This window comes from Malania oleifera, chromosome 6 (assembly GCF_029873635.1).
Source record: "Malania oleifera isolate guangnan ecotype guangnan chromosome 6, ASM2987363v1, whole genome shotgun sequence".
Classification (NCBI taxonomy): domain Eukaryota; kingdom Viridiplantae; phylum Streptophyta; class Magnoliopsida; order Santalales; family Ximeniaceae; genus Malania; species Malania oleifera.
The window spans coordinates 111,500,369-111,628,024 of NC_080422.1; the positions used below are offsets into that span (position 1 = coordinate 111,500,369).

The window sequence follows — 127,656 nt, forward strand, 5'->3', positions numbered from 1 at the left end:
CTGAAAATACATCATTTATCATATAATCGTTAAAACCATCACAACATAATTCATCTTTTCATAATACCTGAAAACATGTTTCGTTCGTAAAATTTTTCAAATCATAATACATTCCACGAAAAACAATATTCATGCCACACGTGTGCTGTAAAAAAAAATCATACTTCATATTCTAAAATCGTGAATTCTTTACATCTCATACATACATATACATTTTAATCATCATAGCAGTATTTTTCCCAATCGTACATTTCATTCGTAATACACAATATAACATATGTTTTTCTGAAAATAAATTTACTCATAATCAATAATAATTTGTATGAAAAATTACTGCTTTAGTTTATTCCCTTACCTGACTATTGAGAAATTCATTAGGACCCAAAATTTCACGCCCTTAATGCTCGAAATTTAACTCCTGCAATTTACATTTTCCTCAGATTAATTAATCTATTTCTCCAAAATAATACTCATCTAGCCTTCCCTAGACTCCATATACCTCAAATTAATATTTAAACTATTATTTAACATCCCCACTTAATTTTCCAAATTTTGCCCGTGGGTCCCAAAATTACACCCGCGGCGCTCACCCGGACCCTAAATTTCAGAAATCTTACTTCATTCCTAAATGCATAATATTTTAACATTTCTAAATTAATGCTAATTAATTAAAGATAAGTCCCTTAATAATCGCCGCACCCTAAATTTGGGGTTTTGGCCCGACACCCCCACGAGAATTCCGTCCCACTAGACTTATAGAGAATCATCCATAGATTGTCGTGGTGGTATCCGTTCATCAATTGGGCTTATATTTTATAAGAAATTAAAGAAAAAGGAAAAAATAGCTTATCCCAGGGAATATGCCTACCCCGCTCCTACCACCGATCCGCTTCGGTAAAAATAACGGCAGCAGCGAATGGAGTCCAATGGTATCTTCAAATTTTCGATTTGGCGAAAATCCGTCACGAAATCGAGGAGAGAGGGAGAGGAAACGTGAGGAGAGAGAGAGAGAGAGAGAGAGTTCAGAGAGTTGTAGAGAAAAGAAAAGAAAAGAAGAAGAATAATAATAATAATAATAATAATAATAATAATAATAATAATAAATATAGTTTGAATCTCCTGAAACTTGTTGAAGCTTCAGGAGGATAATAATAATAATAATAATAATTTTTTATAAACAAAATTAATTTTTTTTAATTTTAAGTTTAATTTTAATTTATTTTTATTTTTGGAATCATTCTATTAATCTTTTATATCTCTTTTTGGGATTTTTACACAACTGGTTGGATCATTTGTAGCCAAGTGTGAATAAGCAACACCCAATTCCATTGGTAATAAGACCACAATTTAAAGAATGTCGACATCATCTAAAAAATGAAATTATGTCACTAATCCTACATGGATCACTTGGAATGTTCATGGTAGCAATACATGTGAAGGATCAATGATGAGAGAGGAGGTAAAGCCGAAGGCAATAGATCTAATAAGCATCATCAATGGTATCTTTGAAGACCCTAGCTACTATATATGATGCCTTTTCGAAAGCCTTAGCTTGATAGTTGCAAGTTAAGCAACAAACTAAGAAGGCAATAAGAAGTGATGGAATTCTGGTCTCCACCTCCACCTTAGTAACCTCCTTTTAAAATGTAGATTGATAAAGATCCAATTGCTCTACAACAATGTTATGGTAGTCATGTTGGTGATTACAACTGCAAAACACAGAAGGTCATTGTGAGCAATGCTAGTTTTATGGATATCCTATACAAGGACACATTCAAGCATGTGAAGATCAATTTGAAACTTCTTAAGTTAGTTTGAAGTTCCTTACTAAGAACTATTAAGGAGATGTTGTAATGGAAAAATATAATCATATTGTGACTATTGTCTATCACAATTAGAGCTATAACTTGGTATAGACTTCGTTGTGGTAAGGGCTCCTCTACCTAAGAGTCTTAAGAGAAAACAAATATGCAAAAAATAAATGAAAAGGAAATACGTTCATGTAAAAGGTTAAAGGATGAGAAGAAGGGTCCTTCACGCCCTAAAGAATATTTAAGAATTATCCCCCCTGATCATGGCCTATCGCCAAATATTGATGTAGATTTAAGATGATCCTAGACTTAACTGATTTCATCCTATGTACCAAGTATGAACAAATGGCACTTGAGCAATACTACTAGTCCCACTAAAACTAAATCTATGATACGGATAAGAACTAACATCTAAACAAGCAATTAAGATGGTATCTTGGGTCACTTGGAAGATTCATGTTAATATATATAAAGGAGTAATGAGCAAAGTACGTGAGGACAAAGCATAAGACACCAAAATATAATAAGCATCTTCAATGTCTCTCTAGAGAGCTTACTAGAGATGGCACATTTTCAATTTGGAAAGCATAAACTCAGTAGCCACAAGTTAGTACACAAAATAAGGAAGTTAGAAGTGATGGTCAGGTCTTAGCTTATTATGTATCCACAATTTTCATTTTTTTACCCGTAAGTGTTTCTATATTCTAAGTTGCTAATATAATCCTAATCTTCAGAACTAACTTCTTTACCCGCCCACATCATATCCGAGCACCAACATGACGCATCACTTCGAGCAACAACCTAGCCTACTGCAACAATCTTGGGTCAAACTAGGTAAGATATTGTCTACTTTGACCCATTGATCTCACAGGTTTGTCCTATAAGGCATCTCACACAGTTGGAGCTCAAACCCTCCTTATAAGCCCAAGATTTCTCTAGTACACAACCGATGCGACATTGTGACAAGCTCTCACATCCAATTTCCAACGTCCTCATCGGAGTTATCTCCCTAATACACATCCGATGTGAGACTGTGATAGGAAAAGGGCTTAACACTTTTGTGTAGGATCCACTCACATGATAATACCCTTAAGGTGAATTTGATATCAAATGTAATAATCATAAGCCTAACTTCAGTGAGGTATTGTTCGCTTTGACCCACTGGCCTATAGATTTGTCATATAAAAGGCATCTCACATAATTGGAACCCACCCTCCTTATAAGTCCAAGATTTTTTCAATACACATAAACCGTAAAACTCATCCTCAACACTCAAGTAGAATGTGCAATAAATAGCTCGTGAAGGATGCTCTAATGAATATTCAATATAAATTAATATCATTATGATCTGACAAGTTACTGTATGAAAAGATTAAGTCATTAACATAAATTTCATGAGTTTTATAATTTGCACCTATGGTTGAATGAGGGAATCCCAATCTTCCGCCTCTACGTGATTTGAGATAGATTCATCCATCAGCCCTTATTTAAATTTGGAATGAAATGAGTTGAAAGAGATATAAAATTAAATATTATAGAATGGAGGTATAAAATAATTTAAAAAATTAATAATATTCCCTTGACCAAAAAAGAAAATTAATAAAGATATTGAGTCAAAGTTTGCCTACGTCATTATGGAAGTTTGGGTCTTAATGGAAAGAGAAATGCCCCACCCACCTCTTAGCTGTAGATGTTGGGGATGCCCTGTTTAATCAAAGGGGCCTATTAGCTGTAGATGTTGGGCATGCCCTGTTTAATCAAAAGGGGTAGCCCCTGTCCGTCCCAAGGGAACATGTATAATCTTCCATTGTAACCCAAATTGAAAGCACAACTGACCACCCAATGCCCACTTTTAAGTTCCAACTCCATTCCACATTTACAGGCAGTACAAGCCGATCAATAAATAATTAATATTAATATTAGTCCATCTTTCATTCCACATGGAAATCTGAACATGAGAATGAACGCTGTGCTCATGCTACCGGGTGGGCGTCAATGGCAAAGAAAATTTTCTAAACTAACCATTCTTTCCACTGTACAAAAGAAATTGTACACTGATTTTGAAAGCTCATCAACAACATGATCACCCAATTCGACCAACTCGCTTTCAGTAATCTAGGTACAATCAAGGAATCTATGGCTCAGACTGCATGTAAAATTTTAAGATATTTCATAAACACAACTACCTCCACAGAAATAAAAAGGCTCAAAGCCCAATTGTAGAAGGACGCAGCTGCGAATTAACATGGTAAAAACTGATGATTGAACCTCAAAGCTGAAGCTCCGTGCCCTCCATCCATGCATGGCCGCCCGTCAAGACATTTGGTTGCTTCATTCTGAGCAGAAGCTCAATTCATCAATGGCACTTGATAAATCTGATTCCACCACATCGCAATCGGGTTTCTTCTTATCTTCTGCCTTGTTCTTGATACCATCATCTTCCTTCCCTTCAGTAGCAGCAGCAGCAGCAGCAGCTACAGCTATACACTCCTGGAATCTGAAGCAACTGATGAGGTGATCATTTGCTATTCCAGCAACCTGCATGAAGGAGTAGACAACAGTGGGCCCCACACTTCGAAATCCCCTTCTTACGAGGTCTTTGCTCATTGCATCTGCTTTTGGGGTTTTCACTGGCACCTGCCGAGGATATCGAAATTTGCCAATTATAGGGTTCTGGTTCACAAAGCTCCAGATATACTTATCGAATGATCCAAACTCATCTATTACCTGGCAATCAGCAAAACCTGCAAAAAATTAGCTGCAATGATAAACACAGCAACAACCATGGCAATGTGGAATTATAGCACTAGCACTTTCATTTCAGCAGCCAAGGTTGGTGATTTCTTTTCAGTAGTTGAAATATTGTTATCACAGCCTGGTAAATAACAGCATATCCACTTAGCAAGCTGGCATTGTTCATGAAGAAGAATAATTAGGCCGCACAAATGACTCTTTAAAATAAGAGGGATAGGACATTATTACATGATGAACCCATGCTTTGTCTTTTAAATAGGAGGTCATGCCACTAGTTGCTGAGAGTTCAAGAGAATCATTATTTAATCACTTTCCACCCAGCCTACAGATCAGATCATCACCAACAATTGGTAACTTTTCATTTAACTTCCTCCACAAAATTAAAAAATTTGATGGTAGTTCCCAACATGATGTCTTGAGCAAACCTAGGTCCCACTGGACAGTCATTGCAAACATAAGGCATCCTACTTGTAAAATGGGCTTGATATAGACAGAGGCATCTCTCTTGTAAAATAGGCTTCTTGCAGACTCAGAAAACAGTCATGTATCTAGTATTTCATTTGGACTTTCATTTAGGGTTCAACTTTGGCAACTTCAGATAAGCAGAATATATGTATGTACATGTGTGTGTGTGTGTGTACATGTGTGTGTCTAAAAACTCGTTCAAATTCAAATTCATGCTGAATTAAAAGAAGGGTCCGTCTATTGGCGCCACAATGTTGCTTTAACCAACTACTATCAGATTGAGATATTGAACCAGGATAAATGGTCAGGTCTTAGCTTGCTGGACCACATAAAATTTGTAGCTCCATTTTGTTCTATTTTGGCTCTCTTTCACATTGGAGGTTCCAAAGTGTTGTTAGATCTTGCTTTTCTCATTCTCCGAAATAAAATTTCAACCCCAGAAAAAAATGTATTAGATCTGACCACAACATCCACTTCATATTGATTAACAAGCCAATAATACTGTTGTGACTGTAAAAATGCTCATATTAAAGTCATTAGAACTTGGGCAAAAGATACTAACCTCCCTTGAGGTTTGACAAAAAGACAATGACCTTTCCTGAGGTTTCAAAAATTCCAAGGACCTCCCCCGAGGTTTCAAAAATCCTAGAAACCTCCCCTGAAATTTGTCTAAAAGACACAAACCTCCCCTTACATTTTGCAGAAAGACAAGTTTTTTGAGGGGAGGTCTGTGACATTTTTGAAACCTCAAAAAAGGTTTGTGTCATTTTTGACAAACCTCACGGGCGGTCCCTGGGATTTTTGAAACCTCAGGAAAGGTTCTTTTTTGCCAAAGGAGGTGAGTGTCTTTTGCTCTTAGAATTTTACAAGTCATTTTACGGTACCAACCCAAAAATATATTGGAAGAGCTACCTTATATGATTTATTGAGATAGCATAGAACACTGATTTCTCATAATTCCCCCCCCCCCCCCAACCAAAAAACACACACACACACACACACAGAGGAGCGGCTCAACAACAAAATATTTTATTAAATATGTAGTGCACTGACTGTGGTTGCTACAATAATATTTTCACTGGAAGGAGCTCGATTAGAGGGTTCTGTAACTTTACCAGAATTCCGAAAGGAGCTGTAGTTTTGGTATATATAGTAAGTTCATCAGTAATGCAATACTTGAGAGGGTATTATCTCTATTGACTTGGTGCTATTCAATTGTAAAAGAGGAGGACGGAGTGCCAAAAGCTAATATTGGAATGCCAAAGGGGCTGCTCTCAAGAGAATGAAGTCCAACAAACATTCAAGTCAGAGAGATAGTGGTAATCTCTACCCTGGCTCTTGCAAGTTAGAAATTTAGAATCTACCTTGGATATTTGACGTGCATTTTCAATGACAGCACGCAGCTTAGGCTCTGATAGTAGGGAGCTTGCAGCACTTCCAGGTGCTGTTAGCTTCTTCTCGTTCAACTTTGAGACAGACACAGGATCAAAATCTGAAAAAATTTCCCTGCATAACAAAAATTGTCAGAAGGAAAAAATATAGAGTAGAGAAGCAAAAAGAAGATCACATAAAAAATACAAAAGATTGCACATAATTAGAGAAGTAGGCCATTTATTAGATGGAAGCAAGACCAGACTTTTCACACAGATGGTACCTAAATATGTGCCTTTTGCTGAGAATAGCAGGCCATGTAAGTTCAGATAAAGCACCCGAAAGCACAAGAAGCTCAAACAATCTCCTGCATGTTGTAAACAATATTGAGCAAACTAAGATAGTTGATAACTGGAATCTCATCACGAGGATAGCCCTTTTAAATTAACTGGGCAATGCTGTCAACACATACTTGTCATCATGTACAGGCACTCCCCATTCTTGATCGTGGAAAGCAGCATACAATGGGTCTGACATAAACACATGAACAAGTGAGCAGATAATTCTTGGTAGCAATTTAGTCAAGGTAACTAAGCAACTTCTCATTATCCGAAGGGGAAGGGAAAGTTCCAGGAAAACAAAAATATACAAAATATTCCCCAGCCTCTAAAGTTGACAGAATCTGCAGATAATTCATACAAGTGAACAAACACAAAGTAAATAGAATTAATAAAAATGTTAAAAGAGTTCCACTGCATATCAATTCTTGCAACCAATTGAAGGAATGAAATGCTACATCATCAACTTAAAAGGCAAGGCAAATAACACAGTACGCCTTTGTTAGCAAAGTGTTAAGAAAACACCTCAAAGGAATGGGTTTTTGTTCCCACTCATCTATGACTGTATAGTTTAACATGAAAATGAAGAAAGTGATCAGAGAAAATTGGCGTTTGATATTTGGGACAAAAAACTAGTAGGCTGAATCTAGGGAACTTTGTGGCGAAAAGGTTGGATTGACTAAAGAAATATTAATTATGTCTGCCAAATACAAACACATGCAGACCTACGTGCGCTTTAACTGTCATAAGATGTTCCAACAAGAAAATAAAGGTAATTGGGGCATCTCCCTGACTCTCCCACCAGACTAAATGGGAACTTTATTATCCTGCAATATATATACAACATGTGTTGGGCTAATCAAAGATACACCACTGGCATCCCATCAAACAGCCAAGTTCAATTCCCAACAAATAAGCTCTTGCTTGGATGTTTTAAGCTCAGCGGTTGAGGAAACTGTCTGGTGTTGAATTTCTATAAAACAAAATCCTGTCATAATTGGGAACAAAACTTTCTTTTATAAGCAACCAGAATTAAGATTTGGCGTTCACAGACACAAAATTTCCCATTTCAAAATTCAAATCAATGAAATAGGTTTAATGCATTATTATCAGTCCTGTCAAACTTCAGCAACCAGATTCTCTTGATGACAGAAATTTCTGCACGTCATGAGACAGTGAGACCAGATTTTGGCAACTTGTATGGGTGGGTTACAAAAGTCATATGAGCACTGTTAGTTGGCACCAAGTTTGACGCCTCAAATCTTGTTTGAAACGACAAATACGCTTTATTTTAGTTGCATAGTATTTCAAACGCCTAGACCAATAAGCCAAAAAAAAAACACGCGCCCCACACACCAGCTTTTGGTTCTAGGCAGATGAGCAAATACAGCAATACAAGAAGTCAATCATTCGGTCACAATTACATAGCTGAGCGCACCCAGAGGACATACACATCCTGCGAAGAGCATCCAATAAGGAGAACTCGTATCCAACAGCCAGTAATTATATTCATGCACCAGTAAGTATGATGAGTAAATTGATTCAATGACAAAAAGGACGCACCAGTATTGGGTGTCACCCAAGCACACCTTTTCTTGGGCTGCGAACCGTCAGGCGGAGATTCTGAAAACCCATCAGCAGGAACAACAATTCTCGGCCTTGAGGCGGATTGCTTTCTCCTAGTGGGGAGAGTGTTTGACCGAGTAATCCTTCCAGTAGAGGCTCGACTATGAACAGAATCAGTAGAAGCATCAGACGAACACGACGCATTAAGTGACAAATTAGAACGCAACAAGAGCTCTTGGCGGCGAAGCCCTGAAGGTGAGTTAGCAAAATGTGAACGAGGTGAAGAGGCGGCAGCGGAAAGAGCTTTTTTGTCATCTTCTGTGACTTCTTCAAATGATTTTTCCACCTTTCGAAGCGGCTTCAAAACGGGTTTTCGTGCAGTGAAAGACCTCGCCTTGTTTCCAGCAGGCCCAAGGACGGGCCTCGCATCGGATTCCGCCACATTCATCGACCTCACTCTCGGAGCTCCGGACATTGAAACAACTCCTTCTCTTCTGCTCTCCACAGATCTCAGCTTCTAGCCCACAAAATCCCACCAAAATTTGCTCTTTTCGCTCTTTTGACCAAAAGGGCAGTTCATTCAAATGCTCTAAATCACCCGGACCCCAAATCCATCCAGGTAACTCCTTCCCCAAATATCCCTCTTCTGTTCATAGATTCACTGTTGTCCCTCTCCTTCACCACTCTCTCTCTCTCTCTCTCTCTCTCTCTCTCTCTCTCTCTCTCTCTCTCTCCTAGAGCTCAAATCAGTACAAGAGCCTGGAAATCACACACGACACATTACAGAAATCGCCAAAATGGCTGCACCTTTTGACCAAAGCTAGGGCTTAAAATTTAAGGAGAGCCCAAGGATGCGTCGTTGGGCGCCCTAGAACCACGAACAATGACACGCCCCCCCATTAAAGAACCTCGAAGCGCAGAGATTCCGCTCCGCATTGCGGACTCCGAAGCCTTCTGGGTCTGTACCTCTGTACCTCCGAAAATGGATCCGCTCAAACCCTCTGCCATTTCAGACACCCCCACATGGAGAAAAAGGCCACATTTTTCCTCGCAATTCTCTCATGCCATTCGGAGAAAGTGGATGAGAAAATCGCCGAGAAAATGCAGGAAAGTTCGTCGATCTGAGCACCGTACCTGCTTGCAATGATCGGTGGCTTAAGTGCTCGATCTGATGCTAAAATTTTCTTTTTCTCCACAGAGAGAGAGCAACCAGAGCTGGAAAAGCGAAAGCTGAAAATGAGGATTGGGGAGGGGGGGGGGGGGGGGCGGGGTGAGACGTATTTGGGGCTGACCGGTTCTACCGGTTCGGAGGGTGGTTGACCGGCCATTTCCGGTTGAGCTCATGAACAAAATAGAAAGTTAAATTATTACGATTATTGATTGTACAAATTGTTCGTTAATCCTAATTTGTAATTATCCTTTTGGTTTATGATCTAATGTGGCACGTGTTTGATGTTGTCAAGGTCCTATTTGACATTTCACAACTTAGTAATTTCTTCAAGAAATTCTCCATCTCAATTTTATAGTGATAATTAAGAGGTAAATTTATTATTTAATACATAAAAAAATAAACGTACGACAGTAATAATATTTTTTTCGAGTGTTAATAGTATCTCTCTCTATGTATAAAATAACATGATAAAACAAACAAATGAAATAGATGAGAACCCTTCGAATCTTCAATCTTAACTTTCGGAATTTTGAATTTCTTTTACCTTACACTTGGGAGCTTAGATTTCAAAACCTAAATTTAAATTTGAGTTCTTTGAACAAACGTGACATAAAATTGTATTGTATTTTATTCAAACAAACGCAATATGAAATTAATATTTATAAATATTAATTGAAATTTTTTAGCTAAATTCTTCAATTTTTATATCCTTTAATTCATTTGTTACGTATTTTTTAAACGTGTTGGTAATAAAAAGTAAACAAATTGACAATAAGCATGATCTATCGGCACACCATATTTCATAGCACTTGAATTATTAATTTAACAGCACCCAAATCTTGCAAAATTATTTTTTGTATTATAGTTTAAACTAATTCTTATTAAATTTATTTTACTCTGAATACTTTTATTCTATAATTAATTTTTTCTCTCTTATGCGATTAGTCAGTTACTAATAGATACTTGTTTGATGCACGAGATCTTTGACTATTAATTTATCAAGCACTAAACAATATATGCTTACATATATATAACTTTTTTTACTATTTCTTATTTAATTTGCTGATTCAATTTGCTTAATCAATATATAAATATATAAATAAAATACTTACTTTCTTCAAACTTTACAAACATTATATCATGAAACCAAAAGAGCACCAGTCGAATTTAGAATGCATCAATGAGCTATTATCATGTGATCAACTAATAATGTGTACCTTAGAATATAAAATTAAATTAATTTATTTATAATATCTTTTAAAAAAAATATGCAATTTTATTTATGCACATGCATACCTAATCATAATTTTTAAAATTTTTTAATCTCTTAAAAAATTAATTAAATTCTTATTAATTGAATATTGCATCCTTCAAACTCATTGGTAGAGGTATTTTAAAATGTGTTGAAAAAATAAATAAAAAAAATAATGCTAGATGATTCATATAACTCTCTCTCTCTCTCTCTCTTTCTCTCTCACACACACACACTAGCATTGGTGATGCAAACCTTTCTCATAATAGTTGACTTATCGACTTAACAACATGCAAAACTTGCAAAATTAATGTATTGTATATAATAGCTCTAATTAATTAAGTAGTCTTTCTTTTGCCCTAATTTAAAAAAGACATTTATTTTCTAGCTAAAATCTCTCTTTATGTTATATTATTAGTTGATAATAAACAGATTACTTATATATACATATACGCGCGCGCGCGCACATATATATATATATATATACCTCAACTCACATAAATGTGTGCATTTATGATATAGTCTCTCTTTCATAACTAGGGTTGAAATTGGTTCACTTTGGTCGGTTATGACAGAAATTGAAAATCGAATCGAAAATTGTGATTTTTATTTGAAGGGAACCGAAATCGAATCGAATCGAACCTGCTTTTCCTTTGGAGAACCGAACGGTAGGCGGTTCAATTTGTAACAACCCAAATAATAATGAAATTTAAATAATAAAGAGGAAGGGAAATGGAGACAGTAACAAAAGGAGGAAGTTGACTTCTTCGACAACATTGCACTTTGAAAGGAATAACAGAGGGAAATCATCAGGGCTTCGTCGACGAAGGTATTAGAGAATTCGTTGACAAGAAAATACCGAGAGGGGTTTGAGCCGACTGAATTTCGTCGACGAATGATGTGGCTCGTCGACGAATCCCCTGCTCTATAAATATCAAAATCCAGATTTTTAACTTTCCAAAGTAACTAACACGACGCTCCTGGGGAAGTTCTCTCCAAACCTGCCGGAGCGGATCGTTGGTGAAAGCAAGTTGAAAATCATCCCTAAGTTGAGGTAAGGTTTTTTAAGTTAAATTTGATCTTGCGATAGTTATAGGAAATGATGTACACATGAAAATACTGAAGTTTAATACTGGAGGTTTTCATTTTCAGGGCATTGGTCAGGAAATCCTACGGGTGTTAGACTAGATTATTTTAGGGGTTTTCTCAGTAGTCAGGTAAAGGGATAAACTAAGCTAGTATTTTATGAAAAATGTATGTATATTATTATAGAATTTGATTTCAGGGAAATGAATATATTCATATATGATTTATATTTGGGAAATACGATTAAAATGATGGTATGTTAAATATGTGGAAAATTTGTTTAGTGTGGCATGAGTATAAAATGTTATAAAATACTATTTTTTGGAATGGGATTATGATACGGATTTTTATATATGTTTGCCGGCATACAGGCCGTGCTATGATGTAATTTTCCTGCAAACGGGTTGTGCTATGATGTGATTTGTCAGCGTATGGGCTGTGCTATGATGTGATTTGCCAGCGTATAGGTTGTGCTATGATGTGATTTGCCAACGTATGGGTTGTGTTATGATATGTTTTCCGGCGTACGGACCGTGCTATGATGTGATTTGCTAGCGTACGGGCTGTGCTATAATTTGCCGGCGTACAGGCCGAGTTATGATAAAATGTGAAATACTGGCGCACGGGCCGATGATTTTCATGATACACGTATATGTATAAAATGATATGATTAACCTGATAATTAATGATATGAGATATTTATGTATCACAATTTCCGTATATGTCATATGATATCAGAACCTGGTTGGTTTGGTTTAAGTTAGCACTTGCACGGTACCGTTGTTATGTGTCTATGGTCCTCGTGATCATGATATTTGTGTTAACGCCATTGAACGGAGTGGTGTGAGATTGGATGGTCAATGTGGTTTTTAAGAAGTGTGTGATCGCCCCTGGTGTACGGACCAGGACAGGCAAACCCATCAGACTTACAGACTGTACTTTTGACTTGGTAGTGGTCGGCCAACCATTGTTAGGTCCCACCTTCGGGCCACACAACCCAATCATGTGGGGGTAATACATGACAATAGTCAGGTAACCTACCAGGAATGTTTTTATGTTATTATTATTATATGAGATGAAATATGCTTATAAAAATGCATTATGTTCTATCATGATTCAATATATATATGTTTTCCCATATTTGACAAAACAATTACTAAATATGTTCTGTATGGTATATATATATAACAAGGATTACTCATGTTGCCGCACACTAGTATTAGTTTATTTCCCTTACTGAGAGGTGTCTCACCCCTAAATTTTATAAACTATTCAGGAGTCCCAGATAAGAGAACGGGAAATGCCCCGCTGAATTAGAGCTGTTGTCTGCCCTTTTGAAGGGTAAGCTTTGGTAGGGACAATTGGATTTTTGGGGGAAATGTCCCTAGATTTTGTTTGAAATGTGTATATACTAAAATACAGTGGTATAGTAACTCTGGTATTTGTAGTAATGCGATGGATGTTTTGTATTTACAATATTGTGATTATATGTTTCCTGCTACTTAGGCTTCCATGTTGTGTTCTGATTTATCTCTGGTACCCACGGGTCTAAGTGTATTATGATCTGTTGAGCTAGGAATTGTGATATTGATTATATTCAACAAGTGAGGAGGCGAAAGCAATGCCTTCGCACTCCGAACGATAGTAGGGAAATATCGTTCAAAAAATAGCTCCTTGAATCGGTCCCACGTTATCGGCACTGGAATCGGCCTTTATATCTCAATCAAACGCGCTGATCTCTACCAGCGCTTCGCCTCTCCTGTCAATTTAAATGCCGCAAATACTACTTTCTATTCATCTGTACAAGGAAGCACAGCCAGCGTCTCTTCAATATCCTGGACCTAATTTTCAGCGACAATCGGGTCATCTCCTCCAACAAAGGATAGGGGTTTCATCGGCGTAAACTGTTCTATTGTGCAGTTACACTCCCCAAAGCTCCTGGCCATCTCAGCCATCACCTGCAAGGTGACACTGTGTAGTACGGCATCAATATCTCCACCTCCTGTGTTGGAAGGTCCTAGCCTGTCCTCCCCAGCATTCGTGTCATTGCTTCCTAGGTCCATCCTGAAAAACAAAGAACACAATTTAAAACCTTATCTCTCCTACAAACCTATTCTATTCCAATTCATAATTAACTGTCTTCCCTGATCTTAATTCAAAATCCAGTTCGGCAACCTAGACACACGACCGATGATAGCTTACTATGACTTTTCTGAAATCGTCACCCTAGGAAAAACACAGAAACCACCACGAAAATCCTGTACCCAGACTACAGAACAAACCTCAAATCCCTTCCTATACTCTGGTATTGCTTTCGTTGCACTTTAAAGTCTACAGAACCTAACAACCTAGGCTCTAATACCAAACTGTAACAACCTACTATATTTTATAAATATTTTATAACTTTCTAATAATAAATACTAAAAAAAAATTTCCATATCTCTAATACCTTCTGATATATATATATACAACTATCAACCTATGCAACATGAAGTTGTATCCATATAACCATAAACACATAAATACACAATACCAGAGTATTAAAATGTTTTCCACAACATGCATATACAATTGTTCCTCAAAAACACCCTCATCTGTACTAGAGCTATACAAAATTTAATCTCCCAAAAATACTCACTCTACTGACAGGGCAGCACTGAAACCCTTCTACCTGCGAGCCTGATCAGCTTGCCTAACTGGATCACCTAAAAAAGTATTGGGATGAGACGATGCTCAATAAGACAAAATATGTTATTGCTAGTATGTGGCAAGTGAGTTACATTTCTATATAAAAACCCGATTCTAAGTATCATGAATAACTGAATCTAAAAATACAGGTACAATTAATATATATACCACTACCCTTGTTTAGGTTGCTTAACATATCTGTCTTTTTAGGTTTTATATTCATAATACTTCTAATATACATATAAACACTTCCTTGTTTCTGTAAAATTGTATATATATATATATATATATATATATATAATAACTAGAAAATTTTCCTGAATGGTTGTATGTCATGATTTAACCCCTCATGATAGGGTTGTGCGGCCTGTGGGCGGGATTTATCACTGGCTGGACTATTAGGATAAATCACTCTTCTACAAAACTACGATCGACCTCCTCAACCCATATCTAATGGGGAGCCTGTCCACTTCGTAGGCACGATCGACAGCTATAATCCACATACTATCTGAGTTATGTGATTGCACTCTGAACTGTAAATAGTTACCATACCGTGCTCTGTAAACTATATTTGTAATGGTCCATCAGGGCCTGATACTATATAATAATTTCTATATACAACTATCTGTTTTACCATGACTCTGTAATAACGATATTAACCATGACGTTGTAATAAACTGTATCTATATTAACTGTATTTCTAAAATAAACTGTAAATCTGTATGTCATGGTACTGTAAAATTGTATAATCATGGTATATTGTAAAGCATATTCCCTGTTTGTATATTCTGTAAAACATGATCCTGAAAATACTGTAAAACATGTTTCTGTATAAATACTATAAAACATGATTCTGTACTGTATCCATATTTTCATGTCACATGGTAATTTAAAACATCTTAAACATAATTGATAAACTATATAAATTCCTGTTCTGAATAATAACCTGGTAAAAACATATAATTTATACTAAAATCATACTAGAATTGCCTAGCATAGCATATTTCCCTTACCTGTTTCCTGCGAAAATCTCCCACTGTGACGGGTCCTACTCTCGAAGGGTTTCCCACTCAACACCCTAAAACCATATATCCCAAAATAAAATATCATTATTTCTACGTCTACTACATTTCCTACAACTGCTGGAAAGTCTAATTTTGAGTAAAAGGTCTTACCCTAAATCTAGAATGAAATTCAACTCAGCCCCACCGACGATCCGCTCCTACAGATTTGGAGAGAACTTTCCCAGGAGCATCGTGGTGGCCTCAGATCATCGATTTAGCGAACAACGAAGCCGAAATCGAAGAGAGAAGAGGGAGGAACCGTAGGAGAGAGAGAGAAAACAAGTTTTCGATAAAATTTCGGTATAAAAATTTAAGTTTAACACTGTTTATACCTAGGGCTTTGTCAATGAGCCACGTCATCTCGTCGACAAGGTAAAGAAGGAGGTTCATCGACAGATGTCATCTCCTTGTCGATGAAATTCTGAACTTGAATAAACAGCCTCTTGGTATCTTCTCATCGACGAGACGTGCCTTCGTCAACGAGATCCTTATGTACTCTCGTCGACAAATCTTCTGTGTTCATCGACGAGGCCTTGATAATCTTTCTTGGGTTATTACATGTGGTGTGTGAAGCAAGGGGTGCTCGGGTCCTCTCCAGCAATAGAGTTGTTGCCCTCCTGCAGCGCTCTTGCCTAGGTGAGAAGAAACCCAGCTAATTTCCCCTAAAACCCTACACCCCAACAACACCTCCTAAAAGCAACCTGCCCCCTTTTACCCTAGCTTTTCATTTTTACATTCATGCCCTCACCTTTTCCAACTTGAAATTCAGTTGCCCAACGCATGCCTTAGTCTCCAACGCATAAAGCCCCTTAGAGACCCAACCTTCTTTGCTTTTGCATGGCCGAGTCACATCAATTTGATGGGCCTATTTTTTTTTTCTTTGTTTTCTTCGCAATGCGCACACAAGATTAGTATATGTACACGGCCCACACTCCAATTCTCATGCCCTTCTCCACGTTCACGTGCAACTTTGACACGTACTCAATTACAAACTAGTGAAATGAAAGAAAACTAACTCAGCCCATATGAACCACTTACTACTACTAGATAGTCTAAACACAATCCCTTAGCCTACTAAGCACGATCCCTGATATCTCCTGAAAAGTTAAATGATCATTGGGGTGAGACACCTCTCAATAAGACAGATTAAGTTATTATCAGTGTATGGGCAACATGAGTTTTAGTAGAAGCAGAAAACATCCATTTTTTTCCTTTAACCCAAAAATAGCATTTGTCCATTACACTCACACCTATACAATTGAAAATACACATTTATTTCCACAGTATAAACTAGTTCAATGAATAGATAACACATTACGTAAATTTACAGATATGCGTAGAAGAAACCCCCTATTGGACAAACGACATGTTTAACCCCCATGACGGGTTGTGCGGCCCGTAGACTGAACTTAACTTAGGTGATCAACCCATACTAAATCAAAATCATTCCTCTGCAAGTACGTCTGCAGGCATCTGCAACTTCGTCCGCAAGTCCGATTACCTTACCACTTCCTAGTTCGGACTCCAGGGAAGGTACAACAACTCTTCACAGGTCAACCGACTAGGTGCCACCTACACTTCCACTACAGTGTGGTTGCACTAGTATAACAACTCACTAGCAACGGTACTGTGCTCTCAATACAACCGGTCCTCAGGGTTCTTAAACCATATTATGCCATTTACGTAATAAAAACTGTAGTATAAATCTTGTTTCCATCATTTAGTACAAAATATGTCATATCACAACCCGACACACAGTCGTCCTATCACAATCCGGCATATAGTCGTCATATCAAATCCCAGCATACATCCGTCACATCACATTTCAAGTATTTTCCATAAACCAGTAAAAATCATATTAACACCGTAAAATATCATAACCCTTGCTCAGGTTCAGTTATGCAATAAAACCATAAAGTCTATTCTCACGCCACAGTATTTGAGTATTATACCATAATCAAATAAACAACGGGGAAAAATACCTCGTAGTATATTAGTTCATATGATGAAAACTAGGGTACGATCACCTCCACGTCCTAGTTATTCAAAACATATATATATACACTTACATATAGATTTACTAGAAAATGAAGGCGATCACCCCACACCTTTAGGCTATTCCCCACAACACGTGTACAACAACCAATCACACTTTCCACCGTTCGAATCATTCAAAAATCACTGTAGGATATTCCCATATTCATAAAGTCCATTTTAGAATGGTTGGATTTCCAAATACTCATTAATACCGTAGAAATACATACATACAAACAGTTTAATCGGTTCAATTTCAATAAAAACCTGACATAACTTAATTCTCTTACTTGTTTTTGAAAAAATAAACTTATTACATTCAGAAAACGTAAAACCATAGCTTTTGAACCCACCGCCGAAAGTGAGTTGGCAAGCTAAGAGAAGAGAGAGAAAGAGACGATCAGGGAGCGAGGACGGATTCTGGGTTAGCTTGGGGGAGAGAGAGCTACATGGGAGATTAATTTAGAGAGAGAGAGAGAGAGAGAGAGAGAGAGAGAATTTTAAGTTATAAAATAAAAGCTAACTTAACCTTTAAGTAAGGCCAGCCCAGAGGAAAATCGTCGACGGTTTTCTTAGGCTCCAGAAAACCGTCGACAGTTTGGTCCTGTCAAACAATCTTTCCTTCTTTTTCTTTTCCTTTCCTTTATTTATCTTTTCTTTTATTTATTTTCTTTTCTTTTCTGAATTTAGGTTGCTTATAGAAGATATGATAAGGGACCATTTAAGATAGCTTTGATCCTCACCTGCAATGTAGGCTAGGTAATGCACTAGTGTGGAGGAGCGACCTAGTTACTATTGATGTAGATAGAAGTAAGAATATATCTAAAATTTACTTGAAATGTGACTGTGTGTTAGGATTTAATATCCCTTGAATTGTTAAAGGAAATTGATTATAATCATGTAAATAAGAGAAAAAATTCATTTAACATGATGGTGGTGGTTGTTTGTTGTATAAAAATCCTAATCAAGCTTTCTTTGGTTTATTCTAATATAAAGACATTTATTCTCAAACTTAAAAATTATTTGATTACTTGACTATGTAAACGTCTTATCATATAAAAATTGAGGAGAAATAAGTTATAATTTTGCGGCTAGTAAGGTGAAGTTTACTATATTTATAAAATCCACATGCAACCTTTATAAAGAATTCATAAGCCAAGAAGAGAATTGAAGAATGAAACATTCAAACAATAACCAAATTAAAAGTTATTGCATAACAAGATTGGTCTTTATGGTTCATTTTGTCTTCTCACGTTGTTTCGTGAATTGAATTATGAAAGAACCAAATTATATTTCCACTTGACATGTCATTGCTGGCAAGCATAACCGAAGTCTTAATTTGTTTAACACTCTCACCAATCTCCTACGCATAAATCTGAAGCAATAATCATGTGCAATTTACTTAAAAAACAATATTTGTGAGAAATAATAGATTAGGGTGTAAATTGTAACAATTGAAGGGGGAGACCAAAACAAAAACATTATTATTATATAGTAATAGTAGATTAGGAAGTTGAGAGTGGCTATTTGGCATCACTGTTGGAAATGCCATTGCTAAAGAAGAGGTCCAATGCTTAACGCACTAGGGGCAGAGGTTGGTGATAGGAATTTCTTATTATTGGGAGGAGGAGGCTCATGTGCCTATCCATCCTACCTTACCCTACTTCTACTGGCCATGCCATTCTAGCATTTTCCTACCTCCCCCTCTAATCTCTATTGGTGTATATTTTAGCCTTCGCTTTTTCAGTAATTACTTTGTGGGGGCATTGCAGATAAAAGGTATATTCTCATAGTTAAATTTTAGAAATTTATGTTGAAAATTTTCATATTTTAATTTTGAGAAGTTCAAAAAGAAATATAGGATGAAAAATTACGTTCACTCAAAATTTAGTGTACTTTTTTTCACAAAAGATTATTAGTTTTCCATTATTAGAGTCTTATATATTACTCATTAACCCTCCTAAGTTTGGGGGCAGAGTTCTCTTATCAGCTTACCCATAAGATCTAGTGAAAAATAGAGATAGAAAAAAGATTGGACAAGAAAAATGATTCCTTCAAACCTTCTTCAAAAACTAGTTTACATCATAACTGATCCGTTGTTTATAGATTCTTTAGTTTTCGGTATAAAGAAATATATGTGAAGATCATGATAATTAAACATCTTATAATTTCAGCAAAATAACAGAATAAATTCTTACATGGGGAAATTAGAGCTTTCGTAACTTAGAAAAGGGTTAAAAAAAATAATTCACATAGTCGCATATTCTTTGTACGGGCTAATATCTATTTTATAGTCAAAAATGATATAATTCAAGTCAAAATTAAAATATCTAAGTTTAGAGCATGCTTGACTATTTGGATAGAATTCCAAGAAATTATTGTGCACTTTATCCAATTGAATTTCAAGATTTAACCTCCAACATGTGAAGAGTCACGAATTCAAACACTGGAAAAAATGAAAAGATAAGTTTGAAATGAGAAATGGGTCGCCCGATCTACCCCTCGGAACACTGATTAATAGTAAATTATTACAGCATATACATTTTTTTTAATTTGACATGTAATGTGAGTCATGGTACGACATTAACCAAATCAAATAATCAATCATTCCATGATTCCATCCATGAATCAAAATAGGTCTTTGATCCATTAGTAGGGGAAATAAATGGAATAGGTACTAGGAAGCTTCACTTGCAGCAGCATTATGACTGGTGTCCCTATACTGCTGCTACCAGAGACGAACAGTCCCTACTAACTGTTGTAGGCATACCAGTTTGCTCCACCCAGGTTCAGCTCTACGATAAATATACTGTTTAAAAATAAACTTAAAAAATTCAAATACTGCATCAGCCTTATTGCCCAGAACACCAAAATATGTGCCACTTCTGCTCATCAGTTTGAATTTATTTAATCCCATCTAACAGAGGAACTTCCTGGCTTCTCCTGAACTAACAAGCCCAAACACCATGATTTTCACCTTGCCCATTTGCAGTAATAATCCTGGTTTAATTTAAAATAAAATTGCTTCAGTTGTAGAAGTCCAAGAGATAAATATTATGGATTCAAGGCAAAATTAAAATCCTAACAGTGTGTTCGGATTTCTCCAGTCGAAACAAATAGTGCTCCCATTCGGTATTCCCACATTTCTTTCTTTCCATGGTAAAAATCCAAGAGACAAGTATTATGAATGCAATTATCTTTCTTTTTTTCCCACTCATAGGTGAAAATGACTGCAAGCATCATTGCAATTGAGTCAAAAATACTGAAATGACTTCACTAAGAAAAACACCCTGGAGTTCAACCTTGTTCAACATGTGGCTACAGCCACATTTTCTTGCCAGATTTCAAATCCCTGGGATGGGAATATTTGGAATGACTTATAAAAAAGTTACACATGCCACTTTTGACAAATGAAGAGCTTTAGTCATCAAACCAATTAAAGGTCTGAAATGTCTGAATAGGGATGGAAGAAGAAGGTGAAAATATAAAAAGTTTCATGATCCAATTGTGTGACATAAGCAACCAACTGCCCTTTTTTGTTGTATGTCACCATATGTTTGATGAAAGAACTTTTCATCTTTCTTCCAAGGAAATACAGCTTAAGGTTTAAACCATAACATTACATACAACCCAACAGATCATCCAAATATTAAGGTGGTTTAGATGGGCATTATCACCTTAGAGCAACAGAAGCTCTCTTCTTTGTGCTCATTTTAGATGTCAACGCACATCATCTGAGCACCATACTGCAGCAGCTGCTTAAGAAAAGGAACCAGAATGCCTCAGCACATCTGCTTCCATAGATTATGAGGCCAATCACAAGATTCGGAAATGGCATCTGCAAATATCCCACGTAATCAAAGATTTATCAGTGTTTTGTTACACCGTTTGAAGAAGAAGAAGAAGAAGAAGAAGAAGCAGCATAGCACATTCAAAGCATGGGTCAGACATAAATGGAAAATTTGAGGAGGACAGCATCTAAATTAGAGTATAAACCAGTTTCAAATACAGATAAAGGTAAACAACCTAAAGGCACAGTCTCTCACTATATCTCTATTTCATTGGGGAAACAAACTAAATTGTGCATGGTTTTTTCCACCTAGAGAGAAAAAAGTAATTAAAAAAAAAGCCAGGTGGGAACAAGATCAAACTTAGCTTCATGGAATGGAAAAGGGTAGAATGAAATATTTGTTGTGCGGGGATGTATTATGTGGGAATGGTTTACAAAATAAAACTGTTACTGCTATAACTATTTGAAAATCAGTGATATCACTATGGCAAAGTTGGTATTCCAATCAACATGGAAAGACATGAATAACTATTCCTAAATTTTACCATAAAACTGTCTATTTCTATCCCCCAAATGTTAGTTGTAAGAAACTATTTTTGCATTGTCATTTGCATTACAAGTGCACCAGTTTTTTTTTCCTGTCAACTATTATATCCTAGGCTATATTTATTCCATACTCACCCTATTCCATTCCATGAAACAAATATAAAGTAAGTCATAATTTCCCAGAGGGAATTGAATGTACAGCTCACCTATTACAAACACCTGCAAATTTTATGCAAGCCCATTAAAAAATAAATAAATCAATAACAGAGTACTCCATTGTTTGTCAATGCCATTAGCTCAAACTAAATCCTCAAAGATACGGGTGAACATCATTAAGAAACTAATGACAGATTTGTGATATTCAATTGCCAAGCCAGCACTAGAAGCAAATAAGATTTTAATATAAAAATTAATAAATAAATAAATAAAAAGCTCCCACAGGAAAAAGTTGCCCGAGACCCAATTCAATCCAATATGAGTACACCAAAATAAATTTGGTGAACTCAACAGTTAATTATGCTCGTTCCATGAACTCTATTGACAACTAGATTAAATAATAGTGCACTGATTGCAATTTTAAGGAAATGAAATCTATACAATAGAATTGTTTCCCCAAGCCTATGAAGTTCATATGCAACTTTTACTGTACGGTTTCCTTTAAAGTCAACATCTAAGAGATTATTTTAAAAGCAAAGAGATGGCTTGAACCCAGAACATATTTTTCCACAAAAAACAAAAAGCAGCATTTATAATAGTCATCTACTATCAGTTACATGTGCCAGCTGTGTAGCTTCGACTAGCTAATGCGAGAAGTAGGTGTTTTTGGAACCAGAATTCAAATACGTGCTTATGATAACCATCATAAAAATTTTCACAGGAAACTGAGATGACTCAAAAATAAAAAATAAAAAATGTAACCCCCAGCTCACAAGGTTTCCACACAACCAGGTGCCTACAGAGGGCATGACTCTCATAAATAAAATTTTTTTAGACATCACTATAGAACTTTTTCAGTGGAAATCCAACCAATCATTATTTAAAAATTAAATTAAATTTAATTAAATTTAAAAAAAAAAAAAACTACAAGCTAAGTAGTACAGATATCTTTAAAGCAGACCAGCAACCATCTGGAAAAACTTATTGGGACCTTTAAGGAAGAGACGTAAAGGTAACTTGGACATTGACATTCCAAATGCTTGTACAAATGAGGAACATTAATGAGTCTAGAACTTTAATTTGACATTGAACGCACAATCATTAGTGGTTGGAAATGAACACTTGGGAAAACAGCTCATCTAAAAATATACATATGCATTATATAATTGTAATAAAATATACAAAATATTTTTTTATTATTATATCACCAAAAAGTTGGTTCCATGCTAAAAAAAAAATAGAAAAGCATGATGCAAGACAGGTTATATCTTTTAGGAGTTGTCAGCAACAACACAACACCCACACTTTTTTCTTTTTTTTTTCTTTTTCCACCTATTGTAAAATTGTGCAATAATTTATTCAGGTGAATAAGAAAATTAGCATATGGTGATTGGTTATTGTAGAGTGGCTAAAAAATAAAAACTAACTCTGAAGTTTATAATTGCTGCAAAGATGCCCAGAGCAATCACTCCAAGAGCTATTAAAAGCCCAAGTTTGTGCCACTACATGCAGACACTTTTAAAAACAGAAAAAAAAAATATCAAAACAAAGCAATGGCAAGAAGGTTTAATGCATAATTTAGATGGATTAAAAAGTACGGAAAAAATATATATATATCAAACATACCCCAGTAGACCCCGTCCTTGCCATGCTCTAGGGGTCACTGTTATGCTGATCATTGCTCCTTGCCTCATGACTGAAATAGGTAGTGCATGGCCCTGATTTGTCTGAGCTTCAGAAGCCAGCCTCATCAGCAAATTGTCACCAGATTCTACATTCCCAAATTTCACAATCTGATCTCCAAGTTGTAAGCCATCCTCAGCAGCTGGAGATGCCTCAGTTATCTCATCAACCATAGCAAAGGGTATGCTAGCAATGATGTCCACATCCATAGAACTTTGTCTATCTCTAGGAACTACACTGGTTGAGGATGTAGAAGCACCAGCATCAACAATAAATGTGCATTGATTATTTGACCCCCCATTGTTGTCTTCCACACAAGACAAGAGAAGCAAGTCAGTTGTGGCATTTAAACACACCACTTCTATTCAAATACAATATCTCCAGCACCACTGCAGTAATCGCACCAATCATTGCAAAATTCATTAAATAATAAATTGAATTCAGAAATTCAAATGAACATTCATTTATTCTTATAAAAGACTATATGCTCAACTATCTGCTAAGTACAGTTATTTGAGATAAATTAAATATTGTAACGTAAAGCCTATTCACAGAACTAAAAATTAGGCTCCACAACCAGAACCCACACACATAAGAAGGAAATTGCACTCTAAAAGCCTACATTGACAGACCCCCAATTGCAGATCACATAAGAAGCATTTGCAGACAGAAAAGTATTTAGCAACAGCAATTCATATACCATATTCGAGAACAATTCAAAATTAAAACTTTAAGAAATCATAGTCTACAATTTTTTAATGTGACAAGCAGCTAGGAAAAATTAGCATCTGCAAATTGCAAGAAACAGATCAATGACAAGTAAGTAATGCCACAAAACTATGTTTCTAGTTATCCAAGCAGCATCAGCTGGACAAACTGCCTGTAAGAAGAACTAATCATTTAAGAGTAAAGACTGATATGTAAAGTGTAAACTGCAAAATTTTTATATCATAAATTATATGTTGGTCTGCATCATTAACATAAACCTGCTTAATAATAATCCGTTAGGCCAACAAAGTTCCAGCAAGAAATAATTTCTTAGAAAACAGACATTTTTTCTCTTTATCAATCCAAAAGAAAATGAAACCTTAACTGCAGACCTGAATCTTTGAATGATGAAGATCTAGAAACAACCCTTGCTGAATGTAAAACTTGCATATTTTCATTTATTTTCTCCGTTATGTCCTTGTAATCGTTCCGAAGCTCTGAGGTAGGAACAAACAAAAAAACAAACAAACAAACCAGAAATACAATCAAAATTATAAATCATCACAAGTGGTAGCAGGCTAGCAGCAGCAGCAGCAGCAGTACTACTGAAGCCAAAGAATTATCAGTTACACCAACTAGCTTGCTGCATAATTTACTCTCTTTTTTCAAACTTCACATGCAGTGGCAGCAATATAACATAGTTGATAGGTCACACTTCCGGAATTTAGATAAGAAGCTGAAAAAATTTTAAAAATTTAAAAAAAAAGCATAATTTGTTCAATCGGTCCAGCTGACACTAAATTGATAATCTACACCATTCTGCAATAGAATAAAATCCAGATATGAGGGACATAAACATTATACCAGCCAGACGGCGCCGATCTGCTCGGACCACAGGAATGTCAATGTCCGACCGAGGAAACCCCTACCAAAAGGGGCAAAGAAGGCGTTACAATAACTCTTATAAGCACGCAGTATGAATAGCTCTGAATCCTAACAATAATCAAAGTTTTGAACTCTTCCACAAAGCCTCAGTTCGTGTGCCAAGAAAATCAGTGAAAAGAAACCCTTCCCGTTTTCCAACCTCAGCATCCAAACAGAGTATGAGTGTTAAACTGAGGGCGCAATTACCTCAGAATCGATTAGACTGCCGGAGATTCCAGGACCGCCGGGTTGGCAGAGCCGCTCGATGATGGCGTTCATCTCGGCCTCAATAACGCTCCTCTTGTCCATCAGAGCCATCGCCTCAGCTTTCAGATTAGTGGCCACCATTTTCGACAGGGATTCTTTGTCGGTGCTTCGTTCTAGGGTTTTTCCAGCTCCAGAAATCGCCGATCACCGATTGCGCGAACCGCGAGGGGGAGACGGCAGCTCTTTCGAGTTGCTGCGTAGCAATTTGGTAAATTAACCACTCGTGCACGTGCAGCGCGAGTGAGAACAAGAGGCGGATATTTTGGAGTTTTTTCCTTTTTTTTGTCCTTTTATATAAAAATATTTAATAAAGGTCGGGAGAACTTTATTTTCCATTTTGATGGTTCATAAAAGTCACTGGATGGCCAAGCGTCTTTTGCGTGAGAGAGCCCGACGCTATTTGACGCATGGTAGCAAAAGACAGCAAAAAATGTTGGACCATCTAGCATCTTTTGCTTTGGTTTTTCAATGTCTTCCTCCTCTATTTTTCTCGCGAATTACAGAGCAGAGTAGACTGAGGGAGAGCAAACGAAAGGACGACTGACCGGTCGGATGATCTAACGCTGCAGCAGGTGACTATTGCTTCCGATTGAAGAGGCGACCGTTGTAAAACAAGGGAGAATCCGAACATTAGGGAAGGTATTATATGAAGGAGAGATGAGATATGTTTTCTTCATTTAAACTTTGATCTTGTATTGTTAAGGTTCATTATTTTGATTCAAAATTTGTGTTCATTTATGGTATAAACTAGTATTTGATACATTTAATTTGGTTGTATTGAACCAAATTTTGTGATGGGAAGCATCATCTGTAAAACCCCAATTTGAGGTTAGGGTTTATTCTTGACTTAATTTGTTCCTATTTAATTTATTTGAATTTGTTCTCGTCTTGAATTTAAATTTCATGTGTAATTTGTTCTTGTTTTCATATGCAATTTGTTCTAGTTTATGTTTTGGTATGAATTAATGTAAACATGGTTTGTTTATAAAATCTGAAAAACCCTTGTCTTATTTCAATCATATTTACTTTTTCATTAGCATGTTGTGGAATGCGTTATTTCCTAAAGTGTAAAATACTATTAAATTTTTTTTAAAAAAAGAACCTTGTAATTTGATATAGGTGAAAATTGATTCAAAATGTTGACACATATACATAATTTAAATATTTAAAATATTTCAAGAAGTTTATGCCAAAGGCTATAATTTTATTAGTCAATATATATAAGAAACTTAAAATTAGTATGTACCTTTTCAAATTACTTTACTCTTATGTTTATAAATACTAATATTTGGAGTTCATAATTTTAATATTTAGATTTTTAAAATAATTAAATTTATTCTACATATTATTTTTTACTTAAATATTTTCGTAAGATCATTCTAGGACCAAGAATAACTTATAAAAAGTTATAATCATTAATATGGATTGCTTTAAATACATTTCTTTTGCTCTATGTGTCGAACTTCATATTTAAAAGTCTAAGATAATTAAAGATCAAGTTAAATGTCATGCCTAAGTGCAAACCATCTATTATTAAATATTTCACTTTCTATCATTCAATTATTAGTTACGATTCTTAAAATTTTGTTTTGGAAGGTCAATCATACCAAATACCAACCTGTGCTTACTCACCTTTAGTTTAAATTAAACATTATATTTTGATTTTTTTTTTTATTGGCAAGCGTAATAAGTAATGAAATTATTTCTAAACGTGTTGGTGAAGGAAATTTTTATGGTAATAAATCAAGGCCACTAAATTTTGGATAACATGTCAATAAAACTAATTTTCTATTTAATTATTTTGTTTTTAGATGCAGTTTTCTATGGCATTTCATAAGCTATAACAAAAAATGCTATGCTGCCACCAATCTTCCTCTTCATTCTTTATTGTTGTTGCTGTCACCCTTCATGCCACCAATTAGTCCCTTAAACTAGATAAACATCAACTTTCTCATTCTCTTCATTGCTATCATCACAACCAAGATGGCAAGATCTAACATCTCTACAACATCCTCTTCAAGCTCAGCTAGGTTCCCTTTTCATCCATAGCCCAATATTTACTTTTCATCCATTAAGGCATACTGACGAGCAAAGGGGTAGGATTTAGGAAAAGGTTATGATATAGAGAAGAAATTAGTTGGTTCGAAGGGGTAGGATTTATTAACATTGAATGTAAGAGGAGCATGACAAAGCGGAAATTCGATCTACTTGCCTTCTGATTAAGGACTCCTCAGTGGGGTGTTAGATGACAACAATCAAATCCACCTATTATCTCAAATACCAAAACCCCAAAGCTATAGAAATCATATTTTATAAAGCACACTTCATCCATTGCGTACTATGGGGACATGTAGTCATATCATATTAACTGTACAAAATAGTTTGTTGCTTTCTTTATAGATTTCAAAGTAATACAAAAAACATAATTTTCCAATTAATCGAAGTCTAAAGTATATGATTTTATGTTTTTTGTAGGTCTTTACTATTTCCTGAGTAGTGGTCTAAATGGCCAGAAACTCAAACAATGTTCCAGTGACTATGTTGTTATACACGAGGGTGGGAATTCTCACATGTGTAGAAGGTGTTAGCTAAGCATGTTCGAGCAATTCAAATAGGCAGTAGAGCAAAATTAAACAAATTATACGTGAAGATATACAAATATTTGCATATTTATCCTAATCAATATGTATTGCGGGTAACTGCAAGATACCTTATGCGAGGGCTAAATGATACAGTACATTATGAGGTTATTCTTGTAACAGATGAATACGATCTACGCATTTTACTGGATGCACACTGCTTCGACCCTATATTTTAACTATGCAGTTATATATGAAGATCATTCCTCAAATTGGTGTCACTGAAGATAGGCAAATGGAAACGCTTACTAAACATGTGACTAAAGTAGAAGAAGACACCCAACCAACACGTCATCATGAAATGACTACTCTTGGTATGGATGAGCTGTACGTGAGTGCAAAGTTTGATGGGAATGATTTCACTTATGTGAATTTGAATGAAGGTCTGGGATCATCACTCGAGCCGCCGACATATGAAATGTCTGTTTATCACACGGATGAATAGTCTGGGCACGCTGAAGTCCCTACTGATTTGTTCGCCATTGCGAACATTGCGTTAGACGAGGGTATGAACATTACGAACGATATTAATTTAAAAGGCGAGAACCTACGAGCAGGAAACTGCTAAAGGGTTAAATGAGTTCATTGATGATGTGAGTCCACCCCCCCGGTGAAATGAATAATGTCATCTACAATGCACAGTTTATGGACAAACCTTCAATGTATGCTCAAATTGATGTAGATGTCACAGATATGTCATGCCAAGAGGAGCTTCCTATACAAGTAACTCGTTGGGATGAGTCGTCCGAACTATATAAGGGGATGCTCTTTGGGTCCAAGGATCAATTGATAGCTGCAGTGTTGATTTATCACGCTCGAACTCACCATAATTTCTACATGGTGTAGTCTAACCCAGACTACTTCAAAAAAAAAAAAAAAAGCAAGTCAATGATGACTCTCCATAGATTCGCCTATATAAATCATAGCTAAAGTTGCGAAAATAAAAGCTTGAATACCGCTTGTAAATAATCAAAGGAACATAACGGGTATAGAATCACTAAAAGTATTAAAGAAACAAGAACAACAAATACTAATTCGTCGGCTAATATATTCCCAAAAAGTTGAAAACTAAGTGATAAAAGTTTTTATTCAAATTTTCTTTTGAATTCATTGAATTCAATGAAATCAATTAAAATGAAAATCCTATAGATCCAAATAATTCTAATAGGAAAAAAAATTATAAGTTTCATGTTGCATGGGCAGTGTAAAAAATGTTGGATGGTCCAGCGTTTTTTAAACAAAAGAAGTTGGATGGTCCAACATTTTTAAGCAAAAGACGCTAAATAGTCCAGCGTCTTTTGCTTAAAAAACGTTGGACCATCCAGCGACTTTTAGGAAGCATCAAAGTGGTAAATAAAGTTTCTCCCATACCTTTATTAAATATTTTTATATAAAAAAAAGCTGAAAAAGGAGGAAAAAAAACTCAAATATTTTGTGCTTGGATACAAAAATTTTATGTTCTAGGTTTGGATTTAGTCATTTAGGTAACCTACGGGAATAATTTTGTAATGTATAATATGGATTTAAATAGAGTTGGGCTATGCAACATGAGTCCATGATGACACAAATCCACATGGCAAGTATTGAGTAGATGTGACAATGTAAGGCAAATGATTTGTATTTGGATGAGAAAATTTTATATTCTAGATTTGGATTTAGTCATTTAGCTAGCTTGTGGGAATACTTTTGTAATATATAATATGAATTTAAATAGAGTGGTGCTTTGCAATACGAGTGAGTGATGATACAGACCCACGTAACAAGTATTGAGCGAATGTAATAGTGTGGGTGGTACATGGACCTGTGTCACCACGGGCTCATGTCATTCAGCATTATCCATTTAAATAAGTCAATTGTTTGAATAAATAGATCATGCAAGTTTAAATTATTTATATACATATGTATGTTATATTTAATTATATATTATTTTATGATCAAATTAAACTTAATTGAGTCAAATTCAAATTTTAAAAATTCACAATTAAGTCAAGTTTCAGTCTATTAATTGTCCGCTTAAGCAAATTTGAGTATAATTTTAAGTTTAAAATATTTTAATCAAGTTGAGTTTAAATACTGATATTGACTAAATTTAAGTACACTCTTTGTTGTATATTGTTAAAGTCGTTAAAATTTCAAATTTCGAAATAACAAACAAGCATTTGTCATTCAAAAAGATTAAATGTTTAGCTTGCAATAAATTTAAACTTTTTAACCAATCTAAATTTATTCATATTGAACCATTATAAATTATTTGGTAATTAATTTATTGAGATGTATGAATACATGAAATTTAATCATTGAAATATTTGAGCTCATATAAATCTTTGATAACCTAAAACATATAAACAAGTAAAAATACAAGGAAATTTCGAAAATTACATTAGAGAGAGAGAGAGAGAGAGAGAGAGAGAATTGATCATGCTCAAACATTACTTGGTAAGCATCACTTTCAAAAATTAGAGAAATAAAAATAAAAACTAAAAATCAAAATCAGTAATTTATTCGGTTAATATTTATAAAATTAAAATAAATTAGAAACTTAATATAAAATTCTCATTTTCGTCTTTAAATCAAATAACATTATAAAATATAATTAAATAATAAAATTACAAAATGATACATGTTAAAAAAAATACTATAATGAAAATAAGAATTATTATAACTACTTAATTGTTACACTTTCAAATTTTACTTCACAATAAAAATTTTATTGGAGCATGATAATTGAAAATTAGTAAAAATATTTTCAATTTATTCTATTATTTTTTTAAAAAAAATTTATGAATATTTTATTTTAATTATATTTAAATTCATATGATCATTTCACTATGATTTTAATTTAAGTGTATAAAATGAACAATTTAATTTAAATTTTTTTTAAAATATTAGATTTTCTTATAATAGGTTGCCAAAACAATTGAAAATTATAAAATTTAATTTTCAACTTTTTTCATAAACAGTATAGAACCGAAAATAGAAATAAAAACACTGCAGCATAAAAAAACACTTCTTATAATCTACTACATCGTACAATAATAAAAACAAAAAACCAAAACATAGCATCAACAATGCTAAACAAGCTCTATATTTAACAGTCTTTAAACCCATTTTATGGAAGGTCAAAAATTGAATCTTACCATATCTTAATCTCATCGAGTTGCTAATATATGCATATTTACATATATAAACATATCTATATGAAATATAGATATATAAATGGTTTCTATTTTGTTTGAGCTGACCCTTAGTGTAGTACTTGTAATTCTAGAATGTTACCTTTGGTTGGTATGCAGATGCATGCACACATCCGCGTAAAAATGTTCTTCATAGTACCCAAAATATGTTATAAACGCTCAGAAGTTGCTCAATCCAAATCAGAAACATCAACCATTTCTAATCAAAATGAGGATCTTCATCTCTTTAATGATCACATGAAAGCATATATAGTGAAAGTTTAGTTCAGAGTTCAAAATTTGGGCTGAAAAGTTTTGCCATGTATATCCGAACCACAAAAAACATTTAAAGGCCAAAGAGGGTTCTTAAATCTCATATTGATCAAAAAATCCGGAACTCAAAAAAATGAGATCAACCTTTCTTCTTAACACAACAAAAATAGCCCAAATGGAGCTCTGGAATTGTTGCCAAGCATAGGTCTTTGACAATCAAATAACTAGAAAATTAATGGAGAACAAACTAATATTAAGACGTCCAGTGATCCATCTAGCATGCATAGATCCATCACAATCTCAACGGTTGGCCTTGGCAACTCGTTCAATCTCGTCCTTCTTCTTGATTGCATAGCTGAAAATGCACAAATATTATCAGGCAAAAATAAAAGCCGATTTCGGAGGGAGGGCAAAATGAGGATTAGAAGAGAACAACAATAGCATGTAGTATTTCACAAAAAGAACCTGTTTGATGATCCCTTGGCAGCATTAATGAGTTCATCAGCCAAACATTCAGCTATGGTTTTTATGTTCCTGAAAGCAGACTCCCGAGCACCAGTAGTCAGTAGATAAATTGCCTGATTAACACGCCGCAGAGGAGAGATATCAACAGCTTGACGCCTAACAACACCCGCAGAGCCAATTCGAGTAGCATCCTCCCTTGGTCCACTGCAATGACAAAAAACAATGATAAAGATGATGATGATAAAACCAAAAAATCTAAACAGAAAAAGGGCAGCTCAGTGTACAAAACTCCTGCATATGCGGGGTCCGGGGAAGGGGCAGACCACAATGGATGTAAACAGAAGATTGAACAAAAATAAAGAGGGAGAAATAAGAAACAAAGGGCAGGGAAATGAGTCAAATGACCCACTCGTGAAGCCCCTCAACAAGAATAGATGAAGGGCAGATGAAAGTCGCCCATGCTTGAAGCGTGCTTTTTTCACAAGTGCATACCTGTTGACCACAGCATCAACAATAGTTTGGATAGGATTCTGTTCAGTCAACAGATGGATAATTTCCATAGCATGTTTAACAATCCGAACAGCCATCAGCTTTTTCCCATTGTTTCGTCCATGCATCATCAGAGAGTTCGTTAGTCTCTCCACTATTGGGCATTGCGCTTTCCTGAACCGCTTTACCGAGTACCTTCCAGCTGTGTGAGGGACATATGTAGCATGTTTGGCTGGAACCACCGCAATGTAGTCAACCAACGAAAGGTCACTGACCTGTATCAAAAAATAATCCAAAACAGAGGTTTACGAAGAACCATAATGATACAATCAGTGAGAAAAGAGGCAGTTCTATTGGAAAATCACATCACGTGATTCCATAAAGAAATAACTACTTATATTCCCAAGTTAGCGAGTGCCTAGTACAAAGTGGCAAAGAGTTGTAAGCAATCACTAGATACATTGACAGCCTCCTAGAACTGTATGGCCACAGTAGCAAGAACATTCCAGGAAATTTAGCAATAATAAGAAGTATAGAATACATGGCACATTATGTGTGACACTTATTTGGAAGTTTTGGTGGTATCTAAGCATAGATAAAGATGGTGCAAAATCAATAAACACATAAAAAATACCCTTAGTTGCATAACAAATTCCACGTTCTAATTTTCTGGGAGATGCAAAATCATAACTAAACAGATAATCAAACAAATCAAAACAAAACACAATTAATGTATAATCAAATTTTCTTTCTCAAATCTACAATTCAAACTTCTATATAGTTCATGACAAAGTTCTTGAAAACCCTCTAGCACTATGCTAATGCAGAAGCAAAACAAGAAGGAAAGAGGAGTCTTCTCTCTCCATCATGAACCAAGCATAAGTTGTGCAAACAGCCATCAAATGAACCCTATCATTTTTTACCACACATCACTTAATTCTACCAAACAAAAAAAAATTGCAAACACTCCAAGAAAACATACACAGAGTGGCAAGAATAAAGCAGAACTTTAGCATTCATGCTCATTAAAAAAAGGCAAAAGTCAAATGCAAGATGGTTTCCAATTGGTGAGGAGATGATCCATCAACTAAAAGGTTTTTATGAGGGATTTAGCGCTCAGTGTAAGAGGAAGTCATTTGTGAGTAAATGGGCACACAGCAAGACCACAAAGGTCCTGTCCACTGCCTCTGATTATTTCAGTCATGGGCTGTCCTCAAAATTAAATGTTTTTGGAATGAGTTTGGTAATATAATTTGTATACCATATTGGTTTTGGGTAGGTTCAGTTTGATCCCTCCGGCACCGAGTAGAACCAACCATATACAACAACAACAACAACAAAATCAAGCCTTAAGTCCCACTAGGTGGGGTCGGCTATATGAACATTTTCTGCCAATTTATGCGATTATGGACCTTTTCTTTTGACAGATTCAGGTATATTAAATTCTTACTCACTATCTCCTTTCAAATTATCTTAAGTCTACCCTTTCTACTGCCCCCCACAATAACTAACTCAATCTTCCTCACTGACGCACTACGTGGCTTACATTGCAAATGTTCATACCATCTTAATCGTCCCTCCCTTATCTTTTATAAGAACTACACCCAACTTACCACGAACATGTTCATTCCTTAATTTATCTTCCAGTGTTATACCACTCATTCATCTAAGCATTCTCATCTCGACAACTTTTACTTATTAGATATTATGTTTCTTTGTCGCCCCACATTTTGATGAATATAGCATAGCTGATCTTATAGCTGTCCTATAAAACTTTCCTTTTAATTTTAAGGGTATTCTACGATCACAAAGCACACTTGAAGCACTTCTCCATTTTACTCAACCTGCTTTAACTCTATGCATTACATCATCTATAATTTCTCCTTCATCTTGCGTAATAGATCTAAGGTATCGAAATCTACAAGTATTATTTATTTCTTCATCATCAAGTTTAACTTTGTCTCCAATATTCCTCCTACCATTGCTGAAATACATTTCCTGTATTCAATCTTATTTCTACTTATCCTGAAGCCTCTAGATTCCAAACCTTCTCTCCATAATTCTAACTCAACCTCTACTTCATCCCTAATTTCATCAATTAATACAATATCATCTGCAAACAACATATACCATGGAACCTCCTTTTGAATACTCTTAGTCAGTTGGTCCATCACTAAAGTAAAAAAATAAGAGCTCAAAGAAGATCCTTGATGTACACCTATGGTAATTGAAAATTCTCTAATTTCTCCATCTACAGTCCTTACACCAGTCATTACTCCATCGTATATATCCTTAATGACATCAGTATACCTACTACAAACACCACTTTTTTTTTCTAAAACCCAATATGGAACTTCCTTGGGTATATCATATGCTTTCTCTAAGTCAACAAATACTATATGCAAGTCCCTCTTTTTTTCCCTAAATTTTTCCATTAAACTTTTTAAAAGATAAAACCAACCATATATGAATTAAATTTTATATCATTTTTTAAATATTATATAGATAAATGCATGAAATTTTCTCTCAAGCTTGAGTGGGACGTAACTCAACCCCATATTTTGAACAGTGCTATGCCTTCAGCCATCTACCACCTAGCAAACTTCAACTCATTTCCCTGCAGCTAAGTTTAGGTCATGAATGGATTGTTCAGATGATTTAAACTTCTAATAATTTTTTAGAAATACATTAATTATTTTTTTATCAACTTCACTTGTGAATGATTACACAGTTTTGGCTAGGTTTCAGTTTTCTTAAACATAAATTGGATTTAGTTTAAGATTTGTTGCAATGACAAGTTTAAATGATGTGTGAAGACAACAGATATGGATAATTTAAGAATAGGCAAGGGAATAAAACAAGGGAATTTTTCCCAAATTACCCTGCAGTTCCCTGGATTTCAAAACTTACAAAGTCTATAATTTCAGGGCTGTTTGTAAAAAGGGACAAAAAAAGGAAAAGGTTGACTTCAAAAGACTGCACAGACTTCTGCTTCTAGGACTGAGTCTCAGATCAAACTCTAGTACACAACTGTGCCATCGCTGCACACATGCAAGGTGACAGAGGAGAAGGAGCATTAATAGAGAATGAATGTGATATTCGTGTGTGAGCAGTGCGCGCGTGCGTGTGTGCGTGAGGGAGAGAGAGAAGCAGGATTTGAGTTCATATACAATCAAATACATAGAGGTTGTCTTATGCTTCCACATGAAATTAGGGTTTCAAAGAGTTGGGTAGGATTTGGTACTTGTATTTTGTTCACCAAACAGATGCACCTGACATGAGAAACAAGTAAAGAAGACCAAGGTGGCTACACTACAGGCATGACTGAGTGGAAGGTAATTATTTGCTACAGTTCATTTCTTGCTTACAGTGGCTGCATTGTTAATTATATTACTACAATCCTACTCCAAATCCATCATGTTTTTACAAAAATTCAAATTGAATTTAGGATAGCAATCTGTGGCGAAGCATTAGCACTAATAGCTTAGAAGTAGAATGAGGGTATACTGCATTGCTTGGATGTTCATATTGTAATATTTATTAAATTTTGAATCATAAATTATTCTCTCTTCAATTATGCCTTGATTGTGTTGGACACTGCTGATACATTCCTCTCTCTTTTTCTTATGCAGTTTAACAAATAATTAAATATTGAGCAATACTTTACTCTATATGACATAGTTTGAGTAACCCGGGACACTACTGCCTTCTGATCTGATTATATCTGAGCCAATAATCTCACCATTCATCAAAGAGCATATGGTCCACGAGTAATGGGTTTGCTCGTCCTTTAAATCTAGGTTTAAATTAAGTCCACTAATTTCACAAAAATACACTGAAAACTCTTAAGAGTTCTAAAGAAGGATGAAAAATATAATCAAATAAAAACAAATTTGAAACATAAAATGACCTATAATTGCAGATGACTGCAGTTGTCCACACCATACAGAAAACGTATAGTTTAAAAATTAAAAAAAAATTAAAAATAAATAAATAAGATAAATCTCAGCCCCAGCCTTCCGAAAACTGAAATTTTGCTATTTAATACATTGTGAATGAAAGGGATAAGGGTATGTATAGACCTGAACATCGTCGAAAGACCATCGGTTGAAGAGCTTCACTTGAGACTCATTCGGATCAAGCGCAGTACCAACCGCCACAGCTGCCATTTCTGTGAAAAAAGATAAGAAAAGCGAAGCAGAGAGATAGAGAGAGTCACCATCGCTGTATTGCCTCCGCGGTTATAGCTTGCTGACATAAATATGAAAGCTTGGTCTAGCAATGCACCGGGGCGGATCTAAGCAGGACGGCTATTACCATCGCCGCTCCACCCCACCCCCCCGCCCGCCTACAACCTAGATATGTATATATGCGTGTGTGTGTGTGTGTGTGCGTGTGCGTGTGCGTGTGCGTGTGCGTGTGCGTGTGTGTGTGTGTACATAGAGAGAGAGAGAGAGCTGTCACCTGCGAAAGAGTTAGAGAGTGCACCGGCTGCGAGAGTGAGAATGCTAAGCCTGCGATGAGCGACGAAGAAGCTGCGACGATGAAGAACGAAGAAGCTGCAACGACGAGGAACGACGAAGCAGCTCTGCCTCGGGCTATGGCTATCTTGTTCCGCTGCCGAACGAACGAGAGACCAGAAGAACGGCTCCTTAAGAGTCCATCAGATTAGGGTTTTGTGTTCCCGCTTTTCCACTTTTGCCCTTGATTTTTAATTTTTCTTTATATATTTGAAATTTGGGGATTAAGGTAATTGCATCTATAATATATATATATATATATATATATAAATACAATTTATTTATAATTTATAATTATAATTTTATTTATATCTAATTCAAAATTTCAAAATAAGAATTATTTTTAGACTATAATATTTTTGAAAACCTCATATGAAATGTAAGATGTTTCTCATGCAAAAAATTATTTTTTATTAGTATTATTTTTCAATGTTTAAAACTTTCAAAATATAAATTATAAATGAAAATTAAAAATCAAAATAGAAACTAAATGTTGAAACAACAATCTATTTATAAATTATATAGAAATTAAAATTATAAACATAATACAAAAAAGATGATATCAAACAAGAATATGTAACAAATTAAATCTATATAATAAAAGAATCATGGTACAAAATTATATAAGCCAAAGCCCACCACAACCTGATGTATGACCCAAATACATAAAGTGTTAAATATTCCACTAAAGTGATATAATGTAGAAGTGAGCATAATTTGGTTAAACCAATTCAATCAAATTAACCGAGTAAATTCGGTTAGTTTGATTCGGTTAAAAATTTATTCGGTTTAATTTGACTTTTATTTTTGTTAAATTTCAGTTTTCAATTTAATTCCAAGGAATTGCACTCTACTATTGTATGGGTAACATTTATAACTAACATTAAAGATAAATATCTTATAAAAGGCAACTTTTAGTCTCAACTTTAAAATTAATAAAATTTAGTTCGCTTACAATTGGTATTTGATATTATGTTACACCATTGTACTGTTAAATCATTCGTATTATTTGTGTTATACTTGTGCTAATCCTCGTATGCTTACACTTTAACTCTTGTTTAGCAACTATGTTAGTGAAATTTTTTTTTTTATTACATAAAAACTCTAACCACCAACAAGCTTTTCGGACCTCCTGAGGCGGCACCAAACCTAGGGATCAACGTCATCCGATTTTTAGACAATACTATTGTTTATATTGTCACAACTAATATTATACAAAAATATATTTTTAAGATGACGCATGATTCTCAACTTTAAGTGGTACGATAACTTAAAAGTTGAGTAAGATAAGGGGAAGTGGAATTACGAATGCAAAATAATTGGTATAATTTGGTTTGAGTAATGGATCTTGACGTGATACATCTTCTTAATGAAAATATAGTAGAAACATGAGTTGACTTTTCTCTTAACTATACATGATAACAATACAATGAGTGTTAATAAAATATATCTTTTTCAAATTTCTAATGGTGGTTAAAGGATGATAATTCAATTTTTTTTATTTTTTTTTGTGTTGAGAGGTATATAGGATGGGAGACGAATTACCTCCTGTTGTGTAAACCAAACTCGGGAATACATTTTTTTGGGGAAAATAAATTAGGTTGTTCCATCAATTCTTCTCATCTAATGAAAACATTTCAAATATAGTAATTACACTTAGTAGGATCCACGAATAATCTATTGGAATCCACACTTTGAAATTTGTTCATTGGATGAGAGACCACTTTGAAATTTGTTCATCGGATGAGAGACCTGATGGGGGGACTGCCTATTTTCTTTTTTCCTTATTCTGATAGATTGACAGTTCAAAAAATGAAGTTGATTAATAGTGAGGGGGAGACTAAAAAAAAAACAGGCGCCCTTTAATTTGATCATATTAAAGACCTACATTGTTCAAAACAAATTGACAATAAATAATCATCAATAAAATACAATTTATCTGCTATTTTAAGTTTTTAATTGTCAATCATTGTATACTTGCTGCTTGAGAGAGATGTTGTTTTTTGTCCCATATTGGTAGAATAGTTCCACATTAGTATAAAAGGTTGTTTTAAATTTTTTATATTATTTGTCCCACATTAGAGAAAAGTGTTTTTTGGACTTGAGGTTGAAGCTATATAAAGGGCTCAACTTTTCATTTGTAAAACACACCTCAAAGTTGTACTTTGTCAATAAGTAGTGAATTAATCATCGGCGCCTGAGGATGTAGGTAATTCTATACCAAACCTCGTAAATTTCTTGTCTTGTTATCTTTACTGTTTTATTATTAGTTCTTGCATTGCTTAGTTTCTTATATATTCAATAGCAATAGTTGTAGTATTGGTGTTTAGCACAAGTGGGGTGCCCGTCACATTAATTGGTATGGAGCTAGGTTGAATAGTGTTGATACGGAGGTGTTCCTCTGTTAGGATCCTTGATTCCACGTTTGATGCCTAAGAAAGACTTTGCCTAAGTGAGTGCTCAGAGACCATTGCGGTTCAGTCGCTCCCTGGAGGTCGGCCTAGTCAAAGTGGAATTTCATAGGATAAAACAGAGTAGACACAATTGGTACGTGCTATTCATCCTAGGCCTTTTGCTTTGTTGGTTGCTATTGAATATATCGAAGATGACAAAAACTAGTGCAGCAGTAGAAGAAACTCTGTCCACATAAACTCCAACCCCTTCGGCTTCGACATCATCATCAAAGACGATAGCTAATGCTCGGTTTGAGGTGGAGAAATTTGATGGTACCAATAATTTTGGTATATGGCAATGTGAGGTGAAGGACATCTTGTATCAACAAGAACTAGATATTGCTTTGGATAATAAACCAGTAGATATGGGTGATAGAGATTGGGAAAGATCAATCGTCAGGCATATGGTACGAATCGTGTATGTCTCGCCAAAAATCAGAAATATTGTGTTGTGAATGAGACATCTGTAAAGAAATTGTGGAAGATATTGAAAGATACATTTATGACCAAGAGTCTGGAAAATGGGCTCTATTTGAAAAAGAAATAGTTTCGCTTCCAGTATCAACCCGATATTTCAATTAATGACCACATAAATGCTTTCAATAAAATTTTGGTCGATTTTTTAAATTTGGATGAAAAGGTGAAAGATGAGGATAAAACCATATTGTTGTTAAATTTTCTTCCTGATGACTATGAACATTTGACCACCGCTTTATTGTATGGGAAAGATAAAGTTACTTATGATGCTATTTGTACTGCATTGATTAGTACTGAATGCAGAAAGAGGGATCATAGGGTCCATAAGAAAACGACAAAAGCACTAATAATAAGGGGACGTTCTTAGAGTCATATGCCTGGAAGGAAGAGTAAATCTCATGGGAGGAGTAAATCTCATGGAAGACCTGCTAAAGATGAATGCACTTTTTGTCGTGAGAACGAGCATTGGAAGAAAGATTGCCCTAAATTACAGCAGAAGAATAAGGGCAAAGCACATTCTAATACCAATATAGTCAATGATAATGGAAGTGAGTCAGATTTTTCTCTTGTTGGAACATCTTTGTCACATTATTTTGGTGAGTGGATTTTGGATTTTGGTTGTTCCTATCACATGTGTCCCAATAGGGAATGATTTTCTAATTTTGAAGAATTAGATGGTGGGGTTGTTTTTATGGGAAATAATAATACTTGTAAAACAACTGGAATAGAATCAATACAGTTGAAATGTCAAGATGAAACTATTATGTCACGCCACGAACCTTGAAATGGGACCCAGGGGTGAATTAAGTAACCTAACATGTCTCTGTATCAATATAAAACATACATGATACCATACACAAAAGGGTCCGACCCCGTGGGTGGGGTAACAGATACCCTATATACATACATACAATACATGTCCATACCCATCAATATACGCAGCGGAAAACGATCTTTCTTTACATCAAACTGTACCATACCAGAGTCTATACCATACAGGATTAAACATACCCACAAGATACTATACATACCCCGGGTGTCTACAAAATCCATCAGGACAACCCAGTTACAAAATTCGTACTTATCAGGTACTAACAGTAGCTAAACACACCCCCCGCTTCCGGATGCTAGGATGCTAGTTTCGGCTACCCGAAGGACCTGAAAAACATTTGTATATATTCGAGGTGAGACACATCTCAGTAAGGGAGAAAACAGGTTATATCAGTGTGTGCCATACTAGTGTCATTTTCATACTTTATAACACATTCATACTATACAGTTTAAAACACATACATACAGTTTCAAAACAAGTTCCATACAATTCCATACAGTTCCAGTATTTTCACAAACCCATTCCAGTTCATCCATACCATACTCAAATACATATGTACATACATACATACGGTCAGTGTCGTCACACTATTCGCAACTACACCAGGTCACCTTGTCTCACAGCGATTACATTGCTACATACGCAACTACGTTGCGACGATCAAGGCCCAATGGTGAATCCATTGCTACATACGCAACTACACAAGGTCACCCAGTCTCACAGCAGTTACGTTCCAACACATGTAACTACGAAGATCTCCGACTCAGGCCCAATAGTGAATCCATTGCTACATACACAACTACACAAGGTCACCTGGTCTGACCTCGATTACATTACCATGTGACAACTACGCTGCGACGACCTAGGCCCACTGTGAATCCATTGCAACATACGGTGTAGGTCACACCTTTGGTGACCAGCCGAACCATACTGGTGATATTTCATACCTTGGATATAGAGCCAGCCACTCTCGGGGCACGGTAATTAGCCGCCACTAGCCGATTTCACAAAACTTGGAATCATTTTGGGAACTCACGTCCCTATACATTTCAGCGTACAGTAATAAACCGCCACATAGCTGTTTTACAAATACCTGGAACATTTACATACATACACACATACCACACTTATTTGGTTTACGGTAAATCTTATCGTTTACAATTTCAAGTATACAGTTTATGCAAATATGGATCATGGTCATCTCAATAATACAGTTTTAAAGCAAGCAAACAATTTTACAAACAAATAAGAGATGATACCCGAAATCCCCGATTTTCCCAAAAATTGTAACCCGAAAATCCTGTGTTTTTACCTGATAGATTTCCCCAAATAAGTAGCCAAAACATCTATACGATCGTAGCCTACAGGCTTACCAATCCCGATTTTCAAAAACGAACTGATATAAACAGAATCTCCTTACCTCAACCCGAAACCGAACCACGAGCTCTATGGCCCTCAAAACTACGAACCGAGACTCTGAAATCTACAAACCACAATACTAAACATGCTTACGATCCATACTACTATACATACACCGAGTCATAAATGAAAACCAAGCCTTATCTTGATTTTGACCTGAAACCCGAAAACGCTTGAACCGAGATTCCAATCCACAGAAATTGTAGAGAATCCTTCCACGATCCTCGTGGTAACCCCGGATTTCCGATTCTACCAACGACCGGCGAGGAAATCTAGAGAGAGAGAGAGTTTTTAGAGAGAGAGAGTAGAGAGAGAGAGGTGAGGAAACTTAATGAAGAAGAAACCAATTTTCCTTTTATACCCCTTTGACCCGCCCGGTTTTCGTCGACGAAAAGTACCTTCGTTGATGAAAAGTCAAGGATTTCATCGCGGATGTCGGTAGCCTCATCGATGAAGTCTGATATTTAAACTTTTCCAGACCTCTCGGCTTCTCTTCGTCGATGAACCTCTGAATTTCGTCGACGAAAAGTCTACTGCTTTCGTCGACAAAATCTGCAGGAATCCATTTTCTATTTTCCGGGTTCTTACATATTAAGACCTTGACTGATGTTAGGTATGTTCCAAGCCTAAAGAAGAATCTGATTTCATTAGGTGCCTTAGAATCTAAAGGGTTCACTATCACTTTGAAAGATGGAACGCTGGTGGTGATGAAGGGAATAAGGAAAAATAACTTGTATTTTTTACAATACAGTACAGTTGTTGGCTCAGCAGCTATTGTTTTTTAGAAAGATGCAGGTTCAGATACAATCAAGTTATGGCATATGCGATTAGCACATGCAGGAGAAAAATCTTTGCAACAATTAGCTAAACAAGGTTTGTTAAAGGATGCAAAAGTGTGCAAACTTGAATTTTGTAAGCATTGCATTATGGGAAAACAGATTAGAGTGAAATTTGGCACTGCAGTCCACCAGACTAAAGGTATTTTAGACTACATCCATACAAATGTATGGGGGCCCACAAAAACGGCTTCGTTGGGTGGTATGCATTATTTTGTCACTTTTGTTGATGATTTTTCCAGAAGAGTTTTGGTGTATTCTATGAAGTGTAAAAATGAAGTGTGTGATATTTTCCTTAAGTGGAAAAAATTAATTGAAACTCAATATGACAGAAAGATTAAACGGCTCAGATCAGATAATGGCGGTGAATATACGAGTGACCCATTTATGAAGGTATGTCAGGATGAAGGTATTGCTCAACACTTCACAGTTCGAGATACACCACAACAGAATGGAGTGACAGAGTGCATGAATCAGACTTTGCTGGAGAAAATTCGATGTATGTTGTTAAATGCTGGGTTAAACAAAAGGTTTTGGGCTGAGGCCGTTAAATATGCGTGTCATCTTATTAATCGTCTACCATCATCTGCAATAGGGGGAAAAACATCCTATGAGGTATGGTATGGAAAGTCTGCTAGTGATTATGATTCTTTACATGTATTTGGTACTATGACTTATTACCATGTTAAAGAATCTTAGTTGGATTCAAGAGCCAAGAAAGATATTCTTGGGGATAAGTGCAGGAGTCAAAGGATATCGACTTTGGTGTCTAGAGACGAAAAAAATGATTTTAAGTAGGGATGTGACTTTTGATGAACTTGGGATGATGAAGAAAATAATATGCAAGGAGTCACGAGTTGATGAGAAGACCAGTGGTACTCAACAATAGGTGGAGGTTGAGACAATTTTGGGAAACCCAACAATAAGAATCAATTGTTTCTCAAAGACCAAGACGAGAAATTCGAAAACCTGCTTGGTATACTGATATGGTGGCCTATGCACTTCCAGTTGTGGATGATAATGTTTCTTACACTTTCAAAAAAGCAATGAGGAACTATGAATCAGACAAGTGGAAAAGAGCAATGGATGAAGAAATGCAGTCTCTTCATTAGAATCAAACTTGGGAGCTAGCCCAGCTGCCCAAGGGTTAGAAAGCAATTGGTTGCAAATGAGTTTATGTAAAGAAAGAAGGATTTCCAGATGCAAATAATGTTCGCTTCAAAGCTAGATTGGTAGCTAAGGGCTACGCACAGAAGTAAGGCATTGATTATAATGAGGTATTTTCTCCAGTTGTTAAACATTCTTACATTTGAATTTTGTTGGCTTTGGTAGCACAATTTGATCTTGAACTAGTTCAGTTCCATGTAAAAACTGCATTTTTACATGGTGATATGGAAGAGGAAATCTATATGACTCAGCCAGATGGATTTCAGGTTGCTAGAAAAGAAAATTAGGTATGTAAACTGGGTAAATCGTTGTATGGTTTAAAACAGTCTCCAAGACAGTGGTACAAATAATTTCATCAGTTTATGATGGGCCATAAGTACATCAGAAATAAACATGATCATTGTGTTTATTTTCATAGACTACAAAATGGATCTTTTATATATTTACTATTATGTGTTGATGATATGTTGATAGCTTTAAAGAATAGGGAAGAAACCAACAAGTTGAAAAGTCAGTTAAATCAAGAGTTTGAGATGAAAGATCTTGGTGAAGCAAAGAAGATACTTGGCATGGAAATTCGTTGAGACAGAATGAGAGGAAAAGTTAGTTTGTCTTAGAAACAGTATTTGAAGAAGGTAGTACAAAGTTTTGGCATGTTTGAGTAGTCAAAACCAGTAAGTACTCCCCTTGCTCCTCATTTCAAACTTCGTGCGGCTTTATCTCCTAAATCAGATGAGGAACGTAAGTATATGTCACAGGTTCCTTATGCAAGTGCTGTTGGTAGTCTGATGTATGCAATGGTTTATACTAGACCTGATATTTCACAAGTTATTAGTATGGTGAGCAGGTATATGCATGATCCAGGTAAAAGACATTTGCAAGTTGTGAAATGGATTTTGTGATATATTGTGAATACGATTGATGTTGGTATAGTATTTGAGAAAAATAATACTATTGATCAATGTGTTGTTGGATATGTGGATTCTGATTTTGCAGGTGATCTGGATAAACGTCGATCAACTACTGGATATATTTTTACATTTGCTAATGGTCCAGTGAGTTGGAGGTCTACCTTACAATCTACCACATTGCCTTGTCTACAATAGAAGTAGAGTAAATGGCAACTTCAGAGGCTGTTAAGGAAGCTATTTGGTTGCAAGGTTTACTTGAAAATTTGGGAGTTGTTTAGAAGCACATTGTTGTGTTATGTGATAGCCAGCGTGCTATTCATTTGGCAAAGAACCAAGTCTATCATGCACGAATGAAGCACATCGACATTTAGTTTCATTTTATGCGGGACATTATTGATGGAGGTAAGATATTTTTTCAGAAGATTGCTACAACTGAAAATCTTACAGATATGTTGACCAAGATTGTGACAACAATTAAGTTCAAACATTGTTTTGACTTGATCAATATTCTGCAAGTCTGAATATTTTGGAAGGCGCTGATGATGTGGAACTCTAGAATATGTTGGTGACTGAAAAATTTGTTTAAATTTATCGTCAAGGTGGAGATTTGTTGTTTTTTGTCCCACATTGGTAGAATAGTTTCATATTAGTATAAAAGGTTATTTTGAATTTTTTATATTATTTGTCCCACATTGGAGATAAGTGTTTTTTGGACTTGAGGTTGAACTTATATAAGGGGTTTAACTCTTCATTTGTAAAACACACCTCAAAGTTGTACTTTGTCAAGAAGTAGTGGATTGATCATCGGTGCCCGAGGACGTAGGTAATTCTATACCGAACCTTGTAAATTTTTTGTCTTATTCTTTTTACTGTTTTATTATTAATTTTTGCATTATTTTAGTTTCTTATATATTCAATAGTAATAGTTATAGTATTAGTGTTCGGCACAAGTGGGATACCCGACACAACAAGAGAGATAAAGAATATTACATATATTCGATGTATATATTCGATCTAGCATGAATTTACCATATATGTATTTTTAACTAATTTAGGTAATTTTTTGCATGCATAGTGAAATCACGTTAAACACTTGTTGTGGAGAGAGATCCTCAATAAAAGATGTATTTATTCAACTTTCTTGTTCAAATACGAACAAATAAAGCAATGGATCCTTGAAATATTGGTAAAAGTGAGATGAAATTCAAACTAATAAGCTTTTTTTTTTTTTTTTTTCAAGAATCATAAAAAAGCACATACAAACAAATGTATTATTAATAACTCAAGCATGGTCATCTAAGAAATTAACAAGCTTATGAGTTTATTCAGGACAAATATTATCACATGCATTCATGAAAACTTCCTAATTTTTTCGAAAATAAACTCACATTTTTTTTCCTTACTTTAACCTCGAAACCTAAACAAACAATTATTTTTATTAATTTCGACTATTAGAAAGGAGATTTTCCATTCACCTTATGATTTTTAGTATCTAAAAAATATTCCTATAATTACTCATAAAAATTTTAAAAAAATTGTAATAACTACTCGTGTGTATTTTAAAAATATTTCTTTAATTACTGATAAATAAATAAAAAATACCCATAATCATCCCTAGCTTTTATAAAATAATATATATATTTAAAAATATATTTCGTAATTATTTTTTTAAAAATATTTTTATTATAATTATTATCACGTTGTTGATGACTTTGGGGCGAAGCAGAACAAGATGAGGAAGACCACCTGGCGCCTTGAGACAAAGATTACCAAATTGGTGCAATGGTGCCCAATTTGATGTTAATCCATTCATCATCGCATTCTGTGGGAGTTTCACTATAAATATATAGGGACTCCCGCACCTGAGAATGGCCTCCATCATTTCTACATTGGCATCTTCGTTTGTCCTTTATTCTTCTTCTTCTTCTTCGTCTTTGATTTTCACCGGGCTGCGCTCTGCCCCTGCCCTGAGACTTCACCTTGCAGTGACGCCCTTGCTGTGTTCTCGTCGAGGGAAGCACATGGCTCATGGGATTGCTCGGGCCACTCTCGGCCTCACTCAGCCTGCCAGCAGTGAAGTCCCCAAGGTTTATCACTCTCACGGAAACCCACTAATTGTTTTTTCGTTGATGTACTAGAATCGTCATTTTCATCAATTTCGCGGTTGTAGCTGGTGTTAAAATCTTTGTATGATTGGTTTTTGTTTGTGGGTGTTTCTATTTCTTAGTTGGTAATTTTTCGTCGCGTTTACGAAGTAAATTCACGATCTCTAGCGTGTTGTTTGAGTATTATGAGTGAAATTCTGTAAATTGCTGTTTGTTTTGTTAATGGGTTGTCTCTCTTTTCTTTGAATCCGTTTCTTTCCTTGATCGATGTGATAAATCCATAATATTGTTGTGGTGAATTTGTATTACCTATTATTTCGTTAAATTGTTTCTGGAAAACAGTGATCTTTCTTTGTGGGAATGTTATTGTTCCATACTAGTACTGACATGTGTTCTACGTGCTTGTGAAAATTCCTGATAGATTTGTTTCGCCGCAAAAGAGATTGATCTGGCGCAATGGAAAGGAGATATGCTCGCGGTGGGTGTTACGGAGAAGGATTTGGCCAAGGATGAGAACTCCAAGTTTGAGAACTCGATCTTGAATAAGATAGATTCCCTGCTGGGTGGGCTTTTGGCTGAAGCATCTTCCGAGGAAGATTTCACTGGAAAAGCTGGGCAGTCGACAGTTCTTAGGCTCCCAGGTCTTGGCTCGAAAAGGGTTGGCTTGATTGGTCTTGGACAGTGCACGCCTACTTTGTCTGCGGCAGCTTGTAAAGGTCTTGGCGAGGCTGCTGCTGCGGCAGCAAAGACTGCTCAAGCACGGAGTGTTGGTATTGTGCTTGCTTCTTCGGAGGGGCTATCTACTGAGTCAAAACTCCAAACTGCTTCCGCTATAGCATCTGGTATTTAATATTTAATTTTTTTTATATTGAGCTTGGTGGTTGCTTTTCTTTTGTGGATAAATGTTGGATTAAACTTGGTGGGGTGGGTTGAATTGTGATAGGAACTGTGCTTGGAATATATGAAGATAATAGGTTTAAGTCAGAGTCCAAGAGACCTGCTCTTTCGTCTGTGGATATTCTTGGTCTTGGAACAGGACCTGAACTTGAGAAGAAGCTGAAGTATACAGAAGATGTTTGTTCTGGGGTAATATTTGGAAAAGAGCTTGTAAATGCACCTGCCAATGTACTTACACCTGGTTAGTAATATGTTTAATGTTATTCTCTTGATTTTTTCTCCATATTACAATTATTATGCAGACTGTCACTTATATATTGTGCCTTTATTGTATCTATTGGTTTTCATTTTATAATTTTGTAATTTTATCCTATGTTCTCTTATTTCAAATGAGATACTATTTTGTTCATAATTTTGTGTGGTGACTCTTTACCAGCGGTGCTAGCGGAGGAGGCTTCGAAGATTGCTTCGTTGTATAGTGATGTTCTATCTGCAACAATTTTGGATGTAGAGCAATGCAAAGAGTTGAAGATGGGTTCTTATCTAGGTGTTGCTGCAGCTTCTGCAAATCCTCCTCATTTCATCCACTTATGTTACAAGCCTCCTAGTGGATCCATTAAAACCAAGTTGGCTGCAGTTGGAAAAGGATTAACTTTTGACAGGTGATTATAAACTGCACAATCAGTGTTTAGGTTCACATAATTTTTTGGTAGCTTCAAAGAAATGTCCTAGAGGACTGCTAGTGGTATTTAATTGAGTTATTGTTTTTTTTTTTTCAAAGTAATGTCCTAAAGGATTACTAGTTGTTTTTAACTGAGTTATTAATTTTTTAAAAAATAATTAAGGATTGTCATAAGTATGACCAGCTAAGCTAACCTTAATGGATTGCTTTCTCTTTTCTTGGTATGCTTCTCCCAGCTATTGCACTGGGTGATGTGATATAATATTTTTTCCTACTGCAATCTTCCTTTTCCCTTACATGTTAACGGTTACGAAAGTGATATATATAGAGAATCAGAGCCTTCAGTGGGTGCTTTTTTTTTGTGTATTGTGGAGAGAGACACACAATCCATATGGGTGTCTAAATGTCTCTTTCAATGTTTCTAGTGGTGGCTACAACATCAAGACAGGACCTGGCTGTTTAATTGAGCTCATGAAATTTGATATGGGAGGTTCGGCTGCAGTTCTTGGTGCAGCAAAGGCCATTGGTCAAATTAAACCTCTTGGAGTAGAGGTAAGTCATTTGCTGTTGCACTGCTGTTTCAATGAACATTTAACTGTGATTAAAAAATTTGACCCAAGCTTCCAAAAATTTTGTAAAATTTGAACAAAATTGGAATTTTTCTATGAATTTTGTTCAACATTTGAAAGATGAGAGATTTTCCTCATTAAAAGTAGTAAGTGAAAAAGCCTTAATTATAGAGAGAGAATAATGCCTGTTGTCATTGTCGTATTTCCTTTGTCTATGTCGAACATACCACCAAAAGAAGATAAAGCCTAGTAAAACTGAGTTTTTTCCTTAACTCGAACCTTATCCTATTTCCTTTTAAAATTTTTGACTCATTCCTTGACTTCTAAAATATTTTCACAAAACCTTGTCTGTGCTATTTTTTATTTTTATTTTTTATTTCTATTTAGTAACATCTCTGACTAATAGCAAATTATAATTTTATGTATGATTTTAATTATCAATAAAATTAATAATTATGCATATATATATTTATAAATTAATAGATAATACGTGTAGAAAATTTAAATAAATTATATTTATGATGTTTTAGTGTGATAAATTAAATTTCCTAGTTGTTTGGAGGTTTTTTATTTTTCAAAGTTATAATTGCAAGTTTGTATAAGTAGTTTTTGTTTGAAATTTGAAGTATATTGTTATTTATCATTGATGGATGTTTTTCTTGCACGTGATGTTGCACTGATTTTGCATTTTTTGCTTTGCATAACCTTCACATACATTTTTTTTATTCCTAAATACTGCAATACTATCGCCAATAATAGTTTCTGGAGTTTAATTTTAAATTTCCATATTTTATCGTTAATTTCAAACATTATATATAAAGGAAACTAATTTATGTCATTTATCCATCCATATCAAAATCCAAAAAAATTGAAGTTTTTGCAGTTTAGAGTTTAGACCTTTGAAATTTCTATCAAAATTGATATTTAATATATTGGGGCTAACCAACTCAGTTGATTCTTGCTTTCTTCCTTGTGTTTCAACCCTTGTGACGTTGTACATGACAACTTTTATGCTTATGACTTGATCAATGATCTTGTAATTGCAGGTTCATTTCATTGTTGCGGCTTGTGAGAACATGATTAGTGGCACAGGAATGAGACCTGGAGACATTGTCACAGCTTCAAATGGAAAGACAATTGAGGTAATGTGTTTCCTTTCCAAAACAAAGACATCCAGGTTGTATGGTTTCATGGGTGCACACACACATACATGAATTACATTTTGTCCCAAGGAGCATCTTCCTAAATTTGTTACATTATTATTTTCATAAGTGAATTGAAGTATTTTATATTGCGGGATGGTAGGTCCATCCCATAAATTTATATACATGTAGTGTCTTCAATTATTATAAATCGAAGTCGTCATGCATCCCAATCATCCTTGATTTTCTATATCTATTCTTCATGAATGTGTACATTCTTGACATGTTTGTGCACAAATCTACACAAAAATGCATTTTGCCACCAGAATATCTTCCTAAATTTTTTACATAGTTACTGCATATGTAGAGTTCACATCATATTCAATGACCTGTTGTGTTGCTCTTCTGAATGCCCGTGAGTAATGCAGTTGGCGAATCAAAATTTAATTTTTCTTTGGCATCCATGAAGCATTCATTTTATTTTTTATTAATTTTTTCATGTAAATACTTGCAGATTAAGTATGTTTTGTTGGTTTATTGCAGGTCAATAACACAGATGCCGAAGGCAGACTTACACTTGCAGATGCTTTGGTTTATGCCTGTAACCAAGGCGTAGAGAAGGTACTGCCTAGTATATTATCATGATTACAATACATTTATATTGGGGGTATAAAATCCCACCCCTTTTCATTGCTAATTACTCGATTTTCTGTGCCTAATGCCTCGGGAATATATATAACTTAGGACTCTCTGTGCATGCGCACTTTCTTCTGTTTTTTCCTTGGTATTACTTAAGACTCAGCATGCACACTTGCCTCCATAATCCATATTTTCCTTTGCTTCTCTTGAAATGACAGTTGATTTGGTGTTGATTAAATAGTGCAAAACTGGATAAAGGCTATATAAAAATTTGTTGAAAAATTGTTACAATGAACCATTTTTTGCCCTGTGGATTGGTTATTTGCACATGTCTTTCTAAGAAAAGAAGTTGATGGTTCAATATGTAATTTTCTTTTAATTTCTTTGATATCTTAATCATTTGGGGAACAAAAGAGAATGGACTGACATCATTTTGATATAGCTGGAGTTGGAAATGTGAACCAGATTTATCTCCAGGTTAATTAATTAATTCATGGAAATAACTGGTTTTCATTTAATTTTCTTGCCTTTTTGGTTTAATACTTTTGTACTAAAGCATCTGCTGTACTTGGTCTCACACATTAACCCTCTTGAATATGCATGCATGCATGCATGTAATATACTTATATGCGATGCCATGAAGTATATGTGTTTCAAAGAAGTATTTCCATGGCCTTGTTTTTATCACTATTTGAAGATCAATCATTGTTTAGTGTTTAGTCTGGATCTAAAGGCATACTAACACAATGTTTGTATGCTTTACAGATAGTTGATCTGGCAACATTAACTGGGGCCTGCATTATTGCTCTTGGACCCTCAATTGCTGGTAATTATACCTGATAGCCATTGTGAAAATTTGGGATATGGGAACTGCTTCTGCACTGGTAGTAATTTGTGTTTGCAGAACTGTAAAGGAAATTTTTTTTTAAAAAAAAGCCTGTTAAAAGAAACATCAAGGTGTATTGCATGTCTGAGGACAGAAAGCATATGCCCCATCATTGTTTTGATAATTTTAATTAGTTTGGAATTATTCTTGGCCATGATGTTCATGATTAGTTATAATGGATGGGATAAAATTTACATAGGCCAAATAATGTTTGGTATACTAAATACAGTTTTTCTATCTGAGGAAAATAAAGTTTAGTTGTACAGTGGGAGCTTTCCAAATATTCAGAAAAAAAGTATCAATAATAAGTGCTCCTGAAACAATGTTTGGAATATTTTGAGGTATGAGTAATTGTTTTAGAGAGTTACTTTTATTATGGTGGTTTATCTATGCTGCATGCATGGTCTTTCCTACAAATGTTGGATATGTTTGAAATTTAAGTTGTTCATTTTACTTCTTGTTTTGTGAACACTTCATTAATATTTGCATGAGCCATTTGGTTAATAGGGGTCTTCACACCTAGCGATGAGCTGGCAAAGGAAGTCTTTGCTGCTTCAGAGATCGCTGGGGAGAAATTTTGGAGAATGCCGTTGGAGGACAGTTACTGGGAATCTATGAATTCGGGAGTAGCTGATATGGTAAACACTGGTGGCCGTCAAGGGGGTGCCATCACTGCAGCTCTATTTTTGAAACAGGTATGATATTTAACGGAAGTGTTTGGGGTATTTCTTCTGGTTGACCCTTTTGATGACTCCTTTATATCATACCCATATTGATCACACGTCAAAGTAGGAAATGCCAATAGTACTCGCACCGCGTTTTGATCATGGAATGGAATGAGGTGATTATGGAATGAAATGAAAATTGTGTTGAGAACACAAAAAAAAGATAAAATAAAACAATAATCTGCGTACCAAGTGCTCAGTCATTGTCTTGCATGCGGCAACATCAAAACATGTCGAAATGATCCAGCCATCAAAACATGTCGAAATGAGCCAGCCATCAAAACATGTGAAAATGGACCAGCCTTCAGTGTTCCCAACCTTTTCCTTGGCTCAGGGGTTCTAAAACATTTATGGTTCGTTTGGTTTAGCGGAATAGCTATTCATTGGAATAAGATGAAATATAGTTTAAATTTTGGGAATCTAGGGAATAGTTATTCCTCATATATTTCTAATTATTTTATTCAATATGTAATAAGAAAGGAATAGACATCTTCATAATGAAATTTGGGAATGGTTATTCCTTATTATAAACTTATAAAATATTTCACATTTTTATTTGCTTTATAGTAACAACATAATTTCATGTACGACTAATTATAACTTACTAAAACTCAAATATTTTTGGGAATAAACATTTCACAAATCAAACATAACCTTAGACTCGTTTAGTTCGCAGAATAGCTATTCCTCGGAATAAAGTGGAAAGTAGTGAAAGTTTTGAGAATGTAGGTAATAGCTATTCCTTATATGTGCCTTATTATTTTATTCAATATGTAATAAGAAAGGAACAAAACATTCCCATGGTGAAATATGGAAATAGTTATTCCTTGTCTATTACTTATTATGAACTCTTTAAAAAATTTACATTGTTATTTGTTTTATGTTATCAACATATAATTTTTTTTTTGTATAACTGATCGTAACAAACCTATTATAACTAATATGTTCCTAAGAATAGACATTCTACGAACCAAACGTAGGATCAGATGGTATTATCTAATTTCCTAAATAATTCTTTCTTGGTTGCAAGTTGGCGGGGAATTTGATTTGGAAATTATTATGTTTTTGCAGTTTGTGGATGAGAAGGTTCAGTGGATGCATATAGACATGGCTGGGCCTGTTTGGAATGACAAGAAACGCAGTGCTACAGGATTTGGCATTCAAACTCTTGTGGAATGGGTTCTGAAGAACTCATCTTAGTCATATGAGTTGAAATGAAAACTGATCAATCAGCTAGGGTTGCAGCTTCGACAAATAGGAAATGAAAGCCGAAATCTCAAAATGGGCTCTTGTTGCGGCAGTGACTTCCAAATTGTATGAATAAGGTTTTTTTGGTTGGAAAAAAAATATGTAGAGCTTTGATCTGATGCATCAAACTATTCCAACTTGTTGCAGCAAATTGAAACTCCTTCTTTGGTCCTTTGGCCAGGGAAAGTTCTGAATGTCTGTCTGATGATTTTCCATTTTTCAGTCTTTGATGGTGGTGTTTTTGGTGTTACCGCTTTGAGTTTCACTTTTAAAATCTTACGAGAGTTTATGAGATGTTTGAAATCGGTTATCCTATATTTGGAGAAACATTGGATTTGGATAAAATGTAATATAAAATTATATTAAAATTTGTTCAAATCAATTTCAAAGTTTGAAATTCATACTTTCAAATGCAGTATTAATTGTGTAGATTATTAAATGTTAGAACTAATCTTACATGTAAGTTGGTAGAATTTTTAGTTAAAAAATCTTAAAGTTAATCATTAAAGTTTCTTAATTATTCAAACATTTTCATGGTACAAGATTGTATTTAATAACAATATAACCTTAATGAATGCAATAATTTTCTTAATTATTCTAAAACTGAGTTTTCAAAGTATGAGATGTGTTTAATGATTACAAAAGTAATGCTCGGAAGGGTGTCCCAGTTATCTAATAATTAAAAATATGATAATTTAGTCTTAACTTCAAAAAGAAAAGTTAGTATGCCTACTCACATTTAACAGGTTAACAATGATTAAACTAAGCATTAAAATAGACTCGTACAATTTATCTGTAATTTAATTGCACTGCTATTTTATTCATACCGAATATCTGCATATCTTTAATATAGAAATTAGATGTCTATGTAATAATCGAAGTTCTCGAATTCAGAAAGAGGTGAGAAAAAAAATGAGATGAAATGTCCACTACTTTCACACCAAAAAAAAAATAAAATCTCAAATGTCTTAGAAAAACTTCGATTAAGAAATTGGATTGACTGAATTGAACCTAATTTAACCTTTCAACCGAGCCATTTGAATAGTACTTCGATTCAATTAGATAAGCAATTTTAATCAATTTACATGATTTTTATAAAAGTAAAATCAAACTAACCAAATTACATCATTATTCAAATCGAATTAACCGAATTTATTCAATTGGATTGATTAATTAATGACCGAATTCTGCTCCACCTTATTTTAGAGTTCCAAATATTTCAACCTTATTGGGGTAATCCGAATCCGGATCCAAATCCAAAAGCGGTTTGAACCCGGTTTTTGCACCAGGCCGGGTAGCTGTCGCACGTGCGACATTAAGCGGGCCTACAACTTGGAGATGCACTCTTGTACAGTTCAGACATGATTGAGTCTTCATCGGTTCTTTACCTTTTTATCGCTTTCATTCAGCTCTTAAAAAATCCTGTACAACATCGAAACTGTTTTGCTACCTGAGATCACAAAAGTAGGAACGCGACAGCATCCCTTTATTGTTTTTTGCTTTATTCTCTGTTCTTGGAAAATAGTAGCCCGATCAATGACGATGTAGAATTTGGAGGAGGAAAGACAGTAGGGAGTGAAAGATAGATTGGAGAAAATGAATGTTTCTTTGACTGTAATGACCTTCAATCTTCACGAAGATCAGCCACCAGATAGTCCCAATGCATGGGAGAAGAGGAGAGATTTGTGTATTAGCGTTATCACCAGTTATTCTCCGATGATTCTCTGTACCCAACAAGGTCTCTCTCTCTCTCTCTTCTTGTGGATCTTGGTTGAGGTCGTGTTATTATTGAAATTGTTGATCTGGGTGCTTTTGGACTCGAGTCTTCGAAATGGGTTTTTATTTGTTTCGGATGCGGTTGAGTTTTTACTCTTGCAATGTTTGACCAATGAACAAGGGTGTAGACTTGTGTAGTTGAATGGTATCTTGGGGTGGTGGAGATTAGAAGAACAGTAGGAAATATGATTTAGCAAGGGAAATTTCTTGTTTCTCGCTTCAATTGGTTAATCTGATTATCGTGTAGCAGAGCTTTGAGCAGATTCTGCTTTGTTATTATGTCGTCCTCACGCGTTATTTTTTGGGTTTTGTAGGTGTGAAATCGCAATTGGAGTTTCTTCAGCAAGGATTGCCAGGTATTGTGACGATTTTTTTATGCATAAACTGGTTCAACTGACTTGCTTGAAAACCTTGACTGGGTAAATTTGATTCTACGCACTTCAGTACTTCAACATTTGTGAACTTCACCCTGAAAGACTTGTCACATTATTTGGGTTTCTAAGTATAATGGTACAAATCTGCGGCAACAATGAGATATTGCTATGGCATTGGTCCATCTGAATCTGCGTAGGCACATAAAGAAACAGTGAAACAAATTGTAATTATTATAGCTGCAGATAGGTCCCAAATGCTACCTTGTAAGTCCAATGATCTGATTATGCAAGTTGGGTTAAAATTCAGATATATGCTGCCAATATGCGCTAAATGAATTACATGAATACCAAAAATTACTTGCATGACTTTGAAAGAATATGTGTTCATTTGGTAATCAGTCAGCTCTAACTTGATATGATCAACTGGATCTTCTTATATCCTAGTTCATTCCAATAAGAAATCTGGTGAATCCAGATCTGATCCTGTGTTTACAAAAGTTGCCTACTGCATGGTACTACTCAAAGTAGGAGTAGTTGGATGAATGAAATTAGGATCGTCTCTCTGTGCCTGCAGAAAGCGCACTATAAGAAATGCTTGGGATATATCCCATCACTGGAATGATCCATTCTTTCTTCCCATTTTGTAATTAGGAGTGGTCAGTGATAATCCTTTGTGATGTGGATCTTGTTCTTTTGTTGAAGCTCGTGGGGTTTTGTTTTAAGGTTGAACTCTACATTGATGATTTAAACCTAAAAGGGTTCCCAGAAATAAGTAAAAGAATATGGACTGCAAGTTCAGTAACTCTTGCCTTTTAGAGTGAAAATGATGGTACGATGACATTATTAATAGTGGAGATATTTTCAAAGAATATGTTTTACAACTCTGGGTTGAATCATACTTAAGGTGCTCCCATTTTAGAAATGGTATTGCTCCCATTGAACTTCTTAGGTCAAGATATGTTTCTAATGGTAGATATTCCTTTTTAAGTGATATATGAGCTGCTGCTCAATCCATTAGTTATTAACAAGATTGATGAAGTGGATTTGCGTTTGAAGCAATCAGTTTATACATACTAAATTAAAAAGAAATTTTTATATGGCAACCATGAGGTCAACTATAATTACTGCTATGGAACATTTGGCATCCAACTATCCTATATATAAATTTGGAGTGTCTAAAATGAAGATAACAAGGTGGAAAATGTGGTGAGGTATGAGAGCGTAGAATTATAAATAGGGGCACATCTTAAAAGCATGTGCAGCATTGGGTGAGGAAAGAAGTGATTATTTTGGGTAAGATTTTTTTAAATGTGTAACATGATTGATGGCTACACCAAAATGGAGTAGTTGGTCTTATTAAATGATTAAATGTTCTACAGGGACAAGTGAAAAGGCTGAAGAGAACTTGGATCAGCCTGTGAGGTATTGCGTATTGATGTATGGTTTTGTGGTGGAGGCGGCGTAGATAGAGCGCCCCCCCGCCCCCTCCCCCACCCCACCCCACCCCACCCCACCCCACCCCAAGTGGGTACATGTGTCAACCAAAAAGAAAAGGATAAAAGGATAAGAAGGCTTGAGTCACTAGGATGTCTTTATTGTGTTCAGTTGGATAGGAATGATCATATTAATTCTAACTTGCTGAAATTGTTATCCTTTGTCACTTCTTGCTGTTCCCTACATCATTGTTGAATTCATTAGATTCAAAAATACCGTGTTGTATTCTTTTGCTTGCAAGAGTGCTAGGAGTGTGCATACAATTCTTTTGATCTTGGGAAGTTATCTTGCATATATTATGTTTTACATGGGTTGTAGCTAAATTTTTATTTCTTTTTGTTGAGTTTTGACTTATATTTGGAAGGGTTATCAACTTGAATTCTATAAATAAATGGAAAGTTTTATGTGGAGGGCAAGGAGCCTGAAGGCCCTGATGCTTCATGCGCGACTGTTCAAGGCATTATGCTTGCCTGCAATTGCTTGTTTTGTGTACATGCAAGGGTAACCATCATGTAAATAGTAGTGTTGGTTTTATTCCTTGAGTAGGATAATGCCTTGGTGTAAAATGGGAATATAACTTCTCAAACAATTTAATGTTTCCTAGTGCTGGAGCTAGCATAGTGTAGAAAGCTATTTTGGGGAGGGTGAATGTTCATTAATCATTGTAAAACTCACTAGCTATACCAAATGTGTTTAGCCTACTTGCCCTCCTCACCAAAGACCCGTTGCCTATGGATGTGTAAATAATAATGAATTACGTTGCGCATTACTGTCATTTACTTTCGTGAATGTTCATTGCTTTTACTTTACGTTTTATGGTTATGGATTTGGACCATTCGGTTTTGTGGTGAAACTGCTGTATACTTTTGACTGACTTGTTAAGTAAGAGTGTTACAACTAGTGGCACACAACCCGTGAAGTGATTGGACCTTGACACTAAGGCATGGTCTTTTGAGCCATGATATAGTGTCATTGTATTGTTGTATGAGGGTATTTTTGGACTTTGCACTTAAGGGGCTATTTTTAGATACTTGTTGTATATTTGAAACTCTAAAGCCGTTTTCATTGATGATAAAGTGGAGATTTTGTAGAAGCTCTGTGGAAGTAGACATACTACTAACTACATTCTTCGTTTTTCTTCTATTTTTCTTTTGGCTTGCTTCGTGTGTGCATAACCCTAGGGCATTTTTCAAAAAAAATTGCAATGATTTTTCTTTTCACTTATCAAAAAGAACGGTCTCTCTCCTTTACGGCCATTTCCTTAAAAGATTGTTGAAGACCCTTCTTTGTGTGTGGGTGTGGGTGTTGTTTTTTTTTTTTTTGAGTTCCCCATAGAACTTTCTCCAATCTACGTAATTAGTTAAATGGTTTTATTGACTAGTTTTGTTAGTAGTCTGGCTCCAATGGTTTGACAGGATTATATGTTGAGAGTGGATGTTAGTTGGCATTTTGGAGTTTGGAAGAAAGAAATTGGATATGTTGAGGCTAAAGAAATCCCAGACCTTGTGAAATTGCTCCTAGACTTTATGGATGCTCTTTTAGAAGTTATTGTTTTCTTCATTTTGTTTGTTTTTGTAGTCATTATTGGAGTATATCATATTTTCATCTTTGAGGGGCACGAGGCTTTGTTATCATAAATCTTTAAAAAATTAAAAAGAAGAGAAAAGAAAGCCTGTTATCACTTATATATTCATCTGGAAATTAAGGGGTTTTTGGTTGTTTAGTGGAAATAAAAATCATTCCATTGTATACTAAGGTTTTACTTGAGACAAGTCATTGCTGTTATATGACATTGAAATCTATTCTGTTCTACTGGAAGTACAAGCATATATATACTCAGAAAATTCTGGAGAGATGCCTTTATAATATTCATTTTTGTTGCCATGATGGGAATTCCTTTGATTTGTCAATAATTTCATCTTAAAAAAACATGGGCAATTTCCAAAATGGAATGATCTTTTATCTGTTAGATTTTCAAACACTTCCTTGTCAATCTCAATGTAGAAACTCAACTAATTTGGGTTAGTTCTCATGAATGTAAGGCTATGATCAATTTGGAATTTCGAGAAAAGGATCCCAGGATACTTCAGATGAACATTGCACCATCTTTTATGACAAGGAAAAGGTATCCAAACTGATTCCTTTCTGTTTATGGTATAGCTTTATGATCTTGATTTGTCGAGAAAATTGGTAAAATTGGCATTTCTCTAAAATATTCTTGTATTAAATGAAGGTAGAGCTGCTGGAAGGTGGAACCTTTTGGTTGTCAGAGTCCCCTTCTGTCCCTGGAAGCACATCATGGGGCTCTGTTGTTCCATGTATTGCGACATGGGCAATATCCTTTTAATTTTAACTTGCTTGAATAAATAATTTTTCCTTTAATTCACAGGAGATCTTTCCGTACTTTGTTTCTTTGACGTGATTTCCACACATTTCAACTAAAAAGGGTTGAGCAACCAGGGTTTTCATTTCAGATAGTCAACACGAACATGGATGAGTTCAGTCCTCGAGCCCGTAGACGAAGTGCTTTACTCACATGGCAACATATAGCATCCTTGCCTCCTAGCTTGCCAGTGGTATATTGTGGAGGATTTAACACCCAAAAAGAATCAACTACTGGACGTTTTCTTCTGGGGAGATCAAGGTTTTAGACGAATGGAAATTTTCAGAATTTTCAGTTGCTGTACATAGCGTTTTTCAAGTTCATTGTGCTTTACAGGCATTGTGATGTGATATTCTAGTCTTAAAACATATCACTGATGTACAAGGCTCTCACACTAACATTGGGGGTTTGGGAGGGCATGATTTATGCAGCGTTGCTCCTGCATTTTGGGGAGGCTGTTTCTTTGAGTTGAACTTGTGAGCTCTAGGCTCGTGTGTAGCAACTTTAATATTGGAGACTCTCCACAGCTCTTATGCTTAACATTGACATGATGAAATGTTTGGTTTTCTGAAAATAGAAGGCATTTTATATTTATTTCAGTCATTTTCTTTCATATGACTAGCTTTACCTGCCTCATTCACGGTATGCATTACTTCAGTAGTACTGTCATCCCGTTACTGTAACCACATTAAATAGCTATCTCATTTGATGACATTGATACTAATCCCTTGCCCTCGCCCCACTCTATACATATAATTTTTTTTTTTAGTTTTCTGTCAAAACAACCAGAGTGAGGGCGGGCCTTGGATCAATGGTAAGGTTGCTCCTTTGTGACCAGTTAGTCACAGGCTCGAGTCCAATGAAACAGCCTCTCAGTATAGAAGAAGGGGGGTAAGGCTGTGTACATTGTAACAACGTTCTCTCACCCCCCCACCCTTGCAAGGTGGGGAACCTTGTGGACCAGGACGCCTTTTTCCTTTTTAAGTCAAAACTACCATAGTCTCACTTCATTGTTGCCTGTAAGTCTGCAGTTTGCCTGTAGTAATCTTGATTTTTGAATTTGCAAATGAACAACCACAATCTGATTTATAGTGACCCAGTTGGCAAGTTCTTTTCCCCTAGTTCATCTTCATCATGTTCTTTTGATTGGTGGTTTGAATGGTTTGTTTTCTGTTTTTCTTAATAAAAAGTTAATGGGAATTAATGGTCATGTTTTCTTGCTGGAATTCCTGATGCTTTTCCACAGACCCGGTGCAATAACTTTAATGTAATGTTTTTTAGTCTTTATTTAAAAATATATAGAATGGAACAGCTTTATTTGGAGTAGTCTGCTCTTGATTTATTTTTTGACCATGTTTGGCAGTTCACTACTAATTTGGAACTTGCATTAGTCAACAATGTTTCACTATGAATACTCGACTTTGTGAGGTTAGATCTAGTTTGATGAAACATCAAATAAGCAATGGACTCGATTGTTGGGAGTGTATTTATTTACTTTAATAAATTATAATAATGGGTACAAACGTTAAGCATTACATGAAACTTGCAAAGGATGTAGTCCCAAAATTTTTTTCCCGGACAGGAATCTTAACTTCCTTCATCTTTAGAACTTCAAGCATGGGTTCCAGATCTTTGTTGATAGTGAAATCCTGTGTTTCATTATGTGCCAATTAAGCAACAAAATCTCCTTCAGTGGAACTAGATTTTGTGCTGCTGGCCCCAAATAATCTGTTAAATCTTGAAAATGTCGACTGACATATCCTGTCTGTATTCATTAGATGCCAAAGTAATGGATGTTTGCTCTCTTTCCTTTTTTGGAGGGAATTTCAATATGGAAATGTAATGTTTGAATGGCATTGGATGAGATGCGTATCAGAAGAGTACCAATAGTTTTAAATAAATTCATTATATTAAATGATTTAGGCTCATGTAGCGAGTCTTTATTCTGGGGGAAAAAAAACTTAAGTTGAGGCTGCCATTCCTGTACTTTGAAGTTCGGAACTATGCAGCCTTATTTTCTCTTACACGAAGAACCATAAGTTTGGAAGAAATAAAACCAGAGTGAAATTGTCTATGGGAGGAAGATCATTATATTCCTAGTGATGATATCCCATTGTTATTACTTGGAAGTCATGCATGAGTGAATCATCCTACTTTTCCAAGTCCATGAAAAATAAGGTAACTCATTTTTCATTCATTCTTGACCAAAATTTTTCTCTCATCATAACACCGGTGATGGTTATCTGAATCACATTTGTTTTTCTGGTGTCAAATGCTACTCTAATAATCCATGGCATAAGAGGGATCTATATTCTTTCTCAGACTGACTTCTGGTGCTGCTTTTACTTTTCTTGATACTGGATTCAGGGAGCATGGTGTTGTTGGTGATATGAGGGATGCGTGGCCCAGTGCTCGGGTACGGAAAAATGTCTCGCTCGTACGCACTTTCCATGGATTCAAAGGTACCAAATTTTCATCTCTTTCCGCCGTTAATGCGGGTAAGCCTGATTACTGGAAACATTGACTAGGTATTTTTTCTGCTTGTGCTGCCAGGTGACAAACAGGGTGTACTTGAATTTATGAAGTTGATATTTAGAGCACTTTGCCTCTGCTGGGATCGTCAAACTCAGGATCTGCATATAGATTGGGTTCTTTTCAGGGGCAGAGCCCTAATTCCTGTTTCATGTGAAGTGGTGAATGATAACATTGACGGGTACTATCCATCTTCTCATTACCCATTATTTGCAGAGTTCATGCTTCCTCGCAGTGTGAGGCTGCTTGAACCCCCACCTCATGAGGAAAGCTAAGCTATTGTTCTCAATTTTATGTTTAAAATTTTGTGGCTTTATTTTATTCAATTATGTTTTTGGGGGATGGGGATTGAGAGGAGGAGGGCTAAGTTTTATTCTATTTTATTGTCTTTTTGGTTGATTAAGTGTTTGGTTACTCATCAGGCACTTATATTTTGCAAGATATCCTGTAAGGTCTTAGGTCCTAGGAGTAAAGTTTGAAGCTGAATTTGGACTATTGGTGTGATTCCATAACAATTAAGCATGTGTGATTTTTGGTTGCTTCCAATTTCATAAAGCAGTAGAACAAACTGCCCTCGTTTTCCAATTTCAGAGGAAACTTCTGTGTAGAAACAATGGTATCTCTAATTATTATCCCTCCGGGATTTAAAATATATCCTTGTTCTTCATAGGAAACTTATGTGTAGAAACAATGGTATCTCTAATTATTACCCCTCTGGGATGTAAAATATCACCATACTGGTGTATGAGACAAATGAATGCTTATATACTGGGGAATTCATTTACTTTATGCTGGCCTATTGATTTCAGATTTATTTGTGGAGGATGCACAAAAGGAAAAAAGGACAATGTAAGTGAAAATTTTGTTGTCAAGTCGTTTGGTGGGATAAAAACTAAGGAAAGACAGCAAAAGCATAAATGGAACTTCCCTTTCAAATTTTAATTCCTCTGCTGCCTTGTATGGAAACTAGGAAGATCATGAATATGGAATTCAGAATGGGAATGGCCTACTTTTGTTTATGTGCTACAATTATTTCAGTAGGAATTAGAATCATTAGAACATGTATTTTTGTTTGTTGTTATTGTAATGGAAGGCCAATATTGTCATTTTGAGGCATAACACTCATTCCTCACATTTGGATTGACATTTTCATCTCACCCAATACCCATAGTATGGGTTGTATGATATTAAGAATCATTTCCAATACACAATTCTTGGACACAAGTTCATTTCCATATTAGGTATTTTTATTCCTCAGCGCACAAGAGTGGGAGGAAAAATGAAATGTCAATCCATTGCCCTATGGCATTTTGTATCTCAACATTGTGTTTACACTGTAGAATTTTTTGTCACATAAGCCCACTTCTCCTTAAAAAGTGTTGGGTGGATTTTATTTTAGTATCATAAATTGTTTAGCTATAAAATGGGAGCATAAAGTGGATGTATAGGAAAATGGCGATAGACTCGTCCACTAAACCCGAGTGATTAATTTTTTTTTTTTTCATCATTCTTTGTTCAACCAAATTAAAGAAAGAAAAAGGAAAGGACAAATTTTCTTTGACCTTTCTATCCTCTTTAGTGCATAGCAGAAGAACTAGAGTCACTTGTTAGCACGTTTATTTCCTTTTAAACTAATCATAGCGTGTATTAGCAATAGAAATGTGTTCGGGTGGGGAAGAGAGAGAGCATCCTTGAAGAACTCGGAGTTCAAAGTAGACTTGAATTTAAATTAATTATTACTCATTTGAATTAATAATTAGGTAGGTAGATCCCAAAGGTAGAGCAATTGGTAGTTGCTCAAAATGGCAGCAAATCCATTATTGCTGCCTTTAATATATATATATGTACTGTCAGCTTAAACATAACCAAATTAAGAGAAGCAAGCTTGCTTTTGTGGGAATGGTTTGCTTCTGCGTAAGGTTTCAACCACCAATGAACCCTCCCCTAAGCAACTGCTGTTTAAACACTATTCCCATAAAAGTAACCTTCACACCCAGTACCCTTATTTTATATTTGGAAACATAAATTTTGGATCTTAAATTTAGATTTGAACAAATTTCAATACAATTTTACATTACATTTTATCTAAATTCAATACAAATATAAATTCAAAGCGCGTCCAAGATGAAAATTTTTTTTTCTTGCAAAGACTATTTCATTGTTTTGGTTTTGTTTTGTTTTTGGTTTTTTGGGTGTAGTATATACGTGAACAATCTAATCTGATCTATTGGCATTATAAAATTTTTATTTAAAAAAAAATGCTAAAGGGGTCTTTACATGTCTGTATTTGGCTGCAGCTGGTGTGTGAATTGTGATTTGATTGTTGGATGCAATCTGACATTGCAACCTCTGTTAGGTCATGGGAAGTGCCCCCACCACTACTTGTATATATTTCTATTTGCATTTGGTGGGGTTTTCACAACCCCACTATGCAATCTTAGTTTACTTAAAAGATAATACTTTTTCTTTTCTTTCCCTTTCTTTTCTTTTCTTTACTTTTCTTTTCTTTTCTACCAAATAGCTTGATTTCATCCCAATACCAGCTTCTCTCTCTGTCTCTCTCTCTCTCTCTCTTGTCTAATTGGGAAAAGAAAGAGAGAAAAATCACAAATTTTTAATTAAAATATAGGGCATATTGATTTGTTTTTCTCATCAGCTTCTTAATTTAGACTTCCCAAACAGCCTTGAAAGTGATTCTCAGCAGGGTTATTGGATTGTCCATTCAACCATGTGGTTTTTTTTTCCCAAGGATGGGACATTATGAGTACATTAATACAAGTCAATGAGTGATTTCATATAGAAATAAAAAATAATAATAATAATTGAAAATTCAAACGATGTTTGGTTGAAAATTCAATTAGCCTCTTCTTAATTTCTAGAAAGAAATGAGGATGCAGACTAATAAATAAATGCAAATAGGTGAACTGTCACTTTTGAGAGTTCTTGTTTTTCCTCAAAGGAAAGTTCTTCAACCACTTGAGTCTCTCTCTCTCTCTCTCTCTCTCTCTCTCTCTCTCTCTCTCTCTCTCTCTCTCTCTCTCTCTCTCTCTCTTACTTCGTTTTATATGATATATATATATTTTGGATGATCCGAAACTCCTTTCTAGATAAGTCTTTTGAATCCATCGAACCAGAACAATATATACTATTCTTATGTTTGTTATATAATATAATATTGATCATACATGTTTGAACATAATGTTGCTATTTTTGATTATAAAAAAAAATCACCACTTGATTTGGTAAAATGGATACAAGGGAAACTTGGTTGCTTATATGACTATTGTTTTAACAATACAAAAACAAAGATTTTACTAAAACATAATTTTTTTTAGAAGAGTTTTAAGTGAATCAATGTTCTCAATTTTCACGAACATTTAAAATATTTTGTTTCTAAGTAGAAGAGTTACTTTTAAGTAATGGAAATAGATGGACATTCTATAGGACCTATTTTGTTGATAGGATTCATCACAATTTTAACTACTTTAAAGTAATAATAGAACAACATCAGCAAGTAACAACAAACAAACGTTTAATCATTTTTCGCCAATTCGCTCGATTAACAATGTTTTCCTTTATCAGATTAGGAGCTGTTAAATCATTTCTCATTATCTCATTTCAAGTTAGTTTAAATCTACCTACATCCCTTTTCATGTTAGAAACAATAACTCACTCACTCCTGGTAGAGGTAACCTGTTAAGTGTGCATTTCATGCCCAAACCATTTAAGTGACTCATCCCTTATCATGTTTTCAATCGATACTATACCTAAATTATTAAGTATATGTTCATTTTTTACTTAATCTTTTAATATTAATTTGCCCGCCCACCTTAAAATTCACATCTCAGTAACGTTTATTTTTTATATACGTTGTTTCTTAGTTGACTAACCTCTAAACCATAAGATTTAGTTGACTTATAGTAGTTTACTATCACAAAACACATTTGATGCACTTCTTTATTTTATTCAACCTTATTTTAATTCAATTTAGAGTAACAGTAAAAGTGAACACTATTTATATAGACACGACAATTTCCAATATTAATAATAGACAAAGGAATAATTTTCATGATAAAATTTAAAATTGTTACCCCTAAATTCTATATATATATATATATATTTGAAAGGCATAGTATTAACAGTATCATCATAAATTATTTTAAAATGATATTGATTTTATTTTATAAATTAAAATATATTTTCCATATTAATAATTTATTCTAATTTTTTAATGTCAAGGGAGGGAAGGAAGAAGATCAGTAAAAAAAATAATAAAAAAATTAATAAATAAACCGCTAAGTACAATTTGTCGTATGAATAATCGCCTGAACGCGCAGTTTCTGAATTTCTGATTTAATCTGGACCGCACATCCCGTGCAATTGAAAATGATCAACGGCCCAGAAACGACAAAGGGGCTGGCTGATCATCCTCGTCTTCCAATCCCCCAGTTCGGTGCAGGTCGTTTCCCATTCTTCTCGTCTTATTAGAAAACCCCAAAACCAGAGACACGGAGAGAGAGAGAGAGAGAGAGAGAGAGAGAGGAGGAGGGAGAGGGAGTGTCTGTGTTTGTGTGTTGGTGTGGGTGGATGAGTGTGGAAGTGTGAGAGAGGGCGTTTGAGGATCTGTAGATCTGTGGTAGTTTTGCATCTTCTTCCTGTTTTGCCATGGCTGTTCGCGGCCTTCTCGCTTCGCAGCTATGGATCGCTGTGTTTCTTCTTCTGTTCGTCCATGGATTTTCCTTTTACCTCCCAGGCGTCGCTCCGCAGGACTTCCAGAAGGTGCGTTTGTGTATTTACGTATATTTGTTTGTGTGTGGATGTGTTGGATCTTGAGGATTTTTTGTGGTTTGACCTAGATCGAGATCCTCCTGGATTAGTGTGTTTTTTTGCTTTATGGCGTAATTCTATTCAGATCTTAGACTGTCTCGGTCATTTTATCTGAGAACATGATTTTAAAATATTGGTGGGGAAATGTTCTATTCTATCCTGCCGTTTTGAGCGGCCCTTGTGAGATTTGAATTGTGGTTTTACTGCCAAAATTTGATGGATTGCCGTCCCATGAATCTTAGCATGATCCTGAGCTGTAGTGGACGATGTATTGAATTTACATTTAACCTGTCAATTTTTTTTCTTCTTTCATTTGCGTGCTTTTTTGAAAGAGTTAAGTGCCATTTAGCTGTTGGTAAACGTTTTGAATGTCGATTCACTGCACTCTTATTCTGGATGTAAAATGGTGTTAATTCTATCTTATTAGTTTGTTGGGTTTCCGTTTTGGGGCTTCCTTATTTTTCAAGTAAAAATTATTTTTGTGGATTTGTTTGTAGACTCATTGCTGATCTAGATGGGGGAGTGATTATAAAACATGAGAGAGAATGCCCAGGAATTCTCTAATTATAGGCCATGAGAAAATATGAAATGAACCTTGTGGCCCCCCTGCTGCTACTTTGCTGCCAAGTAGTCCTAAAAATTGCACCTGAATACCTTAGTTTCTTAGCCCTTAAATTCCAAGTAATAAGAAACTCCTTCTTAAATGAAGATCATGTCACCAAATGGACGTGGCTTTCTTGGTTTTAGTGAGGATCATTTTTCCTGCGTCGCATGTACCACACAGTGCATAAGTAATTTTTTTGTAGCTTAGCCAAGTAGCACTGTAGCCCAAATTTTGATAAATTGTTCATCGAGCGAGGCACACAGTGTGATTTAATTTTTTCAAAGAGAGAGATTCAAGATGCCCCGCCACTGGTTGTAGAATTTATTGTTTTAATGAAATAGCCAGTACTAGCTGCTGTTTCTGAATTCATGTAACTAATGAAGATATTCCTTTTGTGTTGTATGTAACCCTTTAGAAATTATGTTGTCAAATGTTTTTTGGACTACATGGGAAGAATATTTTTGAGAGTGAGATTGCTATTGAGTACAAGCATCTGACATCTTTCCATTGGGAAATTCTCTAGATATGGTTGCTCATTTTGTTTCCGTTTTTAGTAATGATGTCATATGACTCATTTGGTCAAATAAAATGATTTTATTTAAAATTTCTTTTATTAGTCTCTCAGCATCATTTGTCCAACTCAACTGAAATTTCATGGACTTCCTCCTAAAAAGAGAAAAGTGGGTCCTCTCTGAATGGAATGAAATTTCTGCAGTAAAGCTGCTCTGGCACTTTTCTGCTTTAAAGTCTTTCTTGCAGTTAACATGGGTTCATGAAAAGATACTCAAGGGCAGAGACTTCTGGTTTTATAGCTTCAAGTATTCTATTGGAACTAGAAAATCCACTTCCTTATTTTTTGATTATTGGCACCCTTAGCTAGGGTGAGCATGATTCGGTTAAAACCGAATTAATTGAGTAAATTTGGTCGGTTTGGTTCGATTTTCATTTTCGTTGAATTTCAGTTTTTGATTTTTGGTTCGGTTAATTCAGTCAACCAAATTGATCGAATAGTATAAATTAATAATAAATAATTATATATAGTATATATTAAAATATTTTATATATTATATATATACTAAAATTTTATTTATTTATATATATTAAATATATATATATTTTATATATGTTAAAATATTAAATTGGTTAACCGAAATTCGGTTTAGTCGGTTTTGAGTTCGGTTAAATATGGAATTTCTGTTGGTTCGGTTAATGAGATTTTTTAACTGAAATTTTTTTGTTAGTAAGGTTAATTAACCGAACCGACCAAATGCTCACCCCTACTCTCAGCCCTCACACTGAGAAATATGGTCCCTCTATTGCAACTGATTTTGCTCTCCCTTTGACTCTAAAGTTTCCAGAATTATCAAGGACTGGAATGGTGGAATATGGATATTGCAAAAATATTAGTGAAGAAAATTTGCAGAATTCACGTCAGCCCTGAGGTTCTTTCCCAATCCTGAGAAGGAGGATTCAGTTCTTTGTATTCCTTCTCCCTCGGGATCCTTTACCGTCAGCTCTGGTTGGGATTAAATAAGAGATAGGAGGACCTTGCTGTTCCCTGGTTTGAGTTGTTTGTTCAAGGAAAATATTCCTAGACATGCTTTCATAACAACTATCAGAGAGCTATAGGCCTACAACTATTTTGAAAGTTCCTAGATTCCTTTCATGCTGGGATGAAGAGATCTATTGCCTTTCTTGCTTGAGAAATAACTCCATTGCAGCCATTTGCAAGCTCATTTGGGCTGCGTCTATATGTTGTGTTTGGGAAGCTAGAAACTTAGTGATTTTTGATAATTCTCTTTTGACCCTGAAACACTCTTGCACTGTATCCTTTTTTATGTTAGGGGTTGCATTTATGGTATTAAGAGGTTTACAAAGTGAGGAGCATGCACTCTTCCAAGTGTCAAATATAAAATGAAATATTTATGTGTCATTTCTATGTTTTTTCCCCATTTATTTATTTATTTTGGAAACACACATTGTGCTAATATTTGTTCTTGATGCCATCATTTAGCATTGGCGTGGTTTTGGTGGGGAAATTAGTTAATATATTGATGCGTGTTAAATCTTGATACACATTGTTGGCCTACAATCTAACAACTTAAACTTTTAGGTAAAGTGATAATCTAACATGGTATTAGATCTGTTTACCCGGAGGTCATAGGATCTAATCTCTTTGCTCGTGTTTATTATGTAGTGTTGAAAAATTATTATATTCCATGTAATGGGTGTTATATGTCTATGTATCTCTCCACGTACTATCGGGTTGCATGTGTGAGGGAGTGTTGAAGCTTGATATGCATTGTTGGCTCACAACCTAATAACTTAAGCTTTTAGATAAAGTGGTAATCTAACAATGTGTAATTGTAAAAAAAATGAAATTTAATTTGGAAAGTAGAAAATTACTGCATATTCATAAGGGCTTGTGAGTTGTAATAGTGGTGTCCTTATAAATGTGTCTGTTGCGGCTAAATTTTTTTTGGGAGAATTTGGATCATCACGGCTTTGATCATTTGCCAAGAATGAAAGAAAAACGAATTAGAGGAGTCGGGGTGTACTTCAGGGGATCACTCTAATGCTTAAGTTAGCAAATTTGGAAGGATTATGCGATTGCAACAGTGAAGTAGTGAGTGAGAAAATAAGATGAGATGCCTTACCTTCCTTAGAGGGTTCTTTTTATAGCCATTCAAAATACCTCCTTATTGATTTCCCTTCCAATGAATATTTATTTGGATCGCAAGGGTTACACTTTGGCTGTGGATATGTTACTAGGGAGTAAAATTGGTGTGCTAACTCCTTGCTTTAATTAATGGACGTTACCTCCTTTATATTGATCCCTTGATGTATTTTCATTTTTTGGTCCTAAAAAGTTAATGTTGAGTTTAATGCTGGGGTCTCTTTTAGGTTATATCAGTTGTTCCCTACTCTTAAGTCTTAGAATTACTTTTTGGCTCAAGAGTATATTGCATTTATTATAAGTCCTTTTATTAGAACAAGATTCGGATTAAGTGGTATACATTAACTCATCATTGGGCTTAAAGGTTTCACTAGCTGAGGTTAAGCAAATCTTTGGTTGCCTAGTTTTTTTTTTTTCAAATAGTGTTTGTCTCTTGTTGCCTTGTGAGTAGTGCTCATTAGATGGGTCTATATTTTGTCGAGTAGTGTCCGTCTCTTATTGCCTCATGAGCGGTGTTCATTAGATGGACATTTTTTAGCCTCATTAGCGGTGCTCATTAGATGAATCAATTTTTTACGAGCAGAACTCGTCTCTTGTTGCCTTATGAATGGTGCTCATTAGATGGACATTTTTGGGTTTCATGATCTCAATGCTCATCAGATGTGCCGATTTTTGCCAAGTAGAGTTCGTGTATTGTTTTCTCATGAGCGGTGTTTATCAGATGGACCAGTGTTTTAAAAGGTGTACGTGAGGTGCACCTTGAGGCATTTTGGGCATTAAATGCCCTAAGGCGTAATTTGAAAGGCATAAAGCCTCAAATGCTTACGCCTCAGTGGAGAAGGCGTATGCCTCAGGGAAAAAATCGCGCTTTTTACGCCTCAACTAGGAAGGCGTATGCCTTTTGGGAGCACCTAAGTTAAAACAACTAACAAGTTGATAGGTCTTTGACGAACGTCAAAACCCCCTTTCCTCGACAAAGCTTCTTTCTTCCAAAGCTTCGTATCTCTCCAGCGACACCTCCACCTTCTCGTCTCTCTTTTATGAGTCCTTGACTACTTCCGAGGTATCATCTCTCTCCGACGATCCCTTTGGAGCTCTCGTCTCTTTCCAAGCTAGTGCTTGGCTTGGAAGACTCCTCTAGCTTCTTGCCTCTCTCCGACGAGTCATCAACTGCTTTCGAGGTATCGTATCTCTCAGACGACCCCTTTGGAGCTCTCGTCTCTTTCCAAGCTAGGGTCTGGCTTCAAAGACTCCTCCAGCCACTTGTCTTTCTCCAGCAACCCTCTACAACCTCTCGTCTCTCTCTGCGACCCCCTACAACCTCTCTGCTTCGAGTTGTAACAGTAAGGGAGTGAGTGATAAAATGAGATGAGATACCTTTCTTAGGAGGTCCTTTCTTTTATAGGCTTTCGGTATACCTCCTTATTGATTTCCCTACTAATGGATATTTATTTGGATTGCAGGGGTTACAATTTAGCTATGGATATGTTACTAGGGAGTTTAGATTCGTGTGCTGACCCCTTACTTTAATTAATTAACGTTGCCTCCTTTTTATTGATCTCTTGATGTCTTTTCATTATTTGGTCTTACATAAGTTAATGCTGAGTTTAATGCCTGGGTTCTCTTTTAGGTTATATCAGTTTCTATGATTTCAAGTTTGCAACAAAAAAGAGAACGGTACTAAATGGTGGCAACAATGGTTAATTTTTTTCTTGTTTCATCTATTTTTTGTTTTGTTGTTTTTAATTTAGTGGAGAACTTATCCTTTGTATCTATTATCTTTTCTTAATAGAGTTCCTTGTTTGGCTTGAAGAAAGTTCTGGTCAATGTTTTGCCAAGAAATTACACAAAAAATTGCCTAAATTTAGTGAAGAAATGTGGTTTCTTTTTTGCACCTTTGAACTTTTCTGTTGTCATTATCTTGAGCCCTTGACTTGAATGACGGTATTGTGTGGTATCGAATGGAGAATGTTTCTGTTTTGGCTGTTGTAATCTCATCCTTGCTGGATCCATACTATGTTGGTTTTCCTTGGGAGATTTAAGTGTTGAAGTTATTACAAGTTGCATAATTGCATTATATTGTGGCTACAGTATTGCTTATTCAAAAAATTCTGTAATTTAGTGACTCTTTCAATGTGGCATATATGATGCATAAAACTGTAAAAAATTGCAAATGTTGATTTTTATGCTTTGCTTGAGTTTGTTTCTTGGCCACGTAATTTTTAAGCTATTGTGAACTTAACTCTTTAACTTTTCAATGAGAGGATCTTCCACTTTAGTTTTATTTATATTTTGCGTCTACTGAGTGCAGGGAGATTTGTTGAAGGTGAAAGTGAATAAGCTTACTTCCACAAAAACACAGCTTCCTTACTCTTACTATTCCCTCCCATACTGTCACCCACAATCCATAGTTGACAGTGCAGAGAATCTTGGGGAAGTTCTTCGTGGTGATCGTATTGAAAACTCTCCTTATGAGGTTGGCAAATATCTTGGATAATATGCTTGATCTCACTCTATGTCCTTAATCACGTGTTGATGAACTTTCTGATGCAAGTGGTTTGTTGCAGTTTAAAATGCGCGAACATCAAATGTGCAATATTTTATGTCTTATTACTCTAAATGCAAAAACTGCAAAGAGCTTTAAGGAAAAGATAGATGACGAATATCGGGTGAACATGTGAGGCACTTCTTTTGTGAATCTAAATATGTAATCTCGATATCCTTGCTTTATTTTTAAGTATAAAAGCTTAGAAAACAACATGTTATATTGTGTTCAACAGGATTTTGGATAATCTCCCTCTTGTTGTGCCCTTCCGAAGGCAAGATCAGGAATCTATAATCTATCAAGATGGCTATCCCGTCGGCCTCAGGGGACAGTATGCTGGAGTGAGTGCCTAATAATCACTATATGCATTGAGAGTTACCCTGTAATGTTTATGAAATGCATGTGACTGCAGTACTTTAACTGCTATTATTTAATGAGTTGCAGAGTAAGGATGAAAAGCATTTTATACACAACCATTTGGCATTTACAGTCAAGTTTCATAAGGATCTACAGACTGACTCAGCAAGGATTGTGGGATTTGAGGTCAAACCATTCAGGTCATATTTTGTGGTTCCATCCTCTTTACTACACAGTTGATGCTGGCTTTGTTCTTGAATGATAATTTATGCCTGTGTTATGACATTGAATGAATATGATGGAACAGTGTTAAACATGAATATGAAGGCAAATGGGAGGGGAAGAAGACACGTTTAACAACCTGTGATCCTCATGCTAAACGAACTGTTTCTAACTCTGAGTCTCCACAAGAGGTTGAAGATAAGAAGGATATTATATTCACATACGATGTTGAGTTCCAGGTGAGGCACCGTGACTTACTGTAAAGAATTTTTGTTTGGATGCTGCTTAAATGTTGTGAGCTGGGGTGGTTATACTTTTTCTTCCTCTTGTGTTACCTCTTCTTACACCTCACAGGAAAGTGATATAAAGTGGGCATCACGATGGGATACTTATCTTCTGATGGCTGATGATCAGATTCACTGGTTTTCAATTGTTAATTCTTTGATGATTGTCCTTTTCCTTTCGGGCATGGTGGCTATGATTATGTTGCGGACGCTGTACCGGGATATCTCCAAGTACAACCAATTAGAAACCCAAGAGGAAGCACAAGAAGAGACAGGGTGGAAATTGGTCCATGGGGATGTTTTCAGGCCTCCAGTTTACTCAGATCTACTCTGTGTGTATGTTGGAACAGGTGTTCAGTTTTTTGGGATGATTCTTGTCACCATGATTTTTGCTGTCCTTGGATTCCTTTCCCCATCAAACAGGGGTGGCTTAATGACAGCCATGCTCTTACTTTGGGTTTTCATGGGTCTTTTTGCTGGATACTCATCAGCACGTCTGTACAAGATGTTCAAGGGAACAGAATGGAAGAAAATTACCATAAAAACAGCTTTCATGTTCCCTGCAGTTGTCTCCGCAATTTTCTTTGTCTTAAATACTCTGATTTGGGGTGAGAAATCCTCAGGAGCAGTACCATTCGGAACAATGTTTGCTTTAGTACTCTTGTGGTTTGGCATCTCAGTCCCACTTGTATTTGTGGGTAGTTATGTAGGTTTTAAGAAGCCAGCAATCGAGGACCCTGTGAAAACCAATAAGATCCCAAGGCAGATTCCAGAACAGGCATGGTATATGAACCCAGTGTTCTCTATCTTAATCGGTGGCATACTCCCATTTGGCGCTGTCTTTATTGAGCTCTTTTTCATCCTTACCTCGATCTGGTTGCATCAGTTCTATTACATATTTGGGTTCCTCTTCATTGTCTTCCTCATCCTGATTGTGACTTGTGCTGAGATCACTATTGTGCTATGCTACTTTCAGCTCTGCAGTGAGGACTACCACTGGTGGTGGAGATCATACCTGACTTCAGGTTCCTCTGCTCTCTACCTTTTCCTTTATGCCGCTTTCTACTTCTTCACAAAACTTGATATCACAAAGCTGGTGTCTGGGATCTTATACTTTGGGTACATGCTGATAGTCTCATATGCATTCTTTGTGTTGACCGGGACAATTGGTTTCTACGCATGCTTCTGGTTCACGAGGCTCATCTACTCATCAGTCAAGATTGATTAATCATAAATGCGCCCTCAAGGAGATGACTGGTTTACTTTCTACACGATAGATTGCTGCAAATCATCTATCTCGTGGAATGAAAATGCTGGGGCACTAATCGTTCTTCCCAAGTTCCTGCTTGGCATCAGCTTTGAATCTAAAAGATCTCACTGAAATGCTTCTCTTTTAACATTCTTGGTACGGATTCTTGAGTGCACTATGAGTTCTACCTTTTAATAGTTTTTTTTTTTTTTGGTTAAATTTTACTTTTGTCATTTTTAGCCACTCTGTATGGGACATTATTGAGGATGATTTGTCAAAACAATTTTACTCACCTCAAATGACTAGAGTCTGCCAAAGCAAAAGACACTATTGAGTCGGGCGTTTGTGTTGCTGGACTTGAACGTGGTGAACTGTTATCCTTTCTTACCACACAAGGAATGCTAAACCTATTATTTCTTTCTTTTGATGGGCCTTTATCACTTAACGGGATTTTGATTTCCATTTGCATTTTTGAGCAAAATATCAAAGGTAATTCAAGAGTTGAATCAGAGAGCAAATGAAATATGTTAGAACATTAAATCTGCTTTATAGCTCCAATGATATATTAAATCCTAATGAAACGAATAATGTTGGGGTGCTTATGTTCTAGTAGGGGCGGTGAAAAGTATTTGTCTCTGTAGTTTAATATGATTTTGTATTAAAAATTTTGTTTAGCTGTGAGAAAAACATTTAATTTTAGGTTTTGATTTTCGAACAACCACAAAACCCTCCTTTCTTGATATTTTTTTTAAAATGAATATGGTACTTTAAAAATAATAATAATTAAAAAACAATAAAAAAGATGTCTCCCTTGTATGAGTTAAGGCAATTAGAATATGATGTGGCACTTTCATAATTATTTGAAAATTTAAAAATGAAAATAAAATTATTGTTTTACCGGTGAATATTGCCAATACATTGTGTACTATTTTTTCACAAATAACTAGCGTTAAATCCTTTTATACCGAAATGTTGATCTTTTCTAGTACGAGTTAACTATTTGTAAAAAATATTTTGTCTTTACAACTCGCAATATGCATGTGAAGCAAAAAAACCAAACATAGAATTCCTACGGCAACATCATATCATTGCTACCGAGCACATCTTTTTATTTGGAAAAAATAATACCACTTTACATTGGACTTCGTTCAATTTTTAGACTAATTTGTTTTTCCAGGCAATTATATCTTGAGTATCTTCCTAGACTAGTAAAATCACTTTTTTGGGTATTTCATGTCCAGAAATGGGGTTATATAAGTCGACAAACATTTTTTAGTGCCAACAACATTTATATAATTGCACAGGAAAAAGAAAAATATAAAACCTAAGAGTATAAGAGTAATGTTTGGTAGGATTTAGTATCCAAATATTATTTTAATACAAATTATCGGAAAATCTTTAAAATAAATAATAATACAAATGCGAGGCAAATTTGAAATAGATATGAAATACTCGATCTTCACTTGGATGCATGCCAAATGAAATATGATCAGAGACAAAGCAGCAAGCAGCAACCCAAGAATTAATAGTTTTACCTATTGTTCAAGCAAGATTGATTTACAACTGCAGTGTCAATCCGGACAGTGGGGGTATATGGTACATTTGTTTTTTCTGAGCCTTGAGCTAGTAAAATCATGGAAGAGTCCAAATAATTCCCATTTTAGAGTAATCAGCGGTCTCAGACACTGCAAGTCAATCTGTGTCATCAGCCGTGAAATCAGGCTCTGGAGGCTTCTGTAATTTTACCAAATCCCTTGAGCTCTTAGTGTTCCGATTCCGATGAACCCCACGAAGAGCATTTGCTGCAAACCGGGAGGCTAAGAATGTGGCACCAAGACTGTATGAGCCTCCAGCACTGCCGCTGGCACTACCCAACCCTTCAGCTACTACAGCCTCTTCCTCCTCTTCTTCCTCTTTCCGGCGAAGCTCCATCATCTTCCTCTTGGAGTACCGGCGCCATGCTGCTTGAATAAAGCATGCAGCCCAAGTCCTCCACTGCTGCGAATAAAACCGGAAGGTGTGTTGTACCTGTCTACTGTGAAGGCGCCTGAACTGACTGGCCACAAATTTCAATTCCTCAGCTATTAGGGCAAAAGCCTCCACCTCCGTCAGAGCTTTTACCGTCCGGGTAGAAGAAGGAAGGTTGGAACCAGATCTGGGGTCCAGTGCCCATGTCAGGAGCTCTTCTCCACAGAAATCCCCTTCTTTCAACAAACTGCGATTGAAAAAACCACTCCGCCCGCCATCAGTGGTTACACTCTCCAGGCGACCACGTATGATAAAAAGCATCTCATCAACAGGATCTCCTTCACGCACTATGTAAGTACTCTCTGTGTATAAACTGGGTTTCAGTCGCTCACAAATGGCATCGAGCAACCTCTCATCCATATTTTCAAACAGAGGAACCTGAAAAGAAATTTAACATCAATAGGGTATGTGCTACAGAATCAATGCTTTGGGCAAAGTTTGACAAGAAGGGCAAAGAAGTTCAGGTCCTCAAAAGGGAAGGAAACACTAAGAAATTTAGAACTGTTTAGTTATGGCAAACAGTTCTAGTTTCCATTTCCAGTTCTTGAAATAATTATGAAAATGTTGCATTATTTTCTAATTTTTTCCCACATTTGCAAACCGGGAAACATTTTTAATTGCTTTCCAACTTCTTCCTAGAAATTTCAAAAAACTAGAAAACAATGTGGCACTTTTTATTTCTTTGAAGAATCTGGAATTAAGTATGAAAAAAAAATTTCACAACTAAGCAGGCACTAAAAATTTCAAAACAATCTCTATTCAGATAAATTAAAGGGGACAAAAACACAAAACTAGTAGTTATTTTAAGCCCCATCAGAACATGGCATGATTATCTCCTTGTGTGCCAACAAATTTAAAAAGGCAAATGAATAATTCAGTTCAATAAGCTTGTCCCAACTACCGGGGTTCATGCATAAAGAGGAATAGTTAGAAATAGAGGGATGGGATTATGGAAAGTAATGTTTTGTTTCCCTTTTCTTTCTAAATTTTTCAGAAAAAAGAAGAGGTTTATTGTGTGAGGGGTGTCGGAGAAAACACATAAGAGTAATTCTGGCATCATTTCAGAATTTCATAATAGTTGAGAAATAGCTGCAATATTTGGGATAATAGCAAATACTCCTAAACTATAGGTCCAAGGAGACTAGTAGGATACAATACAGGGCATTTTTCATAATTCAAAGAAAAGTACGGTAAAGTGCTATTATTGTTGGCCCTACCATAATACCAACTTCTCATAAATTACTGGTTCACCACCACCACCACCACCACCACCACCTATATGAACACAAAAAAGATTTCTTGGATCAAAGAGGGAGCAGAAGCTACTTGAAAAAACTTACCCTCCTCACTAAAGCCAGACAAAGGTGTCGCTTGATATCCCTCCTTAGATCCTTTGGTAGACTTTGAACCAAGTTCTCTTCATCTACACCCCGTGTTTCCAGCCACTTGTACTGATCATAGCGTCTAACCCGTTCCCTGAGATCTTGTGGAAGCAAGCGATGATGCATCCACTGCTCTGAGTCACGCCTTTTGACCCTCATCTCCTCAAGCCGAATGGTAAGCGACTGAAGATAAGTCTGTCATAATAGCACAACACCTAAAAGCTCAGCACAATCAGATAATAATCTGCTCTGCATATTATTATTATTGCAATACTATGTTTCTTGTTCCTTGCCTTGAGGAATTAACGATAGGTATGTCATAATAGCACAACACCTAGAATGCTCAGCACAATCAGATAATAATCTGGTCTGCATATTATTATTGCAATACTATGTTTCTTGTCCCTCGCATTGAGAAATTAACAATAAATGAGCAGTTGATAATTACTGGGAAAGTTATTTGCAGCCAAATACAAGGTATTATGAAAAGGCTACTAGGCTTTTCATTTCCTGAACGCCTGTCTCCCTCCTCACTCCCTGCCTCTTGGAAAAATAAAGCTTCATTAAAACTCTATTAAAATAAAAGCATCACAGAACACGACATTGCAGTAAGAGGGTAAAACAAGCCAAAGCAATACAAGATATGCAAAAGCTAAAGTATCAATCCACCAGTTTTCTAGTCTGACTCGTTACTTCTAAATCCAAATTTCTTATTCAACTCAACAGCATTACAGAGGAGCTAGTCTAGAGACTAATTGCCTTTCTAGGGGAAGCCAAACTTTCACTCACATTAAGATGCCCTGAAATGAGCCTGTTAGTGAGCCCAGAAGGGAATAGAGTAGACATACAATTGATTCACAATTTCCAGATCACTCTTTACAGCCACAAATGAAAATTATTAGAAGGCAAATACAGGTAGCCATGTCTATTGTGAGGAGGATACCTCCATGCCAAATGGATCTAAAAACTGGAAGAAAAAAAATCATGAACTAGCAGATTAAGAGGGACCTAATCTGCCATAGAGACCTCAACGTATTGATTCCCTCAGCACCAAAAACTTCACCATAATCAATGGCATTGATGAAGTCGACATAATTGGCTTGGGCTTTTTTCCCACTCATTATCACATCATATAACCAAATATGTGAACATAGAGACAAGCCAAAATGTGCAAAATGAAATAGTTAAACCTTGGAATTTTGTATGTATACCTGCAAACCCAAGACTTACCCCAAGTTTCGTGTCAAACCTTGATGAAACCTGAAATTTCACTCAAAATTTTAAAGAGAAACAAGTTAAACAACGAAATTTAGGACCATGATTTCTAATATGACACCTTTCCATCCTCCAGAAAATTATGCATTTCATCCAAAGCCACACAAATCCAAATCCAAGGCCCAAAGTCCATGCTCCCAAACACAACTCAAACCCTTTCACAAATTCTTTACACAGCCTCACTGCATATGAAATCTCTCTGCTTTAGGGGTAAAAACAAAACCAAAAACAAAGCCTACAACATGGAAAGGATTTAACCCAAGTGTTAGGGCTTGATAGCGTGACCTCGGTTAAATGGGGAGGAGAGATGTTTTCACTTGCCCTCGCCAGGGATTTTTATACTGGAAGTTGAATTATTCGTATGTTGGCTTGTGTGGTTGTCTTGTTGATTGAATATAACAACTAGTTCCACATATCATTGAGTATGAAGGTCGCTTGTCTTCATGAATTCATTATTGTTGGAACTGATATTTCATGACTATGAATGGCTTCCGAAAACCTCGAGTGTTCATGTCAACTGGATTGAACGTTTGTTGTTGGCTGACTCTGTCGAGGGAGAGCCTCGACAAGTGCCATGCAGCCTGTTAATTGAGTTGAAATTGGGGGTCCGTGACAGTTGGTATCAAAGCGTGGTTTGCGTGAGCCCGATGGGCGTGAGCACTATGAGTTGCAAAATGAGAATTTAAAATTTTGTAAAAAAAGAACAATGTGGAAGCAAGTAAGGCAAGGGACGACTCAAGAGAAAGGCGTGCTAATTGAGTTGAGGCCGCCAAAGAGAAATTGATTTTGAAAACTGAATTGTGGAACTTGAGTAAGTCACTCCATGTATAAGAATCCCGGGTATGGAGTAGTTGAAAGCCTCAAGAATGGGTTGAAATACATAGAGGGCATGATGCCATCTCCCATCTCATGAAGGAGAAAGACAAACAGAGCTTGAGGTCTGCTAGAAAGTATTGAGTTGTCACTTTGAGTAGGCTAAAACACATTGCGGGCATGATGCCATCCATCATCCCAAGGGGTAGTGCCAATAAAGCTTGAGGCCCCCCTACAGGAAGCAGACCAATAGAGCTTGAGGTCTTACAGAGAATATTGAGTTATTGGAAGCCTTGAGTAGGCTGACTAACATCGCCGGCATGATGCCATCCAAAATCCCAAGGGGTAGTGCCAATAGAGCTTGAGGCCTCCCTATGGAAACATACCAATAGAGCTTGAGGTCTGTCAGAGAGTTTTGAGCTGTTGGAAGCCTTGAATAGGCTGAAAGACATCGAGGTTGGATGCAATCCATAATCCCAAGGGGTTGAGCTAATAGAGCCCGAGGCCTCTCTACGAGAGTGAATTGAGATCATTACTTACATTGTGTGTATAGAGGATTGGAAAAAGAATCCATGATAATTTGATGGGTAAGCGAGCAGAGAACTTCCAATAGGACTATAAAGAGATGGTAATGGTTCCCGCCAAGCACCCAGGAATGTAGGCAAGGGGTCATGTCAAGGGCTAAAGGGGTTGGCCGGGTGAACGCTGCACACGCTCTAGTAAGTCAACATTGCAGAGAAAGGGTAATGGTTCACGCCAAGCGCCCAGGAAAGTAATTAGGGTGTCACACCATGCACTAAAGGGTTGGCAAGGTGAACGATGCATGCTTCGGTTCGTATGGCAGGGAAGGATTATAGTTCACACCAAGTTCCTAGGAAAGTAGGCAGGGTGACACGCCAATGAGCGAAAAAGGTAGGCAGGGTGAACGCTGCACGCTCTGACCAAGTTAAGATAGATAATTGCAAGCCTCTGATGACTTGAATGGTGGTATGATGCAAGATTCGTTAGATTTCAATGCTCAAAAGACAACCAACTGGAATGGATGAGTCGTATATCTTTTCAGTTCTTTACATGTCAATTGTCGTAGTTACCTCACATAGTTGATGAGTCATATCCTTTTTCCGATCCTCAACTGACAGTCATAGTTATCTCACACAATCAATGAGTCGTATCGTTCTTAGTCCTTTACCAGCCAGTTGTCGTAGTTACGTCACACAATGGATGAGTCGGACACCTTTTTCAGTTTTTTACCAATCAATCGTTGTAGTTACTTCGCACAGTGGGTGAGTTGTATCCCTTTTTAGTTATTTACAAGTCAGTGGTTGTATATTTATTATACTGTGGATGAGTCATATAGAGTAGAGACTAAATATGTAGAGTATAATCTGGTAGACATGTAGTCAATGACGAAGGTCATCAACAACAAGAGTGGGAAGTCATCTTACAAATACATTAACGAGGTCGTCGATAGAATGAGTGGGGGAGAATGTTAGGGCTTGACAGTGTGACCTCGGTTAAATGGGGAGGAGAGATGTCTTCACTGGCCCTCGTTAGGGATTTTTATAGTAGATGTTGAATTATTCGTATGTTGGCTTGTGTGGTTGTCTTGTTGATTGAACATAACAACTAGTTCCACATATCATTGAGTATGAAGGTCACTTGTCTTCATGAATTCATTATTGTTGGAATTGATATTCCATGACTATGAATGGCTTCCGAAAACCTCTCGAGTGTTCATGTCATCCGGATTGAACGTTTGTTGTTGGCTGACTCTGTCGAGAGAGAGCCTCGATGAGTTCCACGCGGCCCATTAATTGAGTTGAAATTGGGGGTCTGTGACACTAAGCATGTTAAATGCACAATAAGAGAATAATAAGACAAATGGCAGCAAATACTCGAAGTATGAAAAAACCAAAGGCAAGCATCTTTAGCCTGGAAAAAAAGAGGTTGGGAAGAAGATAACTTCTGTAGAGCATAATATCGAAGTACCAATCCAATCCCTACTGTTTAACACTTTAACAGTCTAAAAGATCATAAGAAGACAAGGACTCCATGTTCTAAAATAATATTTAATGCTTTGAATTAATAATAGCTGGGAGGCACCAGCAAGAAAAAGCTCTCAAGGTAATAAGGAACACTATATTTTTTTCGATAAACAAATTAAAGACGTAATCTTTTAAAGGCACCCATCCACATACTAAAATCACTCAAGACATGAAGTAATCCACAAGATCTGTAACTGTATAGTGTCCAAAATGTACAAGCCACTAACCTAGCTAGTAGGGAACCAAGCCATCTATAAGTAAAGATATGCTGGATATATTTTAACTTCTTATTAATATAAACATTTTTCACGTGAAATGAAAACTTATTGCAAGGTCAATATATCTTCCACAAATCACTCATATGTAAAATTTGGAAAGGAACCCCACCTCTTTAATCTAAGCTGATAAACAATCTTGAGCATTAATCCAACAAGATAATGTTAGGTATAAATGTTTAGTATCACCAATTCCAAGACAACCAAAAAAAAGTGTCCTCAATCAAATCTAAATAGTTGACTGATAACTACATATTCTCCAGCCAGATAAATGAGCTCCAATTAGAAAGTCTGCAGCAAAGACGTAGGAATGGGAAAAAAAAAAACTAATTTACCTGCATGTTACCAATTAGAAGTGCAAAAAGAATGAGCCCAAATATGGCTAGTGCTATAGAAAATATAACTTCTGCAGGATAGGTGCTGGTTTGAAGCCCCTGGCCAAGAGTACTGTAAAAAACAAAAAAATGTATAAGGCATTATTACTTGGAACTCAAGCAAACATGAATATTGTGCCCAGAATTGAGTAAACTTGACAGATGATTGAGTACTTGACAGATGAATCAATAGATGACAGTAATAAAAAACATTCTAGGCAGCACAACCACTCAGTTTTGAAGGGATAAACAGGTAGCTTGACGAACTTTGATGTGTGCCAGATTATAGAAACATCCATATAATAACACCTACAATTTGTTCCCTTTATAAGAAATATTAAAGGAATACAGAAAAGCAATAATCTTGAAATCCTTAGATTCAATTTTAGGGAGAATGGTAGCTACACTTGAATTCAGCTTCCTATATTCAAAGTGGGGCAAACTAGCGTTGTGGTGGATGTATTATATGCTTAGAGTGCAGAACTGATCGAAAGCATGCTTAGAGTGCAAGACTGATGCATTATATGGTTAGACATGCCTGACATAGATGATTAATAGGGATCAACCAGTCAATTATAAGGTAACTGGGGTCAATCCATTGACAAGGACCAACTGACAATGACAAACTACATGATATAGGCGGAAATAAAAGAAATAATACCCTCCCTAAAGCCAGCCTTTTTTATACATCAATAGACTAAATCAGCCAAAGACCCTAAATCAACAAGATTTTGTTTCCCAAGTCTCAAATACATGTAAGCATTTTCTTGAGGAACCATTCTCAATTTCAAAAAATGAGGAAAATGCTGGAAACGTGCATGGATATAGATGGGCACACACATCCAAACACTGGATAAACTCTCTAATTCTTAATCTTCACTTTAAATCCAAGTGACAAAAAATTGGTCACAACATGCAACTCAACATAAATCAGAAAAACTTAAAATCTAGTTTTTTTTTTCCAAAATTAGAACAATAGCTATTTCCTGATAAAATACTTGAAAACAAAAAAATTAAAATAGGTTAATCCTCTAAAGGAGTAGGGTTGCCTTATGTAGATGACAGCTCGCACAAAACTTGTCACCTCTCTAAGATATAAATCCTTTCCTATTATTCGTTCGAGCTTTCCCTACAAACGACAGGTTGTACTTATACCACTCAGATGTAGTGAAAACGGATGAGGGGGGGCTAGGTTGTTGCCCCGAAGCAATGCACTGTGTCAGCGCCTATGTATGGTGTCAAATATGAAGGGCTCTAGCACAATTTAGGATGTAGGAGGGTAAAGAAGTACTAGAATTAGATGAACAACTTGAAGTATATAGACATGAGTAAAAGCATGGAGATGACAAAATTGATTAAAAGAAAATTAACGTAATCTGCCTTCAAGAAACTAAGCGGGCAAGGGAGAAAGCTAGAAAAATTGAAAAATTAGGACTTAAACTTTGATGCATTAGAGAAGAAAAACATAAAATGGTGTTGTAGACGTGAAAAGAGTAAGGGATAGAATTATAAAAATCAGGATAGTCTTAGGTCAACAGATCATAATTGTCATCAGCGCTTATGCTTCTCAAATAAGCTTAGCAGGAAATTAATACTTTGATACATTAGAGAAGAAAAACATAAAATGGTGTTGTAGACGTGAAAAGAGCAGGGGATAGAATAACACTTATAACCTTTGATACATTACAATGAATATATACTTTAAGAAGAGAGAATAACACTTATAACCTTCAAGAGTAGACAAATAAAAGTCAAATATATCTTTTTTCTTAACTGTGACGGTAGATCGTTTATCATGTGAGGATTGTAAAGTTATCGTGAAATTTTAACTACACAGCATAGAGTTTTATGATTAGATAAATGTGAAAAATGGAAGAGAAAGGATACATAAATCAATGCAAGAAAACTATGTGGTGGAACATAAGGGGAGAAAATATAATAAAATTTAATAATAAAATGATAAAAGATCGTGATTTCATAATAGGGGATAGTGTAGATGCAAATACTCTTTGGAGTAAGATAGTTCTATTAAAAAGATAGCAAAAGAGATTTTTGGTGAATATAGAGGAACAATTTCATCGAGTAAACAAAGTTGGTGGTGGGATCAAGATGTCCAAAAATCCATAAAGACAACACGAATTTGGTATCAAACATGCAAAAAACATAGAAATATGGAAAACTTTGAAAAGTGTAAAGAGACAAAAAATGATGCAAAAAAGACCATTAGTGATTATATACCAAATTAGATACAAAATAAGGGTAGATAGACATATTTAAGCTTGCTAAAGAACAGAAAGAGCAAGAACTTAGCTAATGTAAAATATATAAAATGATGAAGATGATAGTGTCTTGGTTAAATAAGAAGACATAAAAGAATGATGCAAATTTACATTAATAAGTTGTTTAATGAAACCAAGTAAAAGGCATAAAACTTAAAATTGAGAGACAAAGAAAAGGCTAAAATATTAAATTTATTCGCAAAAATAGAGTTAATGAAGTTAATTTTGCATTAAAAAGATGAAAAATGGAAAAGGATGACATCCTAATTGAAGTTTGGAAATGCCTAGGAGATAACAAAAAATAGTTAACTAATTTAAAACAACAACAAGCCACGTCCACCTAGGAGGGGTAGGCTAAAGGAAACCTTTTCCTCCAATTCACCCAATCAAGAGCATTATCCTCCGCTAGTTTAAGAGCTATCAAATCCTTTCTCAATACCTCATTCCAAGTTATTTTAGGTCTACCCCAACTCTTTTTAATACTAGAAACAATAACTAACTCTCACTTCCTCATAGGTTCACTACTAGGCTTGTGTTTCAAATGCCCAAACCATCTATAAGCCACTCCTCCCTTATCTTGTCTTCGACCGGTGCTATGTGTAGTTCATTGTGTATATGTTCGTTCCTTAACTTATCTTTAATATTATACCACTCATCCACCTTAACATTGGCATTTCAGCAACTTTTACTATTTGTATATGTTGTTTCTTAGTTGCCCAATAGTCTATATCCATAAAGCATAGCTGGTCTTGTAGTTATCTAATAGAAATTTCCTTTTTATTTTAAGGGTATTATACGATCACACAACATGCCTAATGCACTCCTCCATTTTACCCAACTTGCTTTAACTCTATGTATTACATTTACTTTAATTTCCCCTCCTGCTTGCATAATAAATCTAAGATATTAAAATCTACTAGTGCTATTAATTTCTTGATTATCAAGTTTAATCTTCTCTCCAATACTCCTCCTTTCATTACTAAAATTATATTTCACATATTTTATCTTATTCCTACTTATCCTAAAATTTTTAGACTCCAAAATGATTCTCCAAAGTTCTAACTTAGATTCTAGTCCACTTCTACTTTCATCAATCAATACAATACCATCTACAAACAACATACACCAAGGGATCTCTTTTTGATATTCCAAGTGTGCTCATTAATCACTAAAGCAAAAAATATGGACTGGAAATAGAACCTTCATGAACACCTATTATGATTGGCAATTTTCTAGATTCCCCTCATACAATCCTAACATTACTCTATCATACATATCCTTAATAACAACAATATATCTACAGCAAACTCCATTTTTTTCTAAAACCCGCGACAGAACTGCCCTAGGTACTCTATCATAGGCTTTCTCTAGGTCAATAAAACCATATACAAGCCCCTTTTCTTTTCCCTAAACTTTTCCATAACCTTCTTAAAAGATAAGTAACTTTTGTTGTTGATCTACCATGCATAAACCAAACCCTCATTTCTATTCATATTCTTTGTTCAATTATCCTTTTTCATAGTTTCATTATATGACTGATAATCTTAATTCTACGATAGTTATTGCAATTTTGAATGTTACCTTTGTTTTTGTATAAAGGTACTAAAATTTTTTTTCCTCCATTCCTCTAGCATTTTCTTGATTTTTATAATAGTATTGAATAGATTAGTTAACTGTATGCTTCCTTTATTCCCTAACATTTCCAAACTTAAATTGGTAGGTTGTTTGGTCCTCTAGATTTCCACTTTCCCATATTCTCATGTATTTGGTAGGCCAAAGCTCCCTAAAATATAAAGGCTTTCATTTGGCTGACTGTGCTTAATAGAATCAATACTAATAATTTTTTGTAAATTAGGAGACCTTTGAAGGCCTTATCTCCAAACGTTCATGTGCTTTGTTATTTGAATTTTGAATCTGCATCTCATTTGTCCTTATATTGTGATTTTGCATGGAGCACCTAGAATAAATTTACTTGGTGTGTTGAATTTTGAATCTGCATCTCATTTGTCCCTATATTGTGATTTTGCTTGGGCACCTAGAATAAATTTACTTGGTGTGTTGGGAGAAGCGGGGCTTGTCTAGCGTCGGTGCAAGGAAAGTCGGCTATTTCTTTGAGCATTTTGGAGGAAGGAAGGGCTGGTCTTTGGAAATGGGGTATATTTGCAGTGTTGTGGGTTTGTTTGGAGCGAATGCACGGATTGGCAGCTGGTTTGTGAAAAGATTCATTACTTAGCCTCTTTATGGTGCATTGGCTTTGGATGTTTTAAGGGCAAGTTTTTAGGAAATTCAGTGAGATTGGAGGAATTTTTTGCTTTGATATTTCATAATATATGTTTGTGTGTTTAGCTCCTTTTTTCCGGATTTTTCCAAAATTTTGATGGGAGATGTCTTATTCTCCTCTTTGTAGATTCTTCTCCTATGAATGAAATCTATTCTTTTGCTATCAAAAAAATATATAGTGTTAAACGATAAATTAAGGAATGAGCATATTTGTGATAAGTTAGGTATAGCACTTGTAGAAGATAAGATATGGGAGGGACGGCTTAGATGGTTTGGGCATTTACAATGTAGGGAAAATAGCGCACCAATAAGGAGTGACCTAGTTACTACTACAGGCAATAGAAGGGATACAACTAGACCTAACATAACTTAAAATGAGATGGTAAGGATTTAATGGCCCTTAAATTGTTAGGGGAAATTGCCCAGATCAGGTAAATCAGTGGAAAAGGACTCATGTAGCCAACCCCAGCTAACTTAAGGCTTGGTTTGTTGTTTGTTGTTGTTGTCGTAAATATGGCTTATAGCGTAGTGGCTAAACTCCCTGCTCCACAATATGCAACTAACTTTGCCTTACAATGTGAGCTTTCACAAAAACATGTTACAAAAATCGCAACACCAAAAAAGAAAATAATTTTCTAAGGAATTATCCAACATTATTCTTGTTTTTCTTGGAATATATCATATCCTTGGTTTCATATCTTTTTTCCTCTTCTTTTCCCTAGTTTAATAAAATTATATATCATTGCACAAGTTTCAACTAACTTCATGAAAATATGGGTTATCAACCTCAGTCAAACAAATAATTAGTCTTATAAAATGAACATCTAGCTACAGCTTTAGTTGTTTTGAATGGACATCAGGACTGTTCATTTCTGAATAAAAACTTGACTTGTCCCAAAGTCAAAGCAAGTCTATGTTCAGTTCAAACTTCTAATTATTTCATTCGCTTCCCTATATATACTTGCACCTTTCCCTATTTATAACCCCTAATCTTTCAAATGAAACTTCATTCTTTTTAAATGAAGTTTAAAAATAATTTTAGTCCTTAACATGATTTAGAATTTAGGATTCCCTTTTTTGGTTTTCAGCTCATATGAGCTAGCAATATTCCCCAGTTGCTTCCTGGTCATATTCCCACTTTGGGCAATAATAGACTCCCTTTCATTTAGCAATTGATTCTCCAAAGAAATTCAACACACTAAGTGATTTCACAATGAACTTTCTTGTGATTATAATTTATTGAAAAAATTCACTATCAATGGTTGGTCACTGGCAATGGTATGCCGAAATTGCCTAGGTTTTTGCTGGCTTCTTCCTAATCACACTTTCTGAATGCACTGTACCAACACAATACATAAACAGACACATGGCAAGCCAGCTTCTTCCCACATGAATACATAAACAGGCGCATAGCAACCAAATGATAGAACAAACCAAAATTACAACATCCAACCAACAATGGAGCCAAAAAATAAGACCTACAATGAAAGAGCAGCTGGTGCATGAGTTTCTGCCAAAAAGCATGGTCAGCAAAAGTCCCCTCTTATTTTTTACCTCAGCAAGGGTCAGATTCACAAAGACTTCCTCACCCCCACCACCACACCACAAAAGAAAACCCGCACACCCACCACAAATGTATGCAGAGGCTGTTACCATAACTCATATGTAACAACCTTACTTATGGACTGAGGGCCACCCTTACTATACTACTGACTCATTCTGCCAAAGAAACAGAACAAAATATTCCAGTAGAACTAAGATGAAAGGAGCAATGATTTAATTACTCACCTTAAATTCTGTAGCCCCCACCACAAACAGTAACAGTATTTGGAAATGAACTTCTTTGATGAAACAATGCCAGATGACACAGCCTGATTAAAGATTCCATAATCAAATGGAGGATTTTTACCATGAGCAGAGCAGTTTGACTGGAGAACGGTCCTACTGATGCTGCCCCAGGCATCATAATTCACCATGTTCTGGTTGCCACAATACAAAAAATTTTTATTGCACTCTCCACTATCGTGACAAGCTTTCTGCCAGCAGGCATCATTACGCTCCACTGCTAATAAGTACCAAAAAGCCCCAACAATCTGCAAAGGTTAATCAGCAGACATAAGTATGATCACTTCCTGCTTAACAAAATGCTTAACAGAATAAAAATGCAATAGAACTGATGACAATGAAAATGCAGAGCAGGATTCGAGTTGGATCAAAGACATTCATCTTATGCATAAACAACATTTAAGAAGAAAACAATTTTGCATGTCTTGATGGATGCTAAAGGTTAGAATCTAGGATAACTGGGGTGGGAGTGGGTGCAAGAGCACAAGAGCAGTGATTCTGAAAATATAATACCAAAGCATCTATGGAGTGTTCATATAATTAAACTCAATATAATTGTATCATATACGTATTCTACGTGTTAAAAATTGGCAATGATCAGCCCATTGGTAGAGCTATTTTCCTCTTCCTTAATATCCCAGGTTCAAGTCTCTCCCTATACTCTTTCATAAGATTTTGAAAGACACAAAAATAACCAATCTGCGTGTAAATCTGTGGAAGTCAAAATTTGAATTGCACTTATCTGGCGAATTCACAACTCACCTGCACAGAGTGCAGATCTCTTCCTACTTTGTGGACCTCCCCCCGAGCCAAAAGTAAAAAACGCAAAACACACACACAAATTACATATCCAAAATCAGAACACTAGGATTAATGACATATACTTGCAACTGACTGTAATTTTTTCTATATGACAAAGCACAGGTAATTTACGCTCCAAGAATGCCATAAATAGCATGAATACAAAACCAACTAATATCTGCAATATTGAAGAAAATACATTAGTGGCAATATTTATGTATGCAAGTTATTCAAAGAACAAGTACAACAAAACTACATAAATCTTCACAGCTTCAGTCACTTCATTCCTTTGACTTGTAAGCAGAGGACTAATAACAATCAATCTGCAAGTCCTACCAAAGATAAAAAGTACAATAGAACTATAGCTTTAGTCATTCCAGTTCGTTGACTTCAAGCAGAGAGAACTGATAACAAAAAATTTTACTAGTCGTACTAAGTACTAATATATCCAAACCATCTACCAAACCTTTATTATTTTAGATGATAATTTCTAGAGAACATCCAGATAAAATATTATAACACAGGGACCCAAATGTGTGCTCTTATTTATTTATTTATTAAGGCAAACTCAGCAGGATCCATTTTTACAGCAAATTTTCCATAAATCCAGTATAGTGCTCGATGGGGTTAGAACACAATCCATCTTAACCCAGACCACTTGGAAATCAAGTTATGTGGAAAACATCTTTAATTATTCCAAAATTCAGAAAATTTAATATGATATATTTTTCCTCCCAACTCTTACTTGGCACATCACTTTCTCTTCATGTGTGAAATTGAGTCCCAGCTCTCTTCACACGCAGGTGATTACTAGTTATTAATGGCACCGGCCCCTTGGGCCCCTACCCCATAATATAATACTAAAGGCAAATTTGTCACAGGTGTTGCACATGAGATTTTATAAGGAAAAAATTATAATTACATAAGTCTATATTGTTTAATTTTATGATAAATTATTTCGTGACATGATAGAATAGAAGTTCTTTAAGCACAATATATAAATTAAAAATCATAATTAATATTTAATCTGAACAATACTGTTTAAACTAAATTCATATTTAAAATAGAAATATTAAATTTACTAACTTCAACTCCAAACTTTATTAAAAGCAAACTGAATCAGTGGCCTTGCTACATACAAAATTTTCAATACCATTGATTATGATACTATAATATTTACACTTGAAATGCTTACCAATTCAATTACACAAATTGTGTATCATATTATTTTTGCACTTAGTCGCCGTAACAAATGGTTTTACTTTTACTATAACATGAACAGAGCCCACCTAATTAAAATCAAAATTTAAGAATAAAGTCTAATATGTGCATCCAATACCAGAAGAAAGTTTTTAAATTTCATCAGACTTATAACTGATAATATAATTATATACCTAGATGTTTTTCAAACTAATTAAGCAAATTACAAAGATGATTCAAATAAATTTAATATCTATAACATATAAATTAACGAATTTTATTTTTCTTAAAATTAGAATTTCAGAACAAAGTTTAGCGTGTAGATCTTAATCTGGAAGAAAATTGGTTATGTTTTATAAGAAGGTATAAATATTTTCTTTTATGTCAACACGTTTTCTTAATTCTGTGCAAGTGGAAGTGTTTATAAATGTGAGTTTTTTTTTCCTCTGCACAAATTCTCATTGTATTCTAACATGGTTAAAAAAAGGATGTTTGGTTTCAATAATTAACTTTCATTTTTAAAAATTTCAATTGTGTGTCCTGTAATATTAATTACAAAATTGATTACAATACAAATCTAAGAATAAAAAATACTCGAGCACATGCATTCAAGTTTATAATTCTATTATCTCATGTGATAGGAATGTATAACTAATTAACTATGGGGTATTTCGAAAAACTCTGTATTTTTGTTGACAATAGTTTGCACTCTTAAGCCATTCATATTATGGTACATAATATAGATTAGAAGATGCATAATCCGTTGTTATACCAGGCCCCCACTTATCTAAAAAGGATTTTTATTTTTAGATTAAAAAAAAGAAGAAATTGTGCTGAGATAAAAGAAAGAAGAATATAAGGTGGGCAAGGCATCCTAGAAAACACAACCAGAAAAATAAAAATGAAAGAGTTTGTATTCCAGCTTAACATCTGCCACAGAAAAAATCAAAAACCTTTCAAGACCCTACAAACAAAGCAGCACAAGGATGACAAAAATATATCCCTGGCCCATGGTCCTAAATTTCCCCGAAATTGTCAATATTTCTGCTTTCTACGACCCTTGAGGTGTTAATTTTGTTTTACAAAATCTCCATCGCATTTTCCATGAATCACTGAAACTCGCCAAAATCTAAAAACTTCAGTGAAGTTCGTCAAAAATTTTACCATACAATGAAATTTCCTTGAAATTCAAATTTGAGATTCAAAAACCAAATTAAAATTTCTCTCCTAATATACCATCCTTTTCTTTATTGAACCTAAAGATTACTATTTTCATGGGAAAAAAAATATATATATATATTAATAAAGGAGGAAAAGTACAAACTAAAGAGGGAAAAAAGAAGAAGAAGAAAACTAATTAAGGGCCATTTGGTATCACTATTAAAAATTAGAAAATGAAAACCAGAAATAAAACCTAAAAACCAAAACAGAAACTAAAACCGAAATCCAACAACCTGTTTGGTTAATGTTTGTAAAACAAATTTAAAACTTGATTAAACAAATGCTCATTTTTGTCCTTGAACCAAATAACAGCTAAAAAAATATGACTAAAATAACAAATGCACAAAACAATACAAATTAAAAATAATAAAATAAAATAAACTTTATTATAATACTTTGACTTAATTACTATAGATAAAAATTCACTTTACATGAACAATGTTATCATACATGACAATTGAAAAAGTAAACAAATATTTTATAAATGGCTTTTATTTTTTATTTTTTAGTTTTTTTTAATTTTATGGACATTTTTATTTTAATTATATTTTAAATTCATATGATCATTTTATTTCAATTTTAAATTAAATGTATGTGTAAAAGGAATGATTTAATCCAAAGAAAATAGTTAATTCTGGATATTAAAAAATTTTGTTGCCAGCAATTGGAAGCCATAACATCTCGTTTTCAATTTTTTCGCACGAAACTGAAAATCAACAATAGAAATAGAAAACTAGCAATGTAAAACAAATGTATTTTCATAATCTATTTCATCGCTGGACAAAAACGAAAACAAAAAACTGAAAACAAAAGCGATAGCAAAAAGACCATAGGAAAATCCCTCTTAACTCTTTACCATCACAATGTACTGAACACTACAAATTATCTAATTCTCGTCTTCCTTTTACCCTCATCCAACTGAACTTTCATTACCTCCAGGATCATACAGCCACAGGCCCATCTTATCCAGCAGGCTCAACTTCTAACTCCTTCCCATTTATCTCCACCACTGGAGTAGGCAAACTCCAGTCTTCCACTGCTATTTTTTGCACTTTCTATCATTCTCATAGGTGGGGATGCCCTCCAGACTTTCCATCAGCAATGCAGATACATAAGATAAATCCCTAAGACAGACAAAACAGAACCATCAACTATGCTACATTGTTCCTGAAATTCATCCAGGAGCAAACCACCTTCACGATCAAACTTACTAGTGTCGTCACTATCACTATCTGATGCATCACCCAATTTTTCCTTCTTTGCTTCGCTATCCATCCAAATCTTTATCCCCCTTCTAACCACTCAAAGATTTCCTTAAGATAATGTTTGGGAGCACGGATTTCAAATCTTCAATCGAGATCTGAGTGCATTTGGAAAAAAATTCAATACAAATTTATATTATATTTCATCCAACCCCGCACCCATTCTCTCAGAAGAATCATCTCGCCTGGATTCAGAATATTTTCCCATACCCACACTCCTGTCTTTGATGTATTTTATTAATAATTTTTTTGCTTCTAAATCTAGCATTATTATGTCTTTTACTAGTTTCGAATGGGTCTTTCGGTATCACTGTCAAAAATTATGAAAATGGAAACCTAAACAAAATTGAAACCAAAAACAGAAACTAAATACTGAAATTAGCAACTTTAATATATCCAAAACTAAAACAAATTACAACGTAATTCCCACTCATATTCATCTTTGTCCCTTAGATTAAATCACAAGTAGAAAAGTATGACTAAAATAATAAAAATGCAAAAGAATATAACTTAGAAAATATTATAACTTAAAATATTTCATTTGAAAACAGAGCAGATTCTTCAAACAAAATTCTTCAAATTAGCTGAAATTTCTTATTGAAATTATTGAAGCCTCAAAATTTTCCATCAAAAATATCCAAAGATGGCATTATATTGTGTCTTAATGTTAGATGGTGAAGCTCGATATTTGAGTTTCAACAATTTTGTTTCCTGCAAACAAAAATTCTACAAATTTCATTTATATTTTGATTTTGATAAATTTTGGACAATTTTTGGAATTATTGTAAAATGGCAATTGACCAATTTTTCCATTTCAAAGATGGCAGAAACTAAAGAGTTCAATGGCAAGTTTGATAATTTTGTAAGATCAAACTTTATATGACATTTTTTTTACTGGAGTGCCATAATAAGCAGCCCAATCTTTCAATCCCACAGTTCCCACTTTTTCTACTTGAACAACATAAAAGGCAAGAGCAACAAACCAACCATAACCTTATTGATGGCTCACATCCCAAATCAAAAATCAGAAGTTTTATGTTTAGTTTTTAGATTCTTTCTTCAGCGTCCATTCTTTGGGCTTGTTTCAACTTTGAGGCAGAAAATTGGTCAACAATTCCTATTGGACCATTATTTGTTTGACTTGTCCCTCATCGGCTCAACCCTAACCTTTATAGAGATAATATTTCTTTTGAAAAATCATTGGGAACATTATTTTCGGATATCATTGTCAATAATTCAATAATGTGGCGATTCTAGCGACAAGATTAAAAAGTTATTAGCAACAAGAAACTCCATCATATATTATTTTTATAGGAAAAAAAGAAAAACAACAACATACTATTACAATAGATTAACAAGAAACTTATGATGGGAAAAGCATTAGGAGGGATTTGGGGTTTTTGTGCTGCATATTCATTTCTTTTGACTTGGCCAGGACAGACCAAAAGTTTTTTGGGCTTAAAAATCTAAATCGAAGCCCAGCACCAACTAAAAGTATCTATTCCTCTCCCAAAAGCCAAATAAGCCTTTTAGCATTACCGGGTTAGGGGTTGTTAACATACAAACCTATAATATGATACCATTATCAATAATTCAACAATGTATCAAAGAGATTAAGAAGTTATTAGCAACAAGAAACTCCATACAACTACAACGACAACAAACCAAGCCATAAGTCCCACTAGGTGGGGTCAGCTATATGAATCATTTTTCGCCAATTTATGCGATCATGGACCATTTCTTTTGACACATTAAGATCCAGGGCAATTAAATCCTTACTCAATATCTCATTCCAAGTTATTTAAGGTCTAACCCTACTCCTTCTACTGCCCTCCACAGTACCTAACTCACTCTTCCCCACTAGCGCACTATGTGGCCTACATTGCAAGTGTTCATAACTCACTCTTCCCCACTAGCGCACTATTTTATCTTCTTTAGGAGTTACACCTAACTTACTATGAATATGTTCATTCCTTAATTTATCTTTCAGTGTTATACAACTCATCCATCTAAGCATTCTCTTCTTAGGAACTTTTACATTTTGGATATTCTGTTTCTAAGTCGCCCAACATTCTGATCTATATAGCATAGCTGGTCTTATAGCCGTCCTATAAAACTTCCCTTTTAATTTTAAGGGTATTCTACGATCACAAAGCATACTTGAAACACTTCTCCATTTTACCCAACTTGCTTAACTCTATGCATTACGTCATCTTCAATTTCTCCTTCAGCTTGCATACTAGATCCAAGGTATCGAAATCTACAAGTGCTATTTATTCTTCATCGTCAAGTTTAGTTTTGTCTCCAATATTCCTCCTACCATTACAGAAATTACATTTCATATATTCTATTTTATTTCTACTTATCCTAAAGCCTCTAGATTCCAAAGCTTTTCTTCATAATTCTAACTAAGCCTCTACTCCGCCCCTAGTTTCATCAATCAATACAATATCATCTGCAAACAACATATACCATGGAACCTCATTTTGAATACTCTTAGTCAACGAGTCCATCACTAAAGCAAAAAGATAAGGGCTCAAAGAAGATCCTTGATGTACACCTATGGTGATAGGAAATTCTCTAGTTTCTCCATCTATAGTCCTTACACTAGTCATTACACCATCGTACATATCCTTAATGACATCAGTATACCTACTACATACACCTTTTTTTTCTAAAACCCACCATAGAACTTCCCTAGGTACCCTATCATATGCTTTCTCTAGGTCAATAAATACCATATGCAAGTCCCTCTTCTTTTCCCTGAACTTTTCTATTAATCTTCTTAAAAGATACATAACTTTTGTGGTAGATCTCCCAGGCATAAAACCAAAATAATTTTCTAAGTGTCAACTATCATTTCCCATAGTTTCATCGTACGACTCATAAGCTTAATTCCACAATAGTTATTACAATTTTGAATATCTCCTTTATTTTTGTATATAGGTATTAAAGTGTTTTTCCTCCATTCATCTGACATTTTCTTAGTTTTTATAATTGTATTAAATAAATTAGTTAACCATATAATTCCGTTATCACCTAAGCATTTCCAAACTCCAAATGGGATGTTATCCAGTACTAAAGCTTTTCCATTTTCCATCTTTTTAGTGCAAATTTAACTTCATTACCTCTAATTTTGTGAATAAATCTCATATTTTTAGTCTTTTCCTCATTTATCGTATCTATCTACTTGGTTTTCATTAAAATACTTGCCAAAGTAACTTCGTCATCTTTCTTTTATGTCTTCGTCCTTAACCAAAACAATATCATCCTCACTTTTTATACATTTTACATTTCCTAAGTTCTTACTCTTCCTTTCTCCAGTTTTAGCAAGTTTAAATATATCTCTTTCCCCTTCTTTTGTATCTAATCTATCATACAAACTATTAAATGATTTGTATTTAGCTTCGCTAACGGCCTTTTTTTGCATTTTTTTCTCGCCTCCTTATACTTTTCAAAGTTATCCATGTTTCTACATTTTTGGCATGTTTTATACCAAATTCATTTTGTCTTTACGACTTTTTGGACATCTTTATCCCGCCATCAACTTTCTTTACTATTCGAGAATCTTCCCTTGATTCACCTAAATCTCTTTTGCTATCTTTTTAATAGAACTAGCTAATTGTATCTATCACATCCTCTATAGTCCAATCCCCATCTTTGATAATTTTATCTTTAAATTTTATTATATTTTCTCCCTTTAAGTTCCACCACCTAGTTCTCTTACACTGGTTTATTTTATCAATTTTCTTCCATTTTTTTAATACATATATCTAACACTAAGACTCTATGTTGTGTGGTTAGACTTTCACCTAGAATAACTTTACAATCCTTGCATGATAAACGATCTACCCTCCTAATTTAAAAAAAATCTATTTGACTTCTATTTTGTCCACTTTTAAAGGTTATCAAGTGTTCTTCTCTCTTTTTAAAGCAAGTATTCATTATGCTAAAATCATATGACATAGCGAAGTCTAATATATTCTCCCTAGGCTCATTTTTGTCTCCAAATTCATATCCTCTATGTATCCTCTCATAACTATTATTATCCCTTCCAACATGTCGATTCAAATCTCCTCCTATAAATATTTTCTCAGTCTCTGGTATGCCTTATATAATACTATCTATATCTTCCCAAAATTGTCTCTTAAGATTTTCTGCTAAGCCTACTTAAGGAGAATAAGCATTAATGATATTTATTATCTCTTGGCCTAATACCATCTTGACTTTTATAATTCTATCCCTTACCCTGTTTACATCAACAACACTATCTTTTAAGTTTTTGCCTACGAAAATTCCTATTTCATTCTTATGTTTTTCTTTTCCAGCGTACCAAAGTTTAAATCCTGATTTATCAATTTCTCTAGCTTTCTCCCCCACCCACTTAGTTTCTTGAAAGCAAATTATATTAATTTTTCTTCTAATCATCGTGTCCACAATTTCTATGTTTTTACCCGTAAGTGTCTCTATATTCCAAATTGCTAATCTAATCCTAGTTTCCTGGACTAACTTCTTTACCTGCCCATGTCCAAAATGATGCAAGACCCCTCACATATTTGATACCATACCTTGGCGCCGACACAATGCATCACTTCGGGGCGACGATTTAGCCCACCCTCGCCCACTTTTCGCTACACCAGGTGATACAAGTGCAACACGTCGCTCGTAGGCGACGCCTCAGCAAATATTCGGTAAGAATTCATATCATAGTGATCTGACAAATTTTACGTTGGCTGTCAACTACCTAATGCAACCCTCCTCCTTTATTCGAGCTTGGGACCAGCTGTGTGTGAAAACATTAGGACATGAAATGCATCACAGGCGGAGCCCAACAAGAAACTCCATATATGAGTAACACAAAAAAAAAAAAAAAAAAAAAAAAACAAAACAAAAAAAAATTATTAAATAGATTAACAAGAAACTTATGATGGGAAAAGCATTAGAAGGTTTATGGGGTTTTTGTGCTGCCTATTCATTTCTTTTGACTTGGAAAGGACAAACCAAAAGCTTTTTCGGCTTAAAAATCTAAACCAAAGCCCAACACCAAGTCTTATAGGGCAAACAAACCTATAATTTGATGAATACATGCACAATATATTTACAAGTCTTAATGAAAACAAGATAAAAAATAATGTATTCTATAACAACAACAACAAAACCAAGCCTTAAGTACCACTGGGTGGGATCGGCTATTGTTGACCTTATGGCTCATATCCCGTTTTGATTATGACAAATACTATGGTATTTAATGTTTATCAAGTTTGTGCGCAAGTTCATATTAACAAAATCGTATGATGGCACATGATGATTCAAAGGCAAAAGAAGACCCAGAAGATTCACTTGTTGTAATTGTATAATAAGTTTAATTTGGGTCTGTAATAGTAATATAGGATCGGTCTGTAATAATCACTACATATCATGCATGTAGGATCTATAAGCTCACTAATGCCGTAGACAGACCATAGGTTAATCAGATGACTTTAGGGCTGACTTCGGTCAACCGACGCTAGGTTTTTGGACGTACTTGAAAAGACCCTAAGTCCTTGCACAAACACATAAGATAGTCCCCAAAATCACTTATAATATCAGTGGATTTAATTGAAGTAAAACTGGACTTATAGGGCAAAATTGTGAGGATTCGGGTGACCGAACCCCTGGTGTTCAAAACACCTCGAGCGACTGAACCCTTGACCAGTCAAAAGGTTGAATTGGTTTCGGGCGACCGAACCAATTTGACCGTAGCATCCTCGGGCGACCGAACCGCTATTCTGACTTTTTCCACCAACTCAACAATCCGACCTTTCACGTTCAAAATACCCTCGAGCGACCGAAGTGTCAAGTTCGGGCTACCGAACTTAAGAACAGGTGACCGAACCTCAAGCGTTTAGAAAATCACCTGGTTTAGCCACCCGACTATAAATCCAGGCACCCGAACATGGAAAACTTGCTTTTTCCATTGTGTTTGTTCGGGTGACCGAACCTATGGCTCATTTGACTGAAACTCTCGGGTTGGCTAAAATATTACCGCGATTAATTAGGGTAAAACTGGGTCAAATGATTTAAACTCATTTTAAAACAAATTTAAGTGTCCCAAACGGTTATTTTTTGTGTGTGCCTATATATATATATATGTTCATTTGCTCAGATTAAGAGGAGATTAGCAATTTGATTAGTGGAAAAATTCTCTGAATTTTGAGAGATCCTATTGTTCTTTCAAACCAAAAATACTCTTCCATTTAGCATTCCTTTGAAAGATAATCTTGTGTGAGAGTGTCGTACTTCATCCTACATTGATTCTACTAGCCTAAACTCTCATTTGTTTAATTGATTGAATGATTTTTATTTGAAAGTTTTAGCACAAGTTTTCCCCCAATTTAAATCAATAAATCTTTTGTCTGGGAAACTTGAAAACTTGTGGGTCTTAGCATCTAGATTGCAAGACACCTTAGCTTATAATTTTTGTGTACACAAAAATCTTTTTACAAGCCAAGTTTTGAATATCTCTTGTGCTTGAATATTAAGTAAATATTTGTTGAGATATTTTGATTTATCTTGGTGAAAATCTTTGAACCCTAGGCTGTGATTGAGATACGCGTTCATACAAATATTAGCTTGTTCATACACTCTTATGCTTGATTGAGTATAGACATTATCTTGAGTGTTGATTGCAAACACTTAGCACCGAGCTTATAAATCCTATATTATTGATGTGTATTGATTGATTGTAATTGGTACATATCTACTTGATTGAGAAGCACAATCACTGTACCCGGTTTGGTTTGTACTGTATTGGTTGTATTCCAACAGTGGGCTTGAAGAGGGAGACTAGCCCTGTTGAATAGTCCCGAATTGGCTTAAATCTGATTAGGAAAGCTAGGTGCACCATCCTTATAAGGTGCGGTTGTAGGTTGAGGTCAACCCCGTTAATTGGCCTGATTGTAAGCGGTACCGCTCCACCCATGTCATAGTGTAATCCTTGTGCTTGTGAGCCAAGGCGGTGACGTAGGTAGTTTGCCGAACCTCGATAACATTTCTGTTGTCGTCTCTATTTACTGTTTTATTGAACATGCTCAGTTAAATTATATGTGCAGTTTAATTTTTCACAAAATATATATTGATTTATATTACACGCACTAGATTGACCTTACGTTTGTGTAATACTGCTATTAGTGGATTGACCTAAGGGATTAATTTTTAAAATACCAATTCACTCCCCCTCTTAGGATTACACCAAAGTCAACAGCTATATCAATTTTTTCCACCAATTTATGCGATCATGAACCATTTCTTTTCACAGATTTAGAGCTATTAAATCCTTACTCACTATCTCCGTCCAAGTTATTTTAGATCTACCCCTACCCCTTCTACTGCCCCTCATAGTAACTCACTCTTCCTCACTAGCGCACTATGTGGCCTACGTTGCAAGTGTCCATACCATCTAAGTCGTCCCTCCATTATTTTATCTTCTATACGAGCTACACCTAACTTACCACGAAAATGTTCATTCCTTAATTTATCTTTCAGTGTTATACCACTCATCCATCTAAGCATTCTCATCCCGGCAACTTTTCCTTTTTGGATATTATATTTCTTTGTCATCTAACATTCTAATCCATATGGTCTTATAGTCGTCCTATAAAATTTTCCTTTTAATTTTAAGGGTATTCTACGATCACAAAGCACACTTGAAACACTTCTCCATTTTACCCAACCTACTTTAACTCCATGCATTACATCATCTTCAATTTCTCCTTCAGCTTGCATAATAGATCCAAGGTATAGAAATCTACAAGTTCTATTTATCTCTTCATTATCAAGTTTAACTTTGTCTCTAATATTCCTCCTACCATTACTGAAATTACATTTCACATATTTTGTCTTATTTCTACTTGTCCTAAAGCCTCTAGATTCCAAAACTTTTCTCCATAATTCTAACTCAATCTCTACTCCGCTCCTAGTTTCATCAATTAATACAATATCAACTACAAACAACATGCACCATGGAACCTCATTTTGAATACTCTTGGTCAGTTGGTCCAACACTAATACGAAAAGATAAGGGCTCAAAGCAGATCCTTGATGTACACCTATGGTGATTAGAAATTCTTTAGTTTCTCCATCTATAGTCCTTACACTAGTCATTACTCTATCATACATATCCTTAATGACATCAGTATACCTACTACATACACCCTTTTTTTCTAAAACCACCATAGAACCTCCCTACGTATCCTATCATATGCTTTCTCTAGGTCAATAAATATCATATGCAAGTCCCTCTTCTTTTTCCTAAACTTTTCCATTAATCTTCTTAAAAGATATTTAACTTCTGTGATAGATCTCCCAGGCATAAAACCAAATTGATTTTTTGAGACCTTCGTTTCTAACCTAAATCTTTGTTCAACTACCCTTTCCCATAGTTTCATCGTATGACACTTAAGTTTAATTCCACGATAGTTATTACAATTTTGAATATCTCATTTACTTTTGTATATATATATATATATATTAAAGTGCTTTTCCTCCATTCATCTAACATTTTTTTTAGTTTTTATAATTGTATTAAATAAATTAGTTAACCATATAATGTCGTTATCACCTAAGCATTTCCAAACTTCAATTGGGACGTTATCCGGTACTATTGTTTTCCCATTTTTCATCATTTTTAGTGCAAACTTGACTTCGTTAACTCTAATTTTGCGAATAAATCTCATATTTTTAGTCTTTTCCTCATTTGTCATATCTAAGTTTATGCCTTCTATTTGGTTTTCATTAAACAACTTACTAAAATAACTTCGCTATTTTTCTTTAATGTCTTCATCCTTAAACAAGACAATATCATCCTCACTTTTTATACATTTCACATTTCCTAAGTCCTTACTCTTCTTTTTTCTAACTTTAACAAGTTTAAATATATCTCTTTCCCCTTATTTTGTATCTAATCTATCATACAAAGCTTCACTAATGACCTTTTTTGCATCTTTTATCATCTTCTTAAACTTTTCAAAGTTATCCATGTTTCTACATTTTTGCCGCGTTTTATATCAAATTCTTTTTGCCTTCACAGCTTTTTGGACATCTTTATCCCACCACCAACTTTCTTTGCTATTTGAGAATCTTCCAATTGATTCAACTAAAATCTTTTTTGCTATCTTTTTAATAGAGCTAGTTAATCTACTCCAAAGAGTATTTGTATCCATCCCATCCTCAATAGTCCAATCCCCATTTTGAATTTTATTATATTTTCTCCCTTTAGGTTCCACCACCTCGTTCCCTTACTAGTTTATTTTATCCTTTTTCTTCCATTTTTTAATACATATATCTAACACTAAGACTTTATGTTGTGTGGTTAGGTTTTCACCTGGAATAACTTTACAATCCTTGCATGATAAATGATCTACCCTCCTAATTAAAAAAAATCTATTTGACTTATATTTTGTCCACTTTTAAAGGTTATTAAGTGTTCTTCTCTCTTCTTAAAGCAAGTATTCATTATACTAAAATCATATGACATAGTGAAGTCTAAGATCATCTCCCTAGGCTCATTTTTGTCTCCATATCCATATCCTTTATGCATCCTCTCATTACTTTTATTATCCCTTCCAACGTGTCCATTCAAATCTCCTCCTATAAATATTAATATTATACAAATATCCTTCAAGAACACTTCATCAATAAATCTTTAATAACAATAAAAATAATGGAGATGATTAAGTGTTGACCATGGAACCAAGAAGTTCCCATGGAAAAAGTATTAATTAGTATAGATTATTATTTTTTGAGTACTACTTAAAAATGGACCCTTGTACTAATAAAAATCAAGTGTGACATGCTTTATGCATTTATAACATCCAAGAAACGTGGCTTCCAACTAAAATTTCAGTTTTCTTATTCTTACATTTATGCTTAATATAGATGCTATTTTATAAATAAATCAATTATTTCAATATAGCATGCAATACGAAAATGAAGTGGCTTTCTAGGGGGCACACCCACACCCCAGCATAGGTTAAGCATGTCTGTCCACACACACACATATATAACAATGATATAAATACTTTATTCGTAAGTGTGCAAGTGTGTGTGTCTGCTTTTTTCTATAGTTTACACAATCTTCAATTACATAAAATGTTGATTAGCACAAAGCACGACAGGAAGAAAGGTTGAACAATAAACCTTTCACCAACAGGTTAAGAATAGAGCAAGAGAATAGTTATCTTTTCCCAAAACTTCATCTTAAACTTTTAAGTTACTTTTCAGGCTTACAATTAGGCTTTTCCCAAGAATTTGAAAATGTCTCAAGCTAATATGAGACTCTTCAAATAACAGATTACTGCTCTAACATAAGAAAACTGTAGATTTACATGATACGAAGTTCCAAGTAAGGCTGTAATTGGTTTTAATCAGTTCAATTATGGGCAGAACCGAACACCGAACCGAACTTTTCGTTTTCAATTTCCCTGGAACGAGACCAAACTGCACACCATTGGTTTATTATGAAACCAAACAGTCAGTTTTCCGGTTCGGTTCAGTTAAAATCAGTTTTCAAAAATTTAATACCACTCAGGCAGGCTTGGCTGGCTTTCATAGGCTGAAGGCTATCGGTCAAATGACATTTCAAAGCCTTCAGTGGGCTTAAGGCCCAAGCCCCTTAGTCCACAGAAGTGATGGGTTTAAAATGGGGATGGAATTTGGTGTTTTATAGGAAGGGAAATCTCTTCTTGGCTTTTGCACAACCTACATGAGAGAGTGGTAGATGGAATTTTGCAAGTGCAAGGGGAGAGGGGAGGTTGGCAGGCGGGCAGCACTGCAGCAGTGCACAAGCTGTAAGGCACTAAGGTTGTTGCCTACTCATCCCACATTGATAGTTCACAAGTTGGGGAGCCACCACCTCAATAAGACCCCATGACCATGCCTTCTCTCCAAACATTATTTTAAATAAAGATTAATAATTAAATGTAAATTATAATTATACTATATATTTGTAAATTATTATATTAAAAGTACTATAAACTAATTAAATGATTAATCATTTAAGAATACTACAACCAGATTTTAAAACATATATTATATAAATCAGTACATATTTTGCTTATTATTTCGGTTTTCCGGTTTTCTGGCTCAGTTTTAGTTTCATAACCAAAGCCGAAACCAAAATCGAAATCTTTTATTTTACAAAACTGAAATTGTAACTGAAAACCAAAAAACCAAACTGTAGCTTAGCTCGATTCCGTTTTGGTAATGTGTTTTCATTTTTCAGTAATTTTTGTGCATCCCTATTTCCAAGTACAAAGCACTGCAGCATCAGAACTGGTAGGAATGACACCTGTTATAGAAAATTCCAACCACCCAACCAACTAAATTTCATAAAGAAATATATTAGCAGTAGCTATTGACATATTTAGAGCATGAAAAGTGCAGGATATTCAACGAGAAATAGCTAAAGCAGGGAGTTAAAAGTAAGGTTCATACCCTCCCCCAAATTGACAGCAAAAATAAAATACACATGCACAAATCTATACATACATTTGTATACATGCATGCATGTATCAAGAAGGCTAAATTAAAGAAGTTTGTAATAGACAGGAAATCAAAAACAGTGAGTGGTATTGACAATTGAGATGGCTGCCGAAAGATAAAATGCTATATAAAACATTCACACTTACATGACTAGCAAGCATGTACAATAGCAAATAGTATACGGCACCAGCCCATGCAGTTTCAGCAAAAACACCTGCAGTCCTTTTAAGTTCTGATGACAGGGGCAAGATTCGAAAGAATCTGGGTATATATTGAAGCAAGACAATGAAAAACAACGCCTGCTTTGTAGCCAAAACATCTGACCCTTCCGAATCCTGAAGAAATCTCCAGACCACAATCTGCACAAAGCAAAATGAAAAAAGAAAAATGAACAAAGCCTGGTAGATGTTCCTCCACATCATGCAAATTTGCAAGTTATCATTGGCAGCATACTAAAGCTACAAAACTTTCAAATAGTTATTGCCACATTTAATGCTAAGTTAGGTAACAATGTAGATCAGCAAACGTACAAAGTTGTTTGACCAAAGTAGCTCTAAATACTGGCTGATATCGCCAATTACCTATGACAGTTGACACAAGACCTCATCTTCATTTTCTTTATAAAAATAAAATAAAATAACCCTCAATTTCCTTCTAATTTTGTATCAGTACTCAGATCATCAACAACAAAGGTTAATTGGAAAAAATGCCTGCAATTTGTATCCATAGATGTCGATAGGTTGTGCATAGGTTGTAAGCCTGCAATTCGTATCTATAAATGCCCATAGGTTGTATCTAGGCTTGGTTCATGCTCCTTCATTACACTGGTGACATTTTTATCATAAGAATAATTTTCTATAGAAAAGCTAGAGAAAGAAAATGTTATACTATAGCTTAGGATGAGTAAATTGATTTTCCATGAATGAAATTGTGTCATACACATATTATGGAATTCCAAAAAAAACAGAATTTCCAGCTCAAATTAAATAGAGGTGACAACATAGCAATGGCATTAGAATGATTACCTTTCCCTATGAAAGAAAAGAATAAAAAACATTCTCATTGGTCTATCAATAAAATAGATCACACAACAAAAGTTCATAAAAAAACGTACAAAAAAAAATATTTACCCATCAGAAAAGAGGACAACCACAAGTTCTTCATTTAGATCACAATGCATTGGTCAACACCCTATATATGGTCTTGGCCACTAACCTCAAAATGATGAGGCAAGCATGTGGCGAAGCTTTTGACATAGTGCAATGAACAGTAATTCTCGTGGGCCAGCGGAAAATGAATGCCAAGAATAAAAAAATAAAAAAAATAAAAAAAATGGGGACAGTACAAATGCATTGATTAGAATGTATGTGCATACCCCCCACAAATCAAGGAATACTTCCAATAATGCAATGTCAAAAAAGATAGGATATTCTTTCTTGGGAATGGAAGTAGGTAGAGGAGGGGAGAATTATAAAGCACAATATAATATAACAACCAGTCAAATATATAGGTCCCACAACATAAAGCGTCTGGGAAGGGAAAGATGCATGCAACCTTACCTACATGCCAGGACAGATTGTTTCCATGATTTGAATTTATGATCATCAGGTTTGAATAAAACACCACATACAATATTAAGACAATGTCAGGACAGATTGTTTCCATGATTTGAATCTATAATCATCAGGTTTGAATAAAACACCGCATAAAATATTAAGACAACGTTTGTGAAGACAACGCTTCAACCATTTTATTCACTTTTAGGCACTAAAAGCTGTTATCTGCCTTTCCATCCATTACAGTAATTAATCCACAGAAGCAGATTTTCCAATTTATGCGATGGTTCCCCTAAAGTACCATATAGCATAATCACAATGACTAAACAAATGCAATGCCGATCCTGAACATTTAAAAGAAAGAACACAGATGTCTGGAGATAGAGCTTTCAAAGGTCTCCAAACCTGCAGCAAGTTATCGGTATTAATTCGATCAAGCACAACAAACCAGATAAAAGCCTTGATTTTAAAGGGGACTTTGGCCTTCCAAATGTATCCATAGAGAGGAAAAGATGAATTAGACCTAATCAGAAAATCACAAAAAGATTTGCAAGAATTAATCCCCGAAGGATCCAAAGACCAAGACCAACCATCCTCCTCTAAATAAAAACGACAGTTATTCAATAAGATTAGCAAAGACGATAGTTCTACCATCTCCCTATTGTTCAACAATCTACGAAGTGGAAATCCCAAGAAGGCAAAGGACCATCTATATATCAACAATAAAATAAGAAATGGGACCATCCTGCCCTGAGCTCAAGCAAAAGAGGCATGAAAAAGAGATTGACAAATTTACATTCCCCAAACAAGGATCCTTCCAAAGACGGATATTACTACCTCTTCCCACCAAGAGTTTATGTGGGGAATGCAGAAGGGATAATTAAAGAGACAGATTTCCATGGACTCTCCGGGGAACATCTAAATCTCAAATTATTATCCCACACATTCTGATCTAATCCATACTTACACAACTAAATGCCATAAGGAAGAATTCTCTAGCGGAAACCACCAAAGCCATTTAGCCAGAAGAGCTGTGTTTTTAGACACCAAGTTTCCAATACCCAAACCATCCTCTTGTTTAGACCTACCCACCACTTCCCAACTTACCAAATGATCCCTAAAACCCCCTACCCCTGACTACAAGAAGCCCACATTATCTTCTCAATCTTGCTAGCAATCCCCACCAGAATCTTAAAAATAGAAAGAAAGTATACAGTGATACTAGAAAGACAGGCCTGGATGAGCATAATTCTACCACCAAGAGAAAAAAGAGCACCTTTCCACCTATCTAGTCTCTTAAAAACCCTTTCCACAACATGATCCCAAAAGCTGACAATTCTAGGGTTACCCCCCAAAGGAACCCCTAGATAGGATAGTGGCCAATCCAAAACACTGCAACCCACCTCGCAGACAGCTCCCCAACATTCTCAACAGGCATATTGATAGCCACAATACCGCTCTTCCCCATATTAATCTTAAGCCCAAAAACCTTCTATAAAACATGAAGGAGACCCAAGATAATCAAAAATAAGGTTCTATGATCCTCTAAAAATAAAATAATATCATCGGCAAAATGAAGGTGCGAGATCTTTACCCCCTCTCTCCCCACCTCCAACCCTTTCACTAAACCTGTATCCACTGCCCTCTCCACCATCCTACTCAAAATATCAGCCACTAAAAAAACAAAAAAGGGGAAAAAGGGTCACCTTGCCTAATCCCTCTCGTAGACTTAAACCAAGATGTAGACCCAACATTCACTAAAACCAAGTCTCACATTATGCAAACAGCCTCTAATCCAATGCCGCCATCTCTCACCAAACCCCTTCCTCACAAAAATATTATCCAAAAAATTCCAATTCACTCTATTATAAGCTTTCTAAAAATCCAACTTAAAAACGCGTCCCTTCTTCTTCCTTCTACGAATATCCTCAACAACCTCATTGGCAATCAAAATGGCACCCACAATTGAGCCATACATATCTGAAAGGCGGAAGTATCTGGTAGGCTTCAACGAAGCATGAAGACTCTCCCCTTTTGAAGAAGCTGATTGAGATTAAAGATCTTCTGCTGCTTCAGTGCAGGGATAGAAACAGTGCTGAGTTACAGCTAAAAGAATGGGAGGTGGGTGGGCAGTTCAGGTGCTTGGATGCGTACCATTTTTGGAGGAGTAAAGGAAGATCAGTTCCCTGGCAGAACCTGATTTGGAAGAGCTGCTGTGCACCAAAGCATTCCTCTATTCTGTGGTTGGCTACGAAAGGAAAGCTGCTAACATGTGACAAATACAGTGGTGAAGGAATTGATAGGGCTTGTGTTTTCTGTGGCTCTGAAACAGAAACAATCGAGCACTTATTTTTCAAATGTAGTCTCTCCTCTACTGTTTGGAACCACCTTAGAAGCTGGCTGGGAATCACTAGGCAAATGACAACTCTTAAAGCTAGCCTGAAATGGCTCCATAAAGAAGCAAGAGGCACCGGAATACAAACAGTAGAAAAGAAAGCTTGTTTGGCCATATCTGTTTACTGCTCATGGCATTTTAGGAACAAATGGAAGTTCGAAGGGGCTGTCACCCATCCGAATGTCATGATCAAAGTGATTCAGACTCATATATATAGAATTGTTTATGACAAATTCCCTTCCTTTTGTAATTGACTGGTTTTGATGTACTTTTGAGTTGTTGGCCTGTGTGCCCCTGGAGTGTCCAGGTTGAGTTATTTTTGGTTGTATGATGATTGTTTGGAGCTATTTGCTCCTTTCTCCTGGGTATGCCCAGTGTAGCTGTACTTATCCATTTTGATCTATATAATTATAATTTCCAGATCAAAAAAAAAAATGGCAACCACAATTTTCCTATTAGCAAAAACTTTGAGCCTCAAAGATAGTCCTATGACTCCTATCAAGCACCACACTGAACCAATTAGCTAAAACTATAGTGATGATATTATAAACACTACAAACTAAGCCAATAGGTCTAATATCTGATTATAAGTAAATGGCTTTTGAAGTTCCCTCTAGAAATTGAATCCATTTCACATAAGGTGATAATGTGGTGAGAACATGATGGCCCTATTTCTCTCTCTCTCTCTCTCTCCCTCTCTCTCTTCCCCTCGTGATATTATTCCTCTCCCACTCTCATACATTTCCTAGGATGAAGAATGCTTTAGGTTTTATGACGAGCCAAGCGATTCAGATTGAAGGAAAATCCTTCGATCTGCATCTGGACAAGGGCTAGGGGAGTTCATCTTTGCCCGTGATCAAAAGGAATGTTGTTTGTAACAGATGGGTTAGGTTATTGGAAGAGACTGTTTTGTGGTTCGTCAAAGGGTTGTCGGTTTTTGGTCGGTTGGAGAGGGGTTTTTGAGTTTACACAAGGATATTACAAACTACAAAGGAGGTTTTCCGTGTTCATTCCCCACAGTGCAAAAGGTGAGGAATGGCGAAGCCTCACAAGTGCCTTTTGCAACCTGGCCGAGTTAAGAAAAGATTTTGGTGAAATAGTTGCAAATGGCCAGCCACGTTTCAGATCATGGAGGCAAGTCGTGCTAGAAGGTAATACAGCTAGAGGTAAGAGATGATCTCTCTAGAGATCGAGTTATGGCAGACAATAAAGAAGATAGGCGTTGTAGGTGTGGCAGCTGGGTTCAGATGAACAAGGCTGAGCTTCCAATCGCTAGTAATCACTCGAAACATGCCATAGCTAACTAGTCACCAACCAATTAACAACATCCAAAGGCTGTAGAAACCAAAGTTATTGGATCAGATAAGAATATCCATACAATCCAGGTTTCTAGGGTTTCGAAAGGAGCTTGGAAGGTTGGAAGCTAGCAAAGGCCGCTAGGGTTGTTCTTGGGGAAGATGGGACAAAGAATATTAAGCCAGGAAGTTTTGTATTCGTCTTGGACCTAGTCCAGGTGATTGAAATATGAGTAGTTTCCCCTTTAACTAAGTTGGGTCAACTTATTGAGCAAGCCCATAATCTTGGTAAAAATGAATTGGGCCATCCTTTGGAAACAAAGGAGGTTTCTTCTAAGTTGGATCATTCTCAGGTGAGCTAATCCTTTAAACAAACCCATTTTTTGAATAATGTGGATCAAACCCAAGAGGCTAGTGAAAATGCTCAAGGAACTTTTTAGTTTTCAAATAATGCCCACAAGGTCCCTTCCCATGGAGTTTCTAAAGACCAAGGATGTTTGCTTAGGAGTGATGGATTAAAAAAAGAGCACTTGCGTGAAGTTGTTATGGAAGGATCTACTCAACTATAGCAGCAGCTACCAGTAGTTATTGGCCAAATTGAGGAAGACCAAAAGTGTCCTGCATTTCAAACCCAGAATTCTCCCATTAGTAGATGTAGGCTAAGGGGCATAACAGGTATGTTGCCTTCCAAGTAGATTTTGGATACAAAGTCTACCTTGCAATGCTCAATTTCTAAGCCGATTCTTGATGGCCAAGAGGATATGCAGCGTCTACTATCTTCATTAGAAAAAGACAAGAGTACTGAAAGGTTTAAAGAGAAAGAGGTGATAAAGGAAAGTGTTGTTTCAAGCTATTCAGGAGTTTCGGTCGATGATTGTGTTCTGGAGTAAGAGGATGCTGCAACAGAGGTTTACAAAAGCGATGGTGTTTTGGGTAGGATATCTTATGCCTCAGACCCTAAGGCAAAGGGATCTAAGGGTCCCTAGGCTTATACTTGTCCGAAGATAGTGCATATGGGTGCAGATATGAACAAATTGTCTGAAGAAAAAATAAAGCACTCTGGGTTGAGGTACTGCCAAAGGTTTTAAAGAGGAATTTAGAATGAGAGTTAGTTATTGTGGAAGACATAAATGCTAAAAAAAAGGCGGACAATTCTTGTAATGGGGTTAGAAAAGGAAAGGAGGTAATGAGATGCAGGCATTTATCAGATAATGAAAGCAATGGTCTTGGTGAGTTTGATTGGGGGTTTACTGTTGGAAGAAATTAAGAACAATATGGATATGTTTCTGAATCCAGTGACGTTTTAGGGGACTTATCATATGTACACCCAACCCCTTTAGAAGGATTGGAGGGGTTCTCTATATTTGAAAATGATGAGTTGGGTAATAAGCTGCAGCATGAGGATGGTTTTTTACCAACGCCAGTGGAGGAGATTTCAAGGAAGGATTTTCAAATTCAAGAACTCATGGATGAATTGGTTTGTGATCTTGGGGGAAATGAAGTGCGTTCAATGGGAGTAAAAACAAAGCTAAAAAGGGACAAAGGGAATTAGCTAACTTGAAGAGTTTAGTGAACTCTGAAGGAAAAGGATTGAAGAGGGGGTTCCTTGTTTAATTGTTAATTTTCGATTTTCCTTTTTATTTTTTTTCCTTTTTTTCAGCTGGACTTCTTATCCTATCATTTTAATTTCTCTCTCTTTCTAATATACCTTCTTTTATTATCAAAAAAACATTCTCGAGAATCTTGAACGATGCCATGAACCAAAGTAGTGAATACATCTCCTACTTCACAAATGGATGATCACAACTTTCTTCTTCACAACTTCCATTAAAAAATGGCAGCTTTGTCATCTAATGAGACACTAGATGGCTCACGTCTATAAATGCAAAAGTAGTTTGATTATCACAAAACATTTCCCTGAGATTCATTATCAAAAAATGCATCAAATTTAAGAAACTTCAACCACACTAAGCCAATGACCATATGTGTCATAGCTCAATAATCTACTTTAGCACTACATCTAACCACGATAATTTGTTTCTTGTTAAGCCTAGAAACGAGATTTAATCAAGTAGTGGACCTTTGATATTCATTAGAACCATCCCAATCAACATCAAAGTATTCCACAATATCACAATTTCAATTAAAATTTCATATCAAACCTTTGCAAGGAGAGCATGTTAGAAGAATTGGCTAAAAGAACATGTTAGAAGAACTTGGTTTTGCACAGTCTCAACCTATGGAATTGGTGTGCGATAATCAAGGTGCTGTTCAAATTGCCTCCAATCCAATCTTCAATTAGAGAATGAAGCATGGCGAAGTTGATTATCATTTTGTCCGAGAGAAACTTGTAAAGAAGTGCATTGCAACCACTCATGTGAAGTCCGAATACCAACTTGTGGATTTGTTCACTAAAGCTTTTGGTTACTCAAGCTTAAATTGATTTGCTACAAGCTAGAAGCATATGATATATATGCTCTAAATTGAGGGGGAGTATTATTGGTTATTTAGCTATATTAGCAAGCATAAGGTAGTAAGGGTATGACAATCATCGTGATGTATTTGACATACATTATAATTAGAGAGGGATTCAATATGCAATTATGCTTTCCAATTTACTAGAAGCTCATTACAACCACTCGTGTGAAGTCTAAATGCCAACTGGCTGACTTGTTCACTACAACTTTTGGGTGTACTCATATTCAAAAATTGATTTGTAAGTGTAACGAGCTGGGAGCATATGATAATAATGCTCTAGCTTGAGGAGAATGTTATTGGTTATTTAGTATTATTGCCTATATTAGTAACATTGAGTTTGTACGGGTATTATAGTCATTGTAATATATATCTACTATATATTCCAATTAAAGAGGAATGAATGTCATTCCTGTTAGTACGGGTATTATAGTCACTGTAATATATCTGCTATATATTCCAATGTACTAAACAACATTAACAATGCATGGACAATACGCTTGAATCCTTTATTGTGTTCTTCTTATGCTCCCTTGTCTAGTTGCTGACCAAGTTGTTCAAGCCTTTGTGTTTGTGTTGCATCATATTCATACCTCTTTTAAGCAATATACCAAAGATCTTGGGAAATGAACAAAGACCTCATTAGTGTTTGCCATTTGTTTATCTCTTCACGTGATGTTGGGCTGCATGTGCGGGGAAGTGTTAAGGCTTGAAGCCTGATATACATTGTTGGCCCACAACCTAATAGCTTAAGCTTTTAGGTAAAGTGATAAGCTAACAAGGGTTAATACTCTTTGTTATAACGGAAAGCAAGCGCAAGGCTGTGGCTAATAAGTGAGGATTTTGGAGAGAGAGACTAGTGGAAGCAAGGACTAGAAGCACATGCTAAAAATTTTAGGTGCTGGAGCACAGGACCTCATGCGGAACCAATGCATTCATGAGCTCACTTGTTATTGCATGATGGAAATAAGTTTATACAAGGCATAGTTGCACACCTATATCTAATCACATGGATTGGTTATCAATAGACTTGCACTAACCTACTAGTATTGTCGCATTTACATGACAGCTAAGAACATGGCTATAAATTATGTATGCAACTTAACTCCCAAACAATTCTACATTCCTCTCCCAATTAAACCATTACATGAATACTTTTAAATTATACATTGATCTTAACCTTTAGCCTTCTAGTTCCAATGGGCAACTTTTCAAACTAAATGAGGATTGAGGATTGATCAATACCTTTATAGTGTTCATTACTCCTAATTCAATAAGACATATAGGAAAACCACCATATCAAAACCCAAAGACCTTCAACAATAACTTGGCCATTTTATTGATCAAATCAAACACAAAATACGATTAAGTGGTTTAAACATAAGGAATCTCATATCCGGAGGCTAAGAATACAATCTAGTGCATTAGAGAATGGCTAGGGGATTTGTTACTCTTATAACATGCTTCAAGGTGCTAATAGGTTTTAAGTCCGCTAACCCAATATAAACAGGTAATGTCAGGCATCAGCCTACATGAACTCACATCCATAACCATGTATCTCACCACATTCAATAAAATGCCTCCATAAGATATGATAGAGAGTAAGATATTAAAAACAAGCAAGGGATAAACATACCACCATGCTTGACATAGTGTCGTGGAAAAAATTAGGAGATCAAATGCCCACTATTTGAAAGATCTCTATTGAAAATGGAACTCGAGAGTGTGAATAGGAGTGTGAGTGAGTCAACTGGCTCCTAAGCTACTGGAGCTCAACTCATTCTATAACTTACTTGACTCAATTATACTCGAGCACAAGCTCCTAGAGTTGTTTGATGAATTGAGCCCAAGTTTTGTAATATTAGTCGCAAGCCTAATTGAGCTCAGTCGAGCTTTTTTTAATTTCATTATTGCTTTATGTACCATATAACTCATATAATATATATATACACTAAACACATTAAATTAATATTAATTAATATTAAAAGCCAGGGGGCGTTTAAGAGCAAAAATAATTATTGCAATTCTAAATTTTTTGCTAATATTTGCTAACAAGGATGTTAGTAGGCCTATGATTGAGGGTTTGGAACGGAATCCTATTTCTAGATCCCAGTTATCTAGGTTTGAGACTTGAGAAGCCTTTAGAAGAGAGTGAACTAAGGCAGTTGTGTCTAGGACAAGAGGAATGCGCACTAGGTCCAGATGGGTTTACTATAGCTTGCCTTCAAGAGTGTTGGGATGTGATCAGGGAGGATTTAAAGAAAATATTTGGTGGGTTCTATCTTAACTAGATTCAAGTAAAAAGTGCTAGCCCTACTTTTATCACTTTGGTGCATAAGAATATTCAATCTTTAGAAGTAGTTGACTTTCAGCCTATTACTTTAGTTAGTAATGTGTACAAGATTATTGCTAAAGTTCTTGTAAATAGGGGGAGATTTTTATAGGAGATACTAGTTTTCAGGCTCAAAGTACTTTTGTAGGTGGTAGGCAAACTGTGGATGCCATTTGGATAGTGAAAAATTGGGGTTAGCTAGAACTTCTTGGATGAGATCTTTGATAGGAAGGATTTTGGTGTGAGATGACACACTCGAATGAGGGAGGGGTTGCCAATGCTTCTCCTTTGGTCATTATTAATGGGGAACCTAAGTCGTTGTTTTACAGCTTCAAGGGGAAGGGACTTGGGCAAAGGGATCCATCATATCTATTTTTGTTTCTTCTTCTGGTCGATATCTTAAGCAAAATGGTAGAGAGTGCTGTGGGAGGGGGTTTTGTAAAGGGGTGAGGGAGGGTAGTGAGGGGGTTGTGATGTCTCATCTTCAATTTGAGACGACACTGTTTTTTCTTAGAAGATCATATAGAGTCTTTCTCGAATATGCTTACTATTTTAGAGTTTTGTATAAGGTGTCTAGTTTAAAAGTAAATTTGGGGAAGAGTGACATTGCAAGAATGAAAATGGGTGAGACTAGATATTTGGAGTTGGCTTCTTTAGCTAAGTGTAGTGTTCTATAATGGGATTAAATTATTTAGGGTTTCTTTGGGTGGTAATCCTCAATGTGTTGGTTTTTGGATCCTATTGTGGTGAAGGTGTCTTGGAGTCTCCGCAGATATAATGATGCTTCATTTTTTCTAGGCGGTCGCATGTTTGCATCACTCTTATTCAAGCTTTCACTCTCTTTATTTTTTTGTCCATTTTTAGAATTCAGGAAGGGGTTGCTAGGAGTATTGGGAGAGTCATGAGAGATTTTCTTTGAAGTTAGGAAAGATGGTTTGTTAGTTGGGAGATTGATTGTAGGTCTAAACAGGGTGGGGGTTTGAGTCTTGGTTAGTCGGTGTCTAAAAGCACTACTTTCATGTGTAAATGGCTTTGGCAGTTTCCTTTACAGAAAATTTCCATTTGGCACAAAGTTACTAAAAGTAAATTTGACATGAAAGTAAATATTTGGACGCAAATTTGGGTGTGACGCGTTCCTTCGAGAGTCCTTGAAGGTCAGATCATAGATCTATTCTCACTTTATTCCCTATAGCAAATTTGTTGTAGGCAAAGGTTCTCAAGTTCGTTTCTAGGAAGACATTTCGTCGGGTGATTCTGCATTTTTCATCTATTTTCCTCGTTTTTTATCATTTTTCATTGCTGCATAATGGAGTTAAATCCTCCCTTCTAGTTTCTATTTGATGGGGATAATTATTCTAGTGATTTATGTTTTCATAGATCTCTCAATAGGGAGGTGGAGGAGCTTTCTTCATTGTTGTAGTTATTGGAAGGCTTTCGTCCCTCAGTAAGGAATTAGGGAACTTTGCTCATGAGATATGGACTCATTAGGAGATTACTCTTGTAAGTCTTTCTTTAAGCATTTGATTTGGAAAGACATGTCATATCTGCTTCACTGTAGTATTTGGAAGGCCAAAGAGTCCCCTCTAAGATTAAGACTTTATTTGGCCGGTGGTTCCTAACAGAGTTAACATCGACAAATACATTGAGGCCTTCTAAGACTTTGTCTTCAGATGTGTGGACTCTCTGTTTTGACAGTTCAAAATTGGCATCTCATTTATTTTGGCATTATTCTTTCTTTTGGAGTGTTTAGAATAAGTTGTACGGTTAGTTTGGCAAGGATTGTGCTTGTTTGGAATTAGTGGAGGAATTGTTGGCAATATCTTTTACAAGATTTGGGAGAGGTACAAATGCCTCTGCCTTTTGAAGTTTTGGGTTTTTGGTTGTCTTGTGGAATATTTGCTTGGAACAGTATGTTTGTATCTCTACATGGAAGAAGGTAACTTGTTCTATGTCGTAGGATGGGATACATTATTTGGCTTTGCTTTGGGCTGTTACAACTACTTATTTTAAAGGGATTGTTTTTGGATTTGCAATGAGACTGGCCTATGCAACTTCATGTACATTCTTTCTCATTATATGAATTTCCTTCTTTTTCTAAAAAATATATACTACTTCACAATCAAATCAAGCTTAATCAAGTCAAGCTCCAATTTTTAGAACTTGCAACTGAGTTGAGCGCGACTTCAACAATAAAATTGAACAAGATCAAATCCAATTCAAAGCTCAATATCTTCAACTTGAGTCGGGTCAGAATATCCCAGTGTGTCAATTGGACTCAGCTCAGATACAACCCTAACTGTGAATGTGTGCAAAGTAATTTACTAACAACATAAAAAGAAAAAAATAAAAATAAAATCCTGCGCAGAAAGCAAAGTTTCACAGTAAAAGCATAATAATATATACAGCTTTCATGAAAATCATGTATTAGATTAACACTTCGCCTAAAAGCTTAAGTTGTTAGGTTGTGGGCCAATAATGTATATCAAGCTTTAACGATGAGGAAAAAGAAGGGCTGCATGAGAGTAACTCAGAGATATAGTACGACAACTTGAAAATTGAGAATGAAAAACAAGATTTAATACGGGAAAAATTCATAGAAGCAAGAATTTGATAGCCAATGCATTCAAACAATAGGGGAGCATGTAGACTTATAAAGCAAAGAAAGGAATCGGTTAAAGATAACTTAATCCTACAAACCTGAGGCAGAGGTAGCACAGCAAGAAAATCAATAATAAAATATCCTCTCAGGTATTTCTTAGCTATTTGTGCAGGATCGATGACAAGTTCACCTCGACCGAAAACTCGAGATGATGGGGCAATATAAGCTGTTCGGAACTGGAGAGCCATGTGAATAAGATAGAAAGCATCAATAATTGTCCGCAATGTAGTTGCTATGATTGCTAGCTTTCGATCTATACCGAGACAATTTAATTTGTCATTAATAACTGGAAGATAAAAAAATAGAGGATCCACAGATACTGCCAGAATACATGATATGACACAAATTTTATTCCACAACTGGAGAAATTTGTCTTGAGGGTCAAATATCTTCTTCTCTGACACTTTAAGATCCTCTGGGAACACAGCCCGAGAAACCCCAAATTTAAGTGACCGGCCAATCAACTTAAGTCCTTCAGAGCCCTTTCTCATTCCTCTCTTAAAAGATCTAGATGGCGTATTGCTTGCAGGACCAACACGACTTGACCCTACGATATTGAATCCACATTTGCTTACTCCAGTATCAGGAGACATTGATCCTCTAGAGTCCAAATCGCCCAACCTAAAAATATATACACAATGCCAACATACACATAATCAGAAAATTATGATGACCATCAGCATCTTTTATTCTCACAAAATGGAGCTGTAAAAGAATATCTACCATCATTAATATGATATATCAGTCCCAAAATGTCAGTTTAACATCAAACAAATAATAACAAAATAATCAGATACAACATTTTTTTTTATGGCTTAAATGACTACGCCATGGGCAACTAAAACAACATGCTCGCATTATCCAGATTTCAATAATGATCAATATGCTTCTCACAATTACCCCCAATGCATGTGCCCTTGCTCAACTACCATCAACAACGCGCAAGACACTGAAAAATCTGTATGAAAACCCATATTTTGGACTCTTTGCATCAATTTCAATCTTCTGTGCAGTTGAAGCAAAATCTCAAGATACCAATGACATGCATCGAAAATTAAAAACTAAAAATCCATACACCAAATTTCAGCAAAGTTATATACCTCACAAACTTCTCTCGTTGACCACTCATGTATTGTGACTTGTAACCACAATCCAACATCTTTGGCAACAATTACATAGCACCTGCAGACCACCAGAGAAGTTATTCCATGGAATAGTCAATAGGAAACAATTCCAACAAACTCATGTTCAGTGATGCCAATGCCATTTCTCAAAGGACATCAACCACCAATGGAATATTATGCTAATGAGTTGACACACTTATGACAACACGAGACATGAAGTTCTAAATAAAAGAAACATAAGGAGAACTCTCTCTTACTTCCTTGCTCCTTTTAAGTTAACTTGTGATAGAAAGGTCAATAAGAAAAATGAGATCACAATCCGAAGAACCAAGTATTCTTTAACCTGATATTTGTCATCTCATTGGTTGCACACTTAGCATATTCTAATGCCAACTGTTCAACTAATCTATTCCATCTTCAATATATATACACACACATATACATATACATATAGCTTAATTTCCTACCCAGCAACATCAACAAATTATACCCTCAAGTTGATGCCTTTGATCTCAAGACCAGTGCATCTACTTTGGATGTTGAACCTCAACTTCCCACATATAAATTAAGAATAATATTTTCAGAATTTTCAAATTTCTATATTTTGGGGAGTTCTCCACCATTTCTTTCATCGTAAAACATGTTACACGATAAAAGTCATTTCCAACAGGAAAGAAAATGTTTCAATTTGTAGGAATCAACAAAATAGTTTAGAGGAGCAGTTCTGGGTGCCGAGAGAAGAAGAATGAAGGGGCAAGGGAAAATAAATAAATAAAAACATAAAGACTACATAACGACTACAAATTTTTGTTCGCAAAACAACCAAAACCCCCCTTTTTTACTTAACTTTGATTGCAGCATACGACTCTGGCCCTGTTTTATATATACTACAGCTCTCAAATAAAACGTGTAAAAACCCATAGACCCTCGATACTGAACATTTACATCCACAAAAATAATTTGACCCTTTTGATACATAACATTCGACAGATATAATATGAATAAGCATCAGTAGATCCTTTGAACCTCGTAATGAAGATCCATTACAAACATACCAATTTTTTTCGATCTGTTTTTTTTTTTCCTCTGAAATCACTGGCAACAATTCCACGCACAACACTGAATGCTATGATTTGCTTAGGAAAACAGCACAGGAATCACAAATTCAGCAAACTCAGTCAAAGAAATTAAACCCGTACTGATTTTACATGGAAAACGATAAACAACATCAAAAACCAATTGACTTCAACAACCAAACGAAACACCAGAAATTATTTTAAAATTGATACATAAACTTAAAATATCGAAAAAGACAAATTTAAATGAATTGTAGCATGCTTGGATGAGTGAGATTGGAAGGATTGCAAGAAAAAAAAAAAAAAAAAACAGAAGAGCAAGCAGACAAAAAGTTAAGAAACTAACATTAAATTCTCGAGAGATTTGCGCCAGGAATTTTGACAAACACGAGTAGAGCTCGAAAGTTGAGATTATTTGAGTTTCTCCCCCTCTTCAATGTGCACGTTCCGCGAGTGAGCGAGGGAACAAGAGAGGAAAGGGCGGAGGAAGAAAAATGAAGTCAAGACATCGTCTTCGAATTACCAACGAGAGAACCAGGTTAGACAGTCTCAGCATATGAATTGACCAGATTACCCCTAAGATTTTCCTTTCCTTCCGCCCTGTTTGCCTCGCCTCAAAATTATGAGAATGCACAGCTGGCCTTCTTGAGATATTATATCTTAGAAATCCGAATCTTAGAATTATAACAAAATACTAATTTTTACTCATTCAAAAATTTTATAGTTCCTAAACTATAATTACTAATATAATGATTAAGCATAGACTTCAATCTATGTAAGAAATTTTTTTGTTCCTATAATTTTTTTTCGAATTAGACTCGATTGTTTTTTATAATTCATCCAAAACTTTAAAAAAAATTTAGATATGGAATGTAATATGTTATGTTGTTGTTTTATTTAAACAAAAAATTAAAAGTATGTGCATATAACCTTCAAAATGTTTGGGGCTGGTTTACTTTTAGGTAACAATTTTATTTTTGATTCCTACCATTTTTCAACAAATTATAAGATGATGTTTTATTTTCTAGTTTTTTTTTATTTTTGACAACAAGGGATTTGTTTATTTCTCAAGTTTTTTAAAAAAATAAAAAAAAAATTGTGACATCATTTCAAAGTTTTTAAAAAAATTATTTAGGAAATTAGAAATTTGACAAAATAATTTAAAAATATTTTTCACCTTTGATATACAAATTTAGCAAAATGGAAAATATAGGTGACATTTTATCATTATTTAAAAATTGAAATAAATAATTTTGCCTACGAGAGTAACAAAGCATTTTCTTAACTTTTTTAATCTGATCCTTATTTTGATATTGACAAAACATGAGCATCTTATGTGTGTAATTTTTTTGTGAATAGGTATATAATTCAACACACACATAAGGAGACTAGAGATGGAAGTCATAAAATATGTAAAGATCACAATCAAATGCATTCCATGAAGTCAAATGAGCAAAGAATAAGATATTTACTATTTCATTTGTAATGCATTTTAGTTTTTATTATTTGGTTTGTAATAATGCATAACTTTGCATGATATGACCCAATGCTCAGGACAAACCATAGACTGACCTTAAGCGACCAAATTTTTCAAAGAAAAACCTTTTTCTTAAATGTCAAAATCATTTAAAAGATTTTAAAATGTTTTAAGGTCAAAATAGGACAAAAATTTTGGTTTTTAACTAACTTCGGTCGACCAGCCCATTCCTGTTTTAAATGTCTCAATCGACCGACCTTGCCTTAAGGGCAAAACTGTACTTTTGCTAAGACTGGCCGATCGACCTTTTTTATAACTAAAATCCCCGGTCGACTGGACTTTTTAAATTGACCACATTTTGAAGCCCCAACAAACCAACCACTGTGCCTTACCAAAGCCCAGCCGATTGGCCATACATTTTGGTCTATTTTCTATACCTCGGCCAACCGACCATTTTAGGTCAAAGACACCTCAGCCGACCGATTCTCAATAACTGGCAAACCGCTTAGGTATTAGCCGACCAAACCTACGAAAGTTCGGAAAATCGCTCAAGCAAGCCGACCAGCGTTGTCCACAGTTGACCAAGCCCCGTTGTAAATCATATTTGTTGTGTGAGGTCATCTGACTAGCACTAGCACCATCGACCGAACCTCTTGGGTTTCGGTTATTTTCCAATGCTAATCATGTTTAATTTTTAATTAAATAATTTTAAAAATAGCGAGCGTGTCCCCAAACGATCATATTTTCATAAATTATATAAATACGCCTTCCATTAGCTTAATTAGCAACTTTGATTAGTCAAATTTTTCTCTCAAAATTTTTCATAATCAAAGTTTCCCCACATACACCTTTATTTCAAAAATCTTTTTGGGGTAAAATTTTATACTCTCCTACACTTTTATAATTATTCCTTAAAATATTTTCTTTAAAAGAGCATTTATATTTGGGCATTTATTTTCATTGATAAGCACATACTTTCACTTTTTCTTTTGTTATTGAAAATCATTTTGTGAGAGTTAACTTGGTGTTTCTCCATATATTTTTCTTGATAAATATTTTTAGAGAAATCATCAATCGTATTTGAATCTTTGAGCACTTGTTTGTATATATAAATATATATATATATATATATATATATATATATATATATATATTTCACTCAAAGATTATCATTCTTTGCAAAATGGCTTTGAAAGCAAAACCCTAAGTTCTCCTGATTTTTATTGAGAAATATTTTATACGGTTTAAAACTTTGAAGTTTTTATCATATATATCATATTCAAAGATTGTAAAAATTATTTTTGAGAAAAACACCATTACTCTCTTGAGCATATTTCATATCATGTGAGATTGTATTTTAGAGCTTTTATTGTGTACATCTTTACTTGTATTAGAAGCATTTAAGTGTACAAAAATTATTTTATGTACCAGTTGGGCTCTGGCTGTTAATTGAGCTGAGGAGTCTTTGTCCTGTAAAAGAGACCGGTTTGGTTCAGTTCGATAAATTGAAATGGGGAGTCTCCACCCCGTAAGGGATACCAGTTGATTTTAGTCTTGTAATTGAGTTGGGTCTTGGCACCGCCCGTAAAGTGTTGCTAGGTTACGACTCTATCCGGCGAGTGTAGATGGGGTATTCCTCGCCCCGTAAAAAGTGGTTGTAAACGGCTTCTACTCCGTCCATTTAAGTGAGCAGAGATAGTGGAATCCTTAGAGGGTATGCCCAAGGCGGGGATGTAAGTTAATTTGGCCGAATTTCGATAACAAATCGTGTGTCTCTTTCCTCTATGTCCCATTTAAATTTTCGCACTTTAATTTCCACATGTGTATGAATGTTTATCCATTGTCATTATTATTTTTCATACACACATTTCATTTTAAATGAGATAAAATGTGGTGAATCGGAAATGTTGAAATTAAAAAATATTTTTAAATACCCAATTCACCCCCTTTTGGGAATACACCAATTACATCACATTTTTTTTTTAAGTTTTTTTATAAGAAAAAATGTCACAAAAACTAAAAAATTACATTTTTAGAATTTTTTTAATTTTTTCTCTAAAATTAAACAATCGAGAGAAGGCAGAGGCATGCTTAAGCAATCAAGCTCAAGTAAGTCAAGGCAGACACTTGAATATTCAAAATTAATAAAATGTGTATGATTAGATTTCTTTCCAATTTTCTTAGAAAAAAATTACAAGTTTTTTCTATTAAAAGATTTAGATTGTATATGACATTCTTACCCAAATAAACCCTGCCAAAACATGCTCGGTTTTTTTTTTTTTTTCCCAAAACCAAATTGAAATAAAAAAAAACATGGCTTAGATTATATTTTTTTCAATCTACTTAAAAAAAAGTTATAAGTTTTTCTATAAAAATTTTTAAGATTACCCTTTTATCTAACATTTTCATTTTTCAGATAAAAATACAAATAAATAAACAAACAAACAAAACTTGCAAAATATGTTGATCTATTGGCTTTTGAGCCATGATTTGTCTAATTTCCAAGAAAAAAAAAAGGCAAAAATGGTAAATCTGTAAACAAATTGTTCTAGTAAAGTCATTATTTTTCTCCCATAGTTGTACAGTAATCTCGTTTCATAACCAACCAAAAAGCAAAAAGAAATAACTCTTAACAAAACCCTTTTTTATCCCCAAAGAATATTCAAAAGACAATCTTATCAAAATCCCTAATCCTATGATCGAAGATATTCAAATAGATTAAAGAATCAAAAGACAAGTTTATCAAAATCTCTGATCCTATGATCGAAGATATTCAAAATAGATTAAAGAATCTTGATTTAAATCAAGGATCAACATAAAAAATTAATGTCTTGACTAAAGATGATTCAATACAAGGAAAAATGAAAGATATTACTGACCAAACCAATCAAAATGAATTTTCATATAAAATTTAAGATATAACGGAAGATTTATCCATTAAATCAGATACATTCCAAAATCAAATAGAAGAAATTCAAACAATCTTCAATGGAGAGCCAAGCATTAATAAAATGCATTGGCAAGGGAAAAACTACTATTGCAAGGCAAATATGATGGAGATACTTTCTACAAATGGAATATTGATGGTCAATCAGAACATCAAATCCTTAATACGCTTGAAGAAATGATCATGGCATCATCAGCCTATAGGACCCAAGGCAATTCTGATCACAAGATCGACAATGCCTCAACTATAGGATTTACGGGTGCGCTAAAAGGATGGTGGGATAATTATCTCACAGTAGCCAAAGGTATTGAAGTCTTAACCAAGGTTAAAATTGAATATCAAGTTCAAGGAAATGAAAATGTTGCAGTTCAAACGGAACATGCAATATCAACCCTTATTCTCGTTGTTAAAGCTTGATATACATTGTTGGCTCATAACCTAACAGTTTAAGCTTAAACTTTTAGGTAAAGTGGTAATCTAACATGGTATCAGAACTGGTTACCAAGAAGTCTTAGGTTCTAATCTTGTTTATCTCTCTACGTGCTGTCAGGCTGCATGTGCGGGGGAGTGTTAGAGCTTGATATACATTGTTGGCCCACAACCTAATAAGTAAAAGGATATAAGCATCATAAATTGAACAAGATAAAGAAAAGTATTATAGGGGTGAATCTTTGATTTAAGGGATGACTAAGAGTCCGCTGGTGGGACTTGCTATTATGTCAAACTAACTAGCCAAGCCAGGCATGAATGACAACCCTTGAGCAATCTAGAGAACTATTTGTTTGATAAAATGAGTCATTCAAATAAATTCAAAACAATTTTCTAATGTACCAGATCAATCGAAATCGTAAGTACAGAGCATACTTATGAATAATAAACAACTAATTTATTTTCAAAGCAAAAGCTGTATATTCTTACATAAAGAGAAACTTACAAAAAAAGGGAGAAGAGAGGGAAGAGAGAAGTTGAGTGGAGCTCGGAGACTCAGGCTTTCCCTAGTGGAAATTAAACCCTCAACTTGGTGTGAGGAAACAATGAAACAAAATTCCTAATTTATAGACAGGGTGGCTCGGACTTGAAAACATTTGGAGTTTGGGGAGATTAGTGTGGGTGCTCATTGCGCCTCATTGTCCACTAAAGTCATCACGGGTTCCTTACAGGACACTCGAGCCGACACAAACGACAAGCGATAATGTAGTGACCCGAAGAATAATATGATTTTAATAATAAAGAGAGGGAAATGGAAACCGAAAACAGAAGGAGGTCGTCAACTTCGTTGACGAATACAACGGATTCATCGACGAAGGATTAAGAGAATTCGTGGACAAACACAGGGGGCTCGTCGACGAGAAAATACCGAGAGGGGTTCTGAGGTAGCCTGAATTTCATCGACGAATACAGGGTCTCATTGATGAAAATTGTGAAGGACTCGTCGATGAATGACGTGGCTCATCGAGGAAATCCCCTGTTCTATAAATATGGAAATCAGGATTTAAGCTTCTCTAAGAAGCTAACTTTCTCCCTCTCTCTCCTCTTCGATTTTTTTTTTCTCTCTCTCTCTCTCCCTCTTCGATTTTGGGCTTGTTTCTCGCCGGATCGAAGATTTGAAACTACCAAGACACTCCTAGTGAAGTTCTCTACAAGTTTGCTGGAACGGATCGTTGGGAAAACGAAGTTGGCAATCATCTCAGAGTTGAGGTAAGGCTTTTTAAGCCAAATTTGACTTTATGGCAGTTATAGAAAATGTTGTACGTATGAAAATATTGAACTTTAAAACTGAAGATTTTCATTTTCAGGGTGTTGAGTCGGGAACCTTGCGGGTGTGGGGATGATTTTATTAGGGGCTTTGCAGGAATCAGGTAAGGGGATAAACTAAGCTAGTTTTGTTTTGAGAAAATGTATGTATATAAATATATATATATATATTTAGCATCTGATTTTCGAAAAATGTATATATATTTATATATGTTTTATATTTGCAAAATACTGTGAAAATGATCGTATGATTGAATATGTGAAAATCCGTTTGTGTGGCATAAGTATAAAACTGTTGTGAAATACTGTTTTCTGGGAATGTGGACGAGGTGGATTTTTATAATGGAAAACCGGCGTAGGGGCCAAGATTTTTATATGTGACTGTGATTTGCCAGCATATGGGTTGTGCTATGATTTGTC

The 127,656-nt window shown here is 35.3% G+C and overlaps 7 protein-coding genes across 10 annotated transcripts; 3 read left to right on the plus strand and 4 right to left on the minus strand.

Annotated features, from left to right (window-relative positions):
• Positions 1-3,819: 3,819 nt before the first annotated feature.
• On the minus strand, positions 3,820-9,563 carry LOC131158887 (uncharacterized). Its single transcript, XM_058113817.1, has 5 exons — positions 8,303-9,563; positions 6,874-6,931; positions 6,685-6,768; positions 6,395-6,536; positions 3,820-4,538 (listed from the first exon to the last, which is right to left on the minus strand). Exons 1-5 carry the CDS (start codon positions 8,778-8,780, stop codon positions 4,143-4,145), a joined length of 1,158 nt encoding a protein of 385 aa, XP_057969800.1. The 5' UTR covers positions 8,781-9,563; the 3' UTR covers positions 3,820-4,142.
• Positions 9,564-20,068: 10,505 nt separating this feature from the next.
• On the minus strand, positions 20,069-26,048 carry LOC131158888 (uncharacterized). 2 transcript variants are annotated; one of them, XR_009137531.1, is made up of 6 exons: positions 25,615-25,911; positions 25,348-25,408; positions 24,876-24,980; positions 23,719-24,082; positions 21,278-21,438; positions 20,069-20,600 (listed from the first exon to the last, which is right to left on the minus strand). XR_009137531.1 is itself a non-coding variant. In XM_058113818.1 (5 exons), exons 1-5 carry the CDS (start codon positions 25,753-25,755, stop codon positions 21,417-21,419), a joined length of 693 nt encoding a protein of 230 aa, XP_057969801.1. In that variant the 5' UTR covers positions 25,756-26,048; the 3' UTR covers positions 21,002-21,416. The 2 variants fall into 2 exon arrangements, 1 of the variants encoding a protein (XP_057969801.1); XM_058113818.1 differs by lacking the exon at positions 20,069-20,600 and having other exon boundaries at positions 21,002-21,438; positions 25,615-26,048.
• Positions 26,049-31,831: 5,783 nt separating this feature from the next.
• Positions 31,832-37,455, minus strand: LOC131158890 (small ribosomal subunit protein uS7-like). Its single transcript, XM_058113819.1, has 5 exons — positions 37,178-37,455; positions 36,796-36,884; positions 32,717-32,988; positions 32,225-32,428; positions 31,832-32,114 (listed from the first exon to the last, which is right to left on the minus strand). Exons 2-5 carry the CDS (start codon positions 36,880-36,882, stop codon positions 32,060-32,062), a joined length of 618 nt encoding a protein of 205 aa, XP_057969802.1. The 5' UTR covers positions 36,883-36,884; positions 37,178-37,455; the 3' UTR covers positions 31,832-32,059.
• A 9,585-nt stretch (positions 37,456-47,040) lies between these two features.
• LOC131158891 (leucine aminopeptidase 1) lies at positions 47,041-54,436 on the plus strand. Its single transcript, XM_058113820.1, has 10 exons — positions 47,041-47,415; positions 47,855-48,275; positions 48,377-48,571; positions 48,767-48,992; positions 49,438-49,564; positions 50,628-50,723; positions 51,267-51,344; positions 52,128-52,188; positions 52,756-52,943; positions 54,045-54,436. Exons 1-10 carry the CDS (start codon positions 47,197-47,199, stop codon positions 54,171-54,173), a joined length of 1,740 nt encoding a protein of 579 aa, XP_057969803.1. The 5' UTR covers positions 47,041-47,196; the 3' UTR covers positions 54,174-54,436.
• A 1,133-nt stretch (positions 54,437-55,569) lies between these two features.
• Positions 55,570-63,377, plus strand: LOC131158892 (uncharacterized). Of its 2 annotated transcripts, XM_058113821.1 has the most exons (7): positions 55,570-55,959; positions 56,312-56,353; positions 59,908-59,990; positions 60,099-60,200; positions 60,295-60,509; positions 62,616-62,710; positions 62,802-63,377. In XM_058113821.1, the coding sequence occupies exons 1-7, from the start codon at positions 55,818-55,820 to the stop codon at positions 63,053-63,055; spliced, it is 933 nt and encodes a 310-aa protein (XP_057969804.1). In that variant the 5' UTR covers positions 55,570-55,817; the 3' UTR covers positions 63,056-63,377. The 2 variants fall into 2 exon arrangements, with proteins under 2 accessions (XP_057969804.1, XP_057969806.1); XM_058113823.1 differs by lacking the exon at positions 60,099-60,200 and having other exon boundaries at positions 55,597-55,959; positions 60,340-60,509.
• A 3,785-nt stretch (positions 63,378-67,162) lies between these two features.
• On the plus strand, positions 67,163-75,966 carry LOC131158893 (transmembrane 9 superfamily member 8-like). The gene is made up of 7 exons (XM_058113824.1): positions 67,163-67,559; positions 73,200-73,364; positions 73,456-73,565; positions 73,669-73,774; positions 73,878-73,990; positions 74,098-74,251; positions 74,367-75,966. The coding sequence occupies exons 1-7, from the start codon at positions 67,446-67,448 to the stop codon at positions 75,522-75,524; spliced, it is 1,920 nt and encodes a 639-aa protein (XP_057969807.1). The 5' UTR covers positions 67,163-67,445; the 3' UTR covers positions 75,525-75,966.
• A 912-nt stretch (positions 75,967-76,878) lies between these two features.
• On the minus strand, positions 76,879-121,681 carry LOC131158894 (probable cyclic nucleotide-gated ion channel 5). Of its 2 annotated transcripts, none has more exons than XM_058113825.1 (8): positions 121,404-121,681; positions 119,958-120,039; positions 118,896-119,478; positions 106,292-106,504; positions 90,085-90,389; positions 83,699-83,810; positions 78,914-79,150; positions 76,879-77,951 (listed from the first exon to the last, which is right to left on the minus strand). In XM_058113825.1, exons 2-8 carry the CDS (start codon positions 120,014-120,016, stop codon positions 77,238-77,240), a joined length of 2,223 nt encoding a protein of 740 aa, XP_057969808.1. In that variant the 5' UTR covers positions 120,017-120,039; positions 121,404-121,681; the 3' UTR covers positions 76,879-77,237. The 2 variants fall into 2 exon arrangements, with proteins under 2 accessions (XP_057969808.1, XP_057969809.1); XM_058113826.1 differs by lacking the exon at positions 121,404-121,681 and adding an exon at positions 121,037-121,359.
• Positions 121,682-127,656: the final 5,975 nt, after the last annotated feature.

Excerpts from the sequence above, each read along its gene's own strand:
- LOC131158887 (XM_058113817.1), bottom strand. The coding sequence starts at position 8,780 with ATGTCCGGAGCTCCGAGAGTGAGGTCGATGAATGTGGCGGAATCCGAT. Across the intron at positions 6,769-6,873 it reads GTGCCTGTACATGATGACAA|GAGATTGTTTGAGCTTCTTG; the intron begins GTATGTGTTGAC and ends TACAACATGCAG. Across the intron at positions 6,537-6,684 it reads AGCAAAAGGCACATATTTAG|GGAAATTTTTTCAGATTTTG; the intron begins GTACCATCTGTG and ends TTTGTTATGCAG.
- LOC131158888 (XM_058113818.1), bottom strand. The coding sequence starts at position 25,755 with ATGGTGGCCACTAATCTGAAAGCTGAGGCGATGGCTCTGATGGACAAG. Across the intron at positions 25,409-25,614 it reads GCAGTCTAATCGATTCTGAG|GGGTTTCCTCGGTCGGACAT; the intron begins GTAATTGCGCCC and ends CCCTTTTGGTAG. Across the intron at positions 21,439-23,718 it reads CAAGGACGGGGTCTACTGGG|ATGCCATTTCCGAATCTTGT; the intron begins GTATGTTTGATA and ends GGATATTTGCAG.
- LOC131158890 (XM_058113819.1), bottom strand. The coding sequence starts at position 36,882 with ATGGCAGCTGTGGCGGTTGGTACTGCGCTTGATCCGAATGAGTCTCAA. Across the intron at positions 32,429-32,716 it reads GTTGATGCTGTGGTCAACAG|TGGACCAAGGGAGGATGCTA; the intron begins GTATGCACTTGT and ends TTGTCATTGCAG. Across the intron at positions 32,115-32,224 it reads GCCAAGGGATCATCAAACAG|CTATGCAATCAAGAAGAAGG; the intron begins GTTCTTTTTGTG and ends GTGCATTTTCAG.
- LOC131158891 (XM_058113820.1), top strand. The coding sequence starts at position 47,197 with ATGGCCTCCATCATTTCTACATTGGCATCTTCGTTTGTCCTTTATTCT. Across the intron at positions 51,345-52,127 it reads GTAACCAAGGCGTAGAGAAG|ATAGTTGATCTGGCAACATT; the intron begins GTACTGCCTAGT and ends TATGCTTTACAG. Across the intron at positions 52,189-52,755 it reads TCTTGGACCCTCAATTGCTG|GGGTCTTCACACCTAGCGAT; the intron begins GTAATTATACCT and ends TTTGGTTAATAG.
- LOC131158892 (XM_058113821.1), top strand. The coding sequence starts at position 55,818 with ATGAATGTTTCTTTGACTGTAATGACCTTCAATCTTCACGAAGATCAG. Across the intron at positions 59,991-60,098 it reads TCTTTTATGACAAGGAAAAG|GTAGAGCTGCTGGAAGGTGG; the intron begins GTATCCAAACTG and ends TATTAAATGAAG. Across the intron at positions 60,510-62,615 it reads TTTCTTCTGGGGAGATCAAG|GGAGCATGGTGTTGTTGGTG; the intron begins GTTTTAGACGAA and ends TACTGGATTCAG.
- LOC131158893 (XM_058113824.1), top strand. The coding sequence starts at position 67,446 with ATGGCTGTTCGCGGCCTTCTCGCTTCGCAGCTATGGATCGCTGTGTTT. Across the intron at positions 73,991-74,097 it reads TTTGAGGTCAAACCATTCAG|TGTTAAACATGAATATGAAG; the intron begins GTCATATTTTGT and ends ATGATGGAACAG. Across the intron at positions 74,252-74,366 it reads CATACGATGTTGAGTTCCAG|GAAAGTGATATAAAGTGGGC; the intron begins GTGAGGCACCGT and ends TACACCTCACAG.
- LOC131158894 (XM_058113825.1), bottom strand. The coding sequence starts at position 120,016 with ATGTTGGATTGTGGTTACAAGTCACAATACATGAGTGGTCAACGAGAG. Across the intron at positions 90,390-106,291 it reads TGTACATGCTTGCTAGTCAT|ATTGTTGGGGCTTTTTGGTA; the intron begins GTAAGTGTGAAT and ends TAACCTTTGCAG. Across the intron at positions 79,151-83,698 it reads TTCTAATTGGTAACATGCAG|ACTTATCTTCAGTCGCTTAC; the intron begins GTAAATTAGTTT and ends CTATTATGACAG.